The sequence below is a fragment of the Pyrus communis genome, chromosome 10 (assembly GCF_041283825.1).
Source record: "Pyrus communis isolate YQ-2024b chromosome 10, ASM4128382v1, whole genome shotgun sequence".
In the NCBI taxonomy this organism is placed as follows: domain Eukaryota; kingdom Viridiplantae; phylum Streptophyta; class Magnoliopsida; order Rosales; family Rosaceae; genus Pyrus; species Pyrus communis.
The window spans coordinates 1655844-1774255 of record NC_142574.1 but is presented as its reverse complement, the minus strand read 5'-3'; the positions used below and the strand labels follow the sequence as shown (position 1 = coordinate 1774255).

General features: G+C 36.4%; 9 protein-coding genes, 1 long non-coding RNA gene and 2 pseudogenes across 16 annotated transcripts; 6 read left to right on the top strand and 6 right to left on the bottom strand.

Annotated features, from left to right (window-relative positions):
- Positions 1-2140: 2140 nt before the first annotated feature.
- LOC137727339 (vacuolar iron transporter homolog 4-like) lies at positions 2141-3165 on the bottom strand. The gene has a single exon (XM_068466206.2). The coding sequence runs from the start codon at positions 3029-3031 to the stop codon at positions 2345-2347; it is 687 nt and encodes a 228-aa protein (XP_068322307.1). The 5' UTR covers positions 3032-3165; the 3' UTR covers positions 2141-2344.
- A 10163-nt stretch (positions 3166-13328) lies between these two features.
- On the bottom strand, positions 13329-14523 carry LOC137729133 (THO complex subunit 7A). Its single transcript, XM_068467976.2, has 2 exons — positions 13714-14523; positions 13329-13600 (listed from the first exon to the last, which is right to left on the bottom strand). Exons 1-2 carry the CDS (start codon positions 14305-14307, stop codon positions 13484-13486), a joined length of 711 nt encoding a protein of 236 aa, XP_068324077.1. The 5' UTR covers positions 14308-14523; the 3' UTR covers positions 13329-13483.
- Positions 14524-23954: 9431 nt separating this feature from the next.
- On the top strand, positions 23955-28155 carry LOC137729529 (transcription factor VIP1-like). Its single transcript, XM_068468503.2, has 4 exons — positions 23955-24763; positions 25108-25240; positions 27354-27438; positions 27535-28155. Exons 1-4 carry the CDS (start codon positions 24183-24185, stop codon positions 27756-27758), a joined length of 1023 nt encoding a protein of 340 aa, XP_068324604.1. The 5' UTR covers positions 23955-24182; the 3' UTR covers positions 27759-28155.
- A 3466-nt stretch (positions 28156-31621) lies between these two features.
- On the bottom strand, positions 31622-33979 carry LOC137727260 (uncharacterized). The gene is made up of 4 exons (XR_011067776.2): positions 33740-33979; positions 33577-33648; positions 32904-32954; positions 31622-32017 (listed from the first exon to the last, which is right to left on the bottom strand). It is a non-coding gene; the product is annotated as an uncharacterized LOC137727260 (long non-coding RNA).
- A 1364-nt stretch (positions 33980-35343) lies between these two features.
- Positions 35344-38221, bottom strand: LOC137728791 (serine decarboxylase). The gene is made up of 5 exons (XM_068467556.2): positions 37480-38221; positions 37151-37382; positions 36832-37025; positions 36584-36720; positions 35344-36106 (listed from the first exon to the last, which is right to left on the bottom strand). Exons 1-5 carry the CDS (start codon positions 37790-37792, stop codon positions 35543-35545), a joined length of 1440 nt encoding a protein of 479 aa, XP_068323657.1. The 5' UTR covers positions 37793-38221; the 3' UTR covers positions 35344-35542.
- Positions 38222-54916: 16695 nt separating this feature from the next.
- On the top strand, positions 54917-56224 carry LOC137729925 (germin-like protein subfamily 1 member 11; annotated as a pseudogene). Its single transcript, XR_015951893.1, has 2 exons — positions 54917-55114; positions 55431-56224. The product of XR_015951893.1 is annotated as a germin-like protein subfamily 1 member 11 (transcript).
- A 6512-nt stretch (positions 56225-62736) lies between these two features.
- Positions 62737-64131, top strand: LOC137730088 (germin-like protein subfamily 1 member 20; annotated as a pseudogene).
- A 5141-nt stretch (positions 64132-69272) lies between these two features.
- LOC137729461 (carbonic anhydrase 2) lies at positions 69273-72257 on the top strand. The gene is made up of 9 exons (XM_068468419.2): positions 69273-69393; positions 70111-70171; positions 70284-70421; positions 70684-70732; positions 70810-70926; positions 71106-71159; positions 71275-71360; positions 71594-71699; positions 71861-72257. The coding sequence occupies exons 2-9, from the start codon at positions 70128-70130 to the stop codon at positions 72032-72034; spliced, it is 768 nt and encodes a 255-aa protein (XP_068324520.1). The 5' UTR covers positions 69273-69393; positions 70111-70127; the 3' UTR covers positions 72035-72257.
- A 3236-nt stretch (positions 72258-75493) lies between these two features.
- Positions 75494-78572, top strand: LOC137729460 (carbonic anhydrase 2). Of its 2 annotated transcripts, XM_068468415.2 has the most exons (9): positions 75494-75610; positions 76264-76324; positions 76718-76858; positions 76964-77012; positions 77098-77214; positions 77397-77450; positions 77564-77649; positions 77885-77993; positions 78169-78572. In XM_068468415.2, exons 2-9 carry the CDS (start codon positions 76281-76283, stop codon positions 78340-78342), a joined length of 774 nt encoding a protein of 257 aa, XP_068324516.1. In that variant the 5' UTR covers positions 75494-75610; positions 76264-76280; the 3' UTR covers positions 78343-78572. The 2 variants fall into 2 exon arrangements, with proteins under 2 accessions (XP_068324516.1, XP_068324519.1); XM_068468418.2 differs by lacking the exon at positions 76264-76324 and having other exon boundaries at positions 75497-75610.
- Positions 78573-79584: 1012 nt separating this feature from the next.
- On the bottom strand, positions 79585-80979 carry LOC137729459 (SKP1-interacting partner 15). Its single transcript, XM_068468414.2, has one exon. It carries the CDS (start codon positions 80824-80826, stop codon positions 79741-79743), a length of 1086 nt encoding a protein of 361 aa, XP_068324515.2. The 5' UTR covers positions 80827-80979; the 3' UTR covers positions 79585-79740.
- Positions 80980-92341: 11362 nt separating this feature from the next.
- On the top strand, positions 92342-105276 carry LOC137728678 (serine/threonine-protein kinase STY46). Of its 4 annotated transcripts, none has more exons than XM_068467412.2 (16): positions 92342-92833; positions 94154-94268; positions 95530-95648; positions 95807-95920; positions 97526-97598; positions 98532-98642; positions 99134-99184; positions 99259-99398; positions 99483-99590; positions 100270-100343; positions 102278-102453; positions 103159-103254; positions 103595-103675; positions 103780-103830; positions 104395-104535; positions 104622-105276. In XM_068467412.2, exons 1-16 carry the CDS (start codon positions 92652-92654, stop codon positions 104649-104651), a joined length of 1662 nt encoding a protein of 553 aa, XP_068323513.1. In that variant the 5' UTR covers positions 92342-92651; the 3' UTR covers positions 104652-105276. The 4 variants fall into 4 exon arrangements, with proteins under 4 accessions (XP_068323513.1, XP_088533708.1, XP_088533709.1 ...); XM_088677582.1 differs by having other exon boundaries at positions 92370-92833; positions 104888-105276; XM_088677583.1 differs by lacking the exon at positions 95807-95920 and having other exon boundaries at positions 92370-92833; positions 104888-105276.
- Positions 105277-111214: 5938 nt separating this feature from the next.
- Positions 111215-113271, bottom strand: LOC137727935 (uncharacterized). 2 transcript variants are annotated; one of them, XM_088677566.1, is made up of 3 exons: positions 113079-113271; positions 111831-113027; positions 111215-111532 (listed from the first exon to the last, which is right to left on the bottom strand). In XM_088677566.1, the coding sequence occupies exons 1-2, from the start codon at positions 113269-113271 to the stop codon at positions 111859-111861; spliced, it is 1362 nt and encodes a 453-aa protein (XP_088533692.1). In that variant the 3' UTR covers positions 111215-111532; positions 111831-111858. The 2 variants fall into 2 exon arrangements, with proteins under 2 accessions (XP_088533692.1, XP_068322903.2); XM_068466802.2 differs by having other exon boundaries at positions 111831-113271.
- Between the last annotated feature and the right edge of the window lie 5141 nt (positions 113272-118412).

The following is a 118412-nucleotide window of genomic DNA, read 5'->3' as shown; positions in this document are numbered from 1 at the left end:
AATATCTTCCCCCCAAAGACCCCACTCTAATGGGGCAGTTACGAAGAACAAAGGAATTGGAGAACAAAGGAATTGGAGATTTTTTATTTTTTTTTAAACCTGAGTCGGATATAGAGCAGTGGTGATATTATTATTTTCGATCCAAACCCGACCCGATTATATACGTATATTAAATTATCAATATAATTTTTATGATTTAGATTTGTCAGTCCTGTTTTTTGGTCTTGTAGACTTTATGTTTGGTTCAGAATCGTCTTAAACAAATAACATGGCGAAGATATTATAGTCTTATGATACTTATATTCCGAGTAAATTTGAGAAAATATTCCTTAACTTTGATTGAATTGTAACTTTGATCCCTGAACTAAAATTTCATTAATTTTAGTCCTTCAACTTGACAAAATGTGAAGTATTAGTCCTTGGGTACTAACACCGTGATATTTTCTATTACTATGATGATGTGGTCTTTGTGTGCTCCACATTTTTGTTGATGTGGATGCCATGTGGGCTAAAAAATTTATAAAAAAAATACAAACACAGAGAAAGGAAAAAGAAATTACATAAAATAAAAATGGATTAACTTTCTCTTTTCCATCTTCCTTCCGCCCACCTCCTTCTCTAAACCCAGTGGCCATTGTAGCACTCTCCCAACAACCAAACCATAGAAAAGTTCAAATCTAAATTTGGAACACAATCTTCCTTTCCAAACGACTTCACACAATGACCTCCATCCTTGCAGCACCTTAGTCCACGCTGCCTTGACAACTCAATCTCTATTTCCCACCACCTACAATCGAAACCCTCACCGCACATAGGTCGGAACTTTGTGGGCTACGGGTTGGTGATCGGCTGGGTTGTGGGGATGTTAGAGTAAATGTATAATTATGGAGAATAATCCGAATGATGATTTTGAAGTACGACTTGAATCATTTTCTTAAAGTGTTATTTACCTCCACTCGAATTAGTTTGCTAAAAGGTTCTTGGCAAGTCACTTCTAGGATACAACAAAGTATGGAATATTCGATTAGCAAAACCGAATTGTATTCCCTTATAAATAACTAGAAAGAAATTGTATGAATGTGATGGAGTGAGAAGAGAGAGCAAAGAAATTATGTAGACAACAAATTTCTGAATGAATCTTCTCTTATGCTAATGTTACCGATATATATAGAGAGAATTGCATATTTTAGACATATCTTTTGATTTTGGGTGTGTCCTCTCACCATGAGATACAACTGAACATTGCATCAATATTTCTAATGGATATATCTGATACAAGAGGCGTAAAGGAATGCATATGTACGGGATGCATTATGTCCTTTAGCCAACAGAAATAAAAGTGCAGTGTTTCATATCAAAAGGTGTGATTATTGGGTCGAATCCCATCCCGTCAAACAGCTGCATATATATATATATATATATATGTATGTATGTTGTATATATATATATGTATGTATGTATATGTTACATTATATTATATTCTTAAAAAATTCAACAGGGGATTGGGAGATGAAGATGGAAGGTAGGCTGGGGAGTTGGTCAAAGACTCAAAGGTGAAGGGGTGGACTGCAAAAGTTGGTGAAGTGCGGGTGGGTCTATAGATATTTTTTTTTTTTTTAATTTTTTCTTTCCTAATTTTTTTTTTTTTTAATATTTCTAATCCAGGTAGCACTGAATTATTTAAGTGTAGGGCCCATAAACCTGCCACTCAGGCACTCTAAGGGAAAATCTAACAAAATTGTGATAGAGGAACAATGCTCCCCATTTTATCAAGTTTAGGGACCAAATTTAATGGATTGTTAGTTTAGGAACTAAAACTACAATTCAACCATAGTTCAGGGATCATTCCTCCAATTTACTCCTTATATTCTCAATGTTATAGAATTGTTTCAAACTGAAATTTTCGCTCACATACATGGAGCCAAATTAAGATGCTATCAATTAACTTATACTTAATACTTTTTTTTTAATATTAATAATGTATACAGATGTGATTTATTTACACCATCTTTATGTACATCTTTACTTTTTATCTTCTTTAAATTAAATAAATTAAAAATATGCGTTTCATTTCTTTAAGAAGTAAGGTGTACGAAATAGCCAGATGCATGAGAAGTAAAGTGTAAGTAATTACTTCTTATACTACTAATATGCATTTCATTACTTTAAGAAGTTACACCAAGAAAATTAGCAACTTAACTCACTCCCTATGCACATCTTGTCATCTTTCATATTACACAAAACCCAACAGTAAAAAAAAAAAAAAATAATAAGAACAGAAAAAAAAAAAAAAAAAACGAAAAATCTTGCAACACAATATTAATGGGCGTTAGATCAAAGGGTCTCACAGCCCACTTGAGCCAATCAACTTTGTTAACCCAAAGGTAATCGCCATGGCCATCCAACCTCCAACCAGAACCCTCATCACTGATCTCATAACTGGTGCCTTCCCCAACTTTGCTCCCAACAACCCAAACACCACCAAAGCCAAGCTCACAGCCGCGGCCACAACTCCCAACCTCACCTTGTACCCCCTTATAAACGACGCCGCTAGCAATGGAACCATTGCTCCCACTGAAAACGCCAGTGCTGATGCAGCTGCTGCTTGTAAAGGGTTGGGCAGGCTCTCCTTATCATCTCCATCTCCACCATCATCTTCTGCCACGTGAACTTCTTGGTTATTTTTCTTGTTCTGATTGTCTCTTTTCATTTGAGCCACCTCTATGTCCAGCTGGGAGTACACGGAGACAAACTCTCCAATGGCCATGCTACATGCTCCGGCTACTAGTCCGGCAAACCCGGTTAGTATCATGGCCTTAATGTCTTGTCTCACAGCTCCGACTCCCATCATCAATGACGCAGTTGAGATTAATCCGTCGTTGGCGCCTAGAACCGCAGCGCGGAGCCATTGGGAGCGTTTGGAGTAGTCAAACTCCGTTTTGTCTAGGGTTGTTTGGTGCTCGAGGTCGTTTGGGGTGATTATGATGGCACACTTGCCTTCAGCTAGGGAAGTCTGGCTGTTTGGAGCCATGGAAAAAGTAACGAGAAAAATGGAAAATGAGGAATTAGGGTTTATGTGTGTACTGTGGATTGAGGAAGAGAGTAGAGAGAAATTGAAGAAGTGTGGAGGACACACGCTCACAACAAGGGTATTTATGGAGGGAGAGGTTCAATCATGGAGGCAAAGGCGGGGTACACCAAATGGAACAAAGCAAAGTGTGTTTACCTAGTGCCATTGCTTTTTAAAAAAAAATATTTATATGAGATAACGCTATCATATTCTTTGCTTATTTAACATAGAATGTTATGAAAACGCTGATATCGAGTGTGTGTGACACACACACACATATATATATATATATATATATATATATTATGTATAAGATACCACTATCATATTCTTTACTTATTTTACATAGAATGTTATGAAAACACTGATATAGTCTGCAGGTTTAGGAATAAATAAAATAAGAAGATGAACAAAGAATTTGACTAATTGGTCTGGTGACTTACATTGCATACCGTAGTTTGGTTGTCAAATCCCGGTCCGGGGCGGACCACTTCCCGGGCCCGCTCCACCACCGTAGCACGATATTGTCCGCTTTGGGCTTACCATTCTCCCACGGTTTTGTTTAAGCAACTTCCCAGTGGGTCACCCATCATGGGATTGCTCTAGCCCCCTTCTCGCTTAACTTCGGAGTTCCTACGGAACCCGAAGCCAATGAGCTCCCAAAAGGCCTCGTGCTAGGTAGAGATGGGAATATACATTTAAGGATCACTTCCCTGGGCGATGTGGGATGTCATAATCCACCCCCCTTAGGGGCTCGACGTCCTCGTCGGCACACACGTGGTCAGGGTTAGGCTCTGATACCAAATTGTCACATCCCGGCTCGGGGCGGACCACTTCTCGGGCCTGCTCCACCACCGTAACACGATATTGTCCGCTTTGGGCTTACCATTCCCTCACGGTTTTGTTTTTGGGAACTCACGAGCAACTTCCAGTGGGTCACCCATCATGGGATTGCTCTAGCCCCCTTCTCGCTTAACTTCGGAGTTCCTACGGAACCCGAAGCTAATGAGCTCCCAAAAGGCCTCGTGCTAGGTAGAGATGAGAATATACATTTAAGGATCACTTCCCTGGACGATGTGGGATGTCACATTGGTACAATAAATTCATATATCCATTAATTCAATATTTAAAATAACGTCCTTTTTTTAAATTTTGTAGCCAAGGGGAACAAAAAAATTTAGAAAGAAAATATAATTTAAAAGCAGATGGGATGTAAAATACTTTGTCCTATAACACAAGTTATCCAGTATAATGCTTAAACTTTTGATGGTGCGCATCCTAGCTAGTAGATGTTTATCACCCTACATTTATATGAATGCATGCTCCATTCTTCGTAGCATGAAAAGAGAAAAGTACATATATGTTGGAGAATATGATTTCACATCCGTTTTATGACAAGATAATGTACAATTAAGTTGAAACAATATTGATGATTTTGTGGTGTACCTATTTTTTTTGTAAAATGTACCAATTTTTTTAACACTATGGATACATTTTTTTTGCCATTTATTATTCCTTATTTTTACATAGTTTTTATCCATTTATTAAATCAAAATGTTTGAATTTTTTTATTGTAACCGTTTCTAATAGTATTATAATGAGGGATTTTAAATTTATAGGATTATAAATCTCATAAAATATCAAACAATTAATGTCAAAACTATAAAACTATAAATATTAGTAGTAATATAATGAGGTGTACAAAGTCAAGGGACTTTGATCAAACTTTGAATACTATTAATGTTTTAATCAAAGAATGTTAAAGATTGGGAACTACATTCAAAGTATCCCTTATTAATACAATATATACTCCAAAAAGAAAATAAGATGATAAGCACAATTGTAATAATTAGATCGACTTATAACATGGATGATTGCATACTATTGAAAGCAAATAAAATTAAGATTAATTACTATACATGCATGCATGCATGATCTTGAAGCTTGATCTCGACCAACTTGCCTCCGACCCAATTGTACGAATAAGCTTCAAATTAATATCTGAGCTTAATAAGGAAAATTGGTGATTAGAGCTAACAGTAGAACGTAATCAGCATACCGAGAGAGATTAGTGACGAGGAAGAAGAATAGTACAAAGAACAAACAACTTTATGAACATCAAATTTAAGAGGAAACGTAAGACTTCCAAAGCAGTTACACCGGAAACAAGTCCATAAGCAAAACGTGACACTATCAAACAAAGACAAAAAGATGCAACACAAATCCTGCGTAACCTTTTTTTAACAAATATGAAAACGGAAGCAATAATTCAAGGCTTTCCCTTTCCTTTGTATCTTTTTCTACTTCTTTCGGTTGTGCTACATTTATTTATTTATTTTGGTTAGGTAGCTTCTTTTGGTGTAACTTTGCACGTCCATGGCGTGCATAAGCACAACTACGTATACCTTCTAGTAAGTAGTAATTGACTCTGATTGGTTTTGAAGTATAGCTAGCCAGACCTAAAATTCCGAAGACATCAAATATTTGGTAGGATTTGCATATGTAAGCTCATAAATAGATGCTGCAGTGCCAACAAGAAAAAAGAAGCTCCAATCTGTAACTAAATATGTTTGGACACGCGTATGAAGCAAATGAATGTGAACTAAAGTGTAATGTCTTCAAAGTAAACTGTTTGAAAGATTTGATATGATAATCGATCATGAATCTCCTTTGAGCTGCCATACGGATGCCAAAGTAATCGGAATCATCAAGGTGCAAGTTCTCTATCAATCCTTTTAAGTGGGAATTCTTTGAATCAATTATTTAGTACTATTTCTGTTCATGACGTTGCTAGCTGTAACTCTTGGGGCCGGTTTTCAGCTTAAATACCAAGTACGAGGGTTTGGACCTTCGTATATCTTTTACATCAAAACCTACTAAATTTTGATAAATATAAACCTACTAAATAGATCAACAATGGATTGCTGAGCAAGAAAGCACCGAGTGTGGAAAAGAAAGAGTGGGGATTAGATAACATAACAAAAAGGAAGGGAGTGTGCATTCCATGCGAATGCCACCACCATCTTGATTTTATATTCACTAAAAAAAACGAATTAGGGTTTCCTTATCCCATCCCCCTTTCTTTTTCAGCGTCCAACACACTCCCACTCAAATCACTAATTGGTTTTTTATGCCCTCTAATTGGAGCAATAAATTAAAAATAACTTTTGTGCACGACTAAATGTCTGGCAGATGGAATGTGTTTGTCGTGTTCGTATTATTTTTGTATCATACCTGTTATCTTTATGGGTCGTGTTGTGTCAAACTCGTTTTCTTAATAGGTGACCCAATAATGATCTGATTCGTTAACGAGTCGTGTCGTTTCATGTCAGGTTAACGAGTCATATAAGAAATTGTCATGTCTAACGTCTAGAAACTAACAAACGATATCTTATCGGACACTTAACGGGTAACCCGATAACGACCTGATTCGTTAAAGGCCCAATAATAACCCGACTCGTTAATGAATTGACCTGAAGCTTGTTGTTTTCATAACGTTTCATGTCCGATTAATGGGTTGTGCAAGCAATTGGCAGCCATAAGCTAAACATACCAAATAAACTTTCGAAAATATGTGCATATTATTTCAATTTTGTTAGTGGACCACCCAATTGTTTTGTGTACTTGAAGCCAAAATCTCCCCGATGGCCAAGCTACAACTTTGGATATTATGTTGCAGAAAAGTATGGTTTCCAAAGAATGGGTGGATCAGATGAAGATATTTTTTTTTTCCTTTCAAAAATTGACATTTCAAATCCTGTGTTGTTTGATATATGAATAGATTTTGGGTCAGTTTGGGATTATTGTGCTTTTTAAAATAATTATTTCTGTTGTAATTTAAGAATAATCAGTTGCAAAATAAAGCAATTAAGCGTATGAAAAATTGTATTTTTAAAGGTATGGTGAGTATGAAAAGTAGTTTAAAAGCGTTTGGTAAATTTTAATGGAAAAGTAATATAATTGTATATAATGAAAAAAAAGGACATGATAGTGTGGGCGATGACGATAACAACGGTAGCGAGGGAAGTGGTTGTGGTGTTGCCAATAAAAGGGGTGCAGTCGTTGGGCTGCATAGGTAACAATGGTGGTAGCGGCAGTGACAACAAATGATGGTGGCGGTTGTGGTGGCAGTGATGACAATTGGGATTATGGGGATGGGGATGGTGGTGGTGGTGGTGGCGGCAACGATGGTAGTGGTAATTGTGGTTGTGGTGGAAGTGGTGGCATGATTGTGGTGTGTTCGTGATGGCAACAATGGTGGTGGTAATGACAATGGTGGTGTAAGAGGATAGCGTTTGTAGTATAAATAAAATGTGTCTAAAAGGATAAATAATGTCATTTTGAAAAATTAATGAGCGTGTTACAGGAATTAAAAATATTCATTAAAGACTCAACTCCGCTTATTTTTAAAATAACTTTTAAATGTAACCTACATCCTGCTTTAAAAAGCTGTTGTCTAGGGGTTCACACCATCAACATTACTGATATTGTTCTCAACTTAATAACATATTACAAAAGTCCGTTGTGATATTAGTAGTGAACCTCTCACATTTAAAATGTATATGTTTTGTATCCGTTGTGGACTATTCTCCAGCAATGAAGTCATTTACATTCACTATCACTACTAGAAACCTTTAAGCCTCATTTATTGTCTAGATTTAATTTGAATATGATAACTCACTATATTTAGTGAATGCTGAATAAAAAAGGATAATGTTTGCATCCCCCTTGGGAGAATAAGCAATTCTGGAAAGGCTTTAGGTGTGTTGGCTGGTTGCTTGGGTGTCTTAATGAGTGTTGAGTGTTAGCTTGACTTCATAACTCCATGCACAAAATTATGTGTATGGTAATTCATCAATTAGACAAAAGCCACTTCGGTTCGGCCTGTATGTGGATCATAATACCATTATCATATGCACTTGTCATATTGTATGATGTAGTAATATATATTATATATCCACTCATGGTAAAATCTGGTGGGATGCACACCAAAATTTCTCCTAAACCTCTTTGAGAGTTACATGCAAGGGTCGCGCACTACGCTCTAATAATTTCTTCCGTTTTAGGTGCATTATCGTAGTATTAGTGGTTCGTGTGGTGCCCGATTTGAATATCGGTTGACTGAATTGGTGTTGCATGTGGAACACGTAACGGTGGATTGAGATAGCATATATGCAATATATGTTGGCCGAAAAGAAAGCCAACCCAAGTCTTTTCGTATTTTTAGGGTAGTGATATCTACACATTATATTTACTCTCACATATCATTCTTAATTTTCGATCATCGGATCAAATGAATCGAAGAAGATTAATGACAAAAAATTAATAAGATTATGTAGGAGGTAAAACTGAGTGTGTAAATAACACTTTCTTTTTGTTTTTGCCCCAATTATGTCCCCAATTATGTACTGTGTGAGTTTTCTGTACGGGGTGGGGATGTACGTTTGCTTCGACATAGAACTACTGTGATGGTGCGTGGTGTTTGTTGGATTGGCCCTGACATATCCATATCAAGTTGAGTTGGATTCCATTGGAATACACGTAGATAGGGAGGAGGGGAGGAGAGAGGAGTGTTTTCGTGTCGTAAACCTTTAAATTAATTATTATGGTCCATGGTGCTAACCACATTGAAGAAGTAACAATCACAAAAACCAGGAGATGGAAGTTTTACAGATAGAAGAGAAATGTGAGAGAAGAATTAGAGAGCGAGTTTAGAGAGAGAAATGAGATTTGTACATTGATTTAAAAGAAAATACATGGGATTCCGTAATTTTTTTACACTTCGGGTATATTTACACTAAAGAGGGAAAGTTAATAAATTTATGTCAAACTCACTATTCACGATATTCAAGTTTAAAATATTTTATTTATAAGTAAAGACGAATATTACTAAATTAATAATTTACTAAATAAAGAGAAGGATAATTGTTAGCAAAATCATATTCATATTTTATCTTTCACCTGCAAAGGACCCTTACATAGAAAACTATATTATTCATGCGAACGTTTTTACCGATTTCATACCCATAAATACTATACACGTCGCTAAAATATGTACGTAAAATTACTATTCGCATTAATAATATTGCTGCCCACCAGGTAAACCTATTAGCTCTTAACAACTTAAACGTTGTGACAGAGGAAGTAATCATGAGTGAGTCATGGAGTTAAACAAGCTTTTCCTAATACAATGATATTGGGGCTGGGCATAGTTTGTATACAATTGAATCTTAGACTTCATACTTATATATGAATTATAATACTACTAAATTTAGCATAAAATTAAAACAAGATTTCTAACTATATATATACAAGCCATAATAACCCTGTATATGGTCCAATATTTTAATAGATAAGGTGAATTTCTACCCATGCATTTTGGGTTCGAAATCCTCTCTCTTAACAGTTTCGAACCCTCCCCTTAAAATATAAAAAAACTTAAAAGAGAAAGCCTTAACCCAGAATTGTACATTGTTTTCAACGCTTTGTCGATGCCCTTCATATAAACTCAATTCTATAATCTAGGTTTTGCATGCACTCAAAGTTCGAATCTCCATCACCATAGCGATAGTGTAGACGGTAGAGAGCTTGAAATGAATATCACTAGTCGTAGTGTCTATGCACATTGCACAATAATTAATTATCGACGAGGGTATATGTGGAGTAAAAAATAATCAAGAAAATTATGAAGACAACACGTGTACTTATGGGTGTAAAAGGACAATATTACCTTCGAGGCACACCGGGATTTTTACGCGCAAGCAGTGGGCAATCATCCCTCAATCAAGTCAAAAGTGCACAAAATAGGTATTTATTCAAAACCTATTTCATCCATCCTCATCAAATCTTCTCCACAAGGTAACCCCCAAATCATTCATTTCTAATTATATTAATTAGCTAATTAAATGATTTATTACCCACTTAATTTATTAATTAGCTAACAAATTATGAATCACACCAAAAAAAACCATCTAAGTGGCCAGTCCCCATCCTCCCAAAGGGACCAGCCATACCCCTATAAATACTACCTCACTTTCTCTAAAACTCAATTCCAATTCTTTTGCAAAATTCTCCAAATTTCTCTAAACACTTTTCCCTCAAATTCTAACTTTGGCATCGAAAGTTCTTCGGCCAAAGCCCCTCCCCCCAAAAAATTCATCGTGGGCGAGTGAGGCTCTTGGCCTTGACCTAAAGTGTTAATTGTTTTGTAGGTGCATTTTCGTCCAAGAAGAAGGAGGCGAAAATTTGCATCCACAGTATAGTCAAAGTTGCTCAAGAGACATAGCTTGACATCGAACAACTGATTGCTTTCTCATGATCAGGTTCTTTAAACATATTTTGCATTGCAGACTTAGGCTTCGCCACTAGACTCCGATACATTTCTCGAATTCCAGATCATACTGGAAGCCGTGGAACTCCAACTTCAATCCCAATTAGGATGTTAAAGTTGTTGAAGATGCTGTAATGCAGCAACGCTTCATGGAATTGCACTACCAGTAACTTGGCTTAACGGACCCGTTAGTGATAGAATTGTCAAATTCATTTACCTTGCAAAAACTTAACGTCTACTATAACTATCTGAATGGCACACGCTCTACAAATAATGGAAAGCTTTCCAAATTTATGCTTGAAGAAAACATGGAGACATGCATATTAATTTTCAATTTCTAGACAATAGTGAAGCCAAAAATTATTTGGTAGGTGGGCTAAGCTAGAATTATTACCACGAAATCAAATGCTTAATTTTTTATTTTTTTTATTACCAACATAAAGTTGTATACTAATAGTAATAAACCTAAAAGTAATATTTTCAAGTAAAGAAATTATAACTCTGCATAACTCAGGTTTCAACTAGATATAACAAAGAAATAATTTAAATTTGCAATTTGCAATAAAAAAAAAACAAAAAAAAAAACATTGGATCTAACAAATTAAACAATAATAACACAATTGTATATGATAAATTATATCTAACAAATTTCGAGGACGAATTTTTTAAATTCAAACAATAAACAAATAAACAAAATAAAAAATTAATAACAAAGTGGTAAAAAAAAACTTTACAATTGATGAGAAAATCAGTAGACTTTGACGCGTGCAGACTTCAGAGCTACCGTGCCTTCGAAATAGCCGAAAAGCGTGCTAGGAACGTGTAAGTAGTTGTGAAACTGAATAAAACAATAAAATAATGAAAACTAATAACTACTTACTCCTAGAAAATCTAAAACCGTTTGGATTTGAATAGAATAAAATATTAAAATATTAAAAGTTGATTATTATTTCTAGAATCTAAGAATCGTATGGACTTTGAATTGATTAAAATAATGTTAATAATTATATTTTATTCTTTAACAGACTTGTGTGTGTACATATTGGGTGATTATAACAATTAAAAATAATAAAAAAAAACCCCAAACAATTAATATCTTTAAGCTTAAAAAACTAAAACTCTTCCTATGCCAGAGCCTATCTTAGCCTTGTTAAAAGCTCCGTCGTTGTTCCTAGAATCAATGTTTATGATCAGGATGCCAACGAAGGTTGATTAAGTTGATAATGATCGTTCTCTTCGCTAGATCAAGGCATAGATTCGAGTTCTGCTCTTTTTGTCATGCGATTTGTAAAAACCAAACAAGGGATTAAGTCTCCATCTATAAATCCTCAAAAGAGATTTGTGGTATGCCTGCCCTTGGAATGAGGTAGCCTCCCCTGCTCCTGAACTTTTTGAAATCAAAATATGTATGTCCAGGATGAATAGAAGGTTTAGGATCTAGATTGTACTTTATGGGCACGTTTGATACACAAGATTGATTAGGCTCGGACTAACTGTAGGTAATTACTTGAATTGATTTGGTTTGGACTTGGGCTTGTCCCATGTTTGGTGTAACTTTGGTTTAGGAGGATAGTGCCAACTAAGTCATATTGAGAACGTCAGTCCCAAAATACAGAGAAACATCAAATCTATCAACTCCACCAACTCAAATTCAAACTCGAATGGAACCGAAACAAATCTCAGAAGAAAAATACAAGCAGCATCAGTCCATAGACGGAGAAGTGGCAGGAGAGTATAGACGCTAAACCACCTGAGAATATAGACGCTAAACCATGTTTGGTCCGGCCTACTATTGGTGTTACACAGCACACACCAATCCCATTCCAAGTCCGGTCGATCAAACACATCCTAATTTGGTAAATTGAAACTAAACCACGTATATGGACGAGGCATCGTATAATCTCCTTCAACCTTGGCAATTACTAGATATATCACAATCGAAGGCATACGAGTATACAACAAATTCGAATCAAACTAAAACAAAGAAAACTTCGCTCATTTCTGCCTTCTGTGTCGTCAATATAGCAATCCACCTCAACCTGAACGAATAGAACAATCGAAGGCATACGAGTATACAACAAATTCGAATAAAAGTCTTAACGTCACTTACTGAAACTCTGTATATATACACTGTACAAAAACCATAAAAAAATTAAACATAAAAAAATGTACAAGAACATAAACAAACCCAAACCTAAAACTGACCGCAATTCTCTGCTTGCCTAGCTGCCTATGTCTCAACTCCCAAGCCAAAACACAAAATCTGCATCTTTCCCTTCCGATAACGCATCCACTTTCTATCAGCGTCTATACCCATCTATGAAAATGTGGGACTGAATGCAATAACTTTCCAGAAACTTCACTGGAAAATTGAAATATATGTGTAACATGTACTTTACTCACTCAATGGAGATGAAAACGATAAGGAAATCTACAAGGAGTGATCTATTATTTAACATAACATTTAGTTGTCCCCCTACCCTGTTCTGGAAGATCAGTAGTTGAATCTATCACTTTCTAAAGCCAATACAAATACAAGTCATTAATATAAAAGAAAATTCTCTTACAAATGTTGATATATGTGATAACAAATCATATCCGTCCTTTGGCATTGCAAGAGGAATAGCAAATAGTAAAAACTTTGTAATGTATTTTCAATCGAGCAAAGCCAAAAAAGTCAGATTACATGGAACTTGAAAGGCAGAAGCATTTTGTTTATGGTATGCATTTATCTGATATTAAACTGTATAGATAGTATTACACTACTAAAGGGGTAAACTCAAATGCAATGACATCAATGTATCGAACCATAAGGTTTATACGATCAACTACTTAAAAAATAATCTAGGAAAGAGTTATGAGCCTATGGCGATTCTCTTCTCATCAAGTAGACCTGGTAATTCATATATGCAAGGAGAATCGTACAAATGCACAACCATAAAATTTTATAAAATTGCTAGCATCCTGCAACTACAGAGCAATACACTTATACTCTCTTGAGAGCCCCGTTTCTGAAAATCAAGAGAGACCAATGCATAACTCGCAATCTTACAACTTGGAAACTGTGAAATGAACTGCATACTCTAATCAACATGCATTGGTTCTGAGCCCCCAGTTGCATCCTCCATTCCATTTTTCTGCTCTTTCTCCTCAATCAAACTCCTCTGCTCTTCCTCTATGGTATTCTGCAGCTCATCCACCTGCCAAAACATACAACAAAACCCGAAAATTACAATACTTTCACAGAGGGTTCTACTACTTAATGCATACAGCATATAACCCAAAATTAGGGAATTCAATATAGCTCACATACCACATGCAGGAGCAGAGCAAACTGCTTCTTCCTCAGCTCCAGCGTCCGCGAACTCGCGGTGTTCTCCGCATCCAATGCCGCAATCTCCTTCTCCAAATCTGATATGATCTTGAGCGTCTCCGATCGCGGCGGCTGCGTAGCAATCAATTTCCTGATCGACTCACACTCCTCCTTGTGCCTTCTTTCGATCTTACTCTCCTCGAGTTGCTTCTTGAGCATCTCAATGTCGGTCTTCGCCTGCACAATCTGCCGGTTAATCTCCTCCCTCAGCTCGTCAAAATTGTGCTTCTCCCGGAGATTCGCATCCACGACGGCTTTGCTCTTGAGGAGCGGAATCTCGAACGTGTTGAGCTCCTGGAGGAAAGCCTTGGCGAGCTTGTCGCAGTCGGCGAAGTTGTCATCGTTCTTGTCGAGCTCGACGAACAGGGACGTGAACTTCTTCTGGAGCTTCTTCAATGGCGGTTCGCCTCTCGTGGTGGTGGTCCGAGTGAGAAGTCTGTGTTTGATGATGACGTCATCTTCGAGTGGCCCGAACGCATAGTTCGCCGCCACGGCCTCTCCTCGCCCTGAAACTTTTCTTCCTTTCGGCAGCATCGGAACTGACCGGAGATTTTGAGTCCGGCGGAAATTCGATTTCGAATTTGACAAACCCTAATCTAGTGTCCAGAAAGAAAACCTCCGTTCACAGCGGAGGATTCAGTATGTGGAATCCAACGGCAAAGGGAGAAGTTTATTGTGTTTGCTCGAGGTTGATTGGACGGTCAGATGTGCTTCACGGGAGACCACTGCTACACCGGACCCGGAATGTTCAAATTTGGGCATTTTGTCAATTGGGCTTTTATATAATGAAACAAATCACGATTCACACGTAAAACGAAAGGGATGTGATATCCGCATCTATCTTTTTATTTATCACACGTATTTTTAATTTTCGATCATCAGATTAGATTAATTAAAAAAATTAAATGATACAAATTAAAAAACGATATGTGGAACCCAAAGCAAAATTATAAGACTATATTTTAAATGGCGATAAAATTTTGATTTTAAGAAGAGATGAAATATATTTATGTGGTACGTGACGGTATAGCTATTTTCAATTTTTTTTTTAATTTTTTGACAAGAAAAACTATTTTTTATTTATTTATAATTTATATTTTTATATGAGAAATGAATTTGTATCTTATTATTCATAGAGTTTTTTTCTTTCCATCTTTTTGTCAAAAAAGAGTTTCTTCTTTATCTCTTCCTTCTTCGTTGTTTTCTTTTTTTCTCTTTCTATCTCTTCCCCTCACACAACCATTACAAAAGGTAAAGCCTTCATATTTCTCTCTCTTTTCTCCTTTTCTCTCTCCTCCATTTGTTAAGCTTTTTTTTTTTTTCAAGTTTTTTTTTTTTCTTTGGAGAAAGAGTGATTTGAATTGGATGGTGAGAGAAATAATACAAAATTATGCATGCAAAATGTCTATTTAATTTTTCAAGTGGCCTTTGTTTTACTTTCCATTTTATTATACTAATAGAGTTTGCAAAACCTATTCTACAAATAGTTAAAACGACATTTTTTTTAAAGTATACAAACTAATTTTACTAATAAAGTGAGCTAAATGGAGGAGAACTTGGATAGGGTTACTATTTTCATAGCAGAAGCTTTGGCCTTAAGGGAAGGTCTAAAATACGTCAAACAAAAAGGATTAACAGATTATTGTGGAGGGCGATTCTTGGTTGGTCATTCAAGCGATCCAAGGACGGTGTGGTGTGCCCTGGAATCTTTCATCCATCATTGATGATATCAGGTGATTGATTACTCAATTTGAAACCATCAAGTGGAACCAAATCTTTCGGGAACCAAATTTTGTTGTTGATGCTTTTGCTCATCATAGTCTCACGGTCTCTAATATTCAGATTTGGGAGCATTGTGTTCCAAATTTTGCTAGGGCTACTTGTTTGTTTGATAGTATTGGAAATAGTTGTATTCATGGTTTCTCAATTGAAAGAATATTTTCTTCATAAAAAAAAAATTAATAAAGTAGGCTAATTTTTTTTTTTCGTGGTCTCCATGGTGACACTGGACTTGCAATGTCACCCTCATGGTGAAAAAGCTGTTATTTAAACTCTCATGGTGAGACCCATTAGCAACTGGTATCTAAACCTAAACTTCAGTTAGTCTTTTATTAAATGAACATACGTAAGTCTCATATGAAGAGGTTGAAGTATATGCATCATAATTCATCTAATCAAAGAAGAATAAAAGTATACTGAGATTAATCAATGAAATAGGGAATCATGTTTGTGTTCAAAGGGAAGCTTGAAATTTCACGCTTCTCACTCTTATCTCTATTTCATCTCTTTCATTGTAACATGATAGAACATCTGTAACGATCCAAAAATTAATTTGGAAGCTAACAGCAGTAGTAGGCCAAGAATAAGTCACGGTTAATCTTCATGCTATTAACCAAAATAAATTTCTTTCCATAACAATTATTCACTAAAATTTAATTTCGGTTATTTTATGGTTGCATCTAACTTCCTTGGTAAACTGCCTACGTACCCTCAAAAGAGATCAAGTCATTCGTAGTTCACCATCACATACGTTTACTAATTGTTGACCCTAAAAATTACAAAGCCTACGCGGCGCGCAGGCCGAATAACTAATAAGCTAATTAAGTCATTCGGTTGAATGCAGGGCGTGCCAACTCGTCGACTAAGCTCGACCGAGGAGTAAAATTCGTTGTGATCACGTTGAACGCGTTGCTGACTTCTTAATCTTGTGACTGCGACCGAGGAAGGAACACTCTCGGTCTTTGGGTTCTAGAGCCTGAAGACGAGGCTGCTAGTTCTCCGAAGTTCACAAGTCGTTGGTGCCCGATTCGGTCACCGTGATTATATTCGTAAGAGTATAAGCACGTCAAATCGATACCAGACTATACGGACACAAATATTCAAAGGTGATGTATGTCTTGATGGCGAACGTGGTTCGGCCATCAAAATGCCGAACTCTAAAACTCACTTGTGAATATCAAATCAAAAAATCACTCGGCGTCCGATTCGCCGAATGTCGTAACTCGTAACACCTTACTTCGCCGAGAGGGCTGATAAGATGACCCCTGCCAATGAGGATTCGAAAACCCTTCTCGGCCGAGACTTGGATAGGTAACCAGTCGGCCTCGACGTAGTGCTGTTTATCCAAACTGAAGGTGCTCCTTGGTCGGCTGATTCTACGGCAACAATGATGTTTATCCAAACTGAAGGTGTTCACCGGTTGCCTCCACAGTGCTGTTTGTCCAAACTGAAGGTGTGTCGGTGGAAAAAGAAAAGGAAAAATCTCAAGGTGCTTGAGAGGTTTTGCGCAGGGCAATTGTATGTTGAATCGAAGGTCCTTATTTGTTGCATGATTTCTTGTATTTATAGCACCCACTTCTTGAGACCGAATTAAACCCTTATTTGGATTGAGAGTCATTGCCCCGTTCCAACTTTACTTCGAACAACCCTACTCCCATTAGGACTTTGAACTCACCCCCATTCGGGGCTTTATTTAACGCTGGTCGAGAATCTTAGTTGCACCAGGACTTCCTCGAACCTCTTTGTTTATCTGGACTACTCATTCTCATCATAGGACTCGACCATCCCTACTAAATGACCCGGAATCAATCAGGCAGCCCATAGTATTTGACACAGCTTTGGGTCGAGCACAAACCTATACTCGGCCCAACAATATTATTTCGGGCCCAAACACTAATAGTATTCAAATGGCTAATACATTCAATACTAGATTCAAACGATCGAATCACATCAAACGAATATCAAATATAATTTCAGAATATTGAAATTAACTTAAAAAGGCAAAGTCGGCCTATTGGCCATGCCGCAGGCGGCGATTTTCGGCGAACGGAAACCCAATTTTTCAATTACATCAAAAAACTACCAAATTTTACAGGCATATAGAGCTCAATGAGAAAACCATTTTTCATACCTGGGCTGAAAATCCAATTCATCGGGAAACACCTGAAATTGCCCTCAATCTGTTTGACACCTTAAAAATGGGTGTTTTCGATTTGATGCAAAACGAACTCCGACGCCTCAACCAGTGCCCCAATTTTTCAATTACATCCAAAAACTACCAAATTTTACAGGCATGTAGAGCTCAATGAGAGAACCATTTTTCATACTTGGGCTGAAAATCCAATTCATCGGGAAACACCTCAAATTGCCCTCAATCTGTTTGAAACCTTAAAAATGGGTGTTTTTGATTTGATGCAAAACGAACTCCGACGCCTCAACCAGTGCACGGGCCTTGTTCTTGACGTTGAAGGGAGTCTATTGGTGGTGGTGGTCAACGAGATTGGATTCAGGAATGGCGGATAGCTGCCATGGATCCCTTTGCACCACTGACGTCGTTCTTCGCGAAATTGGAGCCAAAACTCGTTGGGTTTTAATGTAAATAAAGGAGGGAGGATCGTGGATTTGGTTCTAGGTGGTGGTTCGACATAGTTTTGCCAGAAAAATGTTGAAATCGACTTTGAGGTGTGTGCGGAAATCGGATTGGGAAACTGGGTTGTACGGGTCAAAAAAGATTTGGTGCTTCCCCTTCTCTCTCTTCCTTCATTTCTTTCCCTTCTCATTGGGCACACACTTCTTCCTTTCCCTCATTTATCCTTTTCTCTTTCAATCCTAGCCACACACGTGGCACATAAATCACTGCTTCAGCAAAGCTGGAGCCTTCTAGATTAATGGCATTTTGCCCTTACTTTTGCTCGCGTATATCTCCTTTGTTATAACTCCGTTTCACAAACAGTTTTTGCCTACATGCTCATGGGATCAAGCTGTATCCAAATATGCTAAGAAATACAACAAAGCATATAAGAATAAAATACATCCTCATATAATTTCGATTTAGCCAACTAAGGGCATTTTTATCTTTTTCACAGATCGAAAAATTATTCACTATAAATATAAATGTGTCGTAACTACGAATACAAAAAGGAAATATAACATCCAAGAATGGGATTTCACATTTCCCCCACTTGAATTTCATAACCAAATCACATAATTAAATATAATTAGGGTATTACAAATCATACTATACAATCTCATTCACACGCACCACGTCGAGGAGTCATAAAGCAGTCACTACAATAGGTAGCGAACAAGCAAACATTATCTTTTTTCAAGCCTCTTAGATTTCGTCAAATCCCAGAACCATTTCATCCCCACTTTAGGCAATTTGACCTCACACTAGAGGCTCACATGATTTCTTTTAATGAAAGTTTGAACAATGACTATGATTAGTAATTACTAACGAGGCTCACCATTAGTCTTTAATTGACAAGTTTTCAACCATGAATGTCGCATTGAAAATGCAATATCACCACAGGGACTAAACCCTAAACCCTACAATTATTCACGCACTATTATTCACACGCTCCTAAACTCTAAACCCTAAACGTCATGGGCTTCCACTGCTTTTGTAGCACCTTGGGCCTTCTTGAAAACATGAGTTTAGGTTATGGCTACACCTAAGCTTGTTGGGTTTGGGCTACTGTTGCGTCTCTCTGCTTTTAAACCATCAATTTTATTAATTTTACGTATTTTTTAAATTTTCTTTTTTTCCCTTACCATAACACCATACTATCATCTTTATGTTCTATAACATGTATTTTTCGATGAAAATTTCTTATAATCCATGTCACTCGAAAAGGGTACGATCAATACTTTGTTAACAATTGTCCACGCAATAAGTCGTAGAGAGCTAGCGACAATTTTTTTATACCAATCGCTAGCATCATATTGATCCCCCTTTTCATTTTTTTTTTCCTTTTTAGTTTTTTGTTGTTAATTTTTCTTTTATATTTCTTACCATAACAATAAACTATGATATTCATATTCTTCAAATTATATTTTTCCGTGCAAAATCTATTATAATTCATATTTAAACACTAGAAATCAACGATTTAAAACCTAAATTTAAAGATATTTGAATTTAGTAGTGGTTACTCAAATAAAGTAACATATGAAGAAAAAACTCGAAGAAAAAAAAAACAAATAAATAAATTGGAATAGAGAAAGATCGGTACTATGCTACCGATCTTCGCCTAGTCGTCCAGGGCGACACTTAGGTGGTGGGGAGCATCAACTACTGGCTTGTCATTTCCATCAAGAACGAGTCGGTGGTAGATGTCGCTGCTATCATTGCCGCTAATGATTATGAGGGCATTGTGTGTGAGAAGGATTGAGAGCACTTTAGAAATTTGAGCTCATTTGATCAATTGTAAAAAACGAATCATTTTTATGGAGATAATGATTGTATTTTAATTGTTGTCTTTAAAGATGCTCTAATGTACTCTGGATTGCTTGAAATTATCATCATCTTTCATTATAATAAAGAAATTAAGTGAAGAGTTGACGTTTAATTCTTAATTTTCTTGGTCTTTTATGGGTTCAGTTATTATCTTTTTATCGAGTATGGTCAAATTTCTTACTGAATGTATATGTGAGAATTCCAAACCAAATGTAGAAAATAAATATTTTTAGCAAATAATTCAATAGGGAAAACAATTTTCGGAATTGCCCTGGTCACCTAAATTTAGAAATGGTTTATTGAAAAAATAAATAAATAAACTCCCTAAAATGTTACAAAAAAAGAAGAAAAAAAAAGACTCATTCATAATCGAGTGAAGAAACTTGAACAAAATCACGATTAACCATCATAAAGCATTAATGTAAAGCTTAATCTCATACCACATGTTAGATTGTTAAAGGCGTAATTGCCTTCATATTAGAGTAAGTCCACCCATTTTAGAAGGCCAAGGGCAATAAGAACATTCTCGAGACAGCGTCAAATATGCGGGGACCCTCACCTCGTCAACGACGTCAAACATTCTCGCAACTATGAGCAAGGTTTGCACCAATGTGCCGAAGCAGAAGGAGACAAAGTACCCACTGAAGCGGATATGTGGTGGGCTCTTGAAATCCAAAAGTTTAGTGTTGTGTTCTCATGGTTAGTGAAGGAGGGCCAAAGTAGAAGACGAGAAGAAGAGCGCTCTTGAAATCCAAAAGCTAGGCAGGGCGGGTCTAGGCAAAGATCTATGGCGACTAGGCGGATTTAATTAAATATATTATTTAACATCTAAATAGCTGCATACTTACAATTGAAAAAAAAAAAAACTATACTTGTATTGAGAATTTGGGAAAGTTAAAATTTAAGACATCATGGCCTTAGCAGACTTAGAGGCGAAGTCAAGAGAGAAAGAGAGAAAGAGAGACAAAGGGAAGAGAAACACGAAACGACGAGAGAAATAATATGGGTTCATTTTGGGTAGGAAACCTAGAAAACTCTTTACTTGATTAAAAAATTAAAATTAAAACATTGGAATCCTAAACGTTGAACTACCTAGGCAGCTTAGCCTGCCTAGTCCACCTAGCCCATACCTAATTTTTCTCTACGTTTTGCCCAAACCCCACTAGTCCTACACTGCCAAACGCCTAGGCGCCACCGATTTTAAGAATAGTGTTATTGAAGAGGCTCAATATTTCCATTTTGGTAAAATTTTCTTATTTTTTGCTAAAACTTCTTATTAATTGTTGTGACCAATTTACTGAAGGAAGAAACCAGCTCTCCAAGTAATACAAAATGTAATAGGAAAAAATCACTATATTAAATATGAATCCTAAACCAAACCTACTAAAGAGTTACACAATCACTCAATGTCAAATATTAATTATAAAATTAACAATTTAGTTTTGCCAAACACTTATTATTAACCATTTATTTTTGCATAAAAATTTAGTCTATTGTGTAAACAATTTATTTTTCCAATATATGTTTAGGCTTTACTGTATAAACAATTTATTCGTTTTCTAATTAGATGTTTTGGGCTTTTTTTTTTTTTTTTTTTTTTTTTTTTGGGAAAAAGGGTGCGATATTTATTACCAACAAACAACTAAATACAAGAGGTCCAAAACAACTAAAACACAACAAAAAACAAAAGGACCCAAAGATACACAACACAGGGCCCAACACACGAGTAGGAGCCCAAAAACTAACACAGCACAAACAAAGCACCCTAGCCTTCTACATATGCCGCCATCGCCTTCACAGAGCATCATTGTTAGCGCAAACCAACGCCCATACCACCGTCAAGCATCCACCTCCAAGAAACGAAGAAGAAGGTGGCTCCAACAACCTACCACAACCCCTGTGCCGATCGCAAATAGAATACGAAAGAAGCTAGTGGAGAACCCACCAACGATAGTGCCAATGAATGCAAGCAAATAGAAGGTGGTGGTGTGTACACCCGAGTAAAAACTCTACGCACCTTCCAAAGAAACCACAGCCAAGTGCTGTGAAGGATAGATGAAAAAACAGAGTGAGAATGATAGATGAGAGCCATGGAAGTGGAAGGAGAATGGAGGTGAGAGTGGATCGAAAGTGGAGAAAGGGTGGAAGAGCAAGGCGGAAAGGAAAAGTAGGCAGTGGAAATTTGAAGTAGAAAGAAACGAAAAAGAAAAAGGAAAAAAGCAAATGACTGCCACCGACCCTTGCCGGAGCTCGGGCCGGCGGTGGGAAAGAAAAAGCAACGGTGAAAAAACTCACACAGAGAGGTGAGAAAGACTCTCAAGAGAAAGAGAAAGACTCTCAAAGAGATAGAGAACCTTATGTCTAGCTCTGTTTAGTGTTAATTAGATGTTTTGGGCTTAGTAAGGCTATGAACTAAAATTTTGAAATGTTGAATTCTGTATATTTGAGCTAAAATCGTCCATTTATTTTTATTTTTTTTTTCCATTTTGCTAATAATTAAATAATTGTCATCTTTTTAGGTAAGGATTATTGTTGCATGGTCTTCTCAAATAGTTTATAATATAAGTTCTAAATTTATCTTCAAGTTTTGTTCAGAAAAAAAAAAAAATATCTTCAAGAAATGGAAAGTTTGCCCCCAATAAGTATTTATACTCTAATTTAGTAGGATTTTTGCAAGAAGGGGAAGATATTAAACTCAAATCACTTATGGAAAGAAGTTTGGAATTTATTAAGAGCAATTTTGCAAGAATGGAAAGCTATTCAACTAAAATCCCTTATGGAAATGAGTTTGGAACTTATTGAGGGTAATTATGCAAAAATGGAAAACTATTCAACTCAAATCCCTTACGGAAATGCATATCTACACTTGGATGCACTTTCCTTAAATGGAAGAAATATTTAGTGTACTCCCCAATTTTCACTCTATTTTACGTTTGATCCCCCAACCAAAACTTCATTAATAAAAATCCCTGAATTTAATAAAAAGTGCAACATTGGTCCTTGTTGTTAACATTGATTTGAAAAACCACCCAGTTGATCTTGGGTTTACTTTTAGAGGATAACTGTTGTGCTCAGTTTAGTGTATGACGGTTTTTTTTTTTCTCTAAACCACCCAATTGATCTTGGGTTGAAGGTCTCGACAACATTTTCTTACTAAGACACACCCCTTGTATTATGTCCTCCTGTGCGGCGTCTCATTCCATCAATGAGTATAACACCTTTCTCTTAAAAAAAATTCAGCTTACCGCTCAACAAATAGTGTTAATTAAAGGATTAATTTTTTTTTTTGTTGGATTAGTTACAATTATGGATTGCTCACTCCACGTGCTAGATTTTCGTTGGACTCAAATGTTAGTATATATCTCAACAAATATTGAACACACGTGGATGTAGCCACATTTACTATAACATATATAGTTTTTTTTTGCGCCTGAATTCCCTTTTTCATACAGATTAAATTAGTTTAAAGTAGAATGTCATTAGTATAATTATCGAAAAAATACTCCTTGCCAAATGAGAGTAATTTTTTGTTCGTTTAGATGTGCTTTTAAAATGATTGAAAGTGCTTTTAGAGAAAATGTTTTTGGATTCCAAAATCACTTAAAATGTTTTTTTTTCAAGAAGTACCAATTATGTGTTTTTTTCAGGAAGAACTTTAAGTGATTTTTTAGGATTTACTTACATTTTTACTAAAGATTGATTTTAAAAATATTTTTACCGAAAGTGTTTTCAGTAATTTTAAAAGCACATAAAAACAAACTATTTATCGTTAGGAATAATAATAGTATGGTAGGTGCTATTTGCGAAAGTTCAACAACCTTTGTTGGACAAAAAAAAGTACAAGAATATTTGCAGTTGAAGGACACAACTTCAACTTCTTTCTCAAATAACACCCTTTCATCGTATATGTACGATATAAATAGGACTGAAATGTCCCCTTTCTCTCCACTCACGGCTCAGCAGCTGCTTCTTCAAGTCATACCTGCTTACCCAGTTCCCAAGACCAAAACCAAAAGCACTTCTCTCTCTCTCCCCGTTGCTTTCGACAACCTAAACTCTTGTCAATAAACATTAATCACCTGACCACCAGGCGTCACCACTATCAATCACCGCCCTCCACAGCCACTCACCACCACCAACGGAACAAAAAAAAAACAGACGGAAAGACAAAAAAATGGATTCCAACAACGTCAACAACAACTTCGGCGCTGCTGCCGGACCCTTCCCGGCATTCAATGACATGGAGCAGATGTCGGAGACCCCTCAGCGCGGGTCCCACCACCGCCGGGCTCACTCCGACACATCCTTCCGCACCCCCAACTTCGACGACCTCCTCCTCTTCGACCCTTCCGACCTCGACCTCTCCTGCCTCGCCTCCCCCAACCTCCCGCCACGTGGCAGCGACAGCGACAACATCGCCATGTTTCTCGAGTCCGACGACTCCTCGGGGGGCCAACCACCCAACCCCTTCTCCTCCACCCCCAAGCCCACCGCTTCCTCCGGCTCCACGGCCACCGCTGCCCACCTCCGGAGCCTCTCCGTCGATTCTGACTTTTTCGACGGCCTGGGCCTGGGGGATTCCGGCAGGGAAGTGACTGGGGGGCAGAGGTCTCGATCCCACAGGCACAGCATCTCGATGGACGGCTCGTCTATCGAGGCGGACTCGTCGGTGATCACCCTGAACGGCTTCAAGAAGTCCATAGCTCCTGAGAGACTTGCTGAGCTCTCTCTGACTGACCCTAAGAGAGCTAAAAGGTTGCTCCTTTTCTTCGCTACTGGTGTTATTTTTTGCAGGTTTTTTCTTCTGCAAATTTCGATCAAATTGTTTGCAATCGAATTAATGTAATTAAACTGAGGGGAATTACATCTTATTTGATATGGAAAATGGGATTTTTTTGCTTAAGTTTTGTGAATTATTTTGGTCTCTCTTAGTCTTAACATAGTTTTGTGGTTGAAGTTTGTGTTAGGAAAGAAAGATTTGCGTTTTTTTATTTGTTTTTTGTGCGTGTTTTTATATTTTGGGTTATCTTTGTGGATATTATTTGATTGAATGAGAAATTGAGGGTTGTTTTTTAATTTTTAATTTTGTGGTTTTGTAGGATTTTAGCTAATAGGCAATCCGCTGCGAGGTCGAAGGAGAGGAAGGTGAAGTATGCGAATGAGCTGGAGAGGAAGGTGCAGACTCTTCAGACCGAGGCGACCACGCTCTCCGCCCAGGTCACCCTTTTACAGGTATATTACCTAAGACCTTGACTTTTGTAGCTTTGTAGAATTAGAAGTATCATTTGGGCTAGATTTTTTGGTATTACATGCTAAACCAATGGAACCCGCAACTTGGCTTGTTAGGACGTTTCATGCATTTTCATTACAAATATGGTATTCTCTGCTTTGTGAGGATCGTCATGAAGTTATTTGTTTATTGATGTGCGTGGTTTGGTTTGAAAATTTTTGCCGTGATTTTTTAATGATCCAGGATAGGAAAATGTGCCGTTATTGTGTTTAGAATGTACTTTATTTAAGTGATAGTTTAACTTTGATTACGATCCTTATTTTGGTATGATTTTGAACTTCCATTAACAACCCAAGAAGGAAACGTACACTTACACAGTACACAACAATAATGTGTGTTGTTCGAGTTTCAGTGGTGATAATTCGCTTTTGTAAATCTACGTCGTTGCATGTTTCTGTGTAGTTATCTTTCCAAAATAAACCCTAAGTTTGACATGCTTAATCCTAACATGCAAAGTAACGTGGTTTTAATCATATGTTCATGGTATGAAGAATCATCTACAAAAACCATCGTTACATGCTAACTATTTGCGTAAGGCATTGCTGCGGTTTTCAATCTTTTTTGGGTTCTATCTCTTTTTGGGTGTCTGCATCTGATTACATTATATTTTGGTGTATCCAAAACAGATCCGGCTACATATTTAGAAGGATGTAAATGGGGACACATTGTTAAGGGGGAAAAGGTGTTATAACCTACAACAAATACTGTACTTTAAAGTTTAAACCAGGATTCACTTTCTTGTTGAAGGTCGTTAAACATTTGGAGTGTGTATTTACCGTAAACCCGAGTTCTTGTGGTACATTAATCGAGTTGGGAATAAGTGCATTGGCCACTTTCTCCGTATGTCTTTTTGACTAGTGAGCTCTATGCAAGTCATATCCAGACCCAGCAGGCCTCTATATTAGACGATGCAGGCTTCCTTGGTAGTAGGTTTCTTAAATGATTCAAGCTTTAATATTAGAAAGTAGGTTCCAGGAACTTCAGAAACTTTGACGCCAATGACATGCTACTGAACCATGAATGCAGTAATAGATGCATACTAGTCAAGGAGAATTGAAGAGTCAAAAGTTACAATCAAATTTGAGCCCTCGTAGATGTCATTGTATGTTTTTCTTAATTTGTTTGATTAGGAAAAAAAACCAAACAAGTTTGCTGAGGGTCATTGTCTGATTTTGGACTCTTGCTTTTTGGCAGAGTTTAAAACCAAGATGTTTCTAAAGGGACTTTGTTGTGTGACCCTAGTTTTAACTTAATAGTATATGTCCTTGCAACACACAGTAAGTTTGTATAGCACATAGTTCAGGGAATTCAGATGTCTCAGTTTAGGATTTTAGTCGGAGAATCAGATCTGATAACAATGTAATTTTTTTTTTCTTTTCCCTAATATAGACGAAGGTTTTTAGTTTAACACTTCACATTATAATGGCATCCTTATCGGTCTATTTAGCAGTGAGAAAGGTTACTAACCAAGATGCCCAAATTCGACATTTTCTCGAATTATATATTCTTCAACAAATTACGCATTGTCACCATAGTTCCTGAAGGCGCAGTAATTGATATGCATGTTTCTGCAGTTGTCTAAATGATGGAATGTGTATCTGTTATTGCTTAATTTTCCATTGTATAAAAGCTGGTACATCTTACGTTTTACATTGTCTCTACTATTTACATGTGCTGTATTCTTTTGTTACGGAAACTATTTATATCGACTTTGCAAACATTTCGGATGTGCCACATGACTGCATATTTCATGTCTCTGCCCTTTAGTAATTGGTTGGTTATTAAGGTTAGGTATTCAATGTTTCTAAAAATAGCCTCTTATTATATCCTACTTCCATCCCTTGTCAATTTTGTAAATAGTCATAACTGATTTAATTTCTTCACGAGCTTTAGTAGTTTGCCGCTACAACCTTAAAACCACAGTTTATCATGTTGTGTATGTTGGTTGAATGTTGGAGTCGCCACAAAACTTAACTAGAAAGACAAATAAAGCAAAGGTTACAATCACAATGCAAAACATTCTCGTCATGCTTATACAACTTATCTATGGTGCAGAGAGACACTACTGTCATAACCGCTGAGAATAAGGAGCTCAAACTTCGCCTACAGGCTCTGGAGCAACAATCACAGCTTAGAGATGGTATGAGTTTATTTTCATACGTTTGTGCTAAATTATAACCGTCTGTTCTTTTAAAATTATGTTATAGTTGCCATTTGCTTTATTTTACGCCTACAGCCTTGAGTGAGAAACTTAAGGAGGAAGCGCAGCGGCTTAAGATTGAAGCCAACCAAATCCTACCCGGGGCTGGGAATGGAAACCCTTTCTACGGAGGGCTCCCCCCTCAGTATGGTCAGACCCAGCTCCACCAGAACCAGACCCAGCACCGGCAGCATCACAACCAGGGCGTCGCCAGTGGGCAGGCTCACCCGAGCTACATGGACTTCAACGGGAGGGCATAGAAGCTCTCCAAGAAGTCATTAACCACAGTTTAGGTATTTCATAATGTTTTTCGAATTAGAGGAGGGTAGTGAATCTCATCAGATAGCTTCATGTACATACTACATACATACAGATCATGTATATGTATGTGGTACGGGACTAAAGGCTGTGAAGATTGCTGCGCACACCAGTACACACAGAACCCCACAGTTCCCTGTATCAGTTAATTTAAAACTATTCTAGCAGATTAGAATATCATTTTCGAGTCCAAATCTTACCGGTGCACCTATTTACCGTCGTTGTGCTTGTCGAACAGCAACCTCTAGGGTTTGAACGGTTGGCTATGCAGCTGTCGTAACATCAAATATTGTGTTGGCCCCTTTTGCTAAGGAATGTCAATCTGTCTTCTTTCTGTCATGATTGATTCGGAAATTGTTGTTTAATGGTTTTGTTTTCTTCTCTCTTCTTTGGGTTTACATTTCCAATTTTCAAGCTTGTCACTTCTAGAAGCGCTTACAAGTGGCGACTCTTATCTCATTTTGTCGCCCCTTGAGAATAAATTTCCCATACATGCGTGGAACCGCATTATGACGTATAATTTGTTTCGATACTGCCACTGTCATATGCCGGGTCGGGATGGAACCAAAACACCTTGTGTATGGAGCGATTCTTCTCTTAGCCCGGTCGGACTGCGTCCAAAAGTGGCGGTGGGATCGAAGGGTGGGGCGGATGGGCCATAAGTGCAGGGAGGGTTTTGGGTTTGGTTGTATTGCTGATGGAGTCTTGGCGGCCGGTGATGAAATTGGGGTTCCACTTAAAACCAATTGGCAATATAGGGAGTAGCCAAGACCATATAAGTACATAGAAAACTTGTCCCCTCATCGATGTGGGACAACTCTCAACAGCCGAACCTGAGAATATGTTCTACGTACGATCGATGCATTTTTGCTTACTACCCTCATGTGATGATAGTGCTCACTACCCTATTTATTATCACTTAATGAGTATAGTGAGATTTGTGTCTATTCACTACACAGATCTCGAAATGATATAAATCTCAAAATTTAAACTCGTTTAACAGTGATAAATAGGATGATGATTATCACTATCACTTGAGTGGAGTCTGAAAACTTAGATTTGTTGTGTCACAAGAAGGATAATAATTGGCGTGTCTTGTCAATGAATGAAATTATTTGTGTTAGTTGATGACTAAAGAATCATTTGAGTCATTATAATGTGTATTAAGTCCATTATATTAAGAAATATCACATGCAAGTTAGGTGCGCATGACATGTTCAACCCTTCTTCCATTGGATAGGACCTATTTTATATTTCATTAACATAAATCCAATTATATAATTAAGTATGTTGTATTATGTACACATACTACTGGACAAGAAAACAATTATTATAACAAAAATCAAAGATAGAATAGTGTGTTATATCATATATATATAGTAGTAGCTTATGTTCCTTTCTAACTGAGTTCTAGGTTTGACTTCTCCTTTTAAAATATTGTTTGTACAAAGTAAAATAAAATAAGAAGTCATTGGTAAATTATCCTAGTGATTAGGGTATTTCTACTCAACTTACTGTATTTTGAGTCTAAACCCACTATCCTATCTTTAATGTAGATAGAATCTCGCTTGTATAAAAAAAATATTGCACAATATATAGACACATTTAGTGGCGAATTTATGATTTGAACTTCGAGGGGTTTAAATAGTAAAGGTCCATGATTTTTAAATAGAAACATACAAAGTTCAGGTTTTATCCATGGAGGTAGTTCAACGAACACTTGGTAAGCTTATTGTCGTTTGCCGAATCATGATGTGCATATGTTAACGTTTGCTAAAGCAATATGATGAGTGCTATCGAGAGCATTTATCGAGTGTTGTCAAAGAAACTTGTCGAATGCATCCGAAATATGTCTACTAGGCATTACATTAAACAGTTGATGGGTACAAAAGAAATTTGTACCAAATATTCAGAGAATCACTGGAGGACTTTCACATGTTTGTTTCTTGATTTCCGAGTAGTCTTGGAACTACCTTGATCCCAATACAAATCCGCTCTTGGACACAGTAAAACTTCTATAAATGAATACTCTAGAGACTAAGAAAAATATCAGTTTAGAGAGATTATTACATCAATGAATCAATACTTTATTTGTTTATCGATATATGAATTCTTAATTTAAAAAGAATTTATTGTTTTGTTTATTTCTTATAATTATGGTTTGATATTAATTATTGTACATTTGCGATTATATAGATTTCTATTAGATTGTATTTAGGATATTAGAAGATCTAATCATTCAAGTTTACTATAAATAAAGGCACTAGCCATGAGGAATAATACATAAAATTCCTCAAGCTCTCCTCTATCCCTGTCTGCCGCTATCTTTCTCAATAAAATAGGTCACACCACTCTCTCTCCCTTCAGTAAAATAGGTCGCACCACGTTATTAACACGCTCATGACACATGCTAAGGAACTTAAGGTTATTTTGCTACAAACCCATTCACAAGACTCACCATCCGCAATCCAAGTTCTTCTACAACTCAATCTAAACATCGATATTTTTTTTTTCAGTCCAGTTGCATGAAACATTCACAATTGAGTATGAACCCTAATTTTCGTTTACAAAATTATATATCTACTAAATTATTATTCGCATTTGTATTATTATATTGCTGTAATAATTGTGGTGAACTGAATCTGTGTGAATAAGCAAAGAAAAAAGAAGAAAATGAATTATATAAAACCATAATCGCATGATTAGCGACCTGCAGACGCCCCGAGCCACGGCCTGAAGCCATGTGAGCCACCAAGCCGAACATATGTCCAAACCCAGCAGAAATCAACAGAACATCATTTTGATGTCGTCCCTTCTTCGTCGATCTCTTCGTCTACTTCGGTCTGCGACTACCTGAAGTCGTCCAAGGACGCATTGTAGCCACCTCGACGATTTGCAGTCGTCCCCAATGACAACTACGTCGTATTTGAAGATGAAACCCGATATTATAGTCGAAATCTTGATGAGTTTTGTGAGATTCTAGTGAAATCTCGTTGATTTTGAATCCCTCTATCGCAACCCATGCATTGAATGAGATGCATGGGATCTCGAGATACCTTAGACGATTCGAGATCCTCTCTTTAAGCTCTAACAAGACGTATTTCTAGCATTCAATAAGAGCCCTTGTGAAGACGGAATGTATTCAAAGTTGAGAGAATCCTAATAGGAAATCTAGAAGAAGATCCTTTCATATTAGGTTAGTGATTACTTGGATGCAAATACCAATTCCCATGACAATAGGAGTTCTCAAAATTCTCTATTAATTAGAATATGGTCATAGATACGTTTTTTGAGGGGCAAGTAGGTCATTCTCTATACAAGCGGACCTTATCTATTGTTTCGGTGCTTATTAGATTGACTTGTTTCGATAATACATTTAGTAATCAGACCATGTAGGTTATTAGAAAAGTATTGATCTAATCGTGTAAGGCTGAGGGTCTAGAATTTGATCTAGGCTAGCCTTTCTAAAGCTCTGCTAATCCCTCTAAGGTCGATCTTCGCAGCTTCCCCCTTGGTCCGATTATCTGAAAATCCTGTTCCCACACAATTTACTAATTACAACCTCACGTAAGCATATAAATACTCTAACTGTGAATAGTCATTATAACTTATAATAATATCTTTAGACTTATAATATGCTTTTGGTAAGAGCATCCACAATGAGGGCTCTATCCTCCTTGAGGCTATTATATTTGAAGCCCTAATAAGAAATTTCATCTCCAATTATCTGTAAAATGGAACTACATCCACCACATGGGCTAGCAACTTCCTTTCTTGGGTAGCAAAAGTTAGGGCAATAATAAAATTTAGTGTGTAATCATATTATTTCATAAATAAATAAAGAGAATTGTTATTAGCACTCCTAAAATCTCATTTGGCACTCCAAACTTTTTATAACTAGAAAGAAAAATACACTTGTTGACACACTTCAACATCGATATCCCCAAATACCAGGATGGGCATGTGTTGGCCGATACTCGAGGGTGACGAAGCCATTTTAAACATGCATACAATAAGATAGGTAATTAGAAAGAAATATGTCGATGCGAAAATATGTTCAGAGCATACAACTAATCAAGGAATATATGAAAGAATTAAAATAAAACATATGAATAAAGGAGTGGATCCTACGCTGAAAAGACTCGTAGATACCTACGTAAAGGTGCCCTGACGCTGGAATTGAATACCTCGATTCAAACTCCTGAAGGGGGCGCAAAACAAAAAAGTGAGTAGACCAAAGTTTATAATAATAATACTAATAATAAGAAAACCGTTTTATTTAAGAACATACTAACTCCCTGTTTTGAAAACATATAATACTACATATAGTAAATTTTTTGAAAACTCTAGGATGCCATGAAATCATTCGTAAAAACAAGTACGAGAAAAACAATGCTTAAAAATGGTGCTATCGTCGCCCAAAGGCAAATCCATAAATCTCATCAATACTGTACTCTCGAGGGGTATCATAGTCGCCCAAAGGTAGTACTTGTCCATCACCCGAAGGTGAAGTTGTACGACACTGGGTCACGCTAGTGAAGAAACATGGTAGGCCCCATCACCCGAATGTGAAATTGTACAACTCTGGGTTACGCCAGAGAAGAAATATATTTATATGTAGCATAACACAATGACACTAGCCGTGGCTAGTGTAGCTGTCCAACACTGGTTCGCCAATAAAGCTAGGGGTATAACATAACTATCATCAATTGTGTCCTATGGCCATAGACTACATACATGTGTTGTGTGTATGTGCCATATGATAACCCACTAGATAATCACTGAAAACATATCTCAAAAACTCATGCCAAAACACCAGAGCTCAAAAGCTAAAAACCTCATCAAATAAATCCATGCTAATTCATATTAGTAAATCCACCGAATTTTACATATGAATCCAATAATTCATAATCTTTAGTAGAATGTAAATTCAATAAATCATAAATATTTCATAAGGTAATTTAAATAAATCATAAATTCTCTGCAAACCAAAAATATGGAAATCCGTAAAACATACTTTAAAACATGGTGATATGCATGCAATCCTAAGATTTATAAAATATTCATTTGAGAAGGAGTCCACTCACAGTTATTCCGCTATCGAGACGTCGCTCGAATGAGGAAGGATACCAATGCACCTAACCACAATTAGAGACCAATTAATAAAACTCTACCAGAACGATAGAATTTAGAAAAACGGACAGCGAATTTGGATTCGACACATCGAAAAACTTAAGGAGGGACATCAAGTTCCTCCATGCGCGCCACAGGGTGGCGACTCGAAAAGCCATCCGCCGAGATGGGTCACTAGAAGTTGGTTGGAAAAGTCACCGACGCCATCGTGAACATCGGCGAAGGCGCGTGTACTCCACTTGCTAGCCAGGGCAGCGGCCACGAACTGCCCACGCCCTGACCATGAAACTGGGTATCAGACTCTGGTCGGGTCAGATTTGGGTCGAATCTGGGTTATGGGTCTGATAGGTTGGACCAGGTTGGGGTTATTAAGCCAAGGCTTTGGGCCGGGTAATAGGTTGGATTTTGGGTTGGATAACAGATTGGACTTGGGCCAGGATTTGAGTTACAAGTTGGGTCAACCCAATTGGGCTCACGGGTCATCGGACCCAACGAAGGAGAAAACTGGAATTTAAAGATTTTGGCCAGGAAACTTCCCCAGCTCCGTTTTGGGGTCAAATCTCCACCATTTCCAATGATTAAAAATAAAACAAAGTGAAGCTAAGGAAGAGGAGAACAAGGATTTACCAACTTGAGGGCTAACCGTGGTTGGAACTGGCCAGAAATTAGCTTGTAAGCCGGCGAGTTTCGCTGGAAAAACTGGGGATAGAAAAGCATCCACGGACAAGGTTAAAACCTTCGATTTTAAACTAAAAAAATCACCCAAACAACCTAAACACATCGAACTCACCTCTGTTTCGTCGGATTCCAAGTTGAGTTGCCGAAGAAATGCGTATTACTACAAAGTTGATAGGGACGAGATGGAGGATATGGAGTGATGCTCTGGGGTGAAGTTGGCCTCTTGAGGCTTGATGGTCTCGGATTGGTTTGAGAAAAGAGAATGAGTGAGCTGAGAGAAAAGTGTCGAGCTAGGTGGGAGAGAGAGAGAGAGAGAGGGAGAGAGGGAGAGGAGTGTTCTCGAGAGATGTCACGGGAGTGGAAAAAAAAAAGAACTATGGCCGAGTTGAGGTCGGTCCCACACGTCAAAGCATGAACATCAACGAAAAAGAATAAACCATTTCGTCAATAGGGGTAATTTCATAAACTTACACATAATTTTTAATACAGATTGTTACACTTGTGAGGAGTGTAGAATGAGACTTGTTAAATATTTGGATGAACACTCATTATATACTTGTTAGCCATGTTTTCAGTATGTTTTAATATATGTCATTTTATTTGAAATTCATGTTCCTAATACAATTATGTACTTTTTTAAGTATAAGTATGCATTCATTTATGTTATTTAATAAATTTAATTCAAATTAAAAAAAAACTGCATGGGCCCGTCTAGACGTCTAGACGTTAGGACCCTGCTCGACGCCCTATTAGCGCTTTTTAGAACCTTGGTTCCTACATTTCAAATCTTTTCCTTTTGGGTATGGTTTAAATGTAAAGACTAAAAAGAAAAAGCATGTAATGCACAACACAATCCGCGTATGTTATATTATGTTAGAATGTGAGCATACAATCCACGTAAACAATACATTAAGTAATGTGTAAGCACATTAGGCGCCATTGGGCGCAACACTTGGACAATCTGATATTACATAAAAATAGTAAATTAACCAGCTTCCGAAAACCTTACAAGATGTACAATATGTGATTTATTCTAAGTAATATTACCATTAATTATTCCATTCCAATGCCGATTCAGTGCATGCTTACTTACAATACATGAATTTGTATGGAATGGATATCATTTTCATTCATATTATTTTGCACATCTACTAAGAATCAATTAATGAACAAGTAAGCGGGCCTTGAATTGATTTTGGGTATGAAATACCTGATTGGGATCACCAAAGGGCGGGGTTGTTAACCCATACCCATTCATTCGAATCCTTTTAATTAAACACAAATAATATGGTTTGTAACTAAATCTGCAAAAGCCAGAGACCAAGCCATTCTTTCTAGAATACTGGTTCATGCGGTATCCTGCTAACAAACTTCACAATAAAATTGTAATGGCAAACATTTGAATGGGTTTTTTAGCCAAAATGGTCCTTGAGATTTTTCATAACTCATCACTTTGCTTCCTGATATTTGAAATCAATAAAAATGGTCTCTGAGTTTGTTCACCATCAATCATTTTGGTGTGTCACCCAATTAGCCCCAACAACCAGAGAAAGAACTGTAAACGCAAATGCCGATGGGACCTAAGTATTTGGTTTCTTACCTTAAGATTTGATGCTGTGAGATAATCCGCCAAACAAAAGTAACAAGGGAATGTAAAGGAAATGAAACCAGTTGGAGCCACCTTGAAGTTCTTTAACGGCCTTAAAAAAGTGGACATTTTCACAACAAAAGCAGTGTCCTGATACAGGAATTTTCATTTTCAAAAGCGTTCTAAGGCAAGAACAGAAATCCGACGAATCGATTAGCATTCTACGAGCCAAAGGGCGAAAACCCTTCGGAACAAAGCACTAGAATCTACGAGATCCAGAAGTTAAATCAAAACAACAATACAACAGCTCAGTGCGAAAACTTAAAATCACTTGTGCTGCCCGCAGGAACAATTCTCAGTTCCTACATCAGCAGCAATACATGGAGGCTGAACTTTCTCGTCGTACCAAGTTGAGCGTTTTTCAACTAGTTCACTCAAGAAATCGTCCAACTTTTCGATGTTGACACTCGGCATCACCACAACATGCGCAATATTTCCTTGGCACGCCAACTGCCACCTACGAACAAACTCTTCATCCTTAGGCCGCTCAAACACCACTGTGCTACTTAGCTCATTCAGCATGGCACTGATTCCAGCATCACGAAGGCGGCCCTTCAGGTAGTGAGCATTTCTAAGACACCTCTGGACCTCTTTTTGGAACCCCGAGTAACCTTTTTTGTTGAGCGTGTACCATAAGAAAATTGGAGCATGACCGTTCCGGCTTCCCATGATTGTGGCATCCCTCGAAGCTAGGTATTCTACATTCCTTGAAAGGGCATTAATGTGCTCCAGCCTTGTTATCTGAACACCACAAGGCATTGGACATCCAACAAACTTGTGACCAGAAACGCTGACACTCCCAATGGGCTTCTTGAACGAAACTTTTGGTGCCTGCCCATCACCAAGCATAGTGAGAAATGGGAAAGCATCGATCAATAACAGAAAAATATGCGCATATCGTAATTAGGACGCAAAACAAAATATTACTACAGCTATTTCAGACTAGCTTTTTAAATACAAGCGGACTCTAATCCATCATGAACTTATCAAAAGTTTCATCCTAGAAGTCACAAGATGATTCACTAAAAGTAGACTATGCTAATTAATTAATGCTATCCAATCAAAGATATCAGTGTCATTCAACTAGCCAAACATGAAAAGAGATTATAAACAATCAAGATCAACCAGAGCCAAATCAAAAGCATTCCCAACAAAATTGCAACGGGGAACAGCTTGGAACGCAAAAGATTATAAGCAACTTTGTACGAAACGCAAAACAGCTTGGAACCAAATGAATTAAAGGGAATAAGCATAAGAGACATGTTCCTAGTCACAACAACAAGAGTTGAAATGAGATGACAAACATACACGTTTGACAAAAGGCATCATAAGTCCAAATAATGCTCCGTCGCAGTGAATGTAGAAACGATCTTGCTTGTATCCACATTCTTCAAGGGTCTGTATGACGAGATCCAGGTCGTCAACAGCTCCTTTGACAGTTGTTCCTGCAATTCAAGCAATTCAGTAAACCAACCGACCAATCGGAGTACAGAGGTGCACATAATATACAGCTGAGTTCAATTTGTGTCGATGCGTGTCTCAAATCTTACACATACCAATATTAACGTTGATGATGGCGGGTTTATCCTGGTGAGCAAGAAGTTTAGTTTTAAAATCCGCACAATCAATCTCACCAGAGATCAGACAATCAATCTTTTCGCATTCCATTCTATACATTCTGGCAGCTTTAAATATCGAATAATGCGATTCTCGAGAAGCATACAGAATCCCATCTGGAAATACTTCTCTCCTGCAAGAATTCAATTGCATCATACATCACATCCAATTGTTTTAGCTCCGTCATTACTCATTAGCATATGTGCTGATAAATTAAGAGCAGATTCACACAAACAATTAATCAAACACTTAACATACCCAACTAAGACTCCGTGAAGATTGCCTTCCGTGCCGCAATTGGTGATGTATCCCCAATACTCATTCTTCTCAATCTCCCACAACCGAGCAAACCAATCGAGAACACCGACCTCGAACTGCCTTGAATGGACACCGTAGTTGCTCTCGATAAACGGATCGCCCAAATTGTTGATGGAGAAATGCTGAAGCTGCGTCAGAGCACCATAGTCGAAGTCCAAATTGTACGGATAACCTGCATTTCCAATTCCAATCAAAACCCACAATTCAGATTCAATATTTTTGCTTCGATTCCAAATTTCAATCGAAAAAACGCACAAAAAAAAGCTTACCCAGATGGTGCTTGGTCCTCTCGATAAGGGTTTTGCGGTAGCGCGCGAGGACACTGGCCATGTACGCCTCCTTATCGCCAGTGAAATCGTCGTTGGATTCGGGCTCCGTCACGGCGAGGCACGTGGTGTGCACGTTCCGGCCGAGAACCATCTGTTTCTCCCGACTACCTTTGTGGTCTTCGGCCAATTTTCCGAGGAGATCGCAGTCGTCGGTGCTGGTTACAACCGGAGGCAAAGGCTCCGCAACCACAGCCGTGGGATCGAAATCATCGGATAGCATCTCCACCGCCACAGCTCCGTTCTCATGATCCATGAATTTTGTAATGTTGAAAGATCGAACGGTCGAGAGTTGGCCGAGCTGCAACACAAAGGAGGAGGCGGAAGGAGAGTTCAGAGAAAGAGAGGAGAAAGCGTTGGTTTCTATTTATAGTATTATTTTTCTGAATTTCTGGCGGTTCTGGTTTTGCAATAAATATCGACGAGATTTAGAGAATTTTGTCGTCTGAATTTTTGCCACGTATGAAATAATCAGTCTGCCTACTTTTATGTTTGCTTACTTATTAAGTTTCAGACCAAAAGAACAAAAATAGCGTGTGGAATACATCGTAAATCGGTCGATAGATATACAAGTGATGATGCTCTGATCAAATTTCACATGATAGTAACATGTATGTGGACCCAAAAAACCACCCCCAAAACCCAACCACCACCACCACCACCACCACCACCACCACCACCCCCCAAAAAAAACAAAAAAAACAAATGTTTATTAGGCCATCTCCAACCGATGATTGGTCAAAAGACTCGTTTTAGCTCTCTGGCCTTCTAAGATTCTTCAAGATATTAATATTTTAATGAACAGTACATGACCATACTTGCTTCTGTCTCCAACCGAGGGCCAAAGGGTAAGAGGACTTGTTTTAGCCCTATCACAAAAAACCACCTCCAACTGAGGGTCATAGGGACAAACATAATTTATTATTTAAAAACTACAACTTAAATGTTGTTTAAGTTTCATGTTGTTAAATATTTTTTTTAACAAATATGAAAATCTAGAAATGTTTTTAATAATTTGTTAAAAACTACAAATTTTGTAAAATAAAAGTTATAGGGAAAAAATAGAATTTAAAAAAAATGAAAAATAGAAGTTATAGAAAAAAATTCGTAAATAAAAAGTAATAATAAAACTGTAAAAAAAAATATTCAAATCAATCATCTCGGTTAAAATCGACAGGAATACAAACCGACAGTAATACATTTATACTAAATAATATGAATGTATTCCTGTCGGTTAAAACCGACACGATTGATTTGAATTCTGGCCAGCCCCGGGCTAGCTAGCTGGCTGCATGCAGCCAGCCCTTCAACCCTCTCCGATTCGGTGGGGCCCTCTCAGATTCCACAGCCCGCTGGCCTAGCTCTCGGTTGGAGACGGTTTTCGAGCTATTTTCAGCCCTCTAGACTCTTCGATTGAAGATGGCCTTAGGTTTCCCCTAGAGATGATTTAATCATCAAATTTTGTTTAGGCGCATGTCGATTTTTTTTTCAAATTTGTAAAGAACTGTCATTTTTTCTCTATAAATTTTAATTTAAATCATTATTTTTTTGGTTTCTTTAATTTTTATAATTGGTTAATGTCTTTTTAAAATTTTAATTTTATAACTGAAAAAAAGTTATTTTATTCTTAATGTAAACAATATATTGTTCCTTCTTCTTCTTCTCTTCAGCTAGTTCACTTTGGACACATTTTTTTTTGTGTGAATTTTTGGGTTTATGAGTGCTGTTGACCTTAAAAATTACAAAGCATACGTGGTGTGCATGCCAAGTAACTAATAAGCTACCTACGTCGTTCGGTTGAATGCGGGGCATGCCAACTCGTCGGCCGAGCTCAGCCAAGGAGTAAAATTTGTTGATGTTGCGTTGAACGCGTTGCTGACTTCTTTATCTTGCAACTGCGGCCAAGGAAGGAACAAATATCGGCCTTTGGATTCTCGAGCCTGAAGACAAGGCTGCTAGTTATGCGAAGTTCACAAATCGTCGGCGCCGGATTCGATTACAATGATTATATTCGTGAGAGTATAAGCACGTCGAATCGACACCAGACTGTACGGACACAAGTATTCAAAGGTGATGTATGTCTTGATGGTGAATGTGGTTCGGCCGTCAGAATCCTGAACTCTGAAACTCACTTATGAGTATTCAATCATAAAATCACTCGACGTTCAATGCGCCGAATGTCGTAACTCGTAACACCTTACTTCGCCGATAAGGCTAATAAGATAACCTCTGCCAATAAGGATTCGGAAACCCCTCTCGACCAAGACTTTGATAGGTAACCAGTCGGCCTCAACGCAGTGCTGTTTATCCAAACTGAAGGTGCTCCTCGGTCGGCTGATTCTACGGCAACAGTGCTGTTTATCCAAACTAAAGATGTGTCGGCGGGAAAAAGAAAATAAAAAAAAATCTAAAGAGGTTTGAGAGGTTTTGCACAGGGCAATTGTGTGTTGAATTGGAGGTCCCTTTTGTCGTTGCCACTGCCTCTATTTATAGATTTTGTAATGCTTAGCCACTGAAATAAAGTATTCCAGTTCCATTCTAACTCTCAGCGTCAGGATATTGTGATAAAGAACCTTTTTGATAATATCCCTCAAAGTCAAGATTTCTCGGGTCAATGTCGTGTGCTCCTTTCATCTTTGCAGAACACCAATCTAATCCAAATATTGGTTATAATATTTAAATATCGTGGATCTCTGTCATCCAAATTCCATGTACCAATGACATTCCAATTTGCACCATTATCTTGACTTCAACATTATCCCAAAACCATGCATCTTGACTATCCAAACCTCATCTTAATGCACCATCACCATGCTGCTCAATCTGATAATAGGAGTCCCAAGTCCAATTGAATTGTACTGCTTGCTCGGAAACTTACTTTGCATCTTATTATTCTGTATAAGAAAATATCAAGATAATTTATTAAACGATAATTATTATGATAAAAATCATAATATTATCTTTCAATAATAATAAAATTATCTTCACTTTTCATCTGACGGTTGAGAGCTATGCTCACTCAATGATCTTGATTGCACAGACCGATGGTGTAAATTTGGGTCCAAACAAGTGCATAGGCCAATTATAAAAGTTTGGTGGGATAATCGTTTAAAATTAAAATTCAAGAAAAAATTAGTTAATTATAAGAGTTCAAGAAGATAATTGACTAAAATTAAAGTTCAGATAAGAAATTAGCATCCGCTTACAAATTATTAGGAAATCAGATAATACCTCAATTTTTTTTTATATTGTTAATTAACAATTTAGAAATTGAGAATGATGAAGACTGGCTAAAATCCTCTTTGAATCTTAATTGTCCAGATCCTGCGAATCAATCAGCAAGTAGCAACCCCGCTGCAAACGGGGTCGTCTACTTCGTTCTCCCCCTTCCCAGCGGTCGCAGATCCATCCACTTGAGCGAATTTGGAATTGGGCATCGACTTGGCTCGATGGATCTTAATGCAGTACCGTTTATGAAGCAGCCGGGCATCGACTTGCCTCGATGGGCACAGATTAGACGACGACCTTCGCCAGAGAAGTAGCCGGGCATCACCGAGAGACATCGTCGACCACGTTTTGCAATATGGCCTCGAGGTTTACGGGCGAAAGGCTGCTGCTTCTTGTTGATTCCTGGCCACATGATCTTCTTGTGGACGGTCATAATTGGTTGATTTGCAGGATCCGAAAAGTTGAGATGAGGAGAGGATCTTAACTTTGCTATGATCAATCATATCTAGAAGTCGGTCCACCGACCACGTTCATTAAAAAAACGACGGCGTACTTACGGGAATCATATAGATAGGAATGGGCCCATTGTGGCAAAATGAATATTCAGCAAAATGATTGAATCACGTGGAACCACTTTTGAATGGATCCAGATCCTCTCCGGATCTAAGGATCTTGAGTCTAGGAATTAATTGGTCTGATCCGTTGAAATTTGATCCAACAGTTATAATTATTATAATTTTTAGTGAAATCTCTTATTTGTAGCATTTGGATCAAATTTTAACCGGCAAGATCAATTAATCCCTAAGCTTAAAATCCTTAGATCCAGAGGATCTGAATCCCTTTTAAATCTAGCTCTTTGTCGTAACAACTCTTGACTCCTCTCTTTTCATTTTTCCTTTTTAATATTTATTTATTGTAGATGTTACGAGTACCCAAGAGTCGAGAGTTGGAGATTTTTATATGTACGTGTGTGCGCAATTGCTTGTGGCCACGTTATCTACGGGGACCGTTGAATCCGAAATGAACGAGTGAAGGTCATGTGGGCGTGGGGGGCGGGCTCACCTCCACCACCATTCAGATAACAAACAAAAATGCATGACCTACTAACTTGGCTCATGTCTAGCATTAGCCTATGGTAAATATTAGATCCAAATTTGACAAATCAGCTTAATATTTGCCACGGTCAACACCCTGAAATACTATTCAAAGTTTGTTTAAATACTCTTTAGCAAACCCTAGATGAGAAGTTTGATGGAAATACTAGAATAAAATGAGTCCGAGTGTATGGAAAATTGTGTGTTGGAGAATAGGATCCTAATATCACCGATATATTTGTGATAAGATCTAACACCTAGTAATATGTGGCTTTTTTTTTCGTTGAAGCAAGCTATTTTTTCGACACGTCCTGAGCTCGCTTTTACTAGGCTCGAATTTGTCTCTTTAAGTTGGGCTTTCGAAAAGTTGTGTTAGCTCCGTATAATGACTTGACCAATTTTCAATGTGGGAGTTGGTTCCTCTTGTGAGCTCGTGTGGAGCCACTTGTGAGGGGGTGTGTTGAAAAATAGGATCCCACATAAGTCATAAAACAAATAATATATTTGAGTTTTCATCCATAATATCACCAATTTACTAGGCTCAAATCAGTTGCAAGATAGGCTATAAAGTGATATCCCCATGCATTTAGGCTCTTTTTTTTTCAAAGAACCCACCATGTGATGGCCTAGTGAAGAGAATTGGTGAGGTCCGAGAATCTTTGATAATTCCGCTTTGTGTACTGTTGCTGGAGCACAATGCTTGAGGTGTTAAGGGCGCACTTCTTCAATAGGTCGGAATCATTGAGTTGGATATTATTGTGTGTATGCAATTGCTTGTGGCCACGTTAGTTGCGAGGACACAATTCGAAAATGAATCATTGAAGGTCATGTGGGTGCCGGGAAAAAAGAGGGGGGGGGGGGGGGGGGGGGGGAGGGGCGGGTGGGGGGCCTCAGCTCCACCACCATTTAGATAACAAACAAAATGCATCGGCCTACCAACTTAGGTCCCATCTACCGTTAGCCTTTGGCAAATATTAGCTCCAAAATTTGACAAAATAGTCTCTAATTTGAGAGTTTTTGGCAAATGACATATTTTAGGAGTTCAAATCAGCCGCAAAAAAAGGCTAAAAAGTAACATCCCTAAGCATTTGGGCTCCTTCCTTTTCGTGAAGTCCACCATGTGATGGTATGGTAAAGAGTTGATGTAGGGTAGCGCGGACCACGGCTTCCCGTCCACCTACGCCAATTAATCCCCAAGATAGTGTTGTCCTTTGGCCCTTAAGGGCTGAGATGGGTTATGACATGATGTAGTTAGCTAGTCATTACCTATGCAAAAAATGTTGTTAATGTGTTTGGGCCCAAAATATTATTGGTGGGCCGAGCAGCAGGATGTGCTCGGCCCAAGGTGATGATAAATACTATGGGCCGAATAATAAATCTCGGGCAAGCTGGCAGGATAGGCCAAATCCTATCCTAAGTAGTCCGGATAAATAGAAAAGGTTGAGAAAGTCCTGGTGCGACCAGGATTCTTGACCGGCAAGGAATGGAGTCTCGAAAAGAAGGAAAATTCAGAATCCCAGTAGGAGTAGGTTTGTTCGAGTTAGAGGCGAAATGGGACAAGGACTCCCAATCCAAATCAGAATTGGTTTCAAGGAATGGGGCACTATAAATACAAGAGAGCATGCAACAGAAAGAGCCCCTTCAAAATCAGCACACAATTGCCCTGCGCAAAACCTCTCAAACACCTTGAGATTTTTCCTTTTCTTTTCCTGCCGACACACCTTCAGTTTGGATAAACAGCACTGTGGAAGCACCCGGCGAGCACCTTCAGTTTGGATAAACAACACTGCTGCCGCAGAATCAGCCGACCGAGAAGCACCTTCAGTTTAGATAAACAGCACTGCGTCGAGGTCGACCGATTATCTATCTAAGTCTCGGCCGAGAGGGGTTTTCGAACCTTTGTTGGCAGAGGTCACCTTGCTAGCCTTCTCGGCATAGTCAGGTGTTACGAGTTGCATTACTCGGCGTACTGGACGCCGAGCGGTTTTATGATTGGATACTCACAAGTGAGTTTCAGGGTTTGGCATTCCGACGGCCGAACTACGTTCACCATCAAGACATACATCACGTTCGAGTACCTGTGCCCATATAGTTTGGTCTCGATTCGACGTGCTTATACTCTTACGAATATAATCACAGTGACCGAATCGGGCTCCGACGATTTGTGAACTCCGCAGAATTAGCAGCCTTGTCTTCAGGCTGTAGAACCCAGAGACCGAGAGTGTTCCTTCCTCGATCGCAATCGCAAGATAGAGAAGTCAACGACGCACTCAAAGCTACATCAACAAATTTTACTCCTCGGCCAAGCTCGGCCGACGAGTTGGCACGCCCCGCATTCGACCGAATGACGTAGTTAGCTTATTAGTTACTCGGTCTGCGCACCACGTAGGTTTTGTAATTTTTAGAGTCAACATAATGACACTCTAAAATTTTCATTGTGTACTCATTATAAGTGTATTTTTCTTTCTAATAATGTGCCGAATATCTGAATTATGTTATGATAAATCAAATTATGTTTGAAATCAGAGTTATCTACCAGTTTAAGAACATAATTAAGATTTTTTTTTTAACATGATTTTGAATTAACAAGTCATGCATAGCCACCTTTATATAGTGAAGTGGCTATCATGGCAAAAAAAATCATATCTGTTGTAGAATAAAATAATTTGAGAGAGATTCAGAGAATTCTTATTAGAGAATTTCGTAGTGTTATAATGTGAGACGTAACCATCTTTATAAGGTGGTGTGACTATTTTGGAAAACTACACAAATGCCCCTAATTCAATATGGAGAAATCAATGGCCTAACAGTTACATCAATTAGTGGATTGACATAAATGTCATGCAACACTCTCCTTTGGACATTCATGGATTACTCAGTTGGGCAATCACGAGAACTCCATGTCAATGCCTCTTCTTCGTCTCTTCCAAACTTAAATGTAAGCTCTTCATGAGGACGACCCGAAAAAAAAAACCAAGCAGAGAAAAAAATCAATAGTCGGCGTGGGAGAAACTTAAATGTATCCACCGCAGATCTGTTCTCGCGATCCATGAAATTTGTAATGTTGAAAGATCAAACGGTCGAGAGTTGGCCGAGTTGCAACACAGAAGAGGATGGAAGGAGAGTTTAGAGAAAGAAAGGGGAAGGCGTTGGTTTCTGGAGTAAGATTCTCTCCCTTCCTAATCTCCTTTCCCTTCCATCCTCTCCTATTTGAATGGTTACGGTTAAACCACGTCAACATTTTGTATTAATTTTTTAATAGTTAGAAGAAGACAAAAATCAATCAGGTAAGATGATGGGAACAGAAGGGAAGAGAATCTTACTCCTTAATTTCTATTTATAGTAATATTTTTCTGAATTTCTAATTGGCAGTTGTGGCTTGCAATAAATATCCACGAGTTTTATAGAATTTTGTCCTCTAAATTTTATGAAATAATCAGTCTGCGTACCATTATTTTTGCTTGCTTATTAAGTTTTCGACCAAAAAAATTTAAAAAAAAAAAAAATTGCCTGTGGAATACATCCGGATGATATACATGTGATGATGCTCCGATCAAATTTCACGTGATAGTATCAAGCATGTGGACCCAAAAAAACCCCAAACAAATGTTTATTAGTTTATTAGGTTTCGCCTCGAGATGATTTAATCATGAAATTTTGTTTAGGGGTAAGTCGAATTTTTTTTAAAAATTTGTACGGAACTGTCATTTTTTTTTTATAAATTTTAATTTTAATAATTATTTTTTTAGTTTCTTTAACTTTTATAATTGGTTAATGTCTTTTTTTTTTTAATTTTAATTTTATAACTGAAAAAAAAAGTAATTTTATTCTTAATGTAAACAATATATTGTTCCTTCTTCTTCTTCTCTTCTGGTAGTTCACTTTCGACATATTTTTTGTGTGATTTTTAGGGTTTAGGAGTACATAGGACAATTATAAAAGTTTAGTGGAATAATCAGTTAAAATTAAAATTTAAAAAAAAATTAGTTAATTATAAAAATGCAAGAGGATAATTGATTAAAATTAAAATTCGGAAAATTTGACATCCGCTTACATTAGTAGGAAATCAGCTAATACCTCAAATCTTTTTATACTGTTAATTAACAATTTAGAAATTGAGAATGATGAAGATTGGTTAAAATCCTGCGAATCAATCAGCAAGTAGCAGCCCCGCCGTAAACGGGGTAGTCCACTTCGTTCTCCCCCTTCCCAGCTATCGCAGATCCATCCACTTGACGTGAATCTCTGGACTTGGGCATCGACTTGGCTCGATGGATCTCAATGCAGTGCCGTTTATGGAGAAGCAGCCGGACATCAACTTGCCTCAATGGGCATCGATTAGACGACGACCTTCGCCAGAGAAGAAGCCGGGCATCACCGAGAGACATCGTCGACCACTTCTTGCAATGTGGGCGAAGGGCCGCCGCTTCTTGTTGATTCCTGGCCACATGATCTTCTTGTGGACGGTCATAATTGGTTGACTTGCAGGATCCGAAAAGATGAGATGAGGAGAGGATCTTAACCCGACAAAGATATTCATTTGCTATGATCGATCATATCTATAAGTCGGTCCACCAACCACGTTAATTGAAAAAACGACGACGTACTTGCGGGAATCATTTGGATGGGAATGCCGGAATGGGCCCATCGTAGGAAAATGAATATTCAGCAAAAAGATTGAATCACGTGGAACCACTTTTGCATCTACCTCTTTGTCGTTTACACGATGGAGGATGACTCCTATTCCTATATATATACACACACATATATTTTTTTTTTTAATACATTATTTATTGTAGCTGTTAATGGTGTGTTTGTTGTACCGGATTATCTTGGACTGGATTAGCTTTAGGAATTAAATTGGATTGATTTAGACTAGACTAAACTGGATTAAATTAGTTATACCTTTGATGCAGTGTAGGACTAAGAGGCAGAATAATGAAAAAAATATTATCCGAATTTTGGTCTAAAAAACATATCCAAATAATAAATTGGGTACAAAAAAGAAGCAAACTGGATGATGTGAACAAATGTCGAGCTAACAGTAATCGTAAACGAAATTGCAGAAATTAGAAACCGAAATATATCCATTTTGCAAAAAAAATTGTAGAAATTGCTAAACGCCCACAACACAATAGCAGCAATTTACACAAATCATAACACCAAATTCACAGATAAATTGGTTTTTTAAAAAAAAAAAAAAAAAAAAAAAAAACTGATTTCCAAGACTACAGCACAAATTCCAATCACCATTAGCAGAAATTGCAAATCTTGTGAGGGTTAGAGCAAGTACCAAAGAGCAAAACCGAAATCAAGCGGCAAGAGAATAAAAAATTGGGGACTTTCACATCTGTGAAATACAAAATCTATGATTTCGTAAACATCAACAATTATCTGCGAGATTGCGACTTGAGTTTCAGTGGTCGATGGGATGGTCTGGTGAGGTCCTCGAGCAAGATGAGCATGTGAGAAGAGTTGATCAGTCGACGTGGTAAGGAATGGCTGAGGCCGAAGAGGTCAAGCAGATGAGGACGTGAGAAAAGAGTTGATCAGACGACGATGCAGCAGAGAGTGGTGGCTGACGTCGGAGGGGTCAAACAGATGTGGACACGATAGAGGAGTCGATCAGACGACGCCGAGAGAGAGAGAGGAGGCGAGCGCATAAGGACGAGAGAGAGCACGGTCTTAGCAATCCTATAGGTTTCGGGGGGACTCGCTAAGGCCTGTAATCCGTGCAAGTGAAAGCTAATCTTATTAAACCTAATCCTTTCTGACAACAAACACAAGATTTCACTAAGTTTCAGTGTAGTCTAATCTAGTGAAACTTAATGAAGGTAAACAAACACACCAGTACTCAAGAGTCGAGAGTTTGAGATTTGTGTGTGCGTGCACGCGCGCAATTACTTGTGGCCACGTTATTTGCGAATGAGGATCCTATTTGGATTTTTTTGGGTGACAATATTAGTAATTCTTTAATCGGATTCATTTATCGTATATTTTATGGTAAAAAATTATTTTAAAATTGTTATCTAAAATTGAACATAAATAGTACCTAATAAAAACTGACTGCACAATTTACGATAAACGAATACGAAGAAATAATCATTTAGATCTTCACAAAAAAAATCCAAAGAGAATCCTCATTCGTTATTTGCGAGGACCGTTGAATCCGAAATGAACGAGTGAAGATCATGTGGGCATGGGGGCTCACCTCCACCACCATTCAAATAACAAACAAAATTCATGGCCTACTAACTTTTAGCTCATATCTAGCATTAGCCTTTGGAATAATATTAGCTCCAAAAATTGACAAATCAGCTAACATTTGCTAAATCAACACCATAAAATACAATTCAAAGTTGTTTAAATAGTCTTAGGCTAAGACTCTTAGCAAATCTTAGATGAGAAGTTTGTTGGAAATGCTTGAATAAAATGAGTGGAAATGTATGAAAAAAATGTGTTTTAGAGATAGAATTTTACATCTGTTGTATGAAAAAATTAATATTCAAATACTGTATGAGAGTTTTCACTCCTAATATCACCGAGGCATTTGTGATAAAATCTAACACCTAGTTGTGGTTTTCTTTTTTGAACAAACTTAGTAATAGGTGGTTAAGTTGGGATAATATCGGTGATATTAGTGGTGATCCTACATGGGCTATAAAGTTTATCATGGTATCAGAGCAAACTATTTTTTCGACAAGTTCTAAGCCCGATTTACTAGGCTCAAGTTCGCCTCCTAAAGTTGGGCTACCTCCGTATAATGACTTGACCGGTTTTCAATGTGAGAATTGGATTCTTTTGTGATCTAGTGTGACGCACTCGTAAGGGGGCGTGTTGGAGAATATGATCCAACATCGGTCATAAAATAAAATAATATATAATATATATGGAGTTTCTGCCCATAATATTACCGATTTACAATGCTCAAATCAATTGCAAGAAAGGCTAAAAAGTGACATCCCCATGCATTTTGGCTCTTTTTTTTTTTTTTTCATAAAGCCCACCGTGGGATGGCCTGGTGAAGAGAATTGCTATGAGGTCTGAGAATCTTTAATAGTTCCGTTTTGTTTATTGCTGCTGGAGCATAATGCTAGAGGCGTTAAAAGTGGAATAGGTCTTCTCTAACAGGTCGGAATCAGTGTGTCGAACATTTTTGTGTGTGAATACAACTGCTTGTGGCCACTTTATTTGCGAGGACACATTGAATCCGAAAATGAATCATTGAAGGTCATGAGGGCATTGGGGGGCTTCAGCTCCACAAAAGTGACATCCCCAAGCATTTGGGCAATTCTTTTTCGTGAAGCCCACCATGTGATGGCATGGTGAAGAGTTGATGTAGGGCGGCGCGGAGCATGGCTTCCCCCGTCCACCTACGCCAATTAATCCCCAAGATATGTTGCCCGTTGGCACTTAAGGGCTGAGATGGGTTATGGTATGGTGTAGTTAGTTAGTCATTATTGATGAACAGTAAGTGTTGTTGATGCCATTTCAAAAGTTTGATTGTGCACTCATCATAATTTATAAGTGTATTTTTATTTCTAATTATGTGCCGAAAAATTTGACTTATGTTCTAATTCAAATTATGTTCGAAACCAGAGTAATCTACCAATTCTAAGAACATAATTAAGAAGTTTTTTGAACATGATTCTGAATTAACAAATTGTGGAGCCAAAAATAATCAAGAAAAATATGAAGGTGACATGTGGATTCTAGGGTGAAAATGACAAAATTATCCTCGAGGAACATCAGAACTCCTACGCGCAAGCAGTGAACAACCATCCCTCAATCAAGTCAAAAGTGCTCAAAATAGGTATTTATTCAAAACATACAAATCATGAATCTCACAAAAAAAACCATCCAAGTGGCCGGTCCATCTCCTCCCAAAGGGGCCGGCCACACCCCTATAAATACCATCTCATTTTCTCCAAAACAAAATTCCAACTCTTTTGCAAAATTCTCTAAATTCTCCAAACACTTTTCCCTCAAAATTCTAACTTTGGCATCAAAGGTTCTTCGGCCAATGCCTCCCCCATTCATTGTGGGCGCGTGAGGCTCTTGGCCTTGACTTAAGGTGTTATTTGTTTTGTAGGTGCAATTTTGTCCAAGAAGAAGAAGACGGAAATTTGCATCCACACAAATTATACATAGCCACTTTTATATAGTGGAGTTTTTATCATGGCAAAAATTCATATTTGTTGTAGAGGAAATTAATTTGAGAGAGAATCAAAGAATTCTTATTAGAGAATTTCGTAGTGTTACAATGTGAGACATAACCATCTTTATAAGGTTGGGTGACTATCATGGAAAATTACACAAATACCCTTAATTCAATATTGAGAAATGAATGACCTATTGAATTAAGGAATCAATGGCCTACCAGTTACTCCAATTGTGGACTAAATGCCCTGCAACACTTTGGACATTCACGAATTTCTCAATTGGCTAATCACGGGAACTCCATGTCAATGCCTCTTCTTTTTCTCTCTCAAAACTTAAATGTATGCTCTTCATGAGGACGACCTGAAAAAACCAAGCAGAGAGAAAAATCAGTAGTCGACGTGGTAGAAACTTCGTACTCTTGGAAATTTCTACCCATGTGAACGACAAACTAAGGATTTTAAGCAAAACCTGCATTGTCGGATCGGATGACTAAAACTGGTGTCTCATTAACAACCTTTCTAAGCAAAACCAGTAGAACAAACTTAGTGAAGGGAAAAAGATTACACGAAGCATTGGCATCTTCGGGATGCGTCACCTTAACTAGCACATGGCTGGTTGCTTCCCCATCCGCATCAACAACACCACCTTTGAAATATTTGGAATGGATATATGAAACCTTGTTTCCAATTTGATTCGCCTGAAAATCACCTCTATATCTACAAGACGATTATCATGATTTTAGTTTTCTTGGTAATAACTTGTAGAAATCACCCTGGGGGTAGTGAAGATTGAATTTGATGAAGGAAAGTGCTATTCATACACCCATCTTTACCTTTCACAAACCCTTGTTAATTTTTGACTAGTGATCTTCTTCAATTCATTCGATCTGATGACCGAAAATTGAGAGGGATGTGTGAGGAGTAAAAATGGATATGTGAATAGCAGTACCCTTTGATGCATCAATTGGAGAGAAGTGGATAGGGTTTAAGTGAGTGTGTGACAAGGGGGGTCGTGGGTGAGAGGTAAGTTTCTCTCAATCGGAGTTTTAAGAAGTTGCAACTCCCACAGTAAAAACATACTACAGTAAAACTTCTCTATAGTGACACTATAAAAAGAAATAACCTCCATGTAGTCATAAAAAATCTAAGTCCTAATTTGTCCCGGTTAAACATAGAAATAAACTCCACATTGTAATTAGTTATAACTTATTCAGTTCCATCTTAAGAAGCTTGTCTCCATATAGTAATATTTGTCAATCAATCCAAAAATATGCAATGTTACAAGGAGAAGGAAATGTATTCACTTGAATGGGTTGAAATTGCACTGGTTGTATTATATGTATTCATAAGATTTACTTAGAAAGGGAAGCATCAAGAGAGCACTACATATGCACACATACACCACTAGCGCTTTTAGAGATTAAGTGTCTCTTTTTTCCAATGTTACATCTGAAGAAAGTTGAGCTTCCATCATAAAACCAATTGGCAATATAAGGAGTAGCCGAACTTACTTAGAAGCACATGCATGCAAAGTCCCTCCTTTCCCCGATGTTGAATTTGCACGATAAGAGGAAATTAATCCCGAACGTCTTTGTAATTATTGCATGTATTATAGGAATTTATTACCTTGCCCATATGTGGAACTGTTAGATTGGAAGAAATTAACCCCAAATCTTCTCCGTAAATGTATTTTAAGAAAGTATTTTTCAATTGTAATTGGTGTCGGATTTCTACGTAAATAGGGATTGATATAACCCTATACATATTGTAATACCTTCACACATAAATACAAGGAGTCATATTTTTACAGGAATTCATACTCTCAATACGTCTTCTCATGTGTGGCCAAAGTTCTAAAAAACGCTAGGCGCTAGTCGGGCGCCTAGGCGGATTTAAGTAATTTTATTTTACATCATATAAATTAATTCAATTTACTACATAATATGTGAATACACATTGAATAATATGTTTTTTTTTTTTTTTTTTTTTAAAGAAAAACTTATGTGTAAGAAAATATGTAAAATTTTATACCTTTTGTATCATTTTCTAAGCCTATAAATTTTTTGGGCCTTTTTCATTAATAAAATGCAAGGTTGGACCTTGTATTCCTTGTTTCATATTTGAATAGAATTGTCGAGTTCATTGTAGATGGGCGTAATGGACCCTAACCAAAAACCCAAAGCCATCTAATCCATTTATTATCCTATATTTCCTATTAGAATAAAAGAATACACCAAGATACTTGTACAGCCTCCCGATTCCCAATCACCGACTCACCCTTTTCACAATAAAACCCTAAGCTGCTCACTGCAAAAACCATTGCCGCCATCAACCATATCACCACATCTGCAATTACAGATCCATACTCTCTCTCTTGTCTTGTAAACCATCGTCACACTGAGAGGGAGACGGCGAGACTTTGGGGAGAGAAGACGGCGAGGTGTAGAGCATTTAAATTGGCCATTGTTTGCCTGCTTATGGGTAGACCAGTCGTATTTTCTCAAGCTGCCCAGACCATCCAGCTTCCTTTTAGCCCGCCTAGTGTCCATTTAGGCCGCCCAAGCGTCCGCCTTACGCCGCCTAATAGCTTTCCCGATTTAGTAAACGATTTTGGATTAATTTGGGCGGAGCATCGCCGTCTAGTGCCTGAGCGGCAGCCTAGAGCGTTTTTTAGACCATTGCGTGTGGCGAATTTTCAAGCTTGACACGTGGACAACATAAATCGGGTAACATGGAGCCCGTGTAGCCATTGAGCTTCACACATGCAAAATTGAGATTACTAATTGACAATATAGAAAGTAACTCAGCTTACTTATAAGCACATACAAGATCTTTTTTTTTCTCAACATGAGATTCATGCTCTCAACAACATCTTGACATGCTCTACTACTAATGTAGTTCACTTCTATTAAGGATAACTAAATCAATTATTTTAACTACATCTCTAATGAGTAATAACCTTTTATAATAATAAAATGAGTTTGACCTCAACATTATTGCTATATAAAAGTTTTAATGTAAATATATTTACGTATGGTCCATATTTTTGACTAAAATTGATACCACACCACGTAATTGAACACACATAGCAAACCATAAGTACTGTATATAACCTTGCGTTCATTAACTTGTTTTCCACGTGTGGAAAACTCAATGTAATTCAAAGTTACCACACGTTCAAAGCCACAAACAAGGCCAAAAACTACTTGCAGCAACTAATTCTTCTATGGGGAAAGTGAGCAACACCAGTTCCTATCTAGAAGGTTGAGAATAATGAAAAGGAAGACAAAGTCCTGTACTCAATTTTCTACGGTGCAGTTGGAAATGATAGGAGCAGTTTGGAGCGGCAATAGTGTTTGAGGCAAAATTGTCAACTTCAATGCTAATTGCAAGTCGGTCTTTTTTTATTTTTTTTTATTTTTTAAGGTAAACATGTTAATTGCAAGTTTTAACATCCATATCGCATCACCTTTAACTACTCCTTTTAGTGTAAACTCAAAACTCCTTGAAAAAAAAATTTCAGTGTGTCAGAAACACAGTTCATTACATAAGTATAATAACAAAATTGTTGGAAACCTAAAAAAATATTCAATTAATTTTATTATTATATTTGATATACTGAACGGTCTTTATGGTACACTAAAAAATATCTCAACTTCTAGTACATGGTTTTTATCCCCATGAATATATAAACATTTTCTTCTCACCTGACCCTGTACTAGCCAATAGCCCTTTAGAGAAGGTAATTAAATGAAAACTAAAAAGTTAGCACGTAAGTGCCAAACACAAAGAATCATTCAAGGAAATTATTATTGTTACACTAAAATAGCATTTGGTATCATGTCAGTGTTTGAGGCAAAATTGTCAACTTTGAGGCAAACTTGTCAACTTCAATGTTAATTGCAAGTTTTATTATCCATATCGCAATAGCTTTAACTACTCATTTTAGTCCAAACTCAAAACTCGATAAATTTTTTTTTCAGTGTGTCGAAAATACGGTTCAGTACATAAATATAATAACAAAATAGTTGGAAACTTAAAAAAAATTCAATCAATTGTATTATTACACTTGATATACTGAGCGGTCTTTATAGTATACTAAAAAATATCTCCAACTACTAATACATAGTTTTTATCCCCATGATTATATAAACATTTTCTTCTCACCGGATCCTGTACTAGCTAATAGCCCTTTAGAGAAGGTAATTAAATGAAAACTAAAAAGTTAGCACGTAAGTGCCAAACACAAAGAATCGTTCAAGGAAATTAGTATTGTTACACTAAAATAGCATTTGGTATCATGTCAGTGTAAAACGTAACAAAAAAGTAAAGAGTACGGAATAAATATTTTGAAGTAGTAGTACTCACAATTATCTGTATTTGAAATTGTAATTCGCTTAAGCATTTTATGTAGAGTTTTTATTTATTTATTATTATTACAAAGTGATATTACAATTTAAGTTACTCTAAAGGGGAGAGTTTGAACTCGAAACTTAGTGGGTTGAGTAGAAAAACATTGTCCCTAGTTATTAGTATTAATATAGAAGGGAAAGTATAGTTCAAATGAAACCCTAAGTTAAACAGCGCAGTTATACGTGTGGGTACCATATTTACCAAAAAAAAAAAAAACATCATTAGACGATTTAGTGTTTTTTTAAATTTTGCACTGTCAAATATTCAAAATTTTGATATTAATTTTCTCAAAAAGATTATGTGGATATAAGAAATTGAACCATGTATGGATGAGGGAAAGAAATTTTGGTTAATACGAACTAAAATATTTCATCAAACCAAGACTTAACCTGCTTCTGGATATTAATGGGGCTGGTGACAGTGAAGGTATATCGAATACCAAGTCATTCTTTCCGATCTATAAATAGGCACATGCACCATACGGGATTTTCATCCCGCTACACATTAATACAAGTTTTGAGGCATTTTAAGTTAAGTTTAAATCCTAATTAACCATGAAAGGTGCTCAATTCCTCGTATGCATTGCTGCCATCTTGGCATTCGCAACCTCCCTTGTCTCTGCCTCTGACCCCGGTCCCCTCCAGGACTTCTGCGTTGCACTTAATGACACCAAATTAGGGGGTATAGCAATAATATATATGTAGTATATATCCTCTCTTTTTTTACAATTATTTTTTCGTAAGCCATTGGGAATATTTTGTATGAAGATTGTATTTCTATATAGTTTAGCATGGAAAATATATAAAGCATGCATATGAATAATATGAGTACGTTAGTATTTAGTACATAAATATTTAGTTCCTTGTACGTATCACATTTACTGACAATTTGGCACCAGTTTAATAGAAGCTCATATATATTGTTCGTGTTAATCATGTAAATAGTCTTATTAATACTAATAAATTAATTAATTTTTGTTTTTGGCGTGTAACGGCAGTGTTTGTGAACGGGAAATTCTGCAAGGACCCAAAGCTTGCTTCAGCAAATGATTTCTTCTTTTCTGGGCTTCAAACTCCAAGAAGCACACAAAATCCGTTGGGTTCAACGGTGACACCTGCTAATGTGGACCAAATACCAGGATTAAAACTCTCGGCATATCGCTAGTTCGCATAGACTTTGCACCAAATGGCCTAAACCCTCCCCACACTCACCCACGCGGCACGGAAATCCTTTTTCTCCAGGAAGGTACACTCTACGTTGGGTTCGTAACGTCGAACCCGGATAATCGTCTATTCACCAAGGTGTTGAACAAGGGAGATGTATTTGTGTTCCCAGTTGGTCTTATTCACTTTCAACTGAATGTGGGACATACCAATGCTGTCGCCATTTCTGGTCTTAGCAGCCAGAACCCAGGAGTCATCACCATAGCAAATGCAGTGTTTGGCGCCAACCCTCCCATCAATCCAGATGTTCTAGCCAAGGCCTTCCAAGTCGATGACAAACTGGTTACATATCTTCAAAAACAGTTCTGGTACGACAACAACTGATAACAAAAAGGGCCAAGGAACGGTCCGCGTGCCTGAGGGATGTGTTGAGCTTTTCACTAACCACAAAGTATGATCTAGTATTAATTGAATAAGATGGTTGCTTATGTATACCTCATCGTCCCTACGTGGATTTTGATATCAATTAATATAATGTTATTGTGTTCAGTGACGTGTGCGCTGCCTCTGGCACTAGAAGATGACAAATACATCACATATATGATATTTGGGTTTTGGGTTTAGGATACATATTATGTGTTAGATTTAGGGTTATAATTTGTGTAAATATTCTCATACACCACATTGGCACACTGCGTAGTGTAGCGGATGTACACATAAGAACCTTTCCAACACACACACACACACACGCACGCACAAACACACACACTCCAAGTATATTAACACAGAAAAACAAGAAACAGAGGATCAAATTTATATGAAGCTGAACCAGCAGCTTCTACCCCCGAGACTGAGCAGAGAAGCAGCTTTTGAGCAGAAAGCAAAGTATATAAACGTGCTCATAAGAAGAAAAAGTCTACAAATTAAGTCTCCCTTATAGAGGTCGTATTGATTCTTATAAATAAAAAAAAATATAGGATTAACTGAGGCTACAGTCTTTTTTACAGGTATTGATTTCATCTTGATTTAAATCCTGACAATTTTACCAAACCATTCTTTAAGAAAAAGTCTTGTACACAATTTTAATTCTACGGTGAAGCTCGAAATCACAGGAGGAGCATCTACCCTGTTATACCTCGGAATATTGAGACAAACTGTCAACATCAATACGAAGCTGCAAACAATTTGTTAGAACAATCCATATAAAACAATAAACGTTGGAATATTTGATGAACACTTTCACTCGTTATAGCCAACCTAAAGTTATTAATACTGTTATCACATTAACCACGTTTAACAACTTATCTCCTTTTAGTACAACTCCTAATTAGTTTCTTTTCATCCTCCTGATTGTACATCGCCAAAAAGTTGCACTGCTTCTATTTTAAGCATTTCCCAGTTGCTCCTTTGCAGAAGTTATCTTTAACTAAACACCAAAAAGTGGGCCTTGCTCATATTAAGCATTTCCCAGTTGCCCCTTGCAGAAGTTATCTTTTAACTAAACACCAAAAAGTGGGACTTGTATATATATATATATATATATATATATATATATATATATATATATATATATATATTACGAAATAACGATATTCTTCAAAACTAAAAAAAGTTGGACACAATACATATAAAACACGTAAATATGACTCTAAAAACAACAGTTGAAAAGAGATAAATTAAGGCGCATAAAATTCTCACAAACTAACAAACTGTACATAGCCCAAACAACTCAAACCCTCTGTTAGACCACAACCTTAAATCTTGGGTTGTTGGCTATTGTTACTTGATTGGATTCCATGTTCTCTTGAAGTGTGTGAGATCCTTTTTTTTTTTAATTTTTTTTGCTGAAGTTAGGGGTGTAAATGAGCGAAGTCAAAGTTAAATACCGAGCGACTCAAGTTTCACTCCCTTTTAGTACTCAAGCACAATAAAACCGTATTGCTCAAGCTCAGCTCAAATGATTTTTTTCAAGCTTGAGTTCGACTAGGCTCTACTCGGCTTGTGTGTATAACAAACTTTAGCCTTGGGATGGCTTGGCTCAACTTGTTCCTTAATGAGCTCGAGCTTATGCCACCTTTATGAAAATTGAAAATAAATAAATAAAATAAAAATAATAGATCTATTTGCACACATATCTTTTATATGTCGTTTATCCTATTTTTTGGTTGTTGCCAAAAGACCAAACAAAAACATTTCAAATTGATGAATGATACATGACAATTCTTTATACAAAAAACTGTGACAAGTCATACATGAAACTTTAAGGAAAAAAAAAACAAAGAAAAAAGAAGAAGACATTATTAGTTTTACATCAAACAATATGCATGTGTAAACTGAAATTCGATTGAAAGGTAGCATGAGTATCACTAGAAGCCTAACAGTTGAGTTTTTTTATTTATTTATTTACTTATTTTTATGTATTTTGTTTTGTTGAAGGAAATATATAGCATTTGAATTCAATTTTCCTCTCTTAGTCTTCTTCTCCTTTCAATATTTGTGCAATTTTCTTACATTCGTTGGAATTTGTTTAATTTTCTTCGATTTATTCGTATAAATTCACATGTTTTTCATAGACTCAAAGTGGAACATTTGCATAATCTATTCCCTCCAATGCAGATGATGTCTCAGCCTTTTAATATGACCAAGGGAAGATATGGTTTTGTTTTTTATGTACTTTTCAGCATTGCTGGATTAGTCATAGTGGTTTGGAAGTCCTTTTTGGAAGGCTACTCTAGTTATGAGTCGTTGCATCCGACTATCCTTGTCTTCTCTGCTTTGAACCTCTTCACATAGTCACGAAGCGATCTTTTGGGTTCTTCTTGACATTGAACAAATGGTCGGACTTCTTTTTGATCGAGCGATAGGATGAATATTCTTTGGTAAAAGCCAAAGAAAGTTTGTCGAAACTTCGGATAGATTGCGGCGGTAGGGTGTAGAACCAATCTTGTGCCTTGCCTTGTAGAGTGGTGGCAAATATATTGCACATGAGATCATCGTTGTTTCGATAGCGGATCATTGCTCTTCGGTAGTGCTTTAACTGTCTCTCCGGGTCTTCATCCCCTTTGAAAGATGTGAAATGTGGCATGCTGAACTGGCGTGGAGGCTCTACCTACTCCATCTCGTTCGTGAAGGGTGACCTACATATGTTGGTCATGTTCCGTTGTAGTGCCTTGTCGGTGACCTCGTTGCGTTGGAAATCACACAATCACTTGGTCAAGAGTCTCTCTACTTCTTCCTAAATTTGCCTTTGTTAGGGTAGCAGAGCTCTCGGCTGCCCCCAGTCATGACTTGCTATTCTAGGCTGTTCTTCCATATGTTTGGCTCGTCTATGCCGCAAATGCGGTGCGTGTAGTGTGTTCCTAGCAGGCGAGCAAGTTCTTCACAGACTGGCGGTTGAACTTGAGCCAAATTGAGTGACTGCTTATCTCCATCCATCGTGCTGCCTACTCCGATGTGAGATGGATGATGCTTCTTGTGGGCTTAACCGTGAATGAACACTTCACTTAGAAGGTTGCTCATGTTGACTATTGAAGTGTGACCCCAACCATGAATATATGCTCGTCCGTGGGCCTAGCCTAGAGTGCACCTCCTCGGCGAGCTAAGACGGGAGTATACACTATCTCAGGGGCCCAATCGAGAATGTACATTGCCCAAACACTCGGTTCGTGGCTGGTCGAGTGGCTGCTTGCTGGGACGTTGCAGGAGGGGTTCTTTGTTTGCCATTGTCCTACTTCAGGACACCTCGTTTGGGGCACGTTGCATCTCGGTGCGCTGCAAGAACTGGTTCACTAAGGTTGCTTGCTATGCGAGGGCACTCGTCAACTCTATGACTTGTCGAGACAAGTGTTGTTCTCCATTTGGGTTGGAATAGCTTGGAAGAAATGCGTCTTCTTGAGCTGTGGAAGTGTGGTAGACTTTGGGCGTGAGATTTGAGTTAGGAAATGTCAAATCCGCAAAAGAATGTGGTGAAAATGCTCCCAGTTCGATCATTGGTCCGAAATTTTGGAGTGAGGACGGTTGAACTAATCTTGGATCGATTTGGACTGCTTGAAAGGCCACGGGAGCAGATTGGGCGACGGGAGCATGCTGGGCCACGGGAGCAAGCTGCTCGGTGGGAGCAGGTTGGGCCACGAGAGCAGGCTGCTCGGCGTGTGGCGCATGTGGGTGCGTGGCTAAGGCTCGGCTTGGCAACGCGTTGGGCTTAGAGTGACATGGCTTGGGCCGTGGTTTTGGTGTTGTGGGCCTTAGGTGGTACAACATGGGCTTGCTTAGATGGCACGGCTTGGTCGTGGTGGTGGTCGTGGTGGCCACCGCGGTGGTTGCCATGGTGAAGCCCTGTAGCGGTGGTGCCGCTCCACTTATGATCACATTTAGCCTCGTGGATCGCCACGGTCCCATTTCTTAAATATTGGAATTTTCACTTGTGGAATTTTCTAAATTTCTAGTCATTGTATTTCTCTTTTACGTTTTATCAAAGAATCTTTCCAAATAAAAAATTCTAATAATAAGAACGTACGAAAAATATACAAATGGACAAGAAAAAATAGAGAAAAACCTTTTATGTGAGAGTCTTCTACGAGTTTGTGTACTTTAACTCTCAATGAAAGCACCAATTTGTGGATGCAAATTTCTGCCTCCTTCTTCTTGGACAAAATTGCACCTACAAAACAATTAACACCTTAGGGTCAAGGCCAATAGCCTCACATGCCCACGATGAATTGGGGGGGGGGGGCTTTGGCCGAATAAACTCCAATGCCAAATTTAGAATTTAGAGAGAAAAGTGTTTAGAGAGTTTTTGGAGTTTTGCAAGAGTGTGGACTTAGGTTTTTAGAGAAAAATGGGTAATATTTACAGGGCATGGCAGGTCCCCTTTGAAGAAAAGGTGGCCGGCCTTTGGGATGCTTTTTGTGTGCATTTTGTGGTTTAATGTGTGAGTTATTTGGCAATTAATGAATTAATTAGGTAATTAATCCATTAATTAGCCAGTTAACACATTTTTGGAATGAATATTTTGGAGGTTATGAAATAATTACCTTGTGGAAAATATAGGATGAGGATGGATGAAATAACTTTGAATTTGTTACCTATTTTGGGCACTTTTGATTTGATTGTGGAATATTTGTCCATTGCTCGAGCGTAGGAATTCCGGTGCTCCTCAAGGATAATTTTGTCCTTTTTGCCCAAAAACCTACGTGTCGCCTCTTAATTATTTTTGGCTCCACAGAAGGGGCCAATAATCTTCATGAACTTTAAGCTTTTCTTTTTGCTTTTGGTTTGTAACTTAATTTATTTTGAAACTTTGGCCTGTAACTAATTTTTTTGCTTTTGGGTTTGTTACTTAACTTACTTTATTTTTGTTTCATGCATGTGGAATGTTGAATTTAAATAGTTTGATAGTAGAATATATTTGAAGAACAATTCATAATTTCATATTTCAATTACGGCTATAAATCTATGATTGCACATATTAGTATGTATGAATTAAAGGCTCAAAATATATTGCATTTATGGTTCAAAATAGATTGCACAAACGCACATATGACATATTTGTATGTATGACTGATTGATATTTATGAAATTGGGCTAACAATTTCAATCTAAAAGGCTAAATTTTAGCCCAAAAACCCAATATGTTAAGTTTCAGCCCAATAGTCCAAAATCAAATTTTAATCTCGATTTGTCCTGAAATACCGAAAATATTTCAGGATTCCTAAAATTTGGGATTCACGAAATTTTGGCTTGGGACTGGTCTTCAAATTTCCATCTTGAAAAAATTTTGGTTTGGGATTCAGGATACTAGTTTCGGTTTAGTATCCCATACCAAACGAGCCCTAGTCCCAAATAACAAAGCCCTAATTTCCACTCAGAAAAAAAAAAAAACCATCTAATGAACAAAGCATGATACGTTTTTCAGTGTACTCGGAATGTTAAGTGGTATATGACGTGTCATAATATAAATGAAGAGACACTAAAAATATACTTTAAAATGAAACATATCAATCATATCATCTATTAATATTAATCATATCATTCATTAATATTATGACATGTAGTGTTACCACTTTTTATTTCGGATGTATTGAAAATCTCTCCAAATAATTTGGTATTTCCGCATCTTCCAATGTTTATCTTTTCTGGTTGATACGCATGCATTTATCATGTGTTCTTAAGTTTTCAGTGTTTTTTCATGAGTCATCTTTGTTTCAGTTGTTTTATATTTGTTTATCCTAACTAGTTAGCGTAAAGAAAATTATATACTGAGGCAAGTTGTGTTCTTGTTTTGGTGGGAAACATATTAAATGTTATGAGATTAAGATTGAGATTTTTATTGATAAACATTGGAACACTTCCAATATCAAATAATAAATATTTTTAGTATCGATCGTGCGTCATCACTTTGGCCACCATTGAAACTCACTTTGGGACGACTCCAGATTCCTCTTCGTCCTCCTAATTATGGTCACATACATTTTTCCTCGCCTCGTAAAACAACCCTAGCTAATAGCCATTTTAACACAAAGTGTGGGACTAATTGTATGGGGGTGCACTTTTCCACACTTTTTAATTATGGTCTTTCATTCTCTTTCGATTTGTTCAAATCAAAACTAAACAAATTTACGCAATAGGTTTAAAAAGTGTGTATAAATTATTTCTCATTTAACTGTTGAGGTGCTAAATATATTCGGACTTCTCAAGCATATTGTTTTCACAATATGATTGCAAACTTATGTGTGTATATATGAGTTTTGTAAACTGCGTGCAAATTGTATTATCTTTATAATAGAAGTAAGACTTTGTTTTATACACATGATTAACATTGCGCATATCACCACATAAAACTACGGCTAATGTACTTCAGTAGTTGGAGTGTTTAAATTTTCCACCTACTGATTATTGTCTTCATTATTCTCCCAGAAAAGACTAAGATGGAGTTGAAGCAATTGAAACTGCGGATAAGGAATTAGGATATTAATATCGAATTATAGTCTAATGCAACTTTGGTCGATATCCACTAAAATTTTCGTCAGACAATTAGTTACCTTCTTCCAAGTACTAATACTCATCAAATCGCTAAATACCCGCTTATAAATAGAAATTAGAGACATACAGGTTGGAGGCAACCTAATTAAGCCAAGTGCGATGAGAAGTGTTCATTTCTTCATAACCACTGTAGCCACATTGGCATTTCGCAACCTTCCTTGTCTCTGCCTACGATCCCAGTCCTCTGCAGGACATTTGCATAGCAATTAATAACCCCCAATCCGATGTGTGTGTGTGTGTGTGTGTGTGTTATATATATATATTTTTTTTTTTCGCATATCAGATACCATGTTTTCTCCACATTTATGTAATATTATTTACTCATAATGTTGTAAAAATTCTTAAGAATTTAAGTTTTTTCTCTGTTAATCATATGTTTTTGCATGGCATAGTTTATATGCATGCATGAAAAATTGATGTGCATGCATATACATATATATATATATATATATATATATGTATAGACATGTAAAACTAAAATATACATATGTATAAAAAATTCATGTTATTCGTACCATATTATATCATTGTTTTACTGGTTACATCTCTTATAAAGGTGTGTTATCATAATGAAGATTTTCTTTTATTAAAGCAAATTACACATATATAAGAGAGCTAGTCTCTAAAGTGGGTAGTTAATGACTTAATGTGGCCCAAATAACAATAACACTCTATATGGTTTTAACTTTCCGTGTATTTGTACATTGACCGGTTAACTGATGTTTACAACTAGTGCTAAAAACATAAATACTTTCGTTTCTTTTTAGTGCAAGCAGTGTCTGTGAACGGAAAATTCTGCAAGGACCCAAAGCTTGTCACAGCAAACGACTTTTTCTTTCCTGGGCTTCAAATCCCGAAAAGCACGGCGAATCCAGTTGGTTCGACAGTGACAGCGGTGAATGTGGAGAACCTAGCAGGACTGAACACTCTCGGCATATCCCTGGCTCGCATAGACTTCGCACCAAATGGCCTAAACCCTCCTCACGCTCACCCTCGTGGCTCCGAAATTCTCGTAGTCTTGGAAGGTACACTCTATGTTGGCTTCATCACGTCAAACGCCGATAATAATCGGCTAATCAGCAAGGTGTTGAATAAGGTAGATGTGTTTGTGTTCCCGATTGGTCTCATTCACTTCCAACTCAATGCCGGAAACGGAAATGCAGAAGCCATTGCTGGGCTTAGCAGCCAGAACCCAGGAGTCATCACCATAGCAAATGCAGTGTTTGGCTCCAAGCCTCCCATCAATCCTGATGTTCTAGCCAAGGCCTTCCAAGTGGATACTAAGCTGGTTGATTATCTTCAGAAACAGTTTTGTTACGAGAACAATTGATAACGAAGGGCTATATGAGAAAAGGCCAATTAGGACGGTCCATATGTGCCTGGTCGAATGTACTAATTTAGTTGGCCAATATGGTTTTCATCAGTACGCACAAACTATGAAATATAAATTGAATAAGATGCTTATTGCTTATGTATACCTCATCCTTATGTGAATTTGATATGATACAATATTATATATGGTATGTCTTGATGTGCTCTCTGTTTCTTAAATGTCTTTAAGTTTGACAAGTTTAAGAGATTCTACCCAAGGATACCTCAATTTCAATGATCGGAACAAATTTATATTGGGATAATACTTGTATTCTCTATTTTGGGGACAAGTTCATTTCTCTACTTGCAAATTAATAATATATTTTCACGGCATAAATTTTAGAGTTCTTTAAAAATAGGCTTTTGAAAGTTTTATTTCCTAAACAAAAATCCACCTATATTTAAATATCCAATTAAACCCCAAAATTCAAATTCATGCATGTGGAAAAAGAAATAGCCTATTATTACAAACTACCTATGCCACAAAACCCTAATTATGTCAATAAACTTTATTAATACCAACAATAACGATGAAATCCTAATTTTGTCTAGTTTCTTTCCTTTTTTTGACAAGCATTTAATATTCATCACGTATACTTTACAGTTTAGTTAAATGCTTGTTGAAATTTCAGTTTTATAGGCTACAATTGGAATCATATACATATTTATTCTCTGTTTTATTTATATATTCATTTCCTTATGATTTTCGTAAAAATATTTTACCTATATTTTTTTTTAACCAAATGACCTATGACATCCTTTATCTTGAATCAAATGACATTCTTTATCTTCAAGTGGGTAGTTTAGTCTACATAAAATAATTTACCTATATCTATGTGAAATATAGGTAAGTTTCATCTTGAACTTTATTTTCAAGTAGGTACTTTAATATACACAAAATAATTTACCTATATATTGTATGTATATGAAATATAGGCAAGTTAAACGTTGAAGCAAATTACATTGTTTATGTTGTACGTAAATTGTTTTGCATGTATTATTACTTACACTAGACACATTTTATTGTTGTTATATATGTGTGGTAAAATAATTTGTTCGCAGCTAAAGCTCGCATATTTGAAAAGAGAAAAACTAAATAAAAAAAATTCCCAACTTTATGCAAATACGAAAGCATCAAAGCAATAAGGAATTAAAAAGGAAAACACTAAACAAATTTAAACCTAGTATCATATCATTTATTATTAATAGGCAATGAATTATGACATTAAATCTTCTTTTTAATCCGACATAAGTTATTAGAGGTATTCTAGGCATCCAAAAATATGAAATTGTGTGAAGTCAAACTTAATTAAGAAAATTATTGACTTGGAGCTAGTTTTTATTAGAAAAATATATTATGACGGGTTTTAGTTAAAAAGAATTGAATTTCAAGGGGTAAAGTCATATTTTTAGTAAATTTTATAATCGAAACCATGCAACCACATACTAAGCTCCGCGTCCCATCAAAGTTTATCAAAGGTAAGCAAACTGCTTTATCATTCTGCAGCCCAAATCCGGTTACGAGTTTCTCCAATTTCAAATTACTGAATATATAATATTTTTTTCCTATTGCAAATTCAGAATTTATCTCAACTCTAGGGGCTAAGCTTGATATGAAGAAGGTGCAAATTGCCTTGGGTATTTCAACTGAGTATTGTGAATGTCGCTGACTGCTCAATCCTCTACAGAGAGGAAGGTGGACTTCTGCCTAGAGCTATGATCCCTGTTGTTAAGCCTGCTTTCAGCAAATTTGGAAAGAAGAAAACAGCTAGCCTAGACTTGCCAACACGTTTGGGTGAGCGTTCTCTACTCGTGGAACTTGCTTAAGGGTGTAAGTGTGGAACGCGCACTTTGAGTAGCTCCCGGACTTATGCGAGTATTGCACCATCCTTGGATGCTTCGTCACGTACTCCCATGAGGCTTGGTTGGTGATTAGATGAGAATCTAAATGAATTGCAAGCTTCTTCATAACTAAATCTTTTGTTAGTCAAAGGCTTACTGGTAAAGCCTTGTACATTGCGGGAGCTCCTGTAAGATTTTGTTAACTCTAAAAATTACAAAACCTACGTGGCGCGCAGGCCGAGTAACTAATAAGCTAACTATGTCCTTCGGTTGAATGGGGGCGTGCCAACTCGTCGGCCGAGCTCGACCGAGGAGTAAAATCCGTTGATGTTGCGTTGAGCGCGTTGTTGACTTCTTTATCTTGCGACTGCGACCGAGGAAGGAACACTCTCGGTCTCTGGGTTCTAAAGCCTGAAGACAAGGCTACTAATTCTGCAAAGTTCACAAATCGTCGGAGCCTGATTCGGTCACTGTGATTATATTCGTAAGAGTATAAGCGCGTCGAATCGAGACTAAACTATATGGACACAGGTACTCAAATGTGATGTATGTCTTGATGGTAAATGTAGTTCGGCCGTCGGAATGCCGAACTCTGAAACTCACTTGTGAATATCCAATCATAAAATCACTCGGCGTCCAGTACGCCGAATAACGTAATTCGTAACACCTGACTACGCCAAGAGGGCTAGCAAGGTGACCTCTACCAACAAGGGTTCGAAAACCCTTCTCGGCCGAGACTTAGATAGGTAACCGGTCAGCCTCGTCGCAGTGCTGTTTATCCAAACTGAAGGTGCTTATCGGTCGGCTGATTATGCGGCAACAGTGCTGTTTATCCAAACTTAAAGGTGTTCGCAGGGTGCCTCCACAGTACTGTTTATCCAAACTGAAGGTGCTTCTCGGTCGGCTGATTATGCGGCAACAGTGCTGTTTATCCAAACTTAAGGTGTTCGCTGGGTGCCTCCACAGTGCTATTTATCCAAATTGAAGGTGTGTCGGCAGAAAAAGAAAAGGAAAAAATCTCAAGGTATTTGAGAGGTTTTGTGCAGGGCAATTGTATGCTGAATTGAAGGTCCTTTTTTGTTGCATGATTTCTTGTATTTATAGCACTCGTTCCTTGAAACCGAATTGTATGCTGAATCTGGATTGGGAGTCCTTGTCCCGTTCCAACTTTACTTCGAACAAACCCACTCCCATTAGGATTTTGAACTTTCCCCTCTTCCGAGGCTTTATTTTTTGCTGACCGGGAATCCTGGTTGCACCAGGACTTCCTTGACCTTTGAATTATTCCTACTTAGGATCGGACTCGACCGACCCTGCTAACTGGCCCAGAATCTATCAAGCAGCTCATAGTAGTTGACATAGCTTTGGGCCGAGCCCAATCGTATGCTTGACCCAACAATATTATTTTGGGACCAAACAGATTTGAATCAAGATGTCAATGAAAGTACCAATTTGTTGTAGCAAATTTCCGCCGTCTTTGCATTTGACGAAATTGTACTTACGCAACAAAGAGATACCTTAGGTCAATGACCAAAGGCATGAACCAAGAGTGGGATTTGGCCAATGACCATTCGATGCGTAAGTCAGAAACTCTGTAGAAAGAGTGCAAGTGATTTAGTGTTGAATTGTGCAGAATCAACTTACTTAACGACTATGTAGAATGAGGTATTTATAAAGCATAGGGCCGACCACATGTGTAGAGTTTCCATGCCATGTGTTGGCTTCAATTTGTCGAAGTGTGTCGTCTGTTTGATGAAGTAAGAAAGTATCTTTAAAATGTTGAAATATCTTAAAATGCTTGAGAATAAACCTTACAGATATTATTAAATAAATAATAATATCTAAGAATTATTTTGGAAAATCCTTGATTGGAATTAGTTGTGTTTCCTTGAGCTTAAGGGGTATAGATTAGTTATTAATTCTACCTTTAATTTTCTTGCCTTATCTTATTGCCATGGGCAGCAAAGCTTGAAGAAATTGTAGTCATCAGCTCAAGGTTCCTTGCTGGTTGAATTGCGTGTGAACAGATGTGGTCTCGCCAATATAATGAGAGCATTCTCATCAATAATGAATAAAATTCACGTATCAGCTCAAATATTTTTTGAATTATTTTTGGCTCCACCCTTTTATTCTTGCGTTTTAAGTAAAATACGTCTGAATCTCAATACTTTCCCATTCTTCCGTTCTAAAATGTATTTATTTTGTTTCCCACATGATTAATGAATCAGAGAGGGACAGGGAGACGGAAAGGGACTTCCAAGTCTTCAATCATATCTCATATACACTTAAACTACATGCATATGGACCATTTGACATTGGATCGATGTAAGTGTTATTCAATGCATTTATCATGTGTGTTTCATCACTATTGGTTCCTTTGAATTCAATGATGTATGCCATGAAACATGACCTCCAATATTTCATAAAAAAACAAAACAAAACAAAAAAACAATATAAATACTCCCTCTCCTTATGTCGAGCATTTTTTTCTCTATATTCTACTTTCGGCACTTAGATTTGTTGAGGACTTTGGAGGCAAGTTTGGGAGACTAACTTGTTTTGTTTATATCGCTAATGATATGAGCTAAATATTTTATTTTTTATTTTTTGAGTACATCAATATTTTTACACTAAGGGGAGAAGAAGTTCGGCTAAACCACATAATGAGCAGCCTAATTTAGTATCGAATTCATCATCCACGAGATTCAAATCTAAAACCTATTACTTACAAAATTAAAAAAAATCATACTTTTAAGTCTTAAATGAATAGAAGGGTCAAAAGCTTAAGGATTTTGATATAAAAAACAAAATAAATAACACAAGATTAAAGGTGAGAACTGAGAAGGGTCGAGTGACCATCCTACGCCTTTATTGGCTCCACCAGTGGTTAGCTAGCCAGCCAGCTTGCATGTGCGCCTGCGTGTAAGAGTGGAAAGTATAGCTGTAGGATTCTCTTTATGTGACACTAGTCACTATACATACAAAGAAGTAGAAATGCATTCGTGAGTTTTAAGATTAAAAATTTCTGAGACGGCTAATTATGCTTTTTATCTTACCAGCTAGTCACCCTGCATAATGACTAGTTAACAAAGGAAAAGGAAACAAGAATTTAAGGAACATTCAAAGCTGGATGGCGCCACTTGTCACATGGGAATATACAGTTTACACTATTTAACGAGTTCATCGAAACAATGCTAAAGAGATGGTATTGGACGGCAGCTCCGAGTTGAGAGCTCCTGGTTGTTTTTTACTATATTGTCACGAATCACGATTTAAATATGGTCCATATATATTATTCTTGTCCAATTAATTAATATCCATATCTCAGAGAATAATTAAAACATGTCGATTAAAAAGTTTAGTGTTAACCCCAAAAAGTAAAAGAAAGAAAGAAAGAAAAAGGACCTAGTCTCGGTGTATAAATAGAAGCTTCATCCCTCGCTGCAAATATGTGCCTGCGTTTGTATTTGTTGCTTGTGCATGTGTGAAGCAATTTGATCTCCTTAAGATCCATTCCTAGCTTTAGAAAATATTCTCGAAAACGTACGTACGGTTTGGTTAATGAGTGTGTGTGCGTGTGTGTGTGTTTTCGTTTGGGTAGAATAATCATGTTCTGATTATTTCGGCTTTATATTTCAAGAGATTAATATGAATATCTACGTTTCTACTCATACTATATTATCATATTACAGTTTTGCTTTTATGAACTGGATGCACTTCTGCATTTCAAACAGGAACAACTCAAATATACAACTATATATATTATTTTTCCGGTTAATGCTTAGAGAAACAACTGAAATATACAACTATATATATATATATATATATATATATATATATATATATTCAATATTTCCTTGCCAATTTTGTGTTGTCTCACTTCGCACAATGCCTTTTTTTTTTTTTTTCAAGAAGAGATACATGCACATGCATTTTCTCTTCCTACACATCCTTTATCATTTGGCCTTTCAGTTGAATAAATTAAAAGAAGATAAAAATAAAATAAAAACAGAAATAAATATGGGTGAGAACTGCGAAGATGGAAAAAAAATGGTTTGCCTAGTCTTGTTTTGTTTTGATTTTTGTTCGGGGTTAATTTTTGGAAGAAAAAAAATTGGTTTCTTTTCCACCGGTTAGCAGTTTGGCACTCTCTCATTTTCTTATTTACAGATTTTTTTTTTGGTGCCCTCGAGATTAAGGAGAAACACATATAATACATTTCCATGTAAACTAATAAGGTCGTGATTTTTGAATTTGCAGGAACGAAAGTAGACAAAATGGCAAGCCAATTAGCTATTCAACGCCTGAAAAATCTCCTCAGGTTTGCCTAGCTACTTGTTGACTTCATGCATGATCTTTGGTCTAACCATCCATCTTATGAAAATATCATGGGATGATGAAATTAATCATAATCTTGGTTGGCATGGTTGCAGTGAGAAGGAAGAGCTGGACAATGTGGTTGCGGCCAAAATTGAGAAGTTGACGGCTGAACTGCAAAGACCGGATGATCATTTTGACCCAGTTCAAAGGATTGTAGATGGCTTCATCAACTTCAGGATCAACAAATTCGAGTAACTTGACTATTTTCTTTATTATTTTATGAAAATAATTAACTGTTGTACATATTTGCTATATATCTAATAGATTCGAAACCATAATGTCTTCTAAATTTTAAAAACTGTGTTTAAGGATGTATAATTGAGTTTATGCAAGCAATGTATGCCTTAGACCAATTTTTGGAAATTTAAAACTCATAATTTGCGGGAGAGCAAACTCAAATAATTTGTTGTACATTTTTTTCCTTTTTAATTAATTTTCTTTCTGATCTTACAGAAAATACCCAGATTACTACAACGAGCTTGCCAAAGGACAAAACCCCAAGGTACTATTTGGCTGTAACATCTTAAAATAAGTAGACCAAGAACTGTTTAATCTTTTTGTTGCTAATTTCCAATGCAGTTTCTGGTATTTGCATGCTCGGACTCCCGAGTGAGCCCCTCACATATCCTTAGTTTCCAACCTGGGGAGGCCTTCATGGTTCGCAACATTGCGAACATGGTTCCTGCATTCAATCAGGTCTATTACTCTCTACATTATATAATAGTAACGCACACCTGTATTAGAAACTATACGTGAGCAAGTGTGTCATTTTCGTGTCCAAAATAATATTGAACTTCATTTCTGATAACTTATCACATAATAGTGATGCATCCGACTACGAAAAATAATTTTTATTTATTTTTATATCTTTACAGCTGAAATATGCAGGAGTTGGAGCAGTCATAGAATATGCTATTACAGTACTGGGGGTGAACATTCCAAGTCTTTTAATTTGTTAAATTAATAACTCTTAGTTCTTTTCTCTTGATCACGTGTTACTAAAATATTTATGAATCGAATGCTAACAAGAAGAAAATTGAACAGGTAACAAATATTTTGGTAATCGGACACAGTCATTGTGGTGGGATAAAGAGGCTTATGACTCACCCTGAGGATAACTCTGTTCCCTTGTAAGTCTTTTTACACACAAAAGTTGTAGATTATGGAAAATAATTAATCATAATCGTTTACAAGGATGCAACTTAAGACCTGTTAATTTGGATATTTGTTAGCATTTTTAGAATGGTCGAAAAGTATAGCAAAAAACCCACCGTAGTCATTTAAGCAATGAACTGAGATCATTATAGAACTTGCTAATGTTATATAATTTTGAATCCATTAACCATGTCATTGGAATATGCAGTGACTTCATAGACGAATGGGTCAAAATAGGTTTACCCGCCAAGGCAAAGGTTATAGCAAAGGAAGGGGACGCCGATATTGAAGAACAATGTGAGGATTGTGCAAGGGTAAGACATTCAATCTTAGATTGATGAAATATTTGAAAGGCCATTTACGCTTGATTCACTTTTTGCAAATGAAATAATTGCCAGTGACTAGCTAAGGTGCGTGTGCGCGCTTCCATAGTTATGACATTAAATCTCATTTAACATCTTCTTGAATGATGCAGGAAGCAGTAAATTTGTCACTGGTAAACCTACAAAGTTACCCTTACGTTCAAAAGGCGCTCTCGGACAAAAACCTAGCACTCAGGGGTGGTTACTATGACTTTATTCATGGGGTTTTGGAGCTATGGGAGGTTGGGTCGCACATTTCACCTCCCATCATCGTACCAACACCTTAACTGCATGTTCGTTTGCTTGCAGTCGAGGTGTATATGCATCTCAACAAGGGTGATTATAAATAAAGTAGATGAACACCTGGTGGCCCTTCTTTAATTTGCTTGCGTATGTTGGGTTTTTTACCTCGATGAAAGTATGACATTGTATCTTTTGTTAAGTTGTACTGTACACTCTATGTACCTTTAAAACAAATATGGTAATAAATTAGTGATTGAATTAACTGTTTATAGTAACGTCAAATTACATTATGGGTATTATAAATATAAGAAGATAAGTCTTCAGTTATATATAAGGCGAACTTTTCTCATAATATGAACACTAATAGGTTAAGTAAATTAACATGTGAGATGTATAGAACAAAATTAAAATTTGGAATGGTGTGGTATCATTTTTATCATCTCTATCATCACATTCATCGTCAATAAGGACCATACCTTAGGAGTTAGGACCATAGACTCTTTTGCATGGATTATAAGAAGACACGGTGACGAAAAGGATGAGCCAGATATTTTATATATATATATATATATATGTTTCTTTAAGGAAACCGACCGTCATTTTTTTCAAAAAATGATTTTTTTTTTTTTAAATGAGAATTAGCTGTGGAAGTCATTCCACATCAAACTTCAACGATCTGAATTGTCTATTTTGTTAATCTCAATTCATAGATCATTAATGGAAAAATTCAATTCAATCCAAAACCATTTGCACATTTAATTGTCACGATGAAATTTCAAGGTTTCTTATAACATAGTGTTTTTTAATTTCCTTGAACTCAATTAGATGTCTCAAATATTTTCAATTTGGCTAATATTTTGTAGGGATGATTATGAGGTGTAAATCAAAAAATAAATGATTAGTATGATTGAAGATTTTTCGGAAAAAAATGGGGATCCTTTCTTTAAAGAATACACACACACACACACACACACACACTCAACTCCTTATATAATTTTGGTTAAAAATCAACAATCAATCACAAATATAAATACATTGCAGAAATAAATACGAGATACATATATATATATATGCTAATCATTAAATAAATTACAACTATGTATATTGATACAATTCGAATTAAACAAAACTAATATCAAACAAACAAAATAACCATCTAGGCTTGCGAACCGTAATATACTTGAAAAAGAATTTCGCCTCTACTTTGTACTTGTAATTCGGTGGGTTTCTACTTCATCAAGATTCAATATTCAAAATAATATTTGAGCACTGGAAAATTTGGTTTCTGACGAATTTCTATGTGGTTCTTTCAGCAGTATGAAAATGATTTTTCTGTGTTTTGAATGAGATGCATTTGTATGTATTTATAATTTGTATATTTTTCGCATTAGAAGGGATGTGTGGCTTCATCGTTTTTTCAAACCTTCTCAGTCTTCATCCGAAAGGATGAGTTTGTTGAAATCAAAACGTTTAAAAAACAAAATATGAAATTAAAATATTAATTATTTGATTTAATATTAATGCCCGAGCCCCAAGGCCCATCTTTTCATGGTTAAATATAGTTAATTATATATATATATAGTTATCACACCCTAGAGCCCAAACTCTAAGTTCAAATCCAATTTTGCTCTCCATAATTTATCTTTCCAATTACTTTGTAAGAAGAACTAGGTGTTATAAAGCTTGAGAAATTTTTGGTTGTGAGCAATGTAGGACAGTGAGATAGAATGAGTTTTTTCACCTACAAAATACGAGATACGGCCTATATGTGATAATACAACTGAAAAAATATAAAATAAATTCCATTTCACCAAATAAAATAAATTCCATTTCACCTAAGAAAATAAGAAAAAGCTTCAATGGGTACATGCACTTCTTGATCTTTACCCACTCGTTGATCTTTATCTATGTATAAAACAGAAGAAATATTTATTAAAATACGAGGTTTAATCAACAAAGAGAAAAGTTATTTTTATATTTTTTTTTTGTCACATATTTATAGAGACGGGACACTGAACCATTTCTAACCATATCGATATTTTTCTAACTTAACCAATTATTGATAGGTGTTGAATTTTATTACAAAGGGTATAGGTGTTTATTAAAAATGAAACCATACACTCATTTATTATATTTTATTTTCTTAATTTTCCGGGTAACAATTCATTCAATGTCATTGGTACTATTTTCATACTAAAAAGACTACTATACAAAAAAAAATTGCGTATTAAAGTTATTTTTATAGCTGAAAAATTCATCAATTTCTTAAATCAACACTTTGAATACAAAAATATTATTTTTACCATATTTTTATACTACATTTGTAGCATATTTCTAATAAAAATGAAACTCACATATGTTGATGACTCCTACTCTATTAGAAATATGATACAAATGTAGTATGAAAAAATCCAACAGGATCCTCTCCAGATCCTTTTGGCGAGGATCTTGGGGATCTGTAAATCGTGTTCATTCATCTTACATCATACGATCAATTTTTATCAGGTACTGTTTGTGTTTAATTTTAAATAAAATATTTAAAATGATTTCTAATCGCACAATATACGATAAACGAATACGATTCACATATTCTAAAAATCTTCCAGATTCTGAAAAAATATGGTTAATACAGCGTTACTCAGAGTTACGTACTCAGTTAGCTAGCCTGCAGCCAGCTTGTGCGCTTGCGTGTAGGAGTGGAAATTAGAGGTGTATTATAGCCATTACGTGACACTATAAAGAAGTAGAAATGCGTTTTTCTTGCGGGCATAATCATGAGTTTTAAGATTAAAAAATTTCCTAAGACGGCTAATTACACATTTTGTCTTACTAGTAACCCTACATAATCACTAACTTCTTCGCATAAGTAAACTTTTTTTTTATTAATCACTTACAACGTGCAACTTATAAGTCATACGTAACAAAGAAAACAAGAAATTGGGAAACATTCAAAATTGGATGCCGCCACCTTAAATATACATTTTACCCTGTTAAACGAATTCATAGAAACAAAACAGTTAGAGTAATGTTATTCATACTATGATTTTATACCACATTTCTATATCACCTTAGGTGACATCTAATGTGGACATCCATATCATTTGAAAATTTTACAAAACCCAGAGAAATGAAATAGAAATACTCCTCGTATAACACAATCATTATTTAATTAGCTAATTTTTCTTAATTATTAATTTATTAAATAATGATCTAAATTTAAAATTTTAATTAATTCAAATGATGTAACTGTCCATATCAAATATCATCTAAAATCCAAAGATAGTATAGTCGATGCTAGCTAGGAGTTGAGAGGTCATTTTCGTTTTTTACTATAGTGTCACGAATCACGATATACATGTGGTCCAATGCTATCATAGTTGTCCAATCAATCAATATCAATATTTCAGAGAGTAATTAAAACATGTCGATTAAATGGTTAGTCTCAACCCAAAAATGAAATAGAAAGAAAGAAAAAGCAGTTAGTCTCGGTAACTCGGTGTATAAATAGAAGCCCAACTCACTGCAAATATGTGCCTGCGTTTTGTATTTGTTGCATGTGCATGTGTGAAGCAACTTCATCTCCTTAAGTTCCACTGCTAGGTTTGGAAAATATCTTGAACGTACGTACGGTTGTGTGTGTGTGTGTGTGTGTGTGTGTGTTTGGGTAGAATAAATCATGTTCTAATTATTTCGGGTATGCAAGAGATTAATATGAATTTCTATGTTTCTACTCAAACTATATATCATGTGTGAGTGTATGAGCGTGCTTAGTACTGTAAACTCTGGCAGAACTTACATATATGGATAATTAGTTCTAGTTCTTTCCTTAGTGCTCAAACCAGTTTAATTAATATACTTTCGATGAAAACTCTTATTTAATTGAATTATAAAAATTATTGGTCATAGAAATTTAACTCTTGCACTAGGGATTTCGAGTTTGATTCAATATAACTTATAAAACTAAAAACCTAGTTAATGCTTAGAGGAACTACTCAAATATACAATCCTTATTAATTTGGCCTTTGAGTTAAATAAATTAAAAGAAAATAAAAAAACAAAAATAAATATAGGTGCCAAGAAGGGAAACAAATGGTTTGCCTGGTCTTGTTTTGTTTTGAATTTTGTTCAGGGTTAATTTTGGCTTCTTTCCCACCGCTTGGGACTTTCTCAGTTTCTTATTTACATTTTTTTTTTTGTGCCGTCGAGATTAAGGAGAAACACATATAGTACATTTCAATGTAAACTAATATGGTCGGGATTCTTGAATTTGCAGGAAAGAAAGTAGACAAAATGGCAAGCCAATTAGCTATTCAACGCCTGAAAAATCTCCTCAGGTTTGCCTACTTATTGACTTCATCCATGATCTTTGGTCTAACCATCCACTTTATGAAAATATTAGATATTGACGTTTGACAATATAACATGTAAAAGTAAAAATTTAGAATTGGTCCTATTTTAGATTCCGTCTGTGAACTCAAAACTGTGCATATTTTTGTTAAATTTAAGAACCAAATTAAATTAACGAATTTTTAGTGTAGGGACTAAATATAAACTAGGGTGAAAGTTCATGGACCAATTCCAAACTTTAACATATAAACTATATATCTAACAAGAAAAAATTTAGTCTTCAATTTGTTTTTGTTAAAGGCTACAAAAGGTTGTTGGTGGCTTAAAATATATGCATGGGACGATGAAATTAATGATAATCTTGGTTGGCATGGTTGCAGTGAGAAGGAAGAGCTGGACGATGTGGTTGCTGCCAAAATTGAGAAGTTGATGGCTGAGTTGCAAAGACCTGCTAATGGTCATTTCGACCCAGTTCGAAGGATTGTAGATGGCTTCATCAACTTCAGGGTCAACAAATTCGAGTAATTTCACTATTTTCTTTATTATTATATCAAAATAATTAATTATTGTACATATTTGCTATATATCTAATAGATTCGAAAGCATAATGTCTACTGATCTTACAGAAAATACCCAGATTACTACAAGGAGCTTGCCAATGGACAAAGCCCCAAGGTAATATTTGGCTGTAACATCTTAATTAGAATAAATAGACCAAGAAATGTTTAATTAATCTTTTTGTTGCTAATTCCCAACGCAGTTTCTGGTATTTGCATGCTCGGACTCCCGAGTGAGCCCCTCACATATCCTTAGTTTCCAACCTGGGGAGGCCTTCATGGCTCGCAACATTGCAAACATGGTTCCTGCATTCAATCAGGTCCATTACTCTCTACATTATATAATAGTAACGCACAACTGTATTAGAAACTGTATGAGCAAGTGTGTCAGTTTCGCGTTCAAAATAATATTGAACTTTGAGAAAATAATTTCTCATAAATCACATAATTGTCATGCATCTGACTACGAAAATAATTTTTTTTTTTTTTAATATCTTTACAGCTGAAATACGCAGGAGTTGGAGCAGTTATAGAATATGCTATTACACAACTCCTGGTAAACATTCCAAAAGTCTTTTAATTTATTGAATTAATAACTCCTAGTCCTTTTCTCTTCACTTGTTACTAAAATAGTGTGAATTGAATGCTAACAAGAAGGAAATTGAACAGGTGACAAATATTTTGGTAATTGGACACAGTCGTTGTGGTGGGATACAGAGGCTTATGAGTCACCCTGAGGATAATCGTGTTCCCTTGTAAGGCTTTTTACACACAAAAGTTGTAGATTATGGAAGATGATTAATCATAATCGTTTACGAGGATGCAATATAAGACCTGTTAATTTGGATATTTGTTAGCATTTTTAGGATGGTCAAAGAGTATATAGCAAAAAGCCCAGCCTAATCATTTTTTTAGCAATGAACTGAGATCATTAGAACTTGCTAATGGTATATAGTTTTGCATCCTTAACCATTTGACTGGAATATGCAGTGACTTCATAGATGAATGGGTCAAAATTGGTTTACCCGCCAAGGCTAAGGTTATAGCAAATGGACAAGGTGGCACCACTTTTGAGGAACAATGTGAGGATTGTGCAAGGGTAAGATATTAATTCGATCTTGGATTGACGAAATATTTGGAAGGCCATTTACGCTCGATTCACTTTTTGCAAATGAAATAATTTTTAGTGACCAGCTGAGGTGTGTGCGTGCGCTTCCATGAGTTATGACATTAATCTCACTTAAACATCTTGTTGAATGACAATTTTTATGCAGGAAGCAGTAAATTTGTCGCTGATAAACCTACAAACTTACCCTTACGTTCAAAAGGCGCTTGCGGAGAAAAACCTAGCGCTCAGGGGTGGTTACTATGACTTTGTTCATGGGGTTTTGGAGCTATGGGACGTTGAGTCGCACATTTCACCTCCCATCATCGTACCAGCACCTTAACTGTATTTACCTTGTTGCGTGCTCGTTTGCTTGGAGTCCAAGTATTATAAATAAACCAGATGACCACCTGGTGGCACTTCTTTAATTTTCTTGTGTATGTTGGGTTTCTACCACGACGAAAACATAACGTTGCTGTTTTGTTAAGTTGTGCTGTGCACTCTATGTGCCTTAAGCAAATATGGTAATAAAATGCAGCAATTGTGTTGTTGCCTAATTTATGTTGCCCTCTATGTGATTTGTTTATTTCTGTTGGTGTCAAAAATGGGATATAGAGTGTTTCTTTCGGTTTAAGTGTTAAGAGAAGGCTTGAGAGAGAGAGAATGATTGCAGGCGTGCCATTGTTGGAGGCTGCTAACAAATAGTGTACGTATAGTGATTTTGTAGGGTTACGCGAGATCTGAAATTTTAGTCATTCCATAATGGAAAGAGAATGGGGAGTAGATGCATGTATAGAAATACAAGGCTTGAAAGAATGGGGAGTAGATGCATAATATGCTATTGGAATAATATATGAATTGGTTAAGTTATGGAGTAAAAGTGTTTTGTTCAAGTGAAGTATTGTTTTGCTTCATTTGACTTCTCATATTTTCAGTATGTTCAGTTAGGTTATGGAGAAACCTTTGTATAAGTTCTTTGTCATTATGATTTCGTTCTAGTGATATAAAATTTTAAATCCATAGTCTTCAAATTCTGAAGCACGTGAAAGTGAGAATTTAATGGTTGCAGTAGTTCCCTAGTAATTTAGGGTTCGTCTGGTAACGTTTTACAAAACGAATTTTGAAAATGTTTTGTAAAACGAAAACGGCAAATAGGATTATGCATTTTTATGATTGAAAGTGCGTCTGGTAGTTTAACCCTAGAATGACTTTTGAGAATGAAAACATTGGAAACGTATTATAATTTCATGTTTGGTAGTAATGTTTTCCAAATATTATTAAGATGGTGGCGGTGGTGGTAGAGATGGTGATTGTGACGAGAGTGGTGTTGGTAGTAATGGTGGTAGGTGGTGGCGGTGTGACAACGGATATCGATGGTCAGCAGTGTGACTCTGGATAAAATGGTGGTGGCAGCAAAGATGTTATATGTAGAGGCATAACTTTATCCTTAATCATAATCCATTGCACGATACTTTAAAAACAACAAAATGTATTCTTTTAGTTGTATTTTTTTCGGCTGCTCTGTATGCATCATACAAGTAGTGGGTGAGACTGAATACATAGTGAACAAAGCAATTCCAATGCATTAGTTGGAACATATTCTATTGATTTGGATTAAGAAATTCATTAAACACAAGAAATTCTACGAATTCAACGCTAATACAACAACATTGGGATTCGTTAATGGATAAATACCAACCTCTACTCGGCATCAAAAGCTCTGACACTGTGTTGAACCCCATCAAGGAAATGCAGTGAGCGTGGCCTCAAAAACAAAACCCCGGGAAAGCCCATCGCCGCTGCCGGGCACCCCATCAATCCACCGCCACTCAGCTTTCTCGGAACAACGGTCCCACAAAGCCAATCTCCCAATTCTCTTTGCAGAAAAACAGACCTTATCGCCGCCACCAAACACCTTGAACTTGCTCGACTCTTGAAAGCACTTGAACATCTCCACCGGCATTCGGCCCGCCTCGTCCCACTCCAAGCTATCCAAGTCCAGCCTCAGAATCAGAATCGTCGAACACGAAGTGTTCAGCGAGAAAGACGACTTCAACCCACCAACCATCAGCACATTGTTCCCATTTCCGCGAACTAAACGGGGTCTTTTCAGGATGTCGAAGACGTCCCCCCACTCGTGCTTTTCGAGCCGAGTCCAAGTCTGCGAGGTCTTGAGCTTCGAAATTGTGCAGTGGAACAGCTTCCATTCACTCCTCCACGGCGAACCCACATCGCAGAGGGCATAAACCGAGTCGAACACCAAGATTGGACTTCTGGGTTTTGACGGGAGGTTCGATGAGAACTTGAGCCACTGGTTAGAACCGGAGAAGTAGAGCGCGGCGAGCTCGGTGAGGACCATGACTCGAGTTTGGGAGTCAACGAGGACCGAGCCGTGGCGCGACCAGGCCGAGCCGAGCTGAGGGAGGACCCGGAACTGACGAGTCAGAGGGTTGCAGACGACGAGGGACTTGGATGACTCGGGCGGGTCGGGCGAGTCGCCCCAGAGGTAGACGAGGCCGAGAGAGGAGGCGACGGGGTGTGGTGAGCGGAAGGGGAGGAAATCGAGGGCGAATCTGAGCCATTGGTTGAGGTCGGGGTCGAAGACGTGGAGGCAGGATGAGGAGGACACGTGGCGCTGGTGGTGGTGGTGGGGAGGGCGGAGGGCGAGAAGGTTGAGGGGCGGAAATTGGGTGGAGATGATGTGGACAAAGGAGGGTGAGGTGAGGAGTTGGTTGAAGAACTTGGAGAGTGAGCGGCAGATCATGATCTGCCGGAGGGGAAGGCTCGAGAAGATCTGGTGGAGCGTGTCCTGCGGGAGAGCGTCCATGGTTTCCGCGGTGGGCCGGCGGAACACTGTAACCAGAAGAAATGCACAGATCGAAGAGTGAAAACAGAGAGACGCAGTTGATTCAAAGGATGGACTGGGCCTGCGTGGGAGACAGACGCACGTATTGGTTGTCGTAATAAGAGACTTGCTAGTGTTTGGTGCTGCAACAAACACCTGAACTGTCAATCTAGTAATTAAATTATTATCTGAGTGAAAATTAGATCTTTAAATTATTTTTTTAGAAAAATCAAATCTTCAATTATAAAAATATGTTAATTACATCTTTAATATTAGATTCGAAGTTATTATTTTTAATTTTCCATCAATTTAAGTTACGTTACTTGTCTGTGATACACATTGAAAGGTAGATTGATAATTTTTTATGAAGAAATAGTGTATGAAGTTAATTTTGGAGGATAAATTAGACGTTAGATTTGCAACCTATATAAAATGTTAAGGGCTTATATGTGTAATAAGGTCGGTAATACATTCTAAGGTGTATCAAGTGACTTAAATTGACGAATTGGATAAAATAACTTTGAATTTAATAGTAGAGATAAAATTAGTAATTTTTAATGAATTTAGAAACTTACTTTACCTAAAAAATAATTCAGAAGCCTAATTTCTATTAAGATGGTACTTCAAGAACTAAATTGACACTTTACTTTCCTAGATAAACACTCGGCATCAGGTGAATTGTCATGATGAAAAAGGCTTTCGTCTTCAAATCATTATGTTTTACGTTCGAACTTTATATTTTGAGAAGGCAGAGGATTAATTACATAGCACCTAGGGCAACCTGTACAAAAATTATCAAAATATAAGGCATTTCTCACACCAATCTGAACACTATTGAACCAAATACTTTCAGAAGGAAGGGAGTTGGTAAAATCAGCTAAAGCATCCACTACAAAATTAGAGGTTCGAACTTGCATATTTTAATTAGTAAAGTTTGGAGCAGTAGTAGACATTTAGGAATATGGTCTAATAGCATTCTTTTTCACTTATAATTAATAAGTCTTAGGTTCAAATCTTGGAAACGAAGAGTTCACAACCAATTTATACTCGCACCGCCATAATGTAAATATATCGTTGTATCAAATAAAAGAGTTTAGAGTAATAATATTTGAGTTAAATTGTAGCATTAGTCAGTTTGATTTTCGTTCCTGAACTCTAATAATAGTTGCTAATGTTCTCGATTTATGTCATGTATTGCACTTATGATACTTTCTGTTGACTGTAAGTTGAGGTATAAAGTAAGAATTTTATCAAAACAAATGAGAAAATTTTAAATAAGAATTGTTTTTCATATGGAGAAAAAAAAAAAAAAAGTCAATTCAACTATAAACAATAAGACTTTATATATATATAAAAAATAAAAAATAAAAAATAAAAAAAATAAATAAAAAGGCATCTATATAGTTCAACAAAAAAGCTTAAGGTCAATACATAAAAAGCCCAAACCCCTTTTTCAAAATTTTCATTAATTTAAAAAATACCTTTACTTAATCAAAACTAACAGCATAAACATGATGTTTGAAAATTTAAATTATATTAGATAAGAAACAAATTTTTAATTAAAAAAATGTAAAGAATTTAGGAGGGCATGTGTAAAAATTTTAATCATATTAGATTTTTTATTTTGTCTCATTTTTTTATGAAAAAAAAATGTGTATGCAGAATGTGTCTGCAAAAATACCAAACAAAACCAACTTGTCTCATTTTAAATAATTTTTAGAATCGTATTTTATTTAAGGGTAAATCTTAGTTTACTACCATCAAGTTTCGTGGTTTTCAACATTTGGTACATAAAGTTTTTTTCGTCTCAGAGTCATACCTAAAGTGTTAATTTTGGGACAATCTCATACATCTGTTTGGCTGTTAAGTCTCCCGTTAACAAATGATGTAGGGCGCCATATGGACAATAACTAGGTGCAATGTGTCATTAAAGGATCAATGTGGAAATTCAAAATTCAAAAAAAAAAAAAAAAACCCACCCATCTTCTACATGCCCCCAACCCCCTCCCTCCCTTCTTTCCTCTGCAACCTGTACCCTCCCTTCTCCCTTCTCTCCTTTGCAACCCTCATCTCACCGCCGCGGTGGTGGTGAACAATTTACAAAACAAGTCGAAAATGTGGTTTATGGCGATCTAGCTTCGCCTCCCCTCCAGCCGCCCATAGGGGATTCTGAACATTGGGCTCGGCCTCCTAGATAGCACAATGCGGAGCATGCCTGCTCTACATCAAGCTCAACTCCTCCACCATCGGGTACTAGGATCTGATGGAGGGAAAAACCAACAACCACCAAAAATCGGACATGGCTGCTTCTTCGAGTTCATCTGCAGGTATTGTACCTCTCTATACATTGGTTTATGAGCTATGGTTTGTGTTTTGATCACAGTAATTCATATTACTTGTTCTTGGTTTTATGTTTATGCTAATATTAATGAGCTCTTTTTTGGAACATGCACTCCTGGTTAGTTTGACAGTATGCCTACATCAACTTTGTCTTTAGGGATTATACATATGTATCTTGTGTTACCAAGTGCTTTGGTTCTTTACTAGCTGAAGATGCCTACAAAGACATTTATTGGGCAATCGTGTTGTGTGCATGCGTAAAGATTGCCTGCTCTACTGGGCATTGATTTGGGGCGACAATGATCAAGGAAACAACACTCTTTGGCTTTCTGATTTGGACGCAACTAAATTTCTAAGATCTCAACAATATTCGTAAATTTGTAGGAAATAATCATTTTGTGTTGTCTGCACTAAAATAGCATCTCTTAGAAAAATTGGAATCATGTACTGTAAAATTATCTATAAACTGGACATCCAGATCTTTCCAAGCATATAAGGCTCAATATTTGGTTCATCTCGAGGAATTACAATTTAATTATTCGAACTTCACTGATCTGCACAACAAATCTTTGATTTTGTAATGTCTGCACTAAAATAGTAATAACATCTCCTAGAAAAATCGGAATCATGAACCGTAAAATTCTCCGTAAACTAGACATCTAGATCTTTCCAAATGTATAAGGCTCAATGTTTGGTTTGTCTCAAGGAATTACAATTTAATATTCTAACTTTAATGACCTACACAACAAATGTTTGATTTTGGGGTTTTATTTTTCAAATAGGAGTAAAGTCAAATTTACATATTAAATTGAGTTCATGAGGGTATTTTAGTTTGTAAATTTGGATTTAAAAATATATTGATTCTTGAATTAAAATTAGTATGGGTGTAGAGAGTAAGTTGGATGTAGTTAGAGATTGTATGAGTTCAAATAAAATTTTCCTAAAATAAAACCAAGTATATAATTAAGTGTATGTAACATATTTAGGCAAGTTTCAGATTGAACCAAAATATTCAAATACATTCCTTTTTTTTCAATATTTTTTAATATTTAAATTTACACACCCTAACCCAGAATGTCCATCTGGACTCCAAATTGAGCTATGTTGGCCAATATCCGGAAGGTGACAAAGCTATAAAGTGTAACATCCCACATCGCCCAGGGGAGTGGATCCTGTAAGCCTTATATGTATATTCCCATCAGCACGAGACCTTTTGGGAGCTCACTGGCTTCAGGTTCCATGGGAACTCCGAAGTTAAGCGAGTAGCGTGCGAGAGCACTCCCATGATGGGTGACCCACTGGGAAGTTCTCGTGTGAGTTCTCAGAACAAAACTGTGAGGGCGTGGTCGAGGCCTAAAGCGTACAATATCATGCTACGGTGGAGTCGAGCCCTGGATGTGGTGGGGGCTCGGGGCAAGATGTGATATAAAGTGTCGTGAGGTGGAAAATATGAATGAATTTAAGCTTAAAAGTGCCTAAATGCAAGAGTGCGCATGTGAGCAAGAATGAACTCATTTCACACGTGGTGTCAGAGTATAAGTAAAATATAGTAAAGGTAGAATGAGATTTATACCATCGAAGGTAATCACCTATACCAAGATTTGTCAAGAATTCTCGTCAACACGAAAGCTCAGCTACTAAAACCTGAAAGGGCGAAAAACAAGGGTGAGTAAGCCTCAAAATAAAGCTTTGTAAAACCTTTTCGAAAATGTAATAACCCATCGCCGTAAAATAAGTATAGTTTCCAAATATAACATACTATGTATAGTACGAAAATACTGACCGTAAACCGTAATATCTTGAGAATGCACTACTTCACAATATTTGGTAAATAAACACATCACATCGAGTGCTCATCGACATATGCTGACACGCAAGTTCATGTAGAGGTATTTTGACACGAATATGATTGGGTGTAATAATGATTTACGGTCTAGTACTACAATCACTTGTAGATTGGCGCTATGCGCATCACACATGAGTGCTAATTGCCTATAGCAATCTAGGACAGGACTGACACCTACAATGGATCCAAAGTGAGCATACGGTGCGATGTGAACATACACGTGAAGACTAACCCTAGCCCCGGTGAGTAATAACACCAGTGTAGCACACGATGAGGGTAAATCAATAATTCTAGTCGACATAATACTATTCAATAAACTATTAAACATGGCCTTAAATAAAATCTCATAACAGTACTCATACATGTGCATCCTTTAGGATTTAGCACCACTTCGTAAATTCCATCAATATGCTAATTCTTATAAACATTAATTTAATCTAGGCGTAACGTAAAAATATTCTTTATCAAATACATATGTGGAAACTAAATAAATATATAATATTTCAAAGCAAAAACCCACTCATAAATCATGTCATTGGGTCGAACCTGCCTCGCGGGCATTGAAGATCCTTGTGATGCGTTTCACCTAGAAACGAAACCGTTTACGTAAAAATATAACGAACTAATGTAAATTCGCGTATTCATACATAGTACAGCTAATAAAAGAACTATTTTAAAACGATCAAATTTCGAAAAACGGAGGGCGGATTCGGATTCTACACGTTGAGAAACCTAAGGCGGGACCTTTGATTCCTCCACGCGTTGCATAGACATCCACGTGTCGCCACAAGGTGGATGCATAGGTAGCCACGTGTTGCCACAAGGTGGATGCATAGGTAGCCACGCGCCACACGCGCTGACCATCCTTATACATCCACGTGCCCCAACCACCCTCATGCATCCACATGCCCCCGAGTACACTTGTACCCGCTTTCCTTGTGAGTTCCTGCAGTTTTGCAGGTTTTTTCTCTGACTTTCAAAGCTCATTTTGAGCTCGATTCTCAACTGAATTCAATGGTTCAAAAGCCTAAATGCAAGGAACAGGTCTATACCAAAATCAAGGATTGACAAAGGCCGGAGATGGTAGGAAAAAGCGTTTACAAGTGGCTTGATGGCCACGGTTTTCCTCACCAATTTTTTGGGAAATCTTCCCCGGTTGAAACTACACTAGACATCATCAAATCGCATAAATAATCCATAAATCAAACTAATATAACCATAAAGAACATATTAGAGAGTTCTTATCTTCACCTTAGTCGAAAAAATTGAAAACCTCGCCAGAGAACACAGTGAACAGTGCAGCGACCACTAGCAGTGCATGTTCATGGCTGGGTTGAGTTGGCATTATGAGATCCTAGTTTCTGGACTGGAAAACTCGTAAATCTTGTCAGGGTAATAAGATTAGCGGTGATGATGGTGTTGCCATTGCACCCATTCGGTGTTTGCTGAGAGAAAAAAAAAATGGAGAGTGAGAGATGAGAGATTTTTAGAGAGAGAGAGTGGGTGGTAGTAAGGGGACATGGATCCTCTTTGGATCCAATTGTCCTAATCCTAGGGATCAATGAATTCGGATCATTGAAATTTGATTCAACGGCTACAAACAGAAACCCATTCTAAAAGTTATAATAATTTTAACCGTTAGATCAAATTTCAATGATCCGGATTCATTGATCTCTAAGATTAAGACAATTGGATCCGGAGATGATCCATGTCCGTAGTAAGGTGGCAGAAGAAGAGATGGAGTGACAAGGGAAAAAGAGAGATTGAAACGAGAGAGAGACCAAGAATTGTGGCGAAGATGGGACATGGGGACAAGGAAGAAGTGGGGTATGGGTCCCACAAGACACAAAATTCCACCAGAAAAATATAAAATAATAAGGAAAAAAAAAATCCAGAATAGTGAATCTGCTAAAATGTCTTCTGATTTCTTAATTTCGTAAAATCTTTATTGTATTTTTAGATTCCGTTCTACTTGTGCATATACATTTGTAGTAACGAGTACTACACGAATATAGTAAAATAATAACTTGTAGGCGTCACGAAATGACAGTCAACAAAAGTCAACAATCTATTCTCTAAGAGCATTTTGGCCAATTCACACATTTAAAATTAATAAAATCGTAAAATTAAGAACGGATTGTTACATTGTATTCCTGTCTTCTCCAGTTTTTTTAAATTTTTCAGATTTCGAAACTTCGTGGATTCATATTAAAATTCGATAGAATATTTGATAACTTTTTGGTTCGAATAGAATTTTCCCATGCAAGTTCCACCCTTTATTACGCCCTAGGTGTTTTCGTTTGTAATCTCTTTCCCGTACCAAATAAAGTTTTTTTTATTAACATTTTCTTAAACAAAACACTTGCTTCACACTCTCGTTACATGAAAATAGATAAGATATGTGTAATGCTTCTAGTAACCGGATATGCTAATTAAGGTAGAAAAAACAAAAACAAAAACATGATAATACTAAACAAAATGCAAGTCCAGTTATTCGAACAAATAAAAATACAATTGTGCACACTAGTTCGTCAGCTTATCAAAATTCATCCCAGATAAGCTTATAGTTGTGGAGCTACATCATAATCATGGCATGAATTTATTTATTTATTTTTGTGATCGCATTTAAACAACAATTCATAGCCCACATTTTTTCGACGTGACTCACACAAAATTGTTTCTAAAACGCAAAATACATTCTTCTATATCAAGCTACCATGTTGACCTACCCTGCACCGCATAGAAGAAATGAGAATTAATGGACAACCCATCACCCCAATGTTTACGTTACTCAAGCTGACATTCTTGCTTCTGCTTCTTTCATAACATATTGCCCCACAACTTTAACCTATCCACTCCTCATCATTCAATGTATTGAAAAAAAAAAAAAAACAAAATGGTTTTGTAAGATGATTATTGCATCTTGACTTTGCTTTGAGAATGAATTTGTGGTCTCTTAGTTTTATTATGAGAATGTTGATTCTTGCATCCTAAATTTAGGTGGTATTCTCTTGTTGATTTTAAAAATAAAAAATTATGTACTAATGTTGGCTTTAAATATGATTGATCATTGACTTGGATACCTTGTGGGTTAGTCTTCGTGGAATTTTTATCAAGTTTAAAGTTTGGCTCATGATTGTATGACGGATATGCATGGCTATGTTGATGCTCTTACGAATCATGTTCCTTTTTGTAGGTGGTTTTAAACTTCATCGAGGTATGTATGGATGAACTTTTTAAGTTATAATGTTGGTTTGTTTTAAAGTTTGGCCAAGTACGATTGTTTAAGGTGTCAGGTTGAGACAAAGTTTGTCTGAATTGACTCTTCACTAAGTATGTTGAACTCTTTACTTGTAGTAATACTTTAGATGATCAACATTACATGTATGATCATGTGTTCTGCCATCTTTAAGTATGTAGGTGCCTGGGCGAGATATGTCAACAATCTCGTAGAGTCTGTCCCAATTCATGTCAAATGTACTCACAATTGAGTCTTCTTTATTTGATATTTTCTTCTTCAACACCCAATCTCATAGTTTTAAAGAGCAGACATTGACCCTAGAATTGTTATAGTTTAAGACGCCCTGATAAACGACGTTCCTTAAGTCAACCTGACCCTATGCTCTTCAAAGAGGTTTAACATGACTGTGTGGGATCGTGGCACAATGTTGGCACTTCTCACAAGTGCATAATTTTTTATTTATTTATTTATTTTTTTTTTGTGTGTAACTTCGTGGAGAGTTGAACAGTAGTATCCTCATTGGATCAAGGCCTTTTGCAAATCTCTTTCGGAACAACGTCTCCTTCTAATGGGGTGATGCATGGAGAAATTTTTAGTTATGATGGGAACACGGGTGATACACCATATGTTTTTATGTAAGTGGTGAGAAATTTTATTTTTTAAGTTATTAACTTTTTAACACACATATTCTCGTTTTTAGAGTTGATCATAAATGATTGGTTAGCAGGTTGATAAAAGATTTGTCCGAAGTTGTTTGGCTTGGCGTTTTGTTAGCCAAAAGATGTCGAAGCAATGAAGTTGTAGAGTTGGGTGATTTAGCTACCAATATATTCGAAATTACAAACTTCCGTAGCTTTGGTACATGGTTGAGATGTCACACATTTAGTAATATTAAATAAAAATTTGTAAGTTCAAGTGTTATGATATGAGTAGATGACATAGTTGAGATGTTAGTCTTTTAGAAATATTAAATAAAAAAAGAAAATAAATATGTTATAGTTTTGAATGAAATAATAACACGTGATGATTTTTCAGATGCATCAAAATTTTACTCTACAATAATCACACAATCAACAATTTTAGAGATATTAATTAATATATTTGTTGGCATATTAAAAAGAGCTTCAAAAAATATAACGTTCATCATATTCTCACATACGTCATCAAGTTCCATTATATTCATTATTCTATCAAGCTTCTTAAAACTTTTGCTTCATCGGCAATTAGCAGCAACCAGAGCAACTGAGCTCCAAGCGCCCTCTCTGTCTCGTTTTTGTATTGCATGTGCGTTACTTAATAGGAAGTTTTAAGGAAAGGGATCTTTTTTTTTTTTTTTGCAGAGAATTTTAACGAAAAACTATCGTTATTGTTAACTTTAACGAAAAATCATATTTTTACACTAAAAAATCAATCCTGATACTATTCATTTTACCCTTTATTTTGTCCTTATCGTTAAAACTCAAAGTTTTCAAACTATTTTCATCAGTTTTTTTTTTTTTTTTTAATAATAAAAATGGGGATTAGTTGTGGAGTTCGCACTACATCGAACTTTAAGGATGATCTATGAATTTTTGTAAGGATGATCTATGAATCGAGAATTATAAAATAAATGGTTCGGATCGTTGAAATTCGATATAAATTGAGTCCCACACCTAATCTTTTTTTCTTTTTCAAAAAATAGATCCTTTGTATAAGGAGCATGTTACTTAATAATATTGTATGTACAGATGTATATGAGGTTGATCTTGTTGCCAGAAATAAGAACAAAAAGACCAAGGGCTCTACACCCATTCTGATGATATTTGCCTCAAGCTTCTCGTCAAGGTATATGTACATCGATATCTTTGTATATGTCCACATATTGTATATGTACACCTCGAGTATCTATTGCAAAATTCAAAGTTTATTTTATTTATTTTTATTCCACTTCGTCGAAGTATTATTATGTTTGAAAATTGTGGGGGTTAGTCGTTGATAGATTTGGAAATAATAAACTTCCATAGATTAGGGTGATGTAGCCACCTCAAGCAGATCAAAGTGGACATTTGATTCATTCACTGCTGAAGTCAGACGAGCTACGGAGAGCTCCCCATTGGTTATGGAGTTCTTTTTTCTTCTCTCTCTCGTTTTTTTTTTTTTTTAAGGGGACAACAAGTGGCAAACCACGGTTATTCACATCTTTCAGGATCTGGGAAGACTCACAGAGACATTTCAGCCTCTTCTGATCACAAGTCTGGCGTCCACATCAGCAACGGGTTTCGGACCTAAGACCTTCAGTTTTTAGTTTGAAAGAAGCTTCACAATCTATCCTTAACCACTGGATCATCAGCTAGCGGCATGTTGCCACGTAGAATGACGTTTATGATTATATTTACTCAATTCTTTTATGCTCATGTAATGTTAATATTTTTATGATTTCTATTTGCTCAATGCTTTTATGTAATTTAATGTCAATATACTTAATGATAATTATCTTTGTGCTTATACTTGTTGTTATACTGAGAATATAAACAAAAGCACACTATTACGTAAAAACACACAATTACATAAATTAAATTAAACAATTACGTAAATTAAATCATACCCGACTTAAAAAAAAAAAAAATAGAGGAATATAAGAACAAGCAATATTAAGCGACTCATTGAACATATACTCGACCATCCCAAAGGTGATTGACCATACCATTACAAAGAGTGTGATGCTCTTCTAAAACTCGAAGTCAATTGTGGTAAACCGCATAATCCGTCAAAGACTTCCTATCTTGGCCAATTTATATGCAAAGATGTATGGGGATCATATTCTAATGCATCACCAGACGTATCTTCCATGTCCATAGGAGAAGCTCCAGTCAGCATATTTTCATGAACTTATAAATGTTTTAATTCGAATGTTATTAATCTTATTTTTTTAAAATTGCGTGTACATACCTATATGTTTTGAATATTGGCTGTGTATAATTAGATGCTCTGCTTTTCATTACATGCATTTATTAAAGGTTCATCGCACTCATTGCACATTATATATTTGTTTTATTTTCAATCTTTAATTTATTCGTACAATCTACACGTCATTTGTATGTTATGATTTTGTCGACTTCTAAATGTTAGTCAACATGCCTTAATTTTGGTATCTACCTGGATATCTGGATTAGAACGTGTCTATATCCTTCGCTCTTAATTGAGGGTGAAGAGATATCAAAAGTTGCAGGGAATGTCATGATTGTTGGTGACACAATATTCAACTTCCATGGACACTCACTACTTTACTCAAAGACATTCGGACTCTCATTTCTTTCTTCTAGGAAGTCAATTTTGTAGCGGACGCAATGGCTAATCTTGGACATAAAGTTTCAAGTTTCTCAGTTGTGGAATAATGGTACCTTTATATGTGCTAGATGCTTTTTGATCGTTTTGTTGTGTTATTCTCTAAGCACTTCTACTTTGTAATCTCTTTTTCGTATTAAATAAATAAAAAGTAATTTTGTAAGCACTTATAAACAGAACACTTGCTTTCAACTTCCATAAGATACATCTAATGCTTCTAGTGATTGGATATGCTACTCACAATAAGAAAAAGGGATGTGTTATCCACATTTTATTTTTACTTTCGACACACATTTTGTTAATTTTTGTCATTTAATTTTTTTCAATTATTTTGATCCGACAACAAAAACTAAGAAGGATGTGTAAAAGACAATTGCTAATTATGGTATGAGCTTTTTTTATGTGATTACGGGTAATCAGCAGGCCATATTTTCTTCTATACAACATGATGTGACTCACAAGAAATTGTGCCCAAAATCTAAGAGTGGGTTGTTAATATATCCGGAACACGGTTACATACATCATAGATTATTATAAAAGTTAAGAGAATAAATTTAAAATACAAATTTCATTTACTTGAATAACAACATATAACATACCGTCTCGTATTTACGATCACATCGAAAAGAATCTAGCAAAACCCGAGGCCTCTTCTTAACTACAAGACATTATTATATTGCCCCACATTTTCAACCATATCCAATCCACATTATTTGATATATAATATATAAAAAAAGAAATTAAAAAATGGAAAAAGTTCTCTCTTGCTGAGACGGAGGTCTTATTTTTTTCTATCTCTACCCACTCACTCTAACCATGACATTCCCTCCTTCGAACTAGCCTTCTCTCTCTAGAAACTTCACGATGCTACAGTGATTTTGTATGACGAAATTGCCCTCTGCTTTCCACCCGAAATCCCCAACAGATCCTCGTCTTCTTCCCGGATTCCACCAACAGTCAAAGATCCTCTGCTTGTCTTTGACAACTCTCCGAGCTCGCTTTCTCCTCCTTCTCTTCTGTATTTTCATGGAAAACCTGCTGACTTGAGCTTCCCCTATGGATTTGACCGAGGGCGTCGGAGAGAGCTCGTCGCCGCCGAGAAGCTTCGTCAGCTTCAGTAACTACGATGTCCGAAACGACGTCTACAACCGCTTGGTGGAGAGCGGCCATGAAGACGCTCTGACTCTACCCGAGTTCCGTGAACAGTTGGACGGTCACTTCAACCGCTTGCCGGCTAGGTATTCCCCTTCGATCGCTTTCCTCTATAAGATTGTTTTTCATTTCGTTTCTTTTTATTCTTTAATTTTAACGAATTTCCGCCATTGATTTATTTCTGGAATTAGTTTTTTTCAGAACAAAACATTATTGTATTTGTTGATGCACAAAACTGGGTTGACTTTGGAATAACGTAAAGTGTCAAGATGTGATCCTTGCTACGTTGCTTCGCTCACCTAGTGATGAGAGTTTGTACAGAGTTAAGAGATAAAAGGGAAGCAATCACAAGATGTACGTGGTTCACCTTAATTTGGGCTACGTCCATAGGATAGAGGAGTTCTCATAAATAATGTAGAGAGAGTTTACATGATACAAGGATTTGGACAGAATCATCACTTAGTGAGGTCTAATAATAGATTAAGCAAAATAAGATCGTCAGGGATCAATTGTGCGAGAACGATCTCCTTTTATAGTTGAGGAGAATCGCCTGTTTTCGTTCGTGGTCGATGTGGGACTCTAGAAGCTTTATTTTGGTGTTGACACGTGCCGCGTTGTGATTGATCTCCTAGCTGGAGAGAAACTCATTTTCTTAGACAGGGGTCTCTCAACATGAACGTTTCAGTAGGTCTATGAAGATATTTAGTTAACTGGTTCTCGGTAGTTTTGGGATTGGTGAAGTATGGTATGAATAGTATTATTGAAGTACGAACCCTTGTGAAGCTCTTGGAGTCTCAAATGATGATCCCAACATGATTGATTTCTTGAGTTAGTATGCTTTCGGAGTGGTATCAGTGAAGTGTTTAATGTTTGAGCACGAATAAGTTTGTGCATATGTTTGAATATCAAATTGGTTATGTGATCTAATATTTGTTCTGTATGGACATGATTATTTTTTGAGCTGGAAGTGTTTTTTGAGTGTTGTTTTCTTGCCTATTATTTCTGTAAGAGTTGGTCGGTTTGACCATGTGACTAGTGTAAAGTTTACAATTGAAACTTTGCAATGTGTGTAAGGAGTCTGTGGACTGAAATTAGTTCCGCACTTTGCAGTCAATTCTTTTTGGAAGTACCTTTCCAGGAGGCACAAAATTTTCCTTAGGTCTGTCTCTGTCAAGAAATGTTATTTCAAGGCAAACCTTTCTAGACCTTATGTTATGTTGAAGCTTTGTTTAAAACCTTACTGGGAAAAAAGTATTCACTATATTTTCCAAGATATTTTCCACTGTAAAACTTCATAAGAGCCATGGCATGAATGTTTCATTTTTCTTTAGATGTGGAGGATGATGAACCTAATTCTATGAATTCTACGTTATTTATTTATTTTACTAATTTTGTTTTCTGCACAGTTACGGACTTGATGTTAACTTGGATAGAGTGGAAGATGTCTTGTTACATCAAAAGCTTCTTGCATTGGCAAAAGACCCAGAGAAGCGGCCCGTGTATCATATCCGTTTCATGGAGGTATTCCGCATCATTTGCTTCAGTATTTTATGTTTGGAATCTTGTTCTGAACTAGCGTTTGAGTCCCAGTGCTAAACCAAGTATTAATTTATTTCCCGTTGTTATAAAAAGCCACATTTTAGATTGTTTGCAACAACTTGCATTCACATAATCATTATTTTCCAGAAAAAAATTTAAATTATTTGGATGAATACTGTATTTCATTTTAAAGCCACAGAAGGTTCATATATGTAGTAATTGAGAGTGGCAAAGAAAGATGGGGCATCAATGATTTCCTTGATAATGACTCTGACTCATAATGTCCCTAACCATGGTTAGCTTTGAGAAATGATGGAATAATTGGGAAAATGTTATCCTTAAAAGGTATAGAGCAGTGGTTTCGACGGAGAAGAAGAAGGTTATAAGTAACACAAATGGTTCAGTACTACTACTTTATTTTGTCTCTGGCTTGCACTAAGTAAAGGGCTTCAGTCGAGAAGAAGAAGATAAAGTTGGTGCATGATATCAAGTTCCAATATGGTAGTACTATAGATTCCTTGCCTACTAATGCAAACTTGTGCGCTTTGGGTTTGAAAACTTGAGTCTACATCACAAGTGTACGAGACAGTAATTAGTTCTTAAAAACCAAATTCTAATGTAACCTTTTTAGAGCACATTCACTGTAAACTCTTGTAGGTTCATTTAAAAAATTTATCTCTAATTGGTGACTGTTTGTCGCACTAGTTTTTCTTGTGATAGTCATTATGTTAGTACTCAACAAAAGTTCCCTTACCTAGGCCCTTAGTCTTAACCTCAGAAATAATACTGCTTTGATAAATTAATGATACAAGTTTCTTTCAATAAGATTCTCCACATGGTTAGTCTCTTGGAATAAAATTAAAAGGCATTACGTCAGATAGACATTTACGTGCTATTATCATTAATTAGCATTTCAACTATACCTTCGTTTAGTCTGATACGAATTTTCTTACTGGCTGTTTTATTGGAAACATTGTTGGGTTCTGGGAAAAAAAGTTGGACTCGTGATATCACGATGTGTAGTAATGTATGAATCCTGTTGCATGTACTGACTGTCACTTTACCTAAAGAAGCCTTGACTACACTTGAAAATAAGATCTTACAGAATCTTGTAAGGCAGGAGAAACTATGGTGGTGTGGTGTTCCAATGTGACATTAGTTCTTTTTTCCCCTTCTATTTTATTTGTCATTAAGTTCCTCTTATGTTAATCATTTTATGGTTCTTTTATGTACTTATGATCAGAATACTTCTATGGGGACAGACGACGAAGATGATGATGTTCAACAATGTACAAGTGTTGTTTCAACCCCAAGTTCATCATGTGATGAAACTAGTGAAGGAGCTACTCTGTCACATGATAGGTAATAACCGTATTATATCTGTGTTGTACTCTGTCTCTGAGTGCTTAAGCTTTTTGCCGTAGTTTTTCCCAACGAGGGTTTCGTTGACTCTGTGGATATTGATCTGTGGACCTTTTTTGGTTGGCATTTATTTATATCATTTCTCTGAGTAAAACTAGGAATTGTGCGGCTGACTTTGAACCTTGCTCTAAGCTCGGGGACCTAAATTTGGATGTTAGAAAGAATGCTAAGGACATGGATGGAAAACATCTGACCAAGAATTCTCCCAAAAGGTACTCAACCAAAGTTTGTTGGCTTGTTTTCTGTTCTAGAATAAGCACTACTGGGTTCATTATAACAAGATTTTTAATTTTTTCACATGGGTGGTGATTTTCTCACACTCCATGTTACTTCCCACGCTTTTTCAATTTTTTAATATTTGTTTGCTCTTGGTGAAGGTCCACCTCTAAAATAAAGACAAAGTGATGGAAGAGCAAAAATATATTAAAAAATCGAAAGAGTGTGCGGGATTAATGCTTACCATTTGATACTTCAATCGCCACCAATATATTGGTTTACTCGTTCACTTTATCTTAGTGAGCCGCAAGCTTTTGGTCTCTGACCAACAATACCCAAAATGAAAATGCTCAATAGAAACCCATTGCATATCAAGAGCAACAAGTCATAATGGCTTTGGTCCCTAATTATTTTGAGGAACTCTTTTGTAGGAACTCTTTATTCTGAAGGTTGATTGGTTGTCACTCTAGCAGTTTTTTTTTCCCTAAAGATTTAATGGAATCCACTGGTTCCTAGGAAAGTTAACTTTTACCTTGGCATCATTTTCTTTTGGAAGAACATATGCATTGGTTAAGTTATAGAGCAGATTGTTATGTGCAGCGAAGTTAGTTATTGTTTTGCTTCATTTGACTTCTCATATTTTGTGTATACATTTTTGAGGACTTGGGATGATGAAGACTAAGTTAATATTGAGATACACACCGAAATATTGCTATGGGTCAAGCATCAAGAATTTGTAGCAATTAGGGGTAGAATAATGTATGTTGCCTTATTATAGGCTCAGTATTAAAGTTTTAGGTGGAATTTTGAGAAGCCCTCTTTCTATAGGTTGGAAGACACTTGTTTAAAACTTACTTTCTTCTTGCTTTAATGTGCACTATTTTTGTCAAAATTTTATTCTGATAAATTTGTTGTATCTTATCAAACAGAAATTAGATAAACGATTTGTAAAGCTCTAATGAATGTGTTGACAAGCAATTACTGTATATGATATTTCATGTGCATAAAGGGTAGACATGATACATAGAAGTGTACAATGTGATAATGAATTGTATAAAGACAAACATATGCATGCACGCATAAATAGTAAATACACATATTTATGAAGTAATATGCTAAAGGTCTTATTTTCAAAATTAAAAATAGAAAATAATTTTTCTTTATGCTGATATTAATGCTTTATCAACAATTGGCCTAACGTATAGTTTTGTTGAAAGATACTGAATCCGCTAAAATCGGAGTCTTTTTCATTTACTTTATATTTTAATTGTGCAGTTTTTATATGAACTGTGGACGTATATTTGAGAGATCACATTTATGCTTATCGGCTTGTTTTTCTCCATCCTTTAGGGATCTACCAATTTCTAACATCTTATTAGATTGGGAAGCTGTTATAGGGTAATTTTGAAAGTTCCATTACATTGTCATAGGTGTAATTCAGATTTGTTTTTCATTAGTTGAATCATTTTGTTGGTGGACCAGTTTGTTCAGAGTCTTGTCTGTGTTTTTGAGTTTCTTTAGTAAAACTTTGTTTCTCATTTAAAATAAAAACATTTATAAGTATGGAGAAATGATATTGACCATTGGGCTGTATAACGCAGGCAAGATATACCACATGTTCCCATTCATGAAGTAATATTTTCAACTATTGACAAGCCTAAGCTTCTTAGCCAGGTATGACTGAGAAGGTTTAATTTATTCGTTTGTTGTCAAGTTTGGTATTACCACCTGGAGTTTTACCTCGATCTCAGTTTCAAAATATTCTTAGAATCTGAAAAGAAATCAGAGTTTGAAGCCCGAAAATCTGCTGATTGTTCCCTTACGTGTTTGCAAATTAAAGCTGAAGGTCTATTTGGTAAACTAAGTTCAACTATTCAACGAGTTATATCTCAAAGGGGTCATATAAGATTAGTATGATAGGATAGTGGACAAGCTTATCTGATACTGCACTTACATTCTGGATCATGAAGTTGGATTCAGCATTCCTTTTTCAATTAATAATCAAAAGGATTATCTGATTGAATAGCATCAAGTGATACTATTTCTGTAGTTTTAGTGTCCACATGTACAGAATTTCTTCAATGTTAAAGGGTATTGAAATTTGACATCATTTGATAGCTTCATTATCCTGTAATACTCTGTCTCCACTTAAGCAGTTCTCTTGGTACTCACTAATATAAATGTGAGTTCAATACCTAATGCTTATAACTCAAGCAACTATCTTTGTTTTCATGTGACACCGTGATGGTCTGTCATTCATGTTTTATGGTTCTCCATCTGATGTTTTGTGTCAACTCTAGAGTTTAGACCTCACACGCTGGCACCTCAATGCAGTAAGCTTGGGTATCAAATATAATTGTGAGAAGACGTTGTATTGGAAGAGTTCTTTGTCATTATGATTTCTTTCATTAATATAAAGTTATAAATCTATAGCCTTCAAATTCTGAAATAAGTGGAAAATGAATTTAAGGGTAGCAATGGACTATTGACTATTCAGTACATTTGATACATAGTATATGCATTGTTTATGTTGTAGAATCCAAGATAACTGCAGAAGTGTAACCATACTGTGGTCGCATCTTTCTAACTTATGTCATTATTTTGTAGCTTTCTTCCTTGCTTTCGGATTTAGGACTTAACATCCGTGAAGCACATGTCTTCTCGACGACCGATGGCTACTCTTTAGATGTATTTGTGGTGGATGGATGGCTTGTTGAGGTAGTTTTCTTTTACTATATAATGTGTTTATCGTCATTCACAGATTACTTTCTACTGTCAGAGTTTTGTATCTTGAAATTTTGCATGTTATTATATTATTAAATGAGTAATTTCCAATACATGAAACGTTGGATGGCCTTTCTTAAAATATGTGGTACATTGCTACTACTATAATATGCTTATTTTTGTTGGCTATGGATTTTGCTATACTGCAAGCTGTTTATGTGCTTTCTTTTTTTATGCATGGATGAACGCTTTTTAGTCAGTGTTTATCTCTGGGCTGTAATATGGCATTGCTACAATTATTGGATCTAATGCATCCCAATATATTTGTTATAAATATGGGGTTTTATCAAATTGGATAAGTCGAAAAAGCTACAGTTCCTCCAAGAAAATGTCTTCAGAATACATTAAGGGGAATTGCGATTATATTAATTTTATGACAACTGTGCTGAGTTCAAATGTTGCTGACTTTGCAATGTTGTGGTCAGGATACAGATGGTCTGTATGAAGCTATGGAAAAGGCAATTGCTAGAAGTGAGGTATATTCGTCACAATTCTAAAATAATCCAAGAATTATAAGATAGTAATACGTATCTGTTGTTTGGTAATTTAGGGGTCATGGTCAAGATCTTCACATTCTCATTCGGCTGTGGAGAAAGCATTATCGGTGAAAGAAAAGACAGGACTCTGGGAAATAGACCGAAGATTATTAAAGATAGGAGACAGAATTGCATCTGGGTCATGTGGAGATTTGTAAGATATGTTTTATTTTTGGCATTCCTTTATTCGTTTATAGTCTTCTCTGCTGCTTAACTTTATATTACTGTTCATTCTCAGGTATCGCGGAATTTATCTTGGTCAAGATGTCGCTGTTAAGATTTTGAGATCTGAACATTTGAATGATGCTCTAGAGGATGAGTTTGCTCAAGAAGTGGCAATTTTAAGGTGAATAATTTTCTATCTTTATCTTCTTTTAATCTAGGCTGGTCCCTGCTGGGGATTTCATATGAAATCATTCTTATCATTTCTATTGAGAGCTCTTCTCCACTTGTAAACTTTTAAAGATTTTCCCATTATTTTCCAACATCCTCCATAATGAACTTCTATACTAGCCTGTACAAGAGCAATTCCTATAATCTCTGGGAATGACAAGAGAATGCTTCACGTTTTCTGTATTTGCTGGTTGAATATCCAGGATTGCTGGTCTTTATTTTGATGAGGCTTTGGAAGAATATGCCAAATGTAATTACAAATGGAACCAAGAAACATGTCTTATTGTGTCATTTAAAAAATCACATTTAATGCAGCTGGTCTTTCATTTTGTGGTATATTAGCTGTCACTATTCATGAAACCCATAAAGTGAATGAATTTTCTGATAGTTGAGTAAAATGCAGCTAGTCCATGCTGCATTTCACACATCTAGGCAGTTAAAATTCATGGCTAGGTTCCACCTTTTGCTGTTTCTAGTTTTTCATAGTGTCTTCTCTGTATCTTATTCTTTAATAATAAATTGTCTCTTATTCAAGGGAAAAGAAAACGGTTGTTCCATTTTATAGGTTAAGTTGGCATGCGTATTGCTATTAAGCAATACTGATATATATTATATTCGTTTTATGATTGCAGAGAGGTCCATCATAGTAATGTTGTGCGCTTTATCGGTGCATGTACAAAGTCTCCACATTTGTGCATAGTGACAGGTATGGAACTCTCCTGTTGGTTGCCTCCAACATTTACTATATTTGTTAAGTTAGCTTCTTTCGTGGTGTTGTTCATTCTGTATCAGAATCTTACTTGTGGAGATGTTTTTAGAAGCAGTGCAACTAAGAAAAGTAAGAATAAGCATCAGATTGTTTATAGTTTTTCTTTTTTACTTTTTAATTTTGTTAGTGAAGCATAGTATATTCCTTTACAAGGAACATAAAAAGGGAGACACATCCACACCGACACACTCACATTTCCCTTCTTAGAAGCTATCCCCTTTTACCATTCGCCAAAGTGGATCTCATTAAATATCTTTTATGGACCAAAGGATATCATTCTACAAAAAGTCAATGACATCGGATGGTTTCCACCGATATACGTGTAGCCAACCAAAGTTTTCATTCTTTCTTTTTGAAGTTTTTTATTAGGATCAAGAGAAGTATTAATGGAACTAAAAATATCTTTCTTGGAACATACTTACACTAGATGCGATTATGGGACAGAGGTTTAGGGCTGAAGGGGTAGAGGAAGACCTAGGAAGACTTTGGAAGAGTTTATAAGAAAAGACTTAGAGTACTTGGATCTAACAGAAGATGTGACACAGAACTGAGCGCAATGGTGTTCTAGGATTCATATAGCCTATCCCACTTAGTGGGAAAAGGCCTTGTTGTTGTTGTTGGAACATACTTACACTTTATTTATACTCTTTTAAGTATTGGATGTGCTAATACTTCTTCTCTGAGTATGCAGCATTTAGGAAGATTTTACTTGTGTTATATATTTTAAATTCCTCTAAGCTGTTTGGATGTCATGCTTATGGGAATTCCCTATTATATGTAATTTGTCAATCAGCCCGCCCTTGGCAACTTGGTGCGTATTATGAAGCTTCATGTAGGTTAGGAGTTGAAGGATGTAGATCATTCATGGGATAGATTTTGTTTTGGGATTACCTTTGGATGTTGTTTCTTGAGAGTTTTGGGATAGTATTTGGCAGGGTATCTTTTTATGGGTAGAGCTTTATTGTTGATTTCATCTTGATTTCTTTATGTAAAGCCTTACTGTTTAGATCTGTTTGTAGTTTTAGATGAGTATAATTAGTCCAGTGCCAACTTGTTGCTGTATTGTACTATTAACACTTGTTGTTTTTCTTCTTTTGTTCAGAAATATGTCTTGTTTGTAATGGATGCTAAAAATTATGTCATGAGTACAGCTTTGTTTGGTTGTTTTGTTTCTTTTTGGTTTTTTGTATATCCATGTAGCACAAGACATCAACTTCATAAAGAAAGTAAACAGAACTGGGATGGCGTTTCAGAGGATAAACAAGAAAGTTCTAAATTTAAGGAGGTTGGTTCATCATCTTCCAATTAAGAATGAAAACGGCTCAGATGGTGATTCTCGGACATCAACTTTATTTGAGAAAGTTGGTCCAGTTTCAAGTGTTAATAGTAGTCATTCATCATCAGGCTACCTTAAAATGGCACCAAGAGCTAGGGTAGATTTCTGTTGGCAGTAGACTATTTGGTTCAGGAGTTTAAGCTTTGTTATCCCTGGTTGTTTAACGCAATTCCCTCCTTGAGTTGGCCTAGTTATCATGTTGAAATTAGTCATTGATCACCTTAATAAGTCAGAATGGTACCAAGGCTTAGGGCAGTTCTGTATGTTAAAGCGCTTTGGAAATTATGGGTTTTATCCTCGATATTATGGCTACCACTCTTAATCATATGTTTCTTATGCATATTAGTACCTTTGTTTTTGGTGTCTAATGTTTACAGATACATGTTCTAGCAGTAAGTGCCTCGCTGCTTCTAACAATTGAAAGTTGTTTTGACTGTACACACATCTTATCTTCCCTTTTCCACTCTTCTGTCGTTTTGTTCTCTATTCTTATGTTAATAATTATGAAAATTCATTTGTTTTTTATTTGTTGCAGAGTATATGCCCGGTGGAAGTCTTTATGATTATTTGCATAAGAATCAAAACATCTTGAAGCTTTCAGAACTGCTAAAGTTTGCAATTGATGTCTGTAAAGGAATGGAGTATTTGCATCATAATAACATAATTCATAGGGATCTAAAGACGGCAAATCTGCTAATGGACACTAACAATGTAAGAATTAAAGGTTATTGTTTGCTTGTTTGGCAGCTTCACTTTCTGCATAAATGTAACCTACGCATATTCATGATATCTGTATTGATTTAATTTGTCATTGTACATGTATAGCTTTACTTAGGCGACAGGAAAAAGATAAAGTTCAATAGATTTGTTTGTAATTTTTTTTAAAGGGGCTAACGTCTTCAGTGGATCTATTGCTGCTTTAGTTGATATAAGTTGTAGTTATTGGACTTGAGTAACCAAACCGTCTATTGTTAATATAGGGTAATTGTGCGTTGTGCTTTGAGGTATGAAGTTTGATTATGGGAGACGTATATCTGCATGTCAAAAGTTCAATTCTACCAAAATTCTCATGGACATACTGGAATTGATGTCTTCTAAGTTTTTGTCAATGGTGAATTTGATACTTTCAGGATGTCATGAATGATGAAGTTAGATTTGTGTTTAAAGATGTGGGGTAATGCAATTCTACTTTCGACGAGTATATTTATATTTTCTATTAACTATAAGTAAAGTTCAAAGCTAAACACAGTATTTTTTGTTTATGATAATGGGTAAACTGTTTCCTGGTTAGATTTCCAGGTAAAAATGGTTGAAATCTCCTCTCATATCCTGGCTATTCTATTTTTCTGTTTAGGAAAAACAAATAGGTTTTTCTTTTCTTTTACAGTTGAAAATCATTTTCTTGTTTGCCTTCAGGTTGTAAAGGTGGCAGATTTTGGTGTTGCTCGGTTTCAGAATCAAGAGGGAGTAATGACAGCAGAGACTGGAACCTATCGATGGATGGCACCTGAGGTCTGATTCTTCTGGTTCAATATTTTCCTCTGCTGTTTTTTTTCCTGCTTTGTCTCTTCGCGAAAATTATTGTCAACTCTTAAACCGTTGGACTTGGTTCACAAATTGGTCCTTCGTTGTGATCTATGGATTGATTAGCTTATCATTAACAATTATTAATATCCCTTTGTTTTGGCAAGCGGGCTATGGTTCATTGAATTTCCTGTTTTGTTAATCAAATTTCGGATGTCAACATTCTAGTTTTGTTACTGCATCATTACCATAGCAAATGCACCGTAGTTCGACGACATTGATTTACATTCTTATTTCAATATCTTATTGGTTTCTTGTATTTTGCAAGGTTATCAACCATCAACCATATGATCAGAAAGCAGATGTGTTCAGTTTCGCAATTGTACTTTGGGAGCTAGTAACAGCCAAAGTATGCTTCCTCTGTGTATTAGGAATTTAGGATGCGGACATTATCGAACTTCTTAATATCTTTTTATTTATTTATTTTCAAACTCGTATGATTTTGTATTGCAGGTTCCATATGATACCATGACTCCATTGCAAGCTGCCTTGGGAGTTAGACAGGTTTATTGTTTATTCGTATATCCATTTATAATACATATGTATTATTTATATCTGTTCGTCTGTGTATTGAATATTGATGCATGAAGACATGTTTTCTATAGCCCACATTGTATTTGCCGCTTAAGAAATCCAATTAATCCACAGTTCATGCAACTTGATTATAAATTTTCCTCTATGGTGTTTTGTCCTGTTGCTCGCCATGTGTGTATCTTACAAATGTTGACGATTCTACATGTGGAATTAAAGTTTGAATTGATGACATGCCTGAGTTTATGTTTGTAACCCTGTGGTCTGAATATCCTCCCATTCAAACTAAAAAAAGCTGTTACAAAACACGCATATATTTTATAAACGCAAGAAAAGGGTAAAACTTAGTGAATAACAAATTTCGGTATTATCTGATGACATTTTTGTTGCTTATAATATAAATAAGTATAAATTATGCCTCTGAAATCATGTACAATGGTACATACCAACTGGTTTGGCTGTTCACTCAGCGTAGTATTTTATCCAAATTCTTTTGTGCCTAAATAGTTATGTTTTGTTTGACATTCTATTTCCCAGGGGCTGAGACCGGAAATTCCGAATAATGGACACCCCAAGGTTTTGGAATTAATGCAGAGATGCTGGGATTCAGTTCCTTCCAATCGGCCTTCCTTCACCGATATAACAGCTCAACTTGAATCTCTCCTCCAAGAAGTCCAGGTAGGACACTCTCTCCCGTCTTTCTTGATGTTTGGTTCTCCCTTGTTCTCTCAGCCCCACACTGAAATAAATGCATGAAATCTCAGGAAATTTCGGAACCCTCCAATGGCACTTGAGAGTTATGACGACTCAGAAAATTTCTGAAATAACCGAAACTTCTCTTTTTGCAACATTCTGACCGGCTCATTTTTAGGCGTTTGGGATATGGATGAGGCTTTGTTTTTTTCGTTTGTTTCTCATATGAATATAGAGGTTATACTGTACACTCAAGGAAAGAGAAAATTAGAGAGATTGCTCAAGACGATGTCATTAGTGATTAGTGCTTGATGATCTGATTTCCTGTCTGTTGTAGAACTCATCTGAAGCAAACACCCAGTTGAATGTCATTGTATAATATTGTCTGTTTGGGAAATGAGATGAAGACGCTATGCTAGATATTTTCTATACCTACATGTATAGTGATGGTTACGTTGGACGAAGAGCTTGGTGTAGATGCGATCACAAAACGCAGTGTATCTTTCTCGCGATGGAGGTACGTTTGGTGCAGTATCCCTTTGTGCATATTTCATCTACGGTTTTCAGCTTGGTCATTCTGTTGTGGACTCGAATGGTCAGAAAATATGACAGATTTTAGGGTTTTGTTAAATGTTTTGCCGATCTTGACTTGACTTGCTTGTAGCCTAGTCCGGATTTCTCAATTTCTTTCGTTTTAATTGCGATTTGCGAGTAAGTTGTGACTGATTGTTTTCCTGTTTCTTGGAGTATGTTAATCGGGTGATTGATAAAACGATTCATGTTTTAGTGTTTCGTTTATGAAAGAGATCGAACGGAAATTATATTGTTAGCCCAGCAGTAGTAAAATTCCGTCGATCCAACAGCTGAAAAGTGCTTGGCACAATGTTCGTATGGAACACTTCTATTGAAATTTTATCGGACTCGTCTTATTTTGCACATTTCTATTTATTTATGGTTTTATATTGAAGAAATCGAAGGACAAAATGCAAGAGCTGCATTGATGAGTCGCGCCAAGTACCAGGTGCTTGGTTCAAATGATATAATTTGTGCTTTAAGCATAGCTCTGTACTTTCAAGTGATTGCACGTCCAATATAAAATGATACGAGATGTTCATGAGTTTTACGAGCTGAACATACTAAAATTCTATCTCTTCTTTGTAGAAAACTGAATATTTTGTCCGCGCCCGACTCCTTTTACTTACAAGTTGAGATTGAACATGCCTAAAACGACCCAAACATGAGTTCAACTCAAAGGCATTTGAAGCTAATTAGAACATCTCCAATAGAGAAGTCAAAAACTAAATGTCAAATGTTAATTTTAATGATTGACTTGGCAATGTCAAATTTATAATTAATATCCGTAGGGTCCATTTTGAAAAAGAAATCAATTAAAATAATTTTTAAGCTTAGAATTGATCCATTAATAGGATCTGCACAATAAAATAATTAAAGAATTAATTGCCAACACATTTTTCATGTCAAATTTGATACCACAAACTCATATATTAATCTATATAGGATTGACATTTTTTTTTTCTTCGAAAAATAGGATAAGTGGTGATAAGCCACAATTATCTACTCTTTCAGGGTTCAGAAAAACTATCGGTTGAAACTTCTTTTTTACGTTTAAATTTAATTATGCGATATTCCATTTATGATTTGACTTATCCCTTCGAGATGGTATTACAACCCTGGTCACATCCTCAACTTCTGGGCTGGCCTTCCTGGATAGGGTTGTTGGGACTTGAGTGGGTTGGAACTTGGAAATGGGCTGCGTGAGTAGGACAACAAAAAGTCTAGGGGTTTGAAATCCAGATCATGTTTTACACAAAATACAGACAAATTAACCTTCCCAATTCTATATTATATGTATTAAGCTTTCCTTGAATGACAAGCCAACAAAACGTCTTAATCTCTGACATTAAGTTTGACTTCTTAGTTGTCTTGAGAAGAGCAATATATCATAAGATACGATTAATGTACATTCTTCTTTTCACCATTTCCTTGCTTGATGAAAAAAATACAGAGTACACATTTAGAAAGTGAATTATGTTTATTGGAAATGGCCGTTTTTCACCTTCCACACATCTTTTACCTGATTTTTTAAGAGCGGGTGTGCATAAAGTAAAAAAAAAAAAGTCCAAAATCACATCCATTTTCTTAAGTCATGCATCTTCTCTCATTCTCCTAATTGCTGATCATATTTGGTGATACGTGTCATGATATTATGGTTAACACAAAGATTAAGAATTAGTATTGCACTCCTATGATTAAAAGAATCCAAATTCTAGTAGTGATTACAAGCAATGGTTAAAGAGAGAGTATCAGTAAAAAAAATTCAAGAGTAAGAATGAATACTCATAACTAACTATTAGATCTAAAAACTCTATTATACATATAGACTCATTACAGAACTACGCGGTGGGATTGAGTTTAATTATTTTCCAAATATTAATCTTAGATGTTTACATCTTATGATTCCATTCAATGAAAATCCTTTGACTTTGTAACTAGTTAATATAATAAACATCCGACTGTAAGTGGCTAATGAATATTTCTTCTCTAATTCCCATGAGTGACAACATGTATTAGGATGGCTTAGATTTTCTTTTCTTTAAAAAGATCAATTGGTGGTTTCATTACGGTAGTTCATCTTTCGGGGGTAAGAAAGATGTCTCACAATGATATTTCAACCTTCTCGTGGTCACTATCGTGTAATTTATCAGTAACAAGAATCGAGCTCGTGAGGTATCTGGAATGCGAGTTTGTGATTTATTCCCGACCACCGGCCACGATTTATTAAAATGGATTAGATAAGTTTAATTTGTGTACTTCGTCATCCAGTGTTTCCGATTTCATGTCTTCTTCCTTGTTGTCCGGGTGAATAATCACGTCACCCACGTAAGTTGTAGTTTTTTTTTTTTTTTCTTGTACTTCATCAAATTCGTCCACTTATTTTGTTTGTTTCTACTGCAAATTCAACCATTGACTTGTATTACAAGAAAATTTTAACACGAAAAAATTCATATAAAAACTGAAATTTGGTCTCCCCATTCCAACTGGCAATTTCCACGTGAGGTGGCGAGAACATCGGGCATGCAAGAACACATGGTTGGTTGCCGACAATTTTTACTACAGTCCGTCGCGATTGACAGCCAACCAAAGCATCGACCACCAACAAAGATAAAATATGCAGAGCAAAGAATTATGGGCACGACAAAGTAAATGATGAAAATGTCCTACGCTTACTTTGTACATGATGAATTTTAATTTATATATATCCTGTCCCTTCTTTAGAGTAGATTTTCATCAATCTCTTGCCATTTAAAGCAAAATGGTTTTCTTTCTTTATCTTTAATTTATTAAAAAGGAAAAATAAAGTTGATTGGAGAGATATAAGAAAAGTGTGTACGACAGTCAAATTACGTGTACAATTTGAACGTTCTTGCGAAGCAGAGCCTCTTCGTATTCTAATACAGTGTTAAAGCTACCCCAGTTAAGCAATCTTGATGAACTAATTTCGATGAAACAATGTTCATTATAATCTGGATGAAACAATTTAATCAAATTTTGAAAAATAATTCATAGCACTCTTTATCATGGTTGGTTTAAGCAATTGAAATGTCAATAGTTTTCTGGTATTTCATAATCTGACCTTTTCAGTGTTCCCCACACAAATCTACTAACATCCATCAGCTTTGAAAAATTGGCGAAAATTATAGTTGAACTGAATCTGGCTGGAATGTTGGCCATGATGCAGTTTTGCTCTGATTTTTTTAAAATTTTATTTTTATTATAAAAGAAGAATTATGTTTCCTTCATATATCTCGATTCTCAATCGTAACATCGCCTACAATCCGGCTAGATTCAGCCCAACTTTCATAATTCATGTACTGTATTTCTTGTGCCAAATCAAATCATTAATCTCTTCACAAAAACAGTAAACAAAACAAAATTATAAATCTTGAGTCTTACAGATGGATACACGTGTTTACGTACCATGGTAATGTAATCAGATCAGAGACGCATATAAAATTAACCGACACTAATTACGATAACCTTGATGTGATCGAGTCAAAATCAGAATTAGCTACCTAATCTACATGTCCATGATGGGTCATAACGAAATGGTTTAAGTTCATTAATTGCAACTATGTTGAATACGACAGTTATAATAGAAAAGCCGAGTCCTTTAAATAAAGTAGTTAAATTTTTGTTAAACTCAAGGGAAAAGTGTCAAAAAAACTATTTTAACTACTTAGTTCAACTTTTCATTTTCAACAACATTTTCTATTTAACAAACTTTAAATAATGGGAATTGTTATTAGCACTCCAAACATATCATTTGCCACTCCAAACTTCCTATAATTAGAAAAAAAAATACAATTATGAGGAGTGTAGAATGAGATTTTTTGAGTGCTAATAACAATTCCCTAAATAATTTACTAATTATTATCAATTCAAATTCAACCCGCTCATTTTTTTAAAATCGTTATCTCCCTTGTTGGAGAACAATTCAGAAAATAAATAAAATAACAGAAACTGAAATACTAATTCTTTATTAACGAAATATACTTGTAATACAGAATGATATTACAGAAATAAATACAGGAATTTAAATTAATACTAACTTGATTGAATTACAGATAGAGGCTAGAGCAAAAGTTATGTCATTCGAACAGTATTTCCGTCCCACTCTTGTGCTTGTGGTTCTATGACGTCTGCTCGACCAGGATACAACTATCTAATTCTACAACCCGCATTGCATTATAGAATTCTGGTGAACTGCTTTGTGTGTTTACTCTCTCTAAGGTTTTGTATGGGAGAGATGGGAAAAAGAAAAGGATGAAGTACGATGGAACTGAGACTCCAGTTATATAGATTATTTCATACCTCTTCAAATACCTTTTGGATGTATCTGAAGTTACACAACTCTTTCCAAAGAGTTGTGTCTACTAATCAAAACTTTTTTAATTAAAAACTTAATTCAAAATTAAAATTAATGATAAGATTAATTTTAATTCTTAGGCCCCCAAGGCCTTTGTCTTGATTAATTAATATTAACATTATATTAATATTATGGTATAATCATTAAGCCTAATCCACACAATTAGTGACCCAAACCTCAATCCTCATTCCAAATGGTCCAACACCTAATCGCTAATAAAGATGACTAACTTAATATAAGGACCTCAAGTTCCCTTGAGTTCCCTTGAGTTCCCTGATGTGGGAGTAAAGGAGCTCAAAACTCCAACACTACGTACTCACTTTGCATGACAGTCAATCCGTAACTTGAAACCCTACACACAATCATAATTCATGACCACCGTTGCATCCACTGGAAGGTTTGTCCACTCATTTGCGTATAAACCAAACTCTGTTCGAATTTTAGAATGAGCGACGTAATTGTCTTTCCTCTTCACTTACTCACTCCACCATGTTATGATTTCATGAAATTGTTAACTACAAGTTTGTTCGGTTGCATTAGTTTAAAGGACAAGTGTCAACTTATTTTATAGTCAAATTTCCACACTAAGAATACATAACTAAAATCCAAAATCCATAAATTTGAGAGAGACCTACAGTGTCTTGATAAAAAAGAAAAAAGAAAAAGACTTTTGATAACATAAAGAAAAGAAAGAGCTCTGTCGTCGCTTAAAATACTAATCTCAAACCCTAGCGTTGTTGAGATACCTATTTAGGTTAAAACTTAAAACGTTGCTTCTAGTAATAACTTATTTGGAAAAAAATACTGCTCTCAGATCATTATAAAATGATAGTCAATCAGCAATGACCTAGTGAGTTAGACTTATTGTAGTTCATTGTAGACTTTGAACAATCTTTCTACTAATGGAGAGATTTTTCAGTGTGACCGTCATACGGGATGGTACATCATGTGTGTTAAAAAGCTAATAACATAAAAAATAAAATTTCTCACCATTTACATAGAAACACATGGTATACCACCCGTGTTCCCGTCACAACTAAAAATTTCTCCTACTAGTGAGAATTTTTTGGAGTTTCGATAATCCTTTTGATTTTTTATCCACGATGGTCTACTGGAAGACAATTGTACATATAGTGTAGTGAACTAAGTTTTATCAATAAGATTACCACTTTAACTTTTTTCCCAGCAACGGATAAATAATAGACAACATTAACTCTTAGAAAAAGTATTTGACATTTATGTTGAAAAAGTAATCACAAATTTAAGCCATGAAATATGGAAAACAAATTAAGAAAAAATAGATCACTTAATTGAATTAAATAATACAATACTAAGATGATTTAACAAAATAGATCACTTAGTAGGCATTCAAACAATTCATAGTCTTCTCTATTTTGTGTTTATGAAATATTAAGAATGAGAATTTGCAAATAGTTTTTCTTCTTTCTCATCCTTTGATTTGTTAACACCGCTTGCATATATTATTACCAGGAAGTTTAGAGTGATGTTAAGGACGATGATGCCACATAATTACACCACATTATTACCATATAATGTAAGCAAGTTAATCAATATTAAATGAGATAAAACTAATTAATTGACGTGACATGTATACATTACTTGTGAGAATAAATGGTACACCAATGTGGTATACATGGTTTCTATAACATTATTTGGAAATTTAATTAAAAGAGTAAAATGAGAAATTAAGTAAAATTTGGGGAATGTATTTATTTTATTATTATGATGATCACCTCGTTCTCCATTGGAAGGTCGAAACAAACAACATACATATACCATTTCTTTTGAGAAACAGGAAATAAAATACACGGAACATGAGTGCCCTACAACTGTCTAATATTACAAGTAAAGGAAAATATGAACCTCTATCGGATATCGCATATATAAAACACGTTACATCAACAGCTGTGTGGAGAATCGTTTTTTCTTTCTCTTCTTCTTTGTGTGGTGATAAGGCGTGTTGTTCGACTTCAACAGCCCCTTTCTTTATTCTGACCCTTCTTCTTCCCTTACCTGCAAAGACATATTATTGTTATTTGTTAGGTCTCTGTCATTGGTCTATTTGTTACACACGACTACTGAATATCAAGAAAAAGAAATATTAATTGAGTAATTAACGATATGTTGGAAATACATTAAGCATATGCCAATAAGGATTATTAGCCAAAAAAGGAAATAAACACAAGTCAATAAGAATTTATAGGAAAATGTTATTTTGTCATAGTGTGCATTTGGTTGTATAGTGATTTCCAAATTGACAACAGTAGTACTAACTAATTAATGAATAATAACATAGAATGGAGAAGCTTACCAGCTTGATGCAATTAAGCTTTCAATATCTAGTAGTGGTGAGGAGGTGGGGGTGAGGAATAGATGTAACCGTGTGGTGGGTGAACTGCTGGAGGAGTTGGTGGCTTGTAAGGTTTCTTAGGTGGTGGTGGTGGTGAGTAAACTGGTGGTGGAGGAGACTTATAGACTGGAGGGGGTGGTGGGGGAGATTTGTAGTGGTAAGGTTTCTTGGGTGGAGATGGTGTGGGAACTGGAGGAGGTGGTGGTGGTGGAGACTTGTAGTGGTAAGGCTTCTTGGGCGGTGGTGGTGGTGGTGGAGACTTGTAGTGGTAAGGCTTCTTGGGTGGTAGCGGTGGTGGTGGTGACTTGTAATGGTAAGGCTTCTTGGGTGGTAGCGGTGGCGGTGGTGACTTGTAGTGGTAGGGGTGCTTAGGTGGTGAGTATTTAGGAGGAGTAGGAGAAGGTGGTGGTGGGGACTTGTAGTGGTAAGGCTTCTTAGGTGGAGGTGGTGGTGACTTGTAGTGGTAGGGGTGCTTAGGTGGTGAGTATTTAGGGGGAGTAGGAGAAGGAGGTGGTGGGGACTTGTAATGGTAAGGCTTCTTGGGTGGTAGCGGTGGCGGTGGCGACTTGTAGTGGTATGGGTGCTTAGGTGGTGAGTATTTAGGAGGAGTAGGAGAAGGTGGTGGTGGGGACTTGTAGTGGTAAGGCTTCTTAGGTGGAGGTGGTGAGTGAACAGGGTAATAAGGCTTCTTGTGTGGTGGCGGTGGTGGTGGGGATTTGTAATGGTAGGGCTTCTTTGGTGGTGGGGATGAGTGCACTGGTGGGGGAGGAGACTTGTAATGGTAGGGCTTCTTTGGTGGTGGGGATGAGTGCACTGGTGGAGGTGGTGAGTGCACTGGTGGGGGAGGAGATATGTAGTGGTAAGGCTTCTTTGGTGGTGGTGGAGGAGACTTGTAATGGTAAGGTTTCTTGGGTGGTGGTGGTGGAGATTTGTAGTAGTAAGGCTTCTTGGGTGGTGGTGGTGAATGAACCGGAGGAGGAGGTGGTGGGGGAGATTTGTAGTGGTAGGGCTTCTTGGGTGGTGGTGGTGGAGACTTGTAGTGGTAGGGCTCCTTAGGTGGGGGTGGTGAGTGCACTGGAGGAGGAGGTGGTGGTGGGGATTTGTAGTGGTAAGGCTTTGGTGATGGTGGTGGTGACTTGGGGTGGTAGGGATGCTTTGGTGGTGAGTACACAGGAGGTGGTGGTGACTTAGGGTGGTAAGGATGCTTAGGTGGTGAGTAGTGCACTGGAGGAGAAGGAGAAGGAGGCGGTGGTGACTTGTAATGGTAGGGAGGAGAGGCCGGTGGTGGTGGAGATGAGTAAGGATAGTTAGCTGAAGTTTCTGAAGGCAATGTGAGAGAGACTATTGCCACTAGGAGAGTGACCACAAGAGAGGTCACTTGGGAAGGCACCATTTTCCCCATCCTTCGTTAAGACTGGGTATTTTGGTTTTCTGCCTCTGAAGCTAAGCCTCCTCACCCTTTATATAGCTTTGGTCTTTACCCTTCACGATGGTACTCATGCCAAATTTCACTTGTCAATTATGAATTATCTTAGTAAAAAACATGATTACTGTAAAATAATGCTAATGGGGCCAGACTATTTAAATAGATTATCAATTAATGTTTGGACCAATGAGGCCTTTGACCGAATTTTGTTAATTTATGCCCTTGTCCTTTTTATTTTTATTTTTATATCTTGTTTCATGGAATAGAAGGTTCATTGTAAACATAGATAACAATAAATACATAGATATGATTTTTACACTCTATTACTGCGCAGTAAAAGATTGTAAAAATTTCTGAAAATATTAAAAAATAAAAATAAACAAGAGCTTGTAAAAATCATTAACCATTTCCCTGAGCGTATCACCTAAAGGGCCAAGGGTGTGACCATTTTTACTTTAATAAGGCTTAGTTTCATGCAATAAGAGTACGTAGCAGAAAGGTTAGCTAGCAAGAGATCCAACTTTATTTCTAGGTTAATAATTTAAGCAGGATGTCCTCCCTGGATTTGTTATCAAATATTTGTCATGATCGACATCTTTGAAAAATGTGTCTAGTTGCCTAACTTTCTATTATTCTTCCCGTACGTAGGGACCAGCCGGCTGCGCGATTCTCTCTCTCACTCTCTCTCTCATAACCCAAACTTTAGTACGTAGTCTGTCACATTCACATTTTGCATAGCTTTTAACTAATTTACTCGAATATCTAACTCTGAAGGTTTAAGATACAAATATTAAGTGCCCATTTGCCTTAATAATACAGTTTTTAATTAATTATTCATTTCCAAATATGAATAATCTTTCATCATGCAGTGAATGCTGACTGACTAGATCTGTCGCACTAGTTGTTCCAGACAATAACAACACATTAAGAAGGAAAAAAGAATGAAAGTAAATAAATTTAAGATGCTTAAATGTATAATTAAACATGTTTAACTGGACTTAAATCACATTATTCTGATCACCGCAATAACGAGAAAAAGCTCCCCAAGTCTAAACTGGACAATGAATAAACAAATCCGCTTTACTTCAATCAACATGCAAGGTGAGCTGTTCAGATAATATTAATTATTTTTTTGTCCGATCACCTGTAGTCAATTATTTTCCAAACAGATCTAGGTCCTCGTACAAATGCACAACCTTTAATTTGATGAATGACAGGTACGAAGAATTTTTTAATGTAATAATCACCCTATGACATGCGATGTAAATAACTTATTCATTCATCCATATAATAATGTATAAAATGTAACACATGATCGTCACAATACAAAAACCACTATTACCATAAGAACGGCACAAACTAAAATAATTTTTTCTTGGGGTTTTTTTATATGGATCCAAAGTAATTAAAAATTGGACCTATTTCAAAAGGCAGTCTATAAAATTGGACCTATTTCAAATTTCCCTTTTTTCTTTCACCTTTTCTTTTAGTTTCTTTTATCCTAAAATTTTTTGATTTTCAACATTTGATATATGAACTTTTTTTCATACCAGAATGATACATAAAGTTATAATTTTGAGACATTTTAATACATCCGTTAAGGCTGTTGATAAATTTGTCGTTAATTGATGACTTGATATCCACGTGAACAATGACTGAACGACACGTACATATTAAAATAATAATAATAATAAAATAATAAAACTAAAAAAAATTTAAAAAAAATAAAATTTTTGGGCGTCTTCTCCCTCACCCCTTCCGACCCCACTCCCTTCTCTCCTTTGCACCCGCTCTTCCCCCCGGCCCTCTGTCGATCGGTGTTTCTGCCGTTTGCCAATCATCTCGTTCGACACCGAATTTCCGTGGTTTCTCCACAACTCCCCCAGAGGCGCTTCCGAGGGCCTCCGTTACCAAGATCTCGCCTTTAACGTCGATTCTCTCAAACTCATCCAACTGGGTATCACCGTGTTCGACGACCGCGGCACCTAGGAGTTCAACTTTCGGGGTTTTGACGAGAAAACCGACTCCCATGTTCCAGAATCCATCGCCCTCCTCCAAGCGAATGGTTTGGATCTCGAGAAATTTGGGAAGTTCAGCATCGATTCGGATATTTTTGTGGAGGGTTTCGTTGAGATTTTAAGGGCAGCTCGTATGGGTGGGCTTCCACGGCCTCTACGACTCGGCCTATGTAATGAAGCAGGTGACGAGGAAGACCATCCTCAGCTCCCCCACTGAGTTCGCAAAGATGGCAGGTTGTTTGTTCGAGAGGGTCTACGACTTGAAGTTTATGGCCAAGTACTGCCCGGGCCTATTTGGGGGCGAAATTGGGCTCGAAAGGATGGCAACAATCCTCGGAGTGCAGCGTTGGGTGGAGTCGAAGAGGGAGGGGGAAGGGTGGGTGCAGACGAGAGAAGGGAGGGGGGTCGGAAGGGGTGAGGGAGACGACGCCCAAATTTTTATTTATTTTTTAAATTTTTTTAGTTTTTATTATTTTATAATATTCAAGTGGCGTCCAATTATTGTTCACGTGAATGCCATGTTATCCGTTAACGAAAAATTTAACAGCAATCTTAACAGATGTATGAAAGTGTTCTAAAATTATAACTTTATGTACTACATTGGAATAAAAAAAAAAATTTGTATCAAGTATTGAAAACTAAGAAATTTTAGAATAGTAAACTGACATTAACGCTTTTTTTTATGTCTTTTAGCTGCTAGTACACCATGCTTTTCTGTTGTGGGGGTTATATGGTGTATTTACACCAAAAGTTGATGCCAAATAGAAAAATGTCTGAAATAATGAAAATACAAATTCATAATTACTCGTCAATATTTGATCGACGTGCAATAATTATTTAACCAATATATTGCAGTTAATACATTTTAATATTTTAGCAATTGTGATTTGTTAATCCTCGTTGAATCAAATTTCTCAAATCAATATGAACAACTAATTAACGTCGATCAAACCCAACACGTATATCTTTTACAATCATAATTTGAGTGATCCTTTGGCACGTACTTGTCAATGTGATTTTGGTCAAAATCTTTGTTATCCACATCTTTTAGGTGCAAATAGGAGTGTTAGGTGAAGACTGAATTTAGCTACGTACTTCCTTTTTAGCACACAGATATCCCTCGAAGAACAAAATTTTGCTTTTGACTGTTTGTCAAGGTTTCTCTGTATAAAACAAAAGGAAAGGGTAACCATGCAGTACATTTACGAATTCAAAATGCCTATTGAACGTTCTTATGACGATTATTGTGTATGAATTTTTAAACAAAAATTTGACGTGTATGATTTAAAAATTCGTAAAAGATTTTCGTTGTAAGTTTTGAAGAGCATAGGTGCATGCAAGATGCAACTAAGGTCTGCAGAACAGAACATGAAGGGAAGGTTCTCAACCAGTTATACTTTTGTTTTAGTTTAATATCACCTAATTAAAGTGAAATTAACCCTTTTCATTTGGAAACCCTTGGAAATATGACGGTCAGCTTTCATGTTGTAGCTTTCAGGGTAGCTAGCTGGACTGTTAAAAATGGGTTAAATTAAAACGTTTTTGGTCGCTGTGTGTATTTCTAAAATTTATTTTGGTCATTGTGTTTTATTTTCTGTCAATTTGGTCACTGTGTTATCACAAGTCAACCACTAAAAAAAATGCATGTGACAGTTACGTGTAGGGGCAAAGATGTATTTTCACTTCTTTGTGTGAAATGAACCAAATTAGCTAGAGTTTTTAGGCTAGTGCGAAATTGAGGTGAAAATACATAGTTGCCCCTGCACTTGCATGTCATGTGTGTTTTTTTTAACGTTTGATTGAGAAGGACTAGGATTGCTAACTTGTGATAACACAATAACTAAATTAGCAGAAAATAAAATACAGTGACCAAAATAAATTTTAAACATAAACATAATGACCAAAAAAGTTTTTAACTGTTCAAAAACTTACCTATATGTGCAATGTGGTCACACCAATCTAAAATAATAAATATTTTTGGCTCCTAATGATCTTTTTGAATCACTACTATGTCTCTCATATCTTGACAAAGCATCTATATAAATATATAAAATTCCAATTATAATGGGAGTAAGTAAGATTTAGAAAACCAAAAGTAGAGGCGTACTGGAATTTCCTAAGAAAAAATAAAAATTGAGCTGGACAGGTTAGTTGGCATGTGATTTGAGACAAACCTAAATCTAGAAGCTTGTAAGAATGGAAGGAGGTGGAGAGCTGAGTTGAGTACTAAGAAAGTGCAGTAGCATTTTGGTTTTGTTTTTTATTTTATTTTTGGTCTAAACTCTACAGATATTAATTCTTAAAAAATTTGAGTGTGAACATGAAGCAAAATTGGTCAATTTTGCAGCACATTTTCGCTAAAAGTTTATTTCCTGAACAATATACATTTGCACCGTTGTAGTTGGTCCTGTATTAAATTTATTTTGTTTCCCATACTTCCTTAATTTCTTTGTACTTCCCTTGTTTTCTTCTAGTATGTTTTTGTTTGCCAAGTTGCTGTAGAATTTATTTACCTTAATTTGGTTTTTTCCTTCTATCTTTATTTGGGGTCGGAAAATGCTACTTGGCTGTAAGGCCGAGAAGAAATGTGAAAACAAAACTTCCACGGAAAGTATAGTGTTTTCTTTTTCGTTGCGGGTCTTCTGGTTCCAGTTTTTTACTATTCTCCCTGCTCCAGCACTTCTCCTTGAAGTTCTAAGGTTTTAGTTTTCCTCTTCGTCTTCATATATTCTGTGAAAAGTCTTCCCCATTATAAGGCCCTTTAAAGGGATCATCATATGTTCTATTATATTTCCTAGGAGTTCTAATCCATTTTGTAACGTACGGATGTTGAGATTCTGTAGATACAGAGCCAATTTTAATAAACTTATATTAAAGTTCTTATACATAAAAGACCATTTTAGTACAAAAATACCCGAATTTGGGGGAGGAAGATTGTCGTCGCGCTGTGAGGTTCACTACTCTACCGCTTGAGAAAATAAATTTAATCATCCTATTTTTAACAAATTTTGTGTTTAGAATGTGGTAGAGCAATTAGGTTAGATTAATGTACCCAAATCAGCGGCTTCATAAAATCCATTAGGTTTAGGGTTGGGGTAT

Excerpts from the sequence above, each read along its gene's own strand:
- LOC137727339 (XM_068466206.2), bottom strand. The coding sequence starts at position 3,031 with ATGGCTCCAAACAGCCAGACTTCCCTAGCTGAAGGCAAGTGTGCCATC.
- LOC137729133 (XM_068467976.2), bottom strand. The coding sequence starts at position 14,307 with ATGCTGCCGAAAGGAAGAAAAGTTTCAGGGCGAGGAGAGGCCGTGGCG. Across the intron at positions 13,601-13,713 it reads TTGCTCTGCTCCTGCATGTG|GTGGATGAGCTGCAGAATAC; the intron begins GTATGTGAGCTA and ends ATGTTTTGGCAG.
- LOC137729529 (XM_068468503.2), top strand. The coding sequence starts at position 24,183 with ATGGATTCCAACAACGTCAACAACAACTTCGGCGCTGCTGCCGGACCC. Across the intron at positions 25,241-27,353 it reads CCCAGGTCACCCTTTTACAG|AGAGACACTACTGTCATAAC; the intron begins GTATATTACCTA and ends TCTATGGTGCAG. Across the intron at positions 27,439-27,534 it reads ACAATCACAGCTTAGAGATG|CCTTGAGTGAGAAACTTAAG; the intron begins GTATGAGTTTAT and ends TTACGCCTACAG.
- LOC137728791 (XM_068467556.2), bottom strand. The coding sequence starts at position 37,792 with ATGGATCATGAGAACGGAGCTGTGGCGGTGGAGATGCTATCCGATGAT. Across the intron at positions 37,026-37,150 it reads CTTCACGGAGTCTTAGTTGG|GAGAGAAGTATTTCCAGATG; the intron begins GTATGTTAAGTG and ends GAATTCTTGCAG. Across the intron at positions 36,721-36,831 it reads CATCATCAACGTTAATATTG|GAACAACTGTCAAAGGAGCT; the intron begins GTATGTGTAAGA and ends CTTGAATTGCAG.
- LOC137729461 (XM_068468419.2), top strand. The coding sequence starts at position 70,128 with ATGGCAAGCCAATTAGCTATTCAACGCCTGAAAAATCTCCTCAG. Across the intron at positions 70,733-70,809 it reads CCAAAGGACAAAACCCCAAG|TTTCTGGTATTTGCATGCTC; the intron begins GTACTATTTGGC and ends TTTCCAATGCAG. Across the intron at positions 71,361-71,593 it reads GAGGATAACTCTGTTCCCTT|TGACTTCATAGACGAATGGG; the intron begins GTAAGTCTTTTT and ends TGGAATATGCAG.
- LOC137729460 (XM_068468415.2), top strand. The coding sequence starts at position 76,281 with ATGGCAAGCCAATTAGCTATTCAACGCCTGAAAAATCTCCTCAG. Across the intron at positions 77,215-77,396 it reads TGGTTCCTGCATTCAATCAG|CTGAAATACGCAGGAGTTGG; the intron begins GTCCATTACTCT and ends ATATCTTTACAG. Across the intron at positions 77,650-77,884 it reads GAGGATAATCGTGTTCCCTT|TGACTTCATAGATGAATGGG; the intron begins GTAAGGCTTTTT and ends TGGAATATGCAG.
- LOC137729459 (XM_068468414.2), bottom strand. The coding sequence starts at position 80,826 with ATGGACGCTCTCCCGCAGGACACGCTCCACCAGATCTTCTCGAGCCTT.
- LOC137728678 (XM_088677582.1), top strand. The coding sequence starts at position 92,652 with ATGGATTTGACCGAGGGCGTCGGAGAGAGCTCGTCGCCGCCGAGAAGC. Across the intron at positions 95,649-95,806 it reads GCTACTCTGTCACATGATAG|GAATTGTGCGGCTGACTTTG; the intron begins GTAATAACCGTA and ends GAGTAAAACTAG. Across the intron at positions 100,344-102,277 it reads ACATTTGTGCATAGTGACAG|AGTATATGCCCGGTGGAAGT; the intron begins GTATGGAACTCT and ends TATTTGTTGCAG.
- LOC137727935 (XM_068466802.2), bottom strand. The coding sequence starts at position 113,271 with ATGGGGAAAATGGTGCCTTCCCAAGTGACCTCTCTTGTGGTCACTCTC.